We start from the raw sequence: 114,760 nt of genomic DNA, 5'->3' as shown, positions 1-114,760 counted from the left end.
CAGCAGTGTAGCGAAGAAGTGGGGAGAAAGAATTTCAACAGGGGCTGCTCCAGGCTGGACTCTGGGCCTCAGGCTGAGCCCCCTGCCTCCCTCACATTAACTAGAGGGACTGGAAATGGCAACGGAATGGGACACTCCTTCCTGCTTACCTCTGCAGTGTGGGATGTAATCCATTGGAGCAGTCAAATACAACATTTCTTGTTTCCCTAGAGTGGACACAGGAAGTGTTACTCCAGCCAAGGTAGAATTTCCTGTTACACCTGGCCTGGAGCTTCCTCCCCCTGCATTTGACCAGGTAGATGAGCATGACCCTTGCAGACCTAAAAAAAGGCCCAGTCATGCAACCATCTCTCTCTCCTATTTTGGCCACTGCTCCTGGTGCATTTGATGCTGTCTGCTGGCTCTCTGCCAGCAGCACATAGGCCCATCCTTACACACTAGTCCTGAGAGATGTGCATTGGCTTCCAGTATGTTTCCGAGCACAATTCAAAGTGTTGATGCTGACCTTTAAAGCCCTAAATAGCCTCGGTCCTGTATAACTGAAGGAATGTCTCCACCTCCATCGTTCAGCCTGGACACTGAGATCCAGCGCCAAGGGCCTTCTGGCAGTTCCCTCACTGCGAGAACTGAGGTTACAGGGAACCAGGCAGAGGGCCTTCTCAGTAGTGGTGCCTGCCCAGGGGAATGCCCTCCCATCAGATGTCAAGGAAATAAGCAACTATTCTAGTTTTAAAAGACATCTGAAGGCAGCCCTGTTTAGGGAACTTTTAATGTTGTATGCTGTATTGTGTTTTTAATATTCAATTGCGAGCTGCCCAAATTGGCTGGGGAAACCCAGTCAGGTGGGCAGGGTATAAATAATAAATTGTTGTTGTTATTATTATTATTATTATTATTATTATTATTATTATTATTTCTGTAACTACAAGCTAAAGCCTGTCTTCAGGGATCATACTTTGAACTGAATGTGAGTAAACATTTCATTACTTATAAGGAAGACTCTTGCGTCTTTTTTCTTTTAGGAGGGAATCAAAGGGGTCTTACCAGGAATATACCATATTTTTCGCTCCATAAGACGCATCTGACCATAAGACGCACCTAGTTTTTAGAGAAGGAAAATGGGGGGGGGGGGAAATATTCTGAATCAAATGTTGTACTCAACTATTTAATAAACTACCAGTATAATATCAGAGGGAGAGGGACAGGAGCTGTATGTTTCTTTAGCATGCGCGCTCAAGGAGCGACGAGCGGGGAGGCAGCACAGCCCCGGACGGACCTGACACAAGAATCCCAGCAGCCTCCCTCCTCTCGTGTAAAGGGCTCCTCTCCCTCTTTGCTGCTTTAAAATGAGCCTGCCCTCCCTCCCTACTCCACAGCTCACTTTAAAGCAGCAAAGCAGGACAGGAGCCACTTACACCTAGCTTCCTGCTGTGTGTAGAAGGGAATGAACTCTGCTGCATGACTCACTAGGAAGGATAATATTTAATCAATATATCCTCTCCTACTATCCACAATTCCCACATGCAGCCTCTCCTGTTTTGTGCTTTTTTACAGGGCTCAGCTGGTGCTGACTTTGAATGGGTGTGATGGTGAAGATCCTCCACAGCCATCTTGAAGGACTTGGGGAGGAGGAACTCAAGAAGTCCAAGGGCAAATTCATTCAGTTCCTTTAGTGAACAGGTTTAGGTATTTGCGCTCCTTTAGTTTTTATACTTCAGGGTCTACAGAACTCCCTGCCACAATAAATTTAATCAAACCTTATTTTGCCTTTTTCTGCTGCTATCCATTCCCCTAGAAGGCCTTCGAAGTATGAATGGCACAGGCCTGAGTTTGACGCTGGAGACGGAATGATATAGTAACTAGGATGGCTAATTAAAGGTATATTTTGTACATTAATGGAATACTGATATTAACTTGGGGTCTTACATGAGTTTGTTGACAGTTTTGAAGGACTCTGTTGTCTAGATGAGAGATGTGAAGGAGAAGACCTGTGGTCTTGCAAACAATTTCCCAGAGAAGAAGTTGCTCTGCAGTTTGCCCATTAATCCTGGCACTTACCCACTGCCCACCTGAGGCTGCCTGGTTTCCTAACTGTGGTTAGATCAGGAGAAACCTGTAGGCTTGTGTTCTCCTTCCTGCTGTCTCCTCTCCTGGCGGGTTGGTGTCATGTTGCATGTCTTACTTACCTAAAAGCTAATGGAAGGAAATGAAGGTCAGCAGAAGGCCATATATCCCTCATAATAATATACACCAGTTGAGAAATACTTTCCAATTATTGGCCTTTAAAATGAGGAACAGAAGTCCTCTCAATGAGGAAGAAACTTTGAAAATAAGGGCACGCTTAGGGACCTGAAACTTCAAGCCCACACGCCTTGCCAACCCTAGTCCCTATCTATGCAGGCCAGGTTGGATTGCTGGACTGATCTGAGAGCACAGGAATACAGGAAGCTGCCTCATGTCAGTTGGTCCACCTGGCTCAGTATTAATGACACTGACAGTGACTCTTCGGGGTCTGGGACAAGGGTCTTCCCAGCGCTACCTGGAGACCACAAGGGATTGAACCTTGGGTCTTTTTGCATAACAGCAAGCGCACTGCCATTGAGTCATGGACCTTCCCCAATCAGCCTAGTCTGAAGTTTTACGCACTGAATGTGCTCCAACTGTCGGCGTTAGGAAGGGAAGGGCAATTGTCACACCATATACAGCTAAATGCAGGCATGCTGGAATATTCTGTTACTGATTTGCTACTAACGCAAATAATGGTGTATCACTCCACCTTTCAGCCTGTGGAGTTGTAACCGAGTTAACCAGATGATTCTGATGTCGTTTTAATATATCACCTGGCTCAGCTGCCTTTAATTTGTTTTTTCCTCCAGCTTCATCCCACCAGAACGTCTCTCTCTCCAGTCCTGCAGAAACCACGTGCTGCAAAAATCAGCATTTTTAAGTGCATGACTGTGCCAGAAGAAGGGATATTCCCAAAGAGCATCATAGGACACTCCAAGACAGCCGCTATTTTTGAATGGGGATTCCAACCACACATGAGCAAATTCAGTTTGCGCAATTAAAGCAGATTTGAAGCTGTTGTGCAACATTCTCACTTTCCCAAAAGGAAACTGACAGAAAAATGTGGTGGGAAATGTCAGACAGCACTTACTTTGAAGCAACACAAAAAAATTCCTTCCAGTAGCACCTTAAAGACCAACTAAGTCAGTTCTTGGTATGAGCTTTCGTGTGCATGCACACTTCTTCTGAAGAAGTGTGCATGCACACGAAAGCTCATACCAAGAACTGACTTAGTTGGTCTTTAAGGTGCTACTGGAAGGAATTTTTTTGTTTTGACTATGGCAGACCAACACGGCTACCTATCTGTATTTGAAGCAACATCTAGCCTTCCTGCAAATGAATCAGAGCAAATGCTGCCATCTAATTTCCCTGCAAACAAATTGGAATAAATGCCCCCCCCCACTTTTATTTTTTGTTTATTTATTTATTTAGCCTTTTTAACTTTCACACAATACAGTGTCTGTACTGAGATGAAGACTCCAATATACAGCTCCCAAGTAATAATATTCAGGTCTTAGAAACTAACGTTTTGTTGCTTTCCTTCTGAATCTGTGGCTTTTGAGACTTCCGAGAATCATTTGAGGAAGTGAAAAATTAGGCAGGGGGAAAAAAACCTTTTGTAACAAATCTGGTTTTTTTGAGGCAGTGAGAGACATGAGAAAGAGGTCCTGAGGTCTTACAGAAAGTGTATCAAAGAAGTTACTCTGTGGATTCCCTATTAATGAATACATTAATAGAATACATTGCTGATGCTGCGTCGCCGACACACGATTTCCATTCTCATCCTGGGGCAAAGTTCTCAACTGGAGGTAACTCTTCCAGGTTAGCGGAGTTTGTAACCTGAAGCGTTTGTAACCTGAGGCATTTGTAACTCGGGGTACCACTGTATTGATAATTTACCTGTTGCAGAGACTAGGTTGCCCCAACTCCTAACCATCCTTCCTCCTCTCTCCTCCATGGAGGATGAATTCCCACCACACGTCTTGTTTAACTAAATGTTAATGGGAGGAAATGGGGATCAGCAACCTCCCAAAATAGCCAGGAAGTCAAATGCAAAGAGCACATTAGGGCATCCTGACTACTTCAATAGAGTTCTGGAATTAAGGAGAGGGGTGAGGAGGTCCTGGTTCTTTTTTCGTGTACAACTCGGCTAATATTGGTAGGACTTATGCATATCCTAAAAGGCAACACCAAATTACACACACCAAATCGCCCCCAAAAGAGAGCAAAGCAGATTCATGCATTTATTTATAAAAGTATTTGTATACTGCTATACCATTAATACCATGGGTAGGCAAACTAAGGCCCGGGGGCCGGATCCGGCCCAATCGCCTTCTAAATCCGGCCCACGGACGGTCCGGGAATCAGTGTGTTGTTACATGAGTAGAATGTGTCTTTTTATTTAAAATGCATCTCTGGGTTATTTGTGGGGCATTGGAATTCGTTCATCCCCCCCCCCCAAAAAATATATAGTCCGCCCCCCCCCCACAAGGTCTGAGGGATAGTGGACTGGCCCCCTGCTGAAAAAGTTTGCTGACCCCTGATTAATACGCAATATAGAAAAGTGATTTACAGCAACAAAACTATGCAAAAAAAGAAGTTAAAACCAGACATCGCTTAACCATTATGGAAGGATTATTAATTTCCTGCATAGGCCAAGCAGAATAGAACAGTTTTCAGCAGGGGTTTAAAAGTTGGCACAGAAGATGCCTGAATCTCTGGGCGGATGACACTAAAGGTTCTATTTCTTATTTTCAAATGAACCTCTATGAGGCTGAAAATTCATTTATCAGCACGGTGTGGGTCCCCCTCCCCACGTGCATCGCGCTGCGGTTGCTCAACCACCTGCTGCGTCCTGTCCCTTCCTCCCGCTTTTCCCGGCCTCCTCCGAGCTTTGGATCCCGGGGACAAAAAACCCCTTCCCTTCTACCACAATGTAGGAAAAACCTCTCTCAGAAAAGCTTAAGCAGACTTCAGAGTCCTTTCCCTCGGAGCCCTTCCGAAGCCGCGCAACTTGCGCGCCTGCCGAAGCGCACGGCTGGGCGGGGGCGGAAAAGAGAGAGCAGCGGGAAGAAAAAGCCCTTCAGGCCATCTCGTCCCCGCCGTCGAGTCTGCTGGTGTCTGAAGCGAAAATGCTCCTCTGGTTCCCCAGGCGATTGGGGGCGGTAGGCGGGGAAGGCGAGAGTCTCAAGATCCCAGCGCAAGGGATGAGGAAGTCGCGTGCTAAGGAGAGAAACCGAAACGTCGCAGAAAGCCTCCAGGAAGGCTTCGGTGTCCTCGCAGGGACTGCGCACCTGCTTAAGCGCAGGGATCGGGCAGGAGCCAGCCGAGGCAATCGCGGGCTCCGTCCCCGCCGTCGAGTCCCCTGGTGTCTGAAGCGGGGCTCTGCCTCTCGGGACTTCGACGGGGCGAGCGACTGAAAGAGAACAGGGAAGGCGGCTGGGAGAGGCCAGAAACCCGCGCAGAGCTTCCCCGCCCGAGGGATGTGGAAGTAGCCCGTTAAGGAGAAGGAAGCCGCTCTTGCAGGGCCTTTGGGTGGGGGGGAAATGCTGTCGGTGAAATGTTTTCTGAGCTGCGCTGGGGACGGGAGCTTCTCTGAAGAGGATTCTTTCCGCTCGGGCAGAGCATCCCGGCCGCCAAGTCTCCGCTTGTTCCGTGGCGCCAGCCGTGGCCCCCTGAGTCTCACCCCGGCGCGCTCCGAGGAGGGCGAGCTGGAGAAGTTCCCGGTCGAGCTGCTCCGCCACACCTGCGAGAGCAGCGCCGTGGAGGTGGCGGCCGAGGCGCGGAGGACCATCGACGGCCGGCGCCAGGCGGACAAGCGCCTCCTCCGCAGCAGGCAAGGTAAGGACCTCGGGAAGGGGAGCCGTTGCTTCGCCCGGATCTCCTATGGAAACGTTGGCCGGGAGAGGGGAGGTTTGCTTTCCGGGGTCCAGTTGTACAAGCGCGTGGCGACAAAATTGGAGGGGCGACTTGGGAATCCCCTGCCTCTCTTCCTATATCCCCGCTTTGCTCTCCTTCTCCCATTCATTATTCCATTGCATCACCTCAACATGGGCATTAAACGGCAGGGACGAAATTTCGAATATATTGTATCTCGCTTCTATGCGTTATTCTGAAGAACACTTTCTTACTCAACCTTCCTTTGCAACAGTTATTTTTGGGAAATGGCAAGCCGGGCTAGGAAAGACTTGCCTCTATCTGCGGCCTTGGAGAGTCACTTGACCTTGAAAGTTGGCCCTGGGAAATTAGGCAGCCAAGCGGTAGGATCCAGTACAAGAAAGCTTCTCATACCCTGTTGAGGTTCTCGTTCTTTTTCTGCTGATGTCAAAACAAACAAGCAAACAAACGTTTCTACAACAGGTAATTTGCAAAATGTCACAATATCTAGTGATGAGATGATCCACACGGGAAGGAAACACCTATGGAAAATTCCTGAAAAGGACCCAGAACACATTTTCGAAGAATGTGAGAAAGGTCACAAATTGCCGATTAGAACTGAGGAAATGGGGATGAAAACTTGTCACCAATTTGTGGAATGCGTAGAAATGGACAATTGGAAACAAAGGCGGTCGTACAAAATGCACCACAATGTGAGTTTGGTTTAGGGTTCTTCCTAATCCTCAAGGACAATGAAATTTCTCCTTCGTTCACAATACAGCTATGTGGGATTATAAATAATTGTACTTATTTTACAGAGTGGAATCAAATTTCAATCCAGATTCCTGCCCACTCGGTGCTGCAGTGAGAAAAAAACCCAGTTTGTAGAAGAAGAAAGCAGTAGTCAGACAGATGAGACTGCAGATTTTGGGGGAAGTGTCCCGTGTAGCCGGTGTCCCAGTAAGGTAAGGGACTGGACTCAATCTGATTTGCATTACCACCCACAGGAATGAGGAATACATGGATACTTTCAAGGTGAATCTACCAAACTTGAAATTCAAGTTTACTGTGGAAAGTAATCTGTTTGTGGGAATGTTAAGGAAGGTAGGAGAGGATATATAGTTTTGATATTATCCCTCCTCAGGCTAGTGAGAAAACAGCAGGAAGGGGGGGAAATCCCTTTGCACCTTATTGGAAGTAAGTTGATGATTCGTTAGAATCATTTAATTAAGCATCCAGTCTGCCTTGCCCAGTCTGGATTGTTCCTGGTAAGTTTCCCCTTTATTTCCCTCTTAAAATAATAATAACACAACACAGTCTTCTTTAAGAGTAAGAATAAAGTTTTACTCACATTCAGTTCACAGCAGTAATCTGAAGGCAGGCTTTATCTTGTGGTTACAGTGAAAAGAAGTCTGAGCTACAGTGAAAAGAAATCTCAGACTTTCTGTTTGTGGGCTCCATCCTATGTGAAGGTTGAGCCATGCACTGGCTGAGAGCCAGGAGAGCAAAAGTCCAAGAGAGAGATGGTGGTGTGGCCAGCCCTTTTATCTGGTCAGCTGAGGTCATGCCCATCTTCCTGGTCACACACAGGGGCAGGAAGCTCCAGAGCAGGTTTGACAGGAAGTCCTCTCTGTCTGGAGCCACATTCCTCTGTGTGTCCATTCTAGGCAACAGGAAAATGCTGTACTTGACTGCTCTAGTAATAATACATCCCACACTTTTTAGAACCGTTGGTGTTGGTTTGTGTGTGTGTGTCAATAGATAGTGGTAAAGCAGTTTCCATACAGTTGGCAATGGAAGTAAATAAGTAAATAGAATTGCAATTGACTTTCTGTACTATCACACTGTGATTTCAGTTTCGGGTAGAATCATCAGTCCTATTCACATTTTACAGACAGTCCACTGAATGTTATCAATTTGAAATCCACACTTTTTTCTGGTGCTTTAACATTTTTTAATCAATGTACATTCAGCTTGTAGTGGAGTTCTTCAATTTCAGCCCACTTTCATGGAATGTCTCCTACACTAAACTGCCTGTTGAGGATTTGGGGGAAGAAAGACATTCTCATTTTCAGATGAGGTTGGGTGGGGGGTGGGGGGTGCATTGGCATCAATATTAATCATTACTGCTTTGTTAAAGGCTCTTCCAGGAAAAATCAACCCGGAGGTTGTTCTGGATTTACAAGGGAATCATGCATCCTACAAGTGAGTAATTTATCTCACACATTTTTCAGCCTACCTTCTGGGGAATGTTCTGTAGACTCGGCTCATGTGGGTCTCACAATCATTATAAATGTTGGTGTTCTCTAAAGCACACCCAGTTTACATCTGTAGCTGCACATTTATGTGGTAGATCAGTAGCAGTGACCAAGCTCTACTGTATTTCAAGGAAGCTGTGGGTCAGCTACTATATCAGATGCAGGAAAACCAAGGAAGAATAACCACAATTTTCAGGCAGTGTTAAACTTTTACTACATGATATGTTTTACCAAGCAAGCACATAGGACACGAGTTATGATTTCTCTTAACAGCAAAGGAATGTGTTCCACCCCTTCCCCATTTGACTTTTTCTTGCTTGCTTTCAGGTTATGCTTTACTGAGCCTGGCTCTTTCCGTTGCTGTTATACTGATCTCATATTTGAGGTGAGGGGCGCTGTGACCGTCACATACCAATTTGACTCATGGCCTAAACACCTGAACAGGTGGGATGCATGGAAGTTGATGGTTGCCGGCCCTTTGCTCAACATCCAAGCAGATCCAGTCGAGTCTGTGTCAGCTATTCAACTCCCTCACTTCTTGTGTCTTGCAGGTATGGTAAAAGAAAGATTCCATAACCATTGTAACAGGAATCCTAAATGGGATTGACTATCATGGCATTCTGCATGAGAGGGAGAAGTAGGCTTCCTAACTTAAGCTCTTATTCTCCCCCACTTGTAACATGCTTGTCCCTCTTAAACCATTTTGATTGTGAGAATAGCAGGGCAATAAATAGGCATTAAACGTTGGATTTGACTAACATTTACTCAGAGTAAACCCACTGAAAGGAATGACTAAATGGGTCAATTGATTTCAATGGGTAAAGATTAGTCATTTGGGAGGTAGGACAGGATACACATCTAATAAATAATAAATGGTAGTTGAATAGTTCATGTTAACTTGAGCATGCACCTCTTGAGTGTTTACACACTCTTCCAAGGACAAAATACCTCTGCTGTCTATAGCCCATGTTTTCTGGTTTCCACCTTGGTAAATCACTGCTCTTGATTTGCATTTTGGGAAGACGTGCAGATGCTCCTTGAACTTTAGTTCCCATTCCTTACTACCAATTCAGATAATAAATGCTGCTGTGTGGTTTGAATTGCAGCTATTATATTCCAAGGACCGCCAGATCCATTGTAGGTGCAGAAAGTGAATCTCAATCCAGACAAAACTGTTGATTAGTGGAAGGAGAGTTCTAAGGGGCTGGCAGAGAAGTCTAGAGGACCATCTCTGGCCCCCAAGACTGAGGATACCCACTTTTGCTGCAGTGCCTCAGCTAAGGAACTTCTTGTTGCAGTAGAGCCAGTTCATGTCTTACGGTATTGGAATCTGGGCAACAGAGAGCAGATGCTAATTTGAGACAATCTGTGCTAGACATAAAGCAGCATCTATTATCACAGGCTATCAAAAAAAGCAAGCCAGTTATGCAAAAAAAAAAAAAGGGCTGGATAAATTGATGATCAGCCATCACTTGAAACAGCATATCACCATTCCAGTGTACAGTATTTTGAACCTTTTGGAGTCTTCAGGAATGGGTGAACTAAAGGTCGTAAGAACTAGGTGCCTACCTTAGGGCAGTGGGTCTGCAGGCTAACTACTATTAAACTGTGTTTCATTTGCATTCCTTTCTCTGATAGGTAAAAAGGGTTCCCAAGTCCTCATAGCACATTTTGTCGGTAGGATGATGAGTCTGCAGAAGCCAGACAGAGTGGGACCACTTCATGCTGTGTTGGAAAACCCCAAGTTATCTCCCTGTGGAGCAGTTTTCAAAAAGTTTTGGTTTAAGCAAAAGATAAAGGTGCACGCTGTGGCCCTGCTCTATGAAAAGCTGGAAGTCTCTGCTCCAATATTCCACCTCTACCTCCTCCCCAATGACTCTTCCTTTAAAAAGGTAACCAGGAATCTCCAGTTCTACTAGGTTCTACAAATTTGCAAGATGATTAGCTTGATCCTGTTGATCAGAGCAAGGATCTGGTCTGAAGGCATATGAAGCCATCATCTTGCTGAGGCCAAGCAGGTCAGGGTTTGGTCAGTGCCTGGGTGGGGGGTTAATTAGGAACTGCATGTGTGGTTTCTTGGATTCCATGGTGGGGAAAAAACAGGGAATCCATTGACCAAGATTCAGTATTGAGTGTCAAAGTGACCTAGGTTTCCTTATATGTTGTTAGTCTCGGAAGCGTTTACCCAGAGAATATCTGAACCTCTGCCAGTTCAGTTTGTTGGAAAATCCTCCAGCAGTTTGTCATCTTCTTTGCATGTCTCAAAAGTGACTTTGTTTGCTCGTTCCAGGCTGTCCATGAGTATGAAGTGAAGTGCCATTCACGAAAAATGCAAAAAAATCCTGTGACCATGAAACCTCTTAAGATTGGCTCTTGCTTCTTTGTGCAGAAGTTAGATGGTGTCACAATCTATCCGAAGGTACAGTGCGAAGAGGGTGAAAGGTTTTGCTGGGAGGGTACCTAGCCTGTGAGGTATGAGAATAGGAGAAACTCAGCTCAGACCTCTTCAGCCATTTGCTTACCCTCTTGAATGGAGGGCTGGGTGGAAAGCTGACACTTCAACATTCGCACATAGAATCATAGAGTCGGAAGGAACTTTGGGAGTCATCTTTTCCACCTGCCTCTACAGTCCACCTCCGTGCCCAGTGCAAGCTCTCCAAAGAAGGATGCAAATACCTGTTAAATCCCTTTGGAGATGACTGTGCAGCCTCTTCTTAAATAATGCCAGTGAAGTTGGGGCCACCACCTCCCAAGGCACTGTCCCAATGGTAACAACTGTTACCATGAGGAAGTTTTCCAAAAGGTTTTGCCAAAATCCACCTCCTTGCAATTTCCACCCATTGTTTTAGTCCTGCTCACTGGACCAACAGAAGTCCATCTTTCACTCATTCTTACAGGAACTGAAGTTAAACTACCTGAATGCAGACATGAAACAGCAGTACATTAAACTGTGTGCTCAGCACATGCAGGATGAACTGGAGCTCAACCTGATAAATAAGAAGGATGAACTTGTGTGGAGGGCCTGTGTGAGACACGGTGAGCATTGATTGAAAGAGGACAAAAGGTTGGACCATCCATTGGGAAGCAGGCTAATGGAGGACATTCCAGCCACATTTCCCCTCTGATTTCCCTTTTTCTGTTATCTTTCAGATGAGTTGACTTCTTCTGTTCTGCCCGCAGCACAAGGTAAGTATTATTTAATTATTTTAATTGTTTATTCACTTCCCCTGTGTTTGTGCTTGTATCCGATCCTTCTTCCCAATAGGTGCAAAGAGTAAGCATTTGATAAAGTATTAGATACTAAGGCAATGCAACACACGCCCCAACTGAAATATGATTCAGGATCAACTTTGGTGATCCAGATCTGGTTCAGTTCACATTAATATGGATCTGGCCCAACCCAATATGGAGTCCTGATCTGAATTGAAATCCAGGAAAAAACAAATCTTCAAAAATGTCATTTGCTGCATTCGGAAACCAAAAGAGCTATAGCCTTTTGTTTGTTTGTTATTTCACATAGGTGGTGAAACTTGGGAAACATGAGGGGATTAACATTGCCAAATTTCAGACAGGGTAACTCTGGGTTAGCCACCTTTAAACATTTGATCAAGGAAGGACTCCATGATTTGACCAAAGCTTGAGATGAAGGATTGATAAGGACATCCCAATCATAGTTTGTCTAACTTCCCTCTTTTATGTCCCCTTTCAGAAGACTTGACGCCTTCTGTTTTGCACTCAGTACAAGGTCAGTAGGAATCTATAAGATGGTCTCATGTAACCAGGTCTTCTCCCAAGGACAAAGGTCTCTTGCATACTAAATTGTCATGGATTTAGAAGGCAGATAGTCAGTAGAATTTTATGGTCTTACAGGTGGTTTTTGAAAACATATGTAAGTAACAAGTGTGGCTCACCCAAATCTGCCCACCTGCAAAGTCCTATTTTGCACTTGGTAACTGACATAGTGTCAGTGGATAAGGTGGGGTGGCCCATATCGGTGAACTCCTTCTGGAGCTCAGTAAGTTAGTATTAACTGTTTTAGTAATTGTCATTTTGCAAATAACCACAGAGATAGATATGAAGCCAGGCATTGCACGTCCTGGTCAAGGATGCCAGCAGACCAATGCAGTTCTTGCCTTTCCATGGCTGCTGACAGACCAGTGAGCTTTCCATTACTACTGTCCCAGGGGCAAAATTGTTGTGGAAGTAGAGGTTCTTGGAGGCAAGCTAAGTCCTGGATCACCTCCTACCAGAGTCAAAACAAAAAAATTCCTTCCAGTAGCACCTTAAAGACCAACTAAGTCAGTTCTTGGTATGAGCTTTCGTGTGCATGCACACTTCTTCAGATATTCTTCAGATATTCTTCAGATATCGTATCTGAAGAAGTGTGCATGCACACGAAAGCTCATACCAAGAACTGACTTAGTTGGTCTTTAAGGTGCTACTGGAAGGAATTTTTTTGTTTTGACTATGGCAGACCAACACGGCTACCTATCTGTAACTCCTACCAGAGGTCAGTCTCTTGCAGCATCTTCTATACCTTCCCTTTAAATGTGAATTGTTTATCTTTTGTGTGACAGATGCTCATCCACCCAGCTCCTCTGACTGCCATTTCATTGAACAGCACCGGGAACAGCTGATCCAGCGGACCACCAACGTTGCAGCCGTCCTGGATATGCTGCATGGCCAAATCCTGGATGAAGAACAGTACCAAAAAATCTCTTCAAGGGAAACTAACCAAGAAAAAATGAGGGAACTCTACACGCTGGTGCCTGGCTGGAACCACTATTGCAAGGATCAGCTCTACAAGGCATTGAAGGCCAAAAACAGGTTCCTTATTGCTGACCTTGAATGGAGCTGAGGCTGCAGAAATGGAGAGATCTATCCCTGGGGATCCAGCTGCATGCATTAAATGATCTCATGCCTTACCTTTGGACTCCTGTGTTTTTAACATGGAGTACTGAATTAAGGAAATCAGCCCTGAGTGCTCACTGAAAAGACAGTTCCTGAAGCTGAGGCTTCAATACTTTGGCCACCTCATGAGAAGAGAAGACTCCCTGGAAAAGACCCTGATGTTGGGAAAGACTGAGGGCACAAGGAGAAGGGGACGACAGAGGACAAGATGGTTGGATAATGTTCTTGAAATTACCAACATGAGTTTGACCAAACTGCGGGAGGCAGTGGAAGACTGGCGTGCTCTGGTCCATGGAGTCATGAAGAGTCAGAAATGACTAAACAACAACTACTGAATCCATTAAGCTGTTCAAAGCAGAATTTCCTACTGCCTAAGCCTCCATCCTCTTCCTATCTTACTCCTGGTCCACACACACCCGCAGCTGGGGCTCTGCTTTGAATCTGTTCGTCTATGCAAAGACCGTGGGAAGGACAATTTGAATACTGCCTCCAGGGCCTACCCGCTATACGATGAATTCAGCGATATCCTTCCCACCCGACCCTTCCCTCAAGGCCCTCAACCGGGCTATTCTAAGCGCCACCGGGCGCCTTCGGCGGGCTCTGGAGTGCCAGTTCCCCGGGCAGCACTTCGGCAGAGGCCGGGAAGGAGAGCCCCGAGGAGCCCTTCCGCGCGCCGAAGGCACAGGCGGGAGAGGAGAAGGAAATTCTCCACTAGAGAGGAGGACAAGGCTGCCGCGCCCGACGCAAGGAGCCCCCCCCCAAGCCCCGCCTCCTCCCTTCCGGAGGAGAGAAAGCGAAAGCGGAAGCTGTTAGAGCAGAGGAGCTTCCTCAGACGGGAGGAAAGCGAAAGCAAAATGAGAATTGGAGCCCGGAGCTCCGGACCCGCCCCCTTCCGCCCGCGCGGCCAATCGGAGCCGACGCGAACGGCCAGGGAAGCCTTGGAATCAGAGCGTGTTCCTTTAGCGCCACCTGCTGGGCTCCGCCGCACTGTCGGGGAAGGACGCGACCCGAGTGCCTGCCTCTCCCCGGCTGCTCGGCGCCCCACGGGACTTGCAGGAGTCGGATCTGGGAAAGTTCAAAGGCGGATTCCATGCGCTCGTCTGGGTTCCCAGAATGGGCGCAGCCAAGGGAGGCAGGTGTCCCCCCAATCAACCCAGCCAGATGGGCGGGGTATAAATAATAAATAAATAAGTGTGTGTGCGCGCGCATAAAGCTTTCACCTGTTGAATATCTGCCTGTCATGCGTCAAAAGCCTCTGACATGGAGAAAAAGAGATTAAGCGGCGGGCCCGAGATTCGCTCCGTCAGTCTATCAGAAAACTCGAGCGGAATATATGAAAATCTCGCGCCTTAGGTTTATAGAAAAGGGCCGAGTATCCCGCCAAGTATCCCTATTTTCAAAGGACAGTCCCGGATTTACAGGTTACTGATTTGATCCTGGAATGCCCCGCTTTTCTATTTTCATCGGAGAAATATTGGCGGGTATGGAGTTTTGCTACCCCCAAGCCAAGGAGATATAAGTAACCAGGGAACCTTTAGAAGAAACCTAAAGGCAGCCTAAAGTCTTTCTTAAAGTTTAATGTTTTGTTATGTTTTTATATATGTTGGAAGCCACTCAGAGTGGCTGGGGCAACCTGGTCTGATGGCCGGGGTATAAATAATAACGTTGTTGTTATTGTTGTTGTTCCCTTATTTTCATCAGAGAAATGTTGGAGGGTTTACCTGCACAACTTGGCACAGGCGCAGCAAGATCAGGTGGTATCTGGTGCGGAAAATTTCTTGTCAAGCCCCCCCCCCCCATTGATTTTTTAATTTTTTTATTATTATTATTTTTGCCTGGAAAAATGGTTTGACTTTATTTCATATTTTCTTACAAAGGAATGTGGATTCTGGGCCTCTGATAACAAGTAGGCGACTGTGGACAGATATTTAAATCTACAGGATGGATTGTGTTTTGACTTGTGTTATTTTATTTATAGCAGGCAGGTACAACTCTCAAACAACTGCGATCTACTCCCACTATAAAAAAAATCTGGCAGTGACAAAAGTTGTTCAGCTTTTTTGGGGGAGCCAGAGTTATTGAGCTTTTTGGGGGGTGGGAGAGATGGCGGGGCCTCCCAGGAGACTGCCTGCCGCCCTGCAGCTACACCTGCCTTGCTCCGCCCCTGCCTGAGCGCCTTCTGTTATCAAAGGATTATAATGGGAGAAACCGTCTCTGCCCAGCCTGCTAAGAAAACAGACAGAGAAAAGCGCGAGAGCCTCGTGGGAGCGTTTCCACCACTTTTTGGAGCTTTCACTCAGGCCACGCCTCTCTCCTCCCGCTGCGCCAATCCGAGTCCTACATCCCCATCCCTCACCCCACCCCAGGCACGATGCCTGCCTGCTTTCACTTTTGCAGTTTCCGCCAAGCAAGGTCCATTTCTTGCTGGCTCTGAAGGTGCGCCATGGCGAGGAGCGCGAAGGACCGCCTGCTGGGCTGCCTGGAGAACTTGAACGAGGGCGAGATGAGGAGGTTCAAGGCTAAGCTGAACGAGATCAGCGTGCGCAGGGGCTACCAAAACATCCCCCGAGGGCAGCTGCAGAAGGCGGATGCGCTGGACCTCAAAGATCTGCTCATCAGCTTCTACGCCGAGGAGTACGCGGTGCAGCTGACCGCCAAGGTGCTCAGAGCCATCAACTGCAAGGACCGCGCCGAGGAGCTCCTGGCCGCCACTGGGAAAAGTAAGGAGCGGCTGGGGAGGGAGCGCAGCGGCCAGGGTGATCTTGCGCCCCCGGAAGGAGGGTCCAGATTGCGCCCCCTACCCACGGAGAAATTAGCTCTCTCCTCCAACCCTCCCCCCTTCCACCCATTCAATTCCTTACGCATTTCACCTTGCAAGGAATTCTTTCGCAGACAATCCAATATTTAATTTATTATTTCTTAGTAAAATGTTTCCGGGGGCTGCGAAGGACTCTCCAGCGCAGCCAGCAGGTAGAGCCCCTTCTTGATTGGGGTCCACCCCTTTTCGACTTCCCTGAGCCCAGGAGAGCCCCCCCCTCCGCGCCCCAACCCCCCGGGTGTTTCCTTTCCTGATTTAGCAGAGGAAGGTTTTCTTCCGCCTTTGAAAGGGCGTTGCCGGCAGCTTCCTGGCCCCGCTTGATTCCTCTGAGCGGCCAATGTCCCCCCCCCCCCCGTTCGGGGCAGCTGTCGACGGATCTTTCTCCGCTCCCCTGAGGGCCCTGGGTCAGTCGGTTCCGCGGGACAGCCGCTCCAGTGCCCTTCTTGTCCTTCCTCCTCCAGGGCTCAGGATGCCTTGCAAGGGCCAGGGGAAGAAGGTGCCGCCGGCGCAGGCAGCCGGGACAGAACGCTCACCCCAGAGAGGAGGCACAGCCCAGAGAGGAGGAGCAGCCCCCCGAGGATCAGGCGCAGCCAAGAGAGGACGCGCAGCCCCCCCAGGATCGGGCGCAGCCAAGAGAGGACGCGCAGCCCCCCCAGGATCGGGCGCAGCCAAGAGAGGACGCGCAGCCCCCCCAGGATCGGGCGCAGCCCAGAGTGGAGGCGCAGCCCCCCCAGGATCGGGCGCAGCCAAGAGAGGACGCGCAGCCCCCCCAGGATCGGGCGCAGCCAAGAAAGGACGCGCAGCCCCCCCAGGATCGGGCGCAGCCCAGAGTGGAGGCGCAGACCCCGGAGGACCGCTCACAGCCCAGAGTGCTTTCTGGCTACCCATTTAGCTTTGGCCCTGGCAGCGGTGGATACTAAGGATCGCGAAGGTGGGTCTGGAGGGGAGCGAAACTTTTGCCTCGTCCCGAGTTCGGCGAGTTGCCGCGAAATGAGATACTCGGGTGGTTTAAAGCGGCAGTAGAGTAAAGGTGGTTGAGGTTCATTCGCGCTTTTGCTATACATTTTGGGGAAGGGGGACGACTTACTTAGCAAAACTGGGGAGTGGGCTCTTCCACTGAAAGCCTCGTCTTGCCGCATAACTGCCCTTTTCGCTTCTCTCTCTATCTCACTTTGTAACTGAACCAGAAAAACCACAACACAATGGCAGGAAATTGCCTACGTCACACAGTTTCCTATGTAATTTTCTTAACCTGTCACCAAGCAATTACTGGCTAAACTGGCCTACTGCGCAATTGTTGTCGTGATTGTTTTATTATTATTGCAATAACAACATAAGGGCTCAGGGTCCCTTCCAACTCTACAGTTCTAGGATTCTAGGTTTTTTTTATTTTTTAAAAAAATCATCTTTATTGGTTTGTCATAAATTCTCAAAAATCTTTCTCATACATGTCAACATCCACAATAAGGAAATAAAATCTCAAAACATTCAACATTCAAAATGTGTACTTAAATAAAAAAGGGAGGGGATCCTCTACATGCAGCTGTAGGGGCTACAGAGGGATCCCACCACCGTCCGAACTATGTATAGCGCATGTGCGGCGGCGCTACATACAGTGCATGCTGCACATGCGCGCTGTGTAGCAATGCCCCACCCAAGGTGTCATGACGCCATCGTTCACCCCTGACTTTAGCACCTCCTGCTGGGTGCATCGTTGGGCAAGGACAAGACCCAAGAGCCTTCTTCTCCCCTGCTGCTCAGCGCCCTGGGGGGCTTGCAGAAGTCGGATCTGGGGAGGTTCAAAGATGGATTCCACGTGCTCCCGCTACGGGGTGTGGGCGGGTTTGTCTGGCTTCCCAGCATGGGTGCAGCCAGGGGGGACAGGGGAGCAGTGTAGGATGTGAAACACAAGAGCAGTCAAGTACAACATTCCTAGAGTGAACATGTTTACACATGGGGAGGAATGTTTGTCCAGCCAGCAGGTAAACTTCCTGTATCCTTCTGGGCTGGGACAGACTTCCTCTGCAGGTGGGTGTGGCCTCACCTGTGCAGGTAATGACAAAAGCACAGGGCAGGGCAGCCATCTCTCTCTCTTTCACCGCATCGAAGAAACATCTACTAAGCCAAAGATGCCCTCTTGGCTTCCAACCAAAAGAGGACAAAGGGACTGTCTTCTTATGAGATAGATTCCAAGTGTATGTTACTTCATTAAGCTAAGTCTGCCTTCTGGGATCCGATTGTGAACAGAATCTGAGTAAACTCTCTTTATACTTTTGTAGAAGACTGTGTCGTGTCTTATCTTTTATGAGGGAATAAAGGGGGAAATACCAGAACAGTTATTTATAGAGGCTATAGCGAGCCTGAGCAAACGCATCCCGCTGCAAAGTTTAAAAATAAGGGGAATGTTACTCTGCTGAATTGTGGAACTTGTTAACACAAGTTGGATAAGGATATAATCAGTCAATATATCCTCTCCTGCATCCCTGAACATTCCCACAAGCAGATGCCCCCCAATCAATACAAATCAATACAAATCTGAAGTTCTGCCCCCCCCCCCCCCGTGGGAATGTTCCGGGATGCAGGAGAGGATATATTGTTTGATTATAGCCTTTCAAACTTGTGTTAACAAGTTCCACAATTTTAGCAGAGTAACATTCCCCATTTTAAACTCACAGCGGATGCGTTTGCTCAGGCTCACTAAAGCCTCCATAATAACTGTTCTGGTATTTTCCCCTTATTTCCTCATAAAAGATAAGACACAACACAGTCTTCTATAAAAGTATAAAAAGAGTTTCTCACATTCTGATCCCAGAAGGCAGACTTAGCTTAGAAAAGTAACATACAGCCGGAAACTATCTCATAAGGAGACAGTCCTCCGTCCTCTCTTGGCTGGAGGCACAAGCACAAGACACACACTTTTCTAATAAACAAAAAGCCTGTCTCTTTGTATGCGATTTCTGTATGTAAAGTATAAAACTGATCAATGAACTCTGTATTTGCATGCTACCGGCAACCGACTAATCAGAAGCTCAGGATTTTGACAGCTAGCCAATTGCAGTTACCGAACAGCGCCCCCTATCGGGTGGAATTCAGAGCCCACAGAGCAGCTCTTGATGCATTGTATCTAAAACTGCCAAAATGTTTCTTTTTAACCAAACAGCTTAGGAAAAGATACCTAGCTTTAGAAATTTATATAAAATCAGTACTTTGACTGATTCTTTCAATTCCAACGTCATTTTAACCCTCAAGGAAAGGACTCTTTATGCCTTTCACTCCCACCATGACTGCAGAAGCAGGAACTCATGTAGGCACCAGGAGTTGGGCATCCCACCATCAGGGCCTGCGGCTCCTAAGCCTTCCTGGGGCCCTCAGGGGAAAGGGGAGGCCACCCGCAAAACAGTGAGGCTCCCCCACCCCCAGAAAGCAGCCCAGGAGCACGGGGCAACGGCGCAAAGACTCACTCAGTCCGAAACTTCTCTGGACATGATCCACCCCAAGGCGACTGCTTTCAAATCTCAACCATTTCATGGTGGGAGAAGCGGTGGCTGGCAATATAGGTTTCCTTGTGAGTAAGCCTCCAGTTGAACCCTGTTGTTGTTGTTGTTGTTGTTGTTGTTGTTGTTGTTGTTGTTGTTGTTGTTTCCTCCACCCTCGCCCCTTGAAGGCTCCCATCTTGCCTCCCCCTGCACCTGCCCCTGAACCCACCTACACTTTCGCCACAATTCCCAGAGATCAATCCTTCTTGCAAGGGTGAGCTGCACATGGGGCGGGCACAGAGGATTGTTATTATGTCTTCATATGTAAAACCACAGAATTCAAAGAGGGTGCACTTTCTTTTCCCCCATGACTGTATGAAATTACATTATAGCAAAAAAACAACAACCACAGGCTTACCTTCAAAGATGAAATCTAAACCTGTGGCACATTTTCTTTCCTCGGCGTAAGTGAATGTATAAATGGTAATCATTACAAAAACCCAAGACTGAGGCCTTCTATGGGAGTGAAATTACCTAGTCATGAGTTAACACAGCTTAACAGGTGACTCCTCAGCTTTAATGAGGAACTAGCCTTGAAATACAATTAAAGAAACGTGTGATAACCTACCTAACAAGGTTCTGGTAGCAGCTATTGTTATGGTCTTGGGTTATGCCTGAACCCACCTACACTTTAGCTACAATTCCCAGAGCTCAATCCCTCTTGCATAGGTGAGCTGCACATGGGGCAGGCACAATCCGCTGCATGCTGTGATGTTGGCTTGGCTGTGGGGCAAGCTGCGAGGGGAGCCCAATCCACCTCATGCTGCAGTGTTGGTGGCGGGGTAGGTGATCCTCGCGCACTGCATTGCGGCGGCGGGCCGAGCCCCTTGCAGTGTTCCTTTTTGTCACTCCACTCAGGGATGACACCCGGGGCAGCCTGCACCCCCATCCCTTCGTACGCCCCTGCCCTGAGGGCAAGGAAATGTAAAGACTGTTATTGTTCTTTTGGTGGTGGGTACTTAAGAGGCATTGGGAAAGGTGTCTGGAAAAGTCAGCAAATGTTGAACTTCTGTAAGCCTTGTATACCCCTCCACTTTTATGACATGTTAAAGGTAAAGGGACTCCTGACCATTAGGTCCAGTCACGGGTGACTCTGGGGTTGTGGCGCTCATCTTGCTTTACTGGCTGAGGGAGCCGGCGTACAGCTTCCGGGTCATGTGGCCAGCATGACTAAGCTGCTTTCTGGCAAACTAGCGCAGCACATGAAAATGCCGTTTACCTTCCCACTGGAGCGCTACCTATTTATCTACTTGCACTTTGATGTGCTTTTGAGCTGCTAGGTTGGGAGAAGCAGAGACCAAGCTGTGGGATGTAAACACAGGAGCAGTCAATGACAACATTCCTAGAGTGTACATGTTAGAACATGGGGAGGGATGTCTGTCTAGCAAGCAGGTAAACTTCCTGGGGACGGACTCCGCATGTGACCAGAGGTGGGTGTGGCCTCACCTGTGCAGGTAATGATAAAAGCACAGGGCAGGCAGCCACTCTCTCTCTCTGCCATCTTCCTTCGATGAGGAAACATCTAAGGGTGCTCTCTTGGCTCCCAGTCAAGAGAGGAGATAAGGACTATCTTCGCATAAGATAGATTCTGAATGTATGTAACCTTTTTAAGCTGTCTGCCTTCTGGGATCATATTGTGAACAGAACGTGAGTAAACTCTTTTATACTTTTATAAAGACTGTGTCATGTCTTGTATTTTAAGAGGGAACAAAAGGGGAAATTACCAGAGTAATTATTATAGAGGTTCTAGCGAACCTGTGCAAGCATTACCGTTGCGAACTTAAAGGGGAATGTCTATAAACTCTGCTGATATTTTGGGAACTTGTTAGCACAAGTTGGATTAGGATATAATCTCACAATATATCCTCTCCTGCACCCCAGAACATTCCCACACAAGCAACAGGAGCTCACCCCATCGCAGGGATTCGAACCGCCAGCCTTCTGATGAGCAAGCCCTAGGCTCTGTGGTTTAACCCACAGTAGCAATTATGTATAAGTGATGCTGGGTGAAATGTATTGTGGGGATTTGGGAAAAGTTTTAAAAGTCAATGTTGCCCCATGCTCAGGGTTCTTACTCTCGTGGGGACCTGTTGTGCAACAATAAAGATCTTGGTCTACTAACAGCTGTTTTGTTCTGGTTTTCGGCTGGAACTTCCTTCCTTTCTGATCACACATACCCACGGGCTCAGTCCTGATGAGCTGGGCAGTTGAATCGCCTCTCAACCCAGAATTTTCCTTATCAGAAGGAAATCGGTGTGATTATTGGATAGATTTCTACCCAAAACTTTGCCTTCTCTCTCTTTTTTTACAAGGATAAAGCTGCCTTCACCTTAAAGCACCTAATTCTTTTCCTCCCCTTAGTTGCTAGATTGCTTATCACTCATAGTTAGAAAGAGGCCGTGACTATAACATTGGAAAGTCCACCCAAGGGCAGGGCAGGGGAGCCAACTTGAATAAAATTTTGGTGGGGACGGGGAAAAGGTAAGCCCTGCCTTGCATAATTGATCACATGATGTGGTGCATGCACACCATTTGAATGACACAGCCCATCAACTGTGTGGGGTAGGTGAGGTAAGGCTCATATATTTTATTGGGGGACCTGGGGACCCAGAACTTCGCTCCTATGAGGCAGGGTGAAGTGTCTGCCTCAGGCAGCATGATCCACAGATACAGCAGATCCTGATGTAGATCTTTATTCTTTGTTCTTGATGTCAATCTTCACTCTTCCCTGATCAGGAGGGGTGGCATTTTGCAGTTCACCTCAGGCAGTGCCACAGCTGGGGGAGACTGACTAGCTAGCCTGGTTTTTTGCCCCAGGGGAAACCTCCAAAGGGACGCCACTGAAGCTCCCAACCTCTGTGTGTATGTGTGTGTGTGTGTGTGCGTGTGCGTGCGCAAATGCACATGGGAGTGTGCCAAACTGGGTCTTCGATTTGGGTGAAATAACCGGTTCAGGAATATTTGGACCATTACAATTTCAAAGAAAATTTGTTGGCCTCTGTCTGCCTTGAGAGACAATGGAGTGAACTTCCAGGACACTTTTGCAGGGTAAAGAAAACCACAGACCTTTTTCGCCACCTTGTGGAACTTTATTTTATGTGCATCAGGCAGCAATTTGCAGATACGTTTATTAATAGCTGGTACAAAAATTTGGAATGTAAAACTGTAATGCTCTTGATTCAGGACTGACATTATGTGAATGTGTGTTTTGTTTGTATACAATCTGTGGCACTCCAATGTTGGAAATAGTTATTTTTGTTTCTTTGCTGTATGATTTCTTAATCCTTAATGAAATGCCAAAAAAATATATGCTATGGGTCAGCAGTGCAAGTTCAATGTACCTTGTGTTGCGTTAGGTTCATGTTACGTCTTTTCAGCTTGCAAATGCGGCCAATCCAGAAGTGTATACTTCTGGGTTTCGGCGCGCATGTGTGCGCAGAAACATTCTGCATGCTTTGCTCTATTGCACTCCGTGCTTGCGAAGAACAGCACCCCAGAACGGATCGTGTCCGCAACTAGAGGTACCACTATATCATGTTAAAGTGCTGGTTTATTTGTTATTTTGTTTATTTGTTACATTTATTATAATGTTGGCATGATTCAACTATTTTATAGTTTTCTCTGACTTTGTGTATTTTGTTTCTACGCTGCATTGAGAGGACACTGACTTGCATGAAAGAAGAAAGAATGTGAGCTTTGTCTCCCAAGCTCAATTCCATACATTCCCACTGGTAGCATAAGTGTCCATACATTCCCACTGGTAACATAGCATCTATGCCACGCCGCGTTGAGGCAGTAATTGATGCAAAAGGGGCCCAAACCAAGTACTGAGTACATGTGCATGTTTCTACTTCTCAGAGGTCCAATATTGCTCTATTTGCAGTCCTTGTTTTGCTGATTTCATTTAATATTCTAATTTTCTGAGATTGTTAATTTGGGGTTTTCATCAGCTGTACGCCATAAACATCACAATTATAACAAATAAAGGCCTGACATATCTCGCTTTGCATGTCATGAGTCTATCTCATATATTAGTTTCACCTTTTAAGTTGAAATACTGAAATAGATGAACTTTCCCACAATATTCTAATTTTCCGAGTTTCACCTATACGTCTCCGCCCAGCGCGCTGAGAAAACAGAGAGAGAAAAGCGCAAGAGCCTCGCGTTTCCGCCACTTTTTGTCGCTTTCAGTCAGGCCACGCCTCTCTCCTCCGGCCGCAACCATCCGAGTTCTGCATCCCAACCCCCCAGGTACAATCGCTGCTTTCACTTTTGCAGCCTCCGGCGAAGCAAGGTCCATTTCTTGCTGGCGCTGAAGGTGCGCCATGGCGAGGAGCGCGCGGGACTGCCTGCTGGATTGCCTGGAGAACCTGAACGAGGGCGAGATGAGGAGGTTCAAGGCCAAGCTGAACGGGATCCGCGTGCGCAGGGGCAACGCCAACATCCCCCGAGGGCGGCTGCAGGAGGCGGAGACGCTGGACCTGACGAACATGCTGGTCAGCTTCTACACCGAGAAGTACGCCGTGCAGCTGACCGCCAAGGTGCTCAGAGCCATCAACTGCAAGGACCGCGCCGAGGAGCTCCTGATCGCCACCGGGAACAGTAAGGAGCGGCTGGGGAAGGAGCGCAGCGGCCAGGGCCGTAGCTAGGTGATCCTGCGCCCTGGCAGAAACGTCCACAACTGCGTCCCCTAGCCACGGAAAAATCAGCGCCTCTTTCCGCCTCTCCTCCAACCCCTCCACCCATTCAATTCCTCAGGCACTTCACCTTGTAATGAATTGTTTCACAGACAACCCAATATTTAAAATATTATTTCTTAATAATAGGTTCTTGGGCGCTGCAAAGGACCCTCCAGCGCAGCCAGCAGGTAGAGGCCCTTCCTCCCTGGTGCCCGCTCCCTTTCGACTCCCCTGAGCCCCGGAGAGCCCTCCTTCACCCCCCCCCCGCCCATTAGGAGCGCGGCCAAAAGGCCGCTCCAACTTTCGTTTCATCTGCTTTTGAAAGGGCGTTGCCGGCAGGTTCCTCTGAGCGGCCAATGCCACCCTCCCAGTTCGACGGCTCAATGGCGGGGAACTCTGCTTACGGAGCAAAGAGGCGGTGGGTCCTCCTCCACTCCCCGAGGGCCCTGGGTCAGTCGGGTTCCCAGGGCAGCTGTGGGTCAGCCTCCACCGCCCTTTTTCTCTTTCTTCCTCCAGCGCTGCTGCGGGCGCGACCAGCGGGGAAAGGACGCGCAGCCCCCCGAGGATCGCTCGCAGCCCAGAAAAGACGCGCAGCCCCCCGAGGATCGCTCGCAGCCCAGAAAAGACGCGCAGCCCCCCCAGGATCGCTCGCAGCCCAGAGAGGACGGGCAGCTCCCCGAGGATCGCTCGCAGCCCAGAGAGGACGCGCAGCCCCCCGAGGATCGCTAGCAGCCCAGAGAGGACGCGCAGCTCCCCGAGGATCGCTAGCAGCCCAGAGAGGACGGGCAGCCCCCCGAGGATCGCTAGCAGCCCAGAGAGGACGCGCAGCTCCCCGAGGTTCGCTAGCAGCCCAGAGAGGACGCGCAGCCCCCCGAGGATCGCTAGCAGCCCAGAGAGGACGGGCAGCTCCCCGAGGATCGCTAGCAGCCCAGAGAGGACGGGCAGCCCCCCGAGGATCGCTAGCAGCCCAGAGAGGACGGGCAGCCACCCGAGGATCGCTAGCAGCCCAGAGAGGACGGGCAGCCCCCCGAGGATCGCTAGCAGCCCAGAGAGGACGCGCAGCTCCCCGAGGTTCGCTAGCAGCCCAGAGAGGACGCGCAGCCCCCCGAGGATCGCTAGCAGCCCAGAGAGGACGGGCAGCCCCCCGAGGATCGCTAGCAGCCCAGAGAGGACGGGCAGCCCCCCGAGGATCGCTAGCAGCCCAGAGAGGACGCGCAGCTCCCCGAGGATCGCTAGCAGCCCAGAGAGGACGGGCAGCCCCCCGAGGATCGCTAGCAGCCCAGAGAGGACGCGCAGCTCCCCGAGGTTCGCTAGCAGCCCAGAGAGGACGCGCAGCTCCCGGAGGATCGCTAGCAGCCCAGAGAGGACGGGCAGCTCCCCGAGGATCGCTAGCAGCCCAGAGAGGACGGGCAGCCCCCCGAGGATCGCTAGCAGCCCAGAGAGGACGCGCAGCCACCCGAGGATCGCTAGCAGCCCAGAAAGGATTCTCAGAGTTTCTGGGCGATGGGAGCCTCTCGCTGCCTCCGCAGAGCAGGAAACGGCCCCTAGGAGTGGAGCTGCTCCGCCGGGAGACCGATTGTACACCCCCCTGGCCTGCACCTTGGCCGTGACCTCTCTCGCCACCCTCAACCAGCGGCGTATCTCATCCCACGCTGGCGGCGGCGGATGTTAAGGATTGCGAAGGTGGGTCTGGAGGGGAGCGAAACTTTTGCCTTGCCCCGAATTCGGTGGGTTTGCAGCCAGATGACATAGGCCGCTGGTTGAAAGAGGCGGTAGAATAAAGCTGGTTGAGTTTCATCAGCGCTTTTGCTACATTTTGGGGAAGGGGGGTAGGGGAGTAGGCTCTTCCACAGGAGAGGCCACACCCACTTCTAGTCACATGCAGAGGAAGTCTGTCCCAGGAAGTTTACCTGCTGGCTGCACAAACATCCCTCCCCATGTCTAAACATGTACACTCTAGGAATGTTGTAATTGACTGCTCTTGTGTTTCACATCCCACAGTATTTACTCCAATTGTTAAATTCTTGGTACTCTTGGTCTCCTAACTGCCCTGTCAGCTTATCCATCTCTGCCTATTCCATCAACTTCACTTGCCAGTCCCTGCCGGTAGCAAAATGTGCCTGGCGCCTGGGGAAATTCGAACACTGGTTCCCCTAAGTATGCTGATATCACCCCCTTGTTTCTCGGCAATGCTATTTTGACTCCACTTCTGTTGTTACTTGTTAATTTAAAAACGATTTCATTTAAAATCTGATTAAAATTTAGAGACACACAATTCATTTATTTTTAAATCGTCCCATTTCCTTTAAATTGTCCCATTTCTCTGCTCATCTTTGCAGAAAAAGATGGTGAAATGTGTGTTGTCACCTGGTACTCAGCAAAAAGATATGCTCTCCTCCCAATCAGGAAAAAGTAATGTTAAGTGATCTGCCCTAATTGTGGTCTGTGGTGAGCCTGTGCTAAGCCCCTCTAGTGAACTGTGGAGATCATAGAGTCATAGAATGACAGGGAAGGTGGGAGGGACTGTGTGACTTTCCCATGTTTACTAATATGATTTTTGCTGAGGAAGTTAAGGTTTTGACAGAATCCAGACACTTTTAGTGACTTTTGCTGATAATCCACGCGGTTAAAGCATATAGTGGCAAATTAATTAACTGATCGTTTATTGTCCTTTAACACACATCAGGTAGACTCAGTTACAGATAGGTAGCCGTGTGGGTCTGCCAAGGTAGACTCATTAAGTGAGCCATCTTTGCTGCCCTGATATCTCCAATCTATTATCTGTTAATCCCTATTGTGAATACTATTCCCTGCTCACACCTCCCAGCTCCCTTCAAAGGAATAAGGAAGGTGCACAAAGGGTGAAATTGAAAGGTTTTTGTCATGACAGCAGATGATCTTGTAAATTGCTTTTAAAACTCCCATCAGCCCCAGCCAGCAAAGCCAGTGATCAGGGGTGATGGGAGTTATGGTGCAGAATAACAATAAATGTTATGAACTAAAATAAAGTTTTGAATACACAGCTTTTGATGCAAATCACTCTGGTACAAGGAACCACCTTTGCCTCTCCTTTTTGTCATTCCATTTTATCCGACAGTTCTTGTCAATGTTCCCTAAGATGTACCAACGCAATGTGAATTTTTATGAAACTGGGGGGAAACCATGCTTCATCAACTCAGGACTTTGTTACATATAAAAAGGATATGGAAAAGGAATGTTTGTGAAGTGATGTTATATGTGCCTGGATGGATTTTAGTAAGTGTGACCTTTCCAATTCCAAGCCTGCTGTGTCCTCATTTGGTGAGAAGCTTGTGTGGAGTGGGGTTCAGCAACCCAGGAATTTCCTTGGAGATCAGTTCTGAGAAATCCAGGACGGGGGGTGGGGGGTCTCATTGTACAAGCAACTGCCAGCAAATGTATCCTTGGATTTCTTCAAGGCTATTATTGGGCTGGTCCCAGAGTATGTTCTGACGGGACACGAGGCTACAAAAATGATACAATTATACACTATATAAAATAACTAAAATACCTTGCTGAAGCTGGTCAGTGCCTGGATAGAACTATAATATAATCTTGGGTTTTATGATGGTAGAAAGGTGGCATATGAATGTAGGAGAATAAACAAAAATAAAACTAACAGTACAATTTCATGCATTTATACTCAAAAGTGAGTCTTGTTATGCCACTAACTTCATCCACTGTCCTAAACACATTTACCAGCAGTTTGAAAGCACGCCAGTGCAAGTAGATAAATAGGTACTGCTGAGGCTGGAAGGTAAACCCCATTTCCATGCGCTCTGGTTTCCATCACGGTGTTCCGTTATGCCAGAAGCGGTTTAGTCCTGCTGGCCACATGACCTGGAAAGCTGAGGGCAGACAAACACTGGCTCCCTTGGCCTGAAAGCGAGATGAGCGCTGCAACCCCATAGCCACCTTTGACTGGACCTAACAGTCCAGGGGTCCTTTACCTTTACCTTTTTTACTAGGAAGAAAGCCCTGCTTATTTGGGGGACTTATTTCTGAGTAAAACATCACAGAATTGTAGAGTTGGAAGGGGATCATCTACGCCAGGGGTCCTCAAACTTTTTAAAGGGGGCCACTTCCCTGTCCCTCAGACACTGTTGGGGGCTGGACTATAGTTTGGAGAAAATATGAACAAATTCCTATGCACACGTCACGTATTTTATTTGTGGTGCACAAAAACAGGAAAAACAATACAATATTTAAAATGAAGAACGATTTTAATCAACATAAACTTACAATTATTTCAATGGGAGGTATGGGCCTGCTTTTGGCTAATGAGATGATCAATATCCAGTTCCATATTTGTCACTGCTAGACGTAGCAAGTGATGCAAGCAGCTTTTGGCTCATTCCACCTGCTCATTCCAAGAACTCAGTCATGAAGAAATGGGTTTGCTTTTCCACCTCCTCCCTCCCACTCCATTTTCCTTTAGTGCTGTGTCTTCCCCACTGTAAGCCTGAGAAGGCAGTTTCTTTGCCCACATCTGCAAGCTGCAATGTGACAACACCCCCACCACACAGCACAACACAGCAACAGGATAAATAAACAACACTTTTTGACTTTGGGGGTTAAAATTAAACTGAAAGTTAATTGGATCGGCTGCACCTCTGCTTGTTTTCTGCAAAAAGCTAAAACAGCCCATAATGAGCCCTTCCCCAAAGCGACAATCCGTCAGCTAGACCTGCCAAGCTAGAACCCAAAATCCAACCAGCAAACAAAGCCTCCCTTCAGCATCCCAGCTCTAACCCCAGGGAAGCTGAACCAGTGGCCCTTAGGCAGCTCCTGGACTCCATCTCCCATCAGCCCCTGCTACCAGGTTGCGCTTGTGGGGGCTGATGGGAGTTGTAGTCCATGAGCAGCCGGAGAGTCCCACAGGCTTCCCACAGACCTGCCTGAGGCGAAAGAGCCCGTGAAGCCCTGCGTGAGCGCCGAGGCCGTGGGGCATCGAGTGGAGGCCGGCAGGAGCCGAACGTGTTCCCTCGGCCCGCAAGCGCAGGGCTCGCCCGTTCCCGGCAAGGGGAGGCAACTAGGCCTCAAAGGCCTCATGAGTAGGGGCGGCGTTTACGGTGGAGCCGGCCAAGGCCTTTGAGGCAAGAGTAAGCATGTGGCAGCAAGAGAGAGCAGGCGGGCAGGCAGAGGGATTGCCAGTCCAGCCCGTGAGGCAGCGGCAGCAGCAGCGGAGGTTTTCCCTGGGCCTGGGGGGAGCCTGCCTCTTGCGCCCGAAGATGGCGGGTGGTAGCAGCAATTGCCAGGCAGACCGGGTTCAGGACCCTGGCAGGCAAGATATGGCCCACAGGCCATAGTTTGAGGACCCCTGATAATTGCAGGCCAACTCCCTGCAATGGAGGAATATACAGCTCTCCCATTCAGGGATCGAACCTGCAACCTTTGTGTCATCAGCACCGCATTCTAACTAACTGAGCTATCCACATAGGAAGCTGCCTTACACTGAATGAATCCATTGGTCTAGCTCACACTCAGTATTATCTGCAATGATTTGCGGGAGCTCTCCAGGGCTTCAGACAGTCTCTCCTAGCCCTGCCTAGAGAAGCAAGGGATTGATTCTGGAACCTTCTGCATTAGATATTCTACTACTGAGCTATAGCCCTTGATCTGTCAGTATGGCTCCTCCTCTTATCACCAAGTAGCCCTAAGGATTAGGGCAACATTCCTTGCAAATGGAACAGTATAGGAAATTAGGGCATTGTCATGAAAACAAACATGTTGAACTGAATCCTAAGTATCTCTGGCTCTTGTTAGTCCTTGGGAAATGCACACTGATTCCCAGAGTGATTTAACAGTTGAGCCCTTTTATAGGGTTGCCATATTTCAATAAGTAAAATTCCTGACACCTACAGGAATGCATTGAGCTTCTTGGGGTGAAGAAAGTTCCCCCTTGACATCATTTTTACACCCCAAAGCCAGGAGATATCAGGAACATTGTGTAGTGACCGCTGAGGTGCTGGAAGCCATCAACTGCAAGGACCGCACTGAGGACCTCCTGGCCCCCACCAGGAACAATAAGGAGAGGCTGGGGAGAGCATTGCCTCATCCTAAGGATTCTGAAGGTGGGTCTGGAGGGGAGCAAAACTTTCCCCTAGTTCCGAGTTGTCATGGATTTAAAAAGCAGATAGTCAGTGGAATTTTATGTTTGAAAGGTTTTTCACCTGGTTTTTGAAGAACACAATATGTAAGTAACAAGTGTGGCTCACCCAAATCTGCCCACCTGCAAAGTCCTATTTTGCACTTGGTAACTGACATAGTGTCAGTGGATAAGCTGGGGTAGCCCATATTGGTGAACTCCTTCTGGAGCTCAGTAAGTTAGTATTAATTGTTTTAGTAATTGTCATTTTGTTAATAACCACAGAGATAGGATATGAAGCCAGGCATCACACGTCCTGGTCAAGGATGCCAGCAGACCAACACAGCTCTTGCCTTTCCATGGCTGCTGACAGACCAGTGAGGTTTCCATTACTACTGTCCCAGGAGCAAAATTGTTGCGGAAGTAGAGGCTCTTGGAGGCAAGCTAAGTCCTGGATGCTCCACTTCCTACCAGAGGTCAGTCTCTTGCAGCATCTTCTAAACCTCCCCCCCCCTTTAAATGTGAATTGTTCTTCTTTTGTGTGACAGATGCTCATCCATCCAGCTCCTCTGACTGCCACTTCATTGAACAGCACCGGGAACAGCTGATCCAGCGGACCACCAACGTTGCAGCCGTCCTGGATATGCTGCATGGCCAAATCCTGGATGAAGAACAGTACCAAAAAATCTCTTCGAGGGAAACTAACCAAGAAAAAAATGAAGGAACTCTACTTAAAATCACAGTATTATCTTGGAAAGTTAATTTAATGTTTTGGTGGTTCTTGTTTAATGGTGTTATTTTACCATTGAACCACATCGAGCGGGAGGAGCCCCAATCGCAACGAGGCTGCCTCGCCTGACACACCACCACCTGCAGAACCATCCTTGGTACAGAATTTGTATCCAGAAATGACCATGCCCCACCTGTTCTCTCCATTCCACCAGATTTTTAAATTTGCTTTTCATTCAAATTGGAAGAATAACAAAAGCGGAATGCATGTCAGTTACATAAAAAGCAAACTGTAAACAAAGCACCAGGGCGCAAAGAGAGGTGAGGTTTGATGTAAGTATAGGAGGCAAAACACAAAGAACATCAAAGCAAGGAAAGCGTATCCAAGAATGAAGCCCCAAAGAGGAAGGAGCTGGAAGTAAACCAAAGTTTCTTTGCATCTGTACTTGTTTTTATTGCCAAATAAAGTCATGCTTCATCGTGGTTTCAAGTGTGACTTCTTCATAGGTGTTATGAAAAGCCACCAGATGGCAGCAAAGTCCACTGGTTTAGCCTCACAAAACCTTCAGCTGATGTGTAAGCTTAGCCAAAACAGCAGTACAGTGGTACCTCGGTTTACGAACTTAATCCATTCTGGAAGTCCGTTCTTAAACCAAAGCGTTCTTAAACCAAAGCATACTTTCCCATAAAATGTAATGGAAAATGGATTAATCCGTTCCAGACGATGAAAAACAACCCCTAAAACAGCAATTTAACATGAATTTTACTATCTAACGAGGCCATTGATCCGTAAAATGAAAGCAATAAACAATGTACTGTACTGTAAAATCAATAAAACAGTATTAATGATTTTTTTTTAATGAAAACGTGATTTTTTTTTCTTACCTGCACTGATGATAGTCATTGTTTAGATGGGGGGTCGGCGTCCTCTTCCAGATTTACAGTCTGTGACTCCTCTCCTGCCATTCCGTCCCTTGCAAACTCCCATAAACAAAGGAACAAGACAGAATCTCAAAACTCCCCACTCACCCCCTCCCACAGGGTGGGTGGGCTTACCTGGCCAGGTGCCACCCAACTTGCTACTAGCTGGGGGTGGGGCGAGGGCTGGTAAAGGGCTGGTGCTTTTCATCCCAGGCTCACTTACCAGGTTCACCGCTGGACTTCGCTCTTGTTCTTGGTTAGAGAAGTGTTCCTCACCAGGGTGCTGGGCCTCCTGCGGGCGGAGCCCAGCAGTGGAGGCCAAATGGAGCCCACGAAGGCGCCAGGCCCTGGCTCCGGGCAGCGGCACGGCCTACTGAGGCCTCGTTTGTCTACCAAAAAAAGTTTGCAAGCAGTTCCAGGTTTGAAGTGTTCATAATCCAAAAAGTTTGTTAACTGGGCTGTTCATAACTTGAGGTACCACTGTATATACAACCTTTCTATTCTAGGAGTGCAAATTTATAACCACGAGGCTGCTAATGGTTCCTCTTGCACAGGGAGTCACTCCCTTGCTGGCTCACCCTCCGAAGAGCGTTTGGTTGCATCTGTGTGTGCGTAAAGCTTGCACCTGTTGAATGGCTGCCTGTCGTGCGTCGAAAGCCTCTGACATGGGAGGGAAAAAAATAAGTGGCGGGCCAGAGGTTCGCTCCGAAGGTCTATCAGAAAACTTGAGTGGAATGTATGAAAGTCTTGCACCTTAGGTTTATAGAAAAGGGACGACTTTTTTCGAGGTTTACAAGAACAAACCGGTGCATCTGACTTCCTGTGAGGTTTATGAGAACAAACGAGCGCCTGGCTGTTCGAATGGCTTTCCTCTTTATTTCTTACAAGCCTGCTCCATCCCCCACTGGCGGAGGAAAGGGGTGGGGGAGCGCACCGCCCCGGCACCATCGGAGAGGGGGATACCATCACGGCCACCCCAGACACATGCCGTGCACCCCCCACGCCTCAGGCCACGCCCCTGCAGAGGGTGCCGCATGGCCCCGGACGCTCGCCATGCCCTCGCAGGTGGTTGTGCCACACCCCCGGGACGCACGCTGCACCCCTATGGGCAGCGTGCCACGCCACCGGGATGCGCATCACCCCCCCCCCAGGACACTCAGCAGCCTCGCACTCACCTGCTCTCCGCCCCCCCCCCGTCAGAGCATGCAGCTTCTCCACTGCCGTTCCCCCAAGTCCCCCCAGCCCGATCTCTTCAGAATTTCACTCCTGCAAGAGCCGTGTGCTGCAAACCCGCCAAGTGTCCCTATTTTCAAAGGACAGTCCCAGATTTACAGGTTACTGATTTGATCCTGGAATGTCCTGCTTTTCCTTAGGATGTCCCTATTTTCATGGGAGAAATATTGGACGGTATGGAGTTTTGCCACCCCCTTGCCAAGGAGATAGAAGTAACTAGGGAATCTAAAGGCAGCCTTGCATAGGGAAGGTTTTTTTTAAAGTTTGTTTTATTATGTTATTTTATATATGCTGGAAGCCGCTCAGAGTGGCTGGGGCAACCCAGTCAGAAGGACGGGGTATAAATAATGTTGTTGTTGTTATTCCCCTATTTTCATCAGAGAAATGTTGGAGGCAGTGGCTAGCGTGGGGCGTGCAGGGGGGGCCGGCCGCACCGGGCGCAACACCTGGGGGTTAGGGGGTGCAAATCCACTGGTTAGGGGGGCGCAAATCCACGGGTTAGGGGGCGCAAATTACTTGCCTTGCCCCGGGTGCTGACAACCCACGCTACGCCACTGGTTGGAGGTTATGCCTGGACGCCTTTTGCAAGCGCTCTCTCGTGCAAATGCTTATACAGTGGTACCTCGGGTTAAGTACTTAATTCGTTCCGGAGGTCCGTTCTTAACCTGAAACTGTTCTTAACCTGAAGCACCACTTTAGCTAACGGGGCCTCCTGCTGCTGCCGCACCGCCGGAGCACGATTTCTGTTCTCACCCTGAAGCAAAATTCTTAACCAGAGATACTATTTCTGGGTTAGCGGAGTCTGTAACCTGAAGTGTCTGTAACATGAAGCGTATGTAACCCGAGGTACCACTGTAATGGGAAAGTAATGGGAAAGTCCGTCTCCGCCCAGCGCGCTGAGAAAAGAGACAGCAAAGCGCGGGAGGGCGCAGGGGCGCGTTTGCGCCCCCATTGTAGCTTTCACTCAGGCCAGCCTCTCTCCTCCCGCTGCACCAATCGGAGTCCAGCATCTCTCCCCCCCCCCCCGCCAGCCCAGCCCGGGCTTTGTATCAGGCAGGATGCCTGCTTTCAATCTTGCAGCTTCCGCGAAGCGAGGTTGATTTCTTGCTGGCTCTGAAGGCGCTCCATGGCGAAGAGCGCGAGGGACTGCCTGCTGGATTGCCTGGAGAACTTGGAGGAGGGCGAGTTGAGGAAGTTCAAGGCCAAGCTGAACGAGTTTCCCGTGCGCCCGGGCTACAACAACATCCCCCGAGGGCGGCTGCAGAAGGCGGATGCGCTGGACCTCAAATACCTGCTCATCGCCTTCTACACCGAGGAGTACGCCGTGCCGCTGACCGCCGAGGTGCTGGAAGCCATCAACTGCAGGGACCGCGCCGAGGAGCTCCTGGCCGCCACCGGGAACAGTAAGGAGCGGCTGGGGAGGGAGAGCGGCGCCCGATCTTAAGGATCGCCAAGGTGGGTCTGGAGGGGAGCGAAACTTTCGCCTGGTCCCGAGTTCGGCGGCTTTGCAGCTGCTGCAGCCAGAGGAGATCCTCCGGAGGTGGGAAGAGGCGGTAGAGTAAAGTTGGTTGAGGTTCATCGGCACTCACTTAGCAAAATTGGGGAGTGGGCACTTCCGCTTAAAAGCCTCGCCTCGCCGCGTAACTTGCCCTTTTCGCTTCTCTCCATCTAGTTTTGTAACTACATGAAGTCAAACAAGGAGACTAAACTGCGATGAGGGAGGATTTCAAACTGAAATAGTAACTCTCTGATCGCTCATCTGCAGGACAGTTTTATTTGCCTTGAAGTTGTTGAGAATTACATTACAGAGAACATAAGATAGAAAATAATAAATAAATAACGTCTTTTGAAAGCAAGGACGATCATGCACAAAGCTTGACTTAAAAAAATATATGCATTGGGGGCTTTCCTCCCCTGCTTTCCTGGAAATGCCTCCGTTCAGTTGCTTTCGCTTTCGTGTACAGTATTTCATAACGCCCTTTCCATCTATGGACTTTAGAAATTGCCTTGTTCTTCTTTTAACTTATTGTTTACTTACATTCTGCCACACGGGGGCTAAACTTTGTACTGCAACGAACTCCCGGACTTGCTCAGGTTTAAGTGAGCAATTTCGCACCGCGAGACATTTCAAGCTTAAAGCCTTTATTTCATTTCCCCATTTGCTTTAGAAATGCAAGGCTGCTTCTCAGCTCATGCCAGAGAGGTTGCAGCAGCAATAAAAAGGAAGAACCAAACTGCTGATAGGCAGCTCTGAAAAATATGGATTGAACTTTGACAGTTTATATTTGTTGGCACAGGGCGGAGCACAAGCACCTCAGAGTCACAAAAAATAAGGGAACAGTTCCATGGAATAATTCTGATAATATGAAAAAACATGCATAGTTAGAGAAAGGATGGAGAAAATGTGTTCAGCTTCACTTCTTTAAAACATTTTTTAAACGGAAAGCTATTTAGGATATTTTTCTTTAAGGGAGCCCGAATTTTCACCCAGGTTTTTATGCCCTTTTATGCCCAAAAGATTCTCCTCGCCTCTGTGCTCTGTATTAGGAATTAAAAGTGCAAAAGACCCAAGTGCCATGTTTAAGTTTCACATCTAGTTATGCCGTGGTTGGAGGGTTGTTTATGTCCTCTTTGAGAAAGGTGTACTCTTGAAGCAGACAGGGTCACCAGGTGGCAGCAATAAAATAACCAGACTGCTGATTTGCAGCTCTGAAAAATGCAGGTTGGACTTTGTCCCTGTGTACTTGCTTGGACCATTATGGACATGACTTATAGCTCTACACTTCCTCCCTACCCTCCATTACCAACAACAGCAACCAACACATCTTCCATCAGCTTTGATGTTTGCCAGTCCTGGTTAAATGGAGCCCATTAAATGAGGCTCAAACAACTTTAAATCTGCTCTGAGAAATAGCTGGCCATTGATAACAGTGGCCGACAATAAAAGACAATAAAAAAATCCCCACAAAATATTCTTTTGTTTTCTGTTTACTTGAACTTTAAAATAGGTTTACACCAACAGCTTGATTTAACTGTAATGTTTTAAGATCTAATAGGTCACAAGAAGGGACATGGGTGGCGCTGTGGGTTAAACTACAGAGCCCTAGGGCTTGCCGATCAGAAGGTCGGCGGTTCGAATCTCCGCGACGGGGTGAGCTCCCGTTGCTCAGTCCCTGCTCCTGCCAACCTAGCAGTTCGAAAGCATGAAGTGCAAGTAGATAAATACATACCACTCCAGTGGGGAGGTAAACGGTGTTTCCATGTGCTGCTCTGGTTCGCCAGAAGCGGCTTAGTCATGCTGGCCACATGACCCAGAAGCTGTACGCCGGCTCCCTTGGCCAGGAAAGCAAGATGAGCGCCACAACCCCAGAGTCGTCCGCGACTGGACCTAACGGTGAGGGGTCCCTTTTTAGGCCACGGGATGTTGTGAACCTGAAGTTATTGCATGTTGGCTCCGAAAGCCTCTCCCAACCACCCAATTCCACAAATTTAAGGTCAAAAATAGGATGGATGGAAGAACCTTTGCTATATACAAATTTCTCTCTTTTCTCTCCTGCCTCTTCCTGGCTTCTCTGGTTCCCACAGTTGGGATTTTGCATGCCTTGGCTGCAATTTGGAGCCTTTTAGAGAGCTTCTGACATGAATCTAGGATACCCCATATGGCTTTTTCTTCTGTGATCACATTTGCTTGTTTTGCACCTTTACAAATGCATTTTTTTCTTTTGTCTCTCTGATATTTGCAGTTCAGTGCAGACCCCTGTGCCTTGCACCAATGCCTCTCAAGTCATAGTGTAGTCAAGGCTGGTCAAGTTGCTGTCATTATTTATTGGTTGATATACTGCTTAAGGCCTAAACTGGCTTTTAAGCAGTTCTCAAAACAGTTACGATTTTACCCAAAGAATTCTGGGAACTGTAGGCAGATGAGCTACTAGGAATGCTCTGTTAGCAATCCCTCCCCTCATGGAACTGCAATTCTCAGGGCATGGGGGAGGAGGGAATGAGTTGGGCAACCAGCTTTAAGCCCGCAGTGTGAATGTGTAGTAAGATTTCTGTTCTTTCTCTTTCCTTGTAGGACTGCAGTTTCCAAACTCTTCCAACATGCACTTCATCGAGCGGCACAGGGAGGCGCTAATCCAACGGACCACCCCAGTGGAACCGGTGCTGGATAAATTGTATGGCTCTGTCCTCAGTGAGGAGCAATACCAAAAAATCACTGCCAAGGAAACTAACCCAGACAAGATGCGAGAGCTCTACAAGCTTGTGCCAAGCTGGGACCTACGGTGCAAAAATATGCTGTATGAGGCACTGAAGGCCAAAAACCCACATCTCGTAAACGATCTGGAAGAGCAATGAGGCCCCAAGGGAAGGCAGAAGGCAAGACCCCTTTGAAGGCACCAGAAATCCACCTCCCTATTGTGGGAATGTTCTGGGGTGCAGGAGAGGATATATTGACTAATTATATCCTTATCCAACTTGTACTAACAAGTTCCCAAAATATCAGCAGAGTTTATAGACATTCCCCTTTAGGTTCGCAACGGTAACGCTTGCACAGGTTCGCTAGAACCTCTATAATAATTACTCTGGTAATTTCCCCTTTGTTCCCTCTTAAAATACAAGACACGACACAGTCTTTATAAAAGTATAAAAGAGTTTACTCACGTTCTGTTCACAATATGATCCCAGAAGGTAGGCAGGCTTAAAAAGGTTACATGCAGTTAGAATCTATCTTGTAGCAAGATAGTACTGTCCTCTCTTGGCTGGGAGCCAAGAGGGCATGTTGCTCCTTCAGAAGATGAAGATGGCAGAGAGGCAAGAGGCAAGAGGCAAGAGAGAGAGTGGCTGCCTGCCCTGTGCTTTTATCATTACCTGCACAGGTGAGGCCACACCCACCTCTGGTCACATGCGGAGGAAGTCCGTCCCCAGGAAGTTTACCTGCTTGATGGACAGACATCCCTCCCCATGTTCTAACATGTACACTCTAGGAATGTTGTCATTGACTGCTCCTGTGTTTACATCCCACATACCCCTTCTCAGGCAATACAACATACACAAAACATAAACAACTTTATTCAACCACCCAGAGTCCCAGCTTGACACGTAGATTCTGGAAACTCTCTCTTGGTAGGGGTTTCGTCAGGATGTCAGCAGTCATCTCTTGGGTGCTGCAGTAGGATAGTTCCACAAGTCCATCCTGGATCATCTGGCGTATGTAGTGGTATTTAACCCCAATGTGTTTTGTTCTGGCCAGGAACTTCTCACTCTGCGTCAGCTTCAGGCAACTTTGATTGTCCTCTAGCAAGCTGACAGGCCCTTTTCTCACCAACCCAAAGTCCTTTATGAGTTGATCAAGCCAGGCGATCTCTCTGCAGGCTTCTGTTGCTGCAACGTATTCTGATTCTGTGGAAGATAATGCTACACAGCTCTGTTTATAACTGCCCCATGAAACAGGTCCATCACCAAACATGAAAACATGACCACTTGTTGATTTATAATCAGCATTATCCCCAGCCCAATCCGCATCAGTATACCCAACCAACTTAGGGTCTCTGACGGCTGGTAACCTTAATTTACAATTCATGGTACCCTTCAAATATCGCACCACCCTCTTTACACCTGCCCAATCATGCTCAGTGGGAGAATTCACTTTTCTGCTAAGAATCCCCACAGCATTTGCTAAGTCAGGTCTACATGTGGTAACTAAATACAAAAGTTTACCAATCGCCGACCTGTAGTCATTGTTGTCTGGCAACTGCTTCGAATCCTGCTGATTCTTCAGGAAGTCAGTAGCCATCGGTGTAGCAACTGGATGTGCGTCTTGCATCTGCATGTGCTCAATCAGCTCGTGGATCTTCTGTCTTTGGCTGAGAAGAAATGAGCCGTCCTCTTCTCTTTCCACCTGGATCCCGAGGTAGTACTGGACATCTCCTAGCTCCTTGACCTCCACCTCTTTGCTAAGGTGTTTTACTATCTGTGTATAGTCTTTCTCACTTGCTGTGGCAATAATCAGGTCATCGACAAATGCTAAGATATATGAGAATTGTCCATTATTTGACTTACTGTACAAGCACTTGTCAGCGTCGCCTTGCTTGTACCCAAGTTGCGTCAGCATTTTATGCAACTTCTGGTTCCAGGCTCTAGCAGCCTGTTTAAGTCCATAAAGTCCTTTCTGGAGTTTGCACACTAAATGTGCCTCATGTGGTTTTACAAAACCTTTGGGCTGTTTCATATAAATTTCTTCAGAAATCTGCCCATGTAGAAAAGCGGTTGCAATGTCTATGTGTTTCACTCTCATTTTCTTGGAGGCTGCAATGCTTAAAAGCATTCTTACGCTGCTGTACCTCACGGTTGGTGCAAAAACTTCATCATAATCTTCACCAAAACGCTGTGAAAATCCCTGTGCTACAAGTCTAGCTTTGTAGCGCTGCACTTCTCCTTCTGACCCCTTCTTAACCTTGAAAACCCATTTACTGCCAATGGCCTTCTTACCGGGAGGCAGCTCAGTGAGTGTCCAGGTCTTGTTCTGATGCAGTGCATCCATTTCCTCCTGCGCGGCCTTCCTCCAGAGACTGGCTTCTGCAGCTGGCATCTCCTGTATCTCTTCCCAAGTGGAAGGTTCTTGTGGAAACGCCGACCCTGCAAAGTAGGACAACCGTAATGGTGGGACACCTTTGTTGGTTCTGGACGAGCGCCTGACCTCTGGTTCTGCGACCGCATCAGCTTCCTCATCCTCCTCCAACGCAGGCATGTCCCCATCTGAGTCCTCATCTTCGTCTCTGGTGCTGCCAGGGTTCTGGTCCTCTGTGTCGCCTGTAGGGGGTGCTGTAACACTCGAAGGCAGATTAGTACTTTGTGGGGTCTCAAAAGGGAAATATACAAACTCTTGAGTCCTTTCTGACTCATCTGAAGAATCCACAACAGTGTTCTTAGTGTCTACCTTTCCATATTCATCAACATAAACCGCATGGTATGCATTTGTCTTACCAGTTTGTAAGTCCATAATTCTATATCCTTTGCCTCCAGAGGCGTATCCCACCAGGATACCTGCTTTTGCCCTGGAGTCAAGCTTGTGTCTGTGTTCCTTGGGCACGTGGAAGTAACACGGACTTCCAAACACACGTATGTGCGACAGATTGGGAGCTTTCCCATGCCAAAGTTCAAATGGTGTGCGCTCTGCACCTTTAGTTGGCAGTCTATTCTGCAAATAGACCGATGTGTACACTCCTTCGGCCCACAGCTTCTGTGGCAAACATGCATCCTTTAGCATGCACCTTGTCATGTCCATAATGGACCTAAACTTTCTCTCAGCTATGGCATTCTGCTGTGGTGTGTAAGGAATTGTGGTTACATGTGCAATTCCTTCCTTGGCCAGGAGAGCCTGCATTTCATTTGAGCAGTACTCACCTCCATTGTCGCTCATTAACACAGCTGGAGCTCTCTGGAATTTGTTCTTGACCATGGCAATGTATTCCTGGAGCTTGTCCACTGTCTCACTCTTCTCTTTGAGGAAATACACAACACAAAATCTTGAAAAATCATCCAGAAATATTAAAATGTATCTATTCTTTCCCAGTGAGGGAACATTCATGGGTCCACATATGTCAGTGTGCACTATGTCAAGCACTTTGTTGCTTCTTTGTTCTGCACAACGTGGAAATGAAGGTTTTACAGCCTTCTCAGTAATACAGCTTATGCACTTTGCTGGAGCTTTGTTGCTCTGCTTTACCTGCAAACCTCTTACAAGATCTCTTTTCTGTAGATCCAGAATGACGTTGGTGTCTCTATGTCCAAGCCTTCTGTGCCATAGGTCCAGATCTGCTTCATCCTTCTGGCTGGAATGTGCCACTTTTGCAGACTGATTCTCTGAAAAATCAAGCTCATATACACCATTGATTAGCTCTGCTTGAGCAAACACTTTGCCATTTCTAGTCACCTTGCATTCTCCATTTCCAAATGTGATCTGGAAACCTTTCTTGTCCAATGTGGACACGCTGATTAAATTGCAGCTCAGCTCTGGTACATACAAAACTCTAGAGATTGTGTTCTCAATGCATTCATTGTTTATATTGCATTTCAGACTCATGGAACCTGCACCTTTTGCTTTAACAATGTTCCCATCTGCAATTTCAATTTCAGATCCTTCTTCATCATTTATCTCATTAAAATAGTCCTTTTTATACGAAAAATGTGAGCTGGCACCTGAATCAATTATCCATTTATTACGTCTATTTTCACGATTCTGGACAGCTAAATTCCTTTCTTGCAGTAGCCATGTGCATTCACATTTCCCCTTCTTTTCCCCTTTTGGCTGAAAGGGGTGGGGTTTCTTGGCTTTAGGAGCCTTGCAATTCTTTGCAATGTGTCCTTCTTTGTTACAATTGAAACAAATCACTTTCTTAGGCATCTCTTTGGACTTTGTACATTGCCTAGATGCATAACTGCTGTCCTTGCTTCTAGCATTTCTCACTGGAGATTCAGCTCTATCTCTGCATTCTTCTTTTAAATAACCAATCAAGTCTTTAAAAGTCAGACCTTGTCTATGATCCATCAAACTTACAAATGCGCTAAAGCGTGGTCCAAGTGATGACAACAAAAATGCTATCTTTGTATCTTCATCAAAAGCTTTGGGAGTCAAATAAATTCTCTGAATAATCTCAGTAAACTTGTTGATGTGCTCTGTGAATTCCTCTTTTGAATTCATCCTCACTCTGGTTAATTTACACACCAAGTTTCTGAAGCAGTTTATGCTAGATTCTCCATACACGCGCTCAATATCTCTTAAGATTTGAGATGCATCATCTGTACTATTTATTAATGATAGCTGCTCATCACGAAGTCCACTCAAAATTATGTGTCTAGCTTCGCTGTTCATGCGTTTCCAAGCACTTATCTTGGCTAAAGCTTCCTCAGACGATCCCGTAGGTTGAGGGTTTAAAGCTTCCAAAATGTGCTTATAATCTAAACATGCTATCAAGCGCTGCTTCCAGTGTATGAAATTGTGTTCATTCAGCACAGGCATTCCTAGCTTTGCATCACTATCAAAAGCTGCTCTAGCCATCTTAAAATCCAAAAATTTGAAAATTCTTCAAAATTTCAAAATTTCTCAAAATTTTAAAATCAAAATCTCAAAAATCTAAAAATACAAAACAATTCTTCACTGCCTTGGGTCACTGTGAACTCTGAGGGAAGGGGGGGGGTTGCTTAATCCCCACTGCACAATGGAACAAAGGACCATGTGCTTACCAGGAAGTTAACTCAGAAAAATACTACTCAACTCAAAATCACAATCCAACGCAATCCTTCAAAAGTACGCAGAAATATGCAATACTGGGGCCAATAACCCTTTGTGGGAATGTTCTGGGGTGCAGGAGAGGATATATTGACTAATTATATCCTTATCCAACTTGTACTAACAAGTTCCCAAAATATCAGCAGAGTTTATAGACATTCCCCTTTAGGTTCGCAACGGTAACGCTTGCACAGGTTCGCTAGAACCTCTATAATAATTACTCTGGTAATTTCCCCTTTGTTCCCTCTTAAAATACAAGACACGACACAGTCTTTATAAAAGTATAAAAGAGTTTACTCACGTTCTGTTCACAATATGATCCCAGAAGGTAGGCAGGCTTAAAAAGGTTACATGCAGTTAGAATCTATCTTGTAGCAAGATAGTACTGTCCTCTCTTGGCTGGGAGCCAAGAGGGCATGTTGCTCCTTCAGAAGATGAAGATGGCAGAGAGGCAAGAGGCAAGAGGCAAGAGAGAGAGTGGCTGCCTGCCCTGTGCTTTTATCATTACCTGCACAGGTGAGGCCACACCCACCTCTGGTCACATGCGGAGGAAGTCCGTCCCCAGGAAGTTTACCTGCTTGATGGACAGACATCCCTCCCCATGTTCTAACATGTACACTCTAGGAATGTTGTCATTGACTGCTCCTGTGTTTACATCCCACACCTATTGCCAGGGGACTCCTACAGACAAAGCCATACCATGTATTTTCCCAAGCACTCACTATGCTCCAATCAGGACACCATGAAAAGGCAAGAATAGCCTGCAACCATAGCAGGGCTCTCATAGTCAGAGCTGCTGTGCAACCTGGGAAGGCAAGAGGGGAACCTGGTTCTGTTTTTCAGGCCTTTAGGGTGGGGCAGGGGACAGTTTTCAACATATATCCTAACACAACCCAGTGGTGCTGATTAGGCCTGCCAGGCATAGCTGTCAATGTTTCCACTTTTAAAGGGAAATTCCCTTATTCCGAATAGGATTCCTCGCAAGGAAAGGGAAAAGTTGACAGCTATGCTGCCAAGCCTCCCCATTTGGATCGCCCTGCTCTTTTGGCCAAGCCACACCCACCTTCCATGCACCTGCTGTCAGGCTTGGGGCAGGTAAAGATGCAGCTGGGCCATGCAGGGGCTGCCTGTCACTTGACTGGAGGCAGCAGCTGTGCAGTGGTACCTTGGCTCTCAGACTTAATCCGTTCCGGAAGTCTGTTCCAAAACCAAAGCGTTCCAAAACCAAGACGCGCTTTTCCATAGAAAGTAATGCAAAATGGATTAATCTGTTCCAGACTTTTAAAAACAACCCCTAAAACAGCAATTTAACATGAATTTTACTAACTAATGTGACCATTGATCTGTAAAATGAAAGCAATAAACAGTGTACTGCAGTCACACAATCAATCACTCAGTAGCTGGACTGGGTTCCACACAGTCACAAAAACAAAACAAAAGAGCCGCAAAAACAAGAACGCAAAATAAATAGGAAAAACAGACAGACCTCAGCGTAACACTCAAAACGGAAGCGTGGCACTCAAATCGGAAGTGTGGCACTCAAAACGGAGCACTTTCAGCTTCTGAAGAAAGTTCGCAAACCGGAACATTTAACTTCCGGGTTTGCAGTGTTTGAGTTCCATGCTGTTTGAGTACCAAGGCATTCAAAAACCCGGTGGTTCCCCTCAGTGTTAGAAACTCAGATATATATACTAGGTGCCATAAAATTAGGCGCCAAATGGCATCTCACACCTAACCTATGATCACCAAAACGGAATGCCTATTTGCCAGGGGGTTGGACTAGATGACCCTCGGTGTCCCCTCTAGTGCTACAGTTCTAGGATTCTATGATCTCAGCTACACTGCTTGTCAACAGTTCTCTTGACCCAGTATGCAAGAAGGAGAAACGCACACTGTGGAAATGGAAATGGTATTAACTATGGACTAGAACATAGGTTTTTAAACTGCGACCGCCAGCCTGGCATCCAGAAATCTCCATGTAGTCGTGTGCCAGTAGCAAAACACACCTGGGAAAATTTAAACACTGGTTCGCCTAAGCATGCTGACATCACTGCCTTGTTTCAATGCAACGCTATTTCGACTCCACTTCTGTTATCACTTGCTCTCCTCCCAATCAGGAAAAAGTAATGTTAAGTGATCTGCCCTAATTGTGGTCTGTGGTGAGCCTGTGCTAAGCCCCTCTAGCGAACTGTGGAGAACATAGAGTCATAGAATGACAGGGCAGGTGGGAGGGACTGTGTGACTTACCCATGTTTACTAATATGATTCTGCCAAGGAAGTTATGGTTTTGACAGAATCCAGGCACTTTTAGTCTATTGCTGAAAATCCAAGCAGTTAAAGCATATAGTGGCAAATTAATTAACTGATCGTTTATTGTCCTTTAACACACAGCATGTAGACTCATTAAGTGAGCCATCTTTGCTGCCCTGATCTCTCCAATCTATCTGTTAATCCCTATTGTGAATACCATTCCCTGCTCACACCTCCCAGCAGACTTCAAAGGAATAAGGAAGGTGCACAAAGGGTGAAATTAGGTTTTTGTCATCATAGCAGATGATCTTGTAAATTGCTTTTAAAACTCCCATCAGCCCCAGCCAGCAAGACCAGTGATCAGGGGTGATGGGAGTTGTAGTGCAGAATAACAACAAATTTTATGAACTAAAATAAAGTTTTGAATACACAACTTTTGATGCAAATCACTCTGGTACAAGGAACCACCTTTGCCTCTCCTTCTTGTCATTCCATTTTATCAGACAGTTCTTGTCAATGTTCCCTAAGATGTGCCAACGCAATGTGAATTTTTATGAAACTGGGGGGAAACCATGCTTCATCAACTCAGGACTTTGTTACATATAAAAAGGATATGGAAAAGAAATGTTTGTGAAGTGATGTTATATGTGCCTTACAGATGGATTTTAGTAAATGTGACCTTCCCAATTCCAAGTTTGTGTCCTCATTTGTCCTCATTTGGTGAGAAGGTTGGGTGGAGTGGGGTTCAGCAACCCAGGAATTTCCTTGGAGATCAGTTCTGAGAAATTCAGGACAGGAGGTTCTCATTGTGCCAGCAAATGTATCCTTGGATTTCCTCAAGGCTATTATTGGGCTGGTCCCAGAGTATGTTCTGACGGCACATGAGGCTACAAAAATGATACAATTATGCACTATATAAAATAACTAAAATACCTTGCTGAAGCTAAGCAGGTCTAAATCTGGTCAGTTCCTGGATAGAACTATAATATAATCTTGGGTTTTATGATGGTAGAAAGGTGGCATATGAATGTAGGAAAATAAACAAAAATAAAACTAACAGTACAATTTCATGCATGTATACTCAAAAGTGAGTCTTGTTATGCCACTAACTTCATCCACTGTCCTAAACACATTTACCAGCAGTTTGAAAGCACGACAGTGCAAGTAGATAAATAGGTACTGCTGAGGCTGGAAGGTAAACCCCATTTCCATGCGCTCTGGTTTCCATCACGGTGTTCCGTTATGCCAGAAGCGGTTTAGTCCTGCTGGCCACATGACCTGGAAAGCTGAGGGCAGACAAACACTGGCTCCCTCGGCCTGAAAGCGAGATGAGTGCTGCAACCCCATAGTCACCTTTGACTGGACCTAACAGTCCAGTGGTCCTTTACCTTTACCTTTTTTACTAGGAAGAAAGCCCTGCTTATTTGGGGGACTTATTTCTGAGTAAACCATCACAGAATTGTAGAGTTGGAAGGGGATCATCTACGCCAGGGGTCCTCAAACTTTTTAAAGGGGGCCAGTTCCCTGTCCCTCAGACACTGTTGGGGGCTGGACTATAGTTTGGAAAAAATATGAACAAATTCCTATGCACACGTCACGTATTTTATTTGTGGTGCACAAAAACAGGAAAAACAATACAATATTTAAAATGAAGAACGATTTTAATCAACATAAACTTACAATTATTTCAATGGGAGGTATGGGCCTGCTTTTGGCTAATGAGATGATCAATATCCAGTTCCATATTTGTCACTGCTAGACGTAGCAAGTGATGCAATCAGCTTTTGGCTCATTCCACCTGCTCATTCCAAGAACTCAGTCATGAAGAAATTGGTTTGCTTTTCCACCTCCTCCCTCCCACTCCATTTTCCTTTAGTGCTGTGTCTTCCCCACTGTAAGCCTGAGAAGGCAGTTTCTTTGGCCACATCTGCAAGCTGCAATGTGACAACACCCCCACCACACAGCACAACACAGCAACAGGATAAATAAACAACACTTTTTGACTTTGGGGGTTAGGTAAGTGTTCCTCGCCAGGGTTTGGGGCTGTAGTGCGGCCTGGAGCCCGGCAGCGGAGGCAGAATGGCACACAGGCGCCAGGACCTGGCTCCAGACCGCACGGCCTAATGAGGCCTCGTTCGTATACCAAAAAAAGTTCACAAGCAGTTTCGGGTTTGAAGTGTTCATAATCCAAAAAGTTTGTTAACTGGGCTGTTCATAACCCGAGGTACCACTGTATATACAACCTTTCTATTCTAGGAATGCAAATTGATAACTATGAGGCTGCTTATGGCACCGCTAAGGGTTCCTCTTGCACAGGGAGTTACTCGCTTGCTGGCTCACCCGCGGAAGAGCGTTTGGTTGCATCTGTCTGTGTGCGTAAAGCTTGCACCTGTTGAATGGCTGCCTGTCGTGCGCTGAAAGCCTCTGACATGGGAGGAAAAAACTTAAGCAGCGGGCCAGAGGTTCGCCCCGAAAGTCTACCAGAAAACTCGAGCGGAATATATGAAAGTCTCACGCCTTAGGTTTATAGAAAAGGGACGACTTCTTTCGAGGTTTACAAGAACAAACCTGTGTATCTGACTTCCTGGGATGTTTACAAGAACAGACCAGCGCCTGGCTGTTCGCCTGGCTTTCCTCTTTATTTCTTACAAACCTGCTCCGTCCCCCACTGGCGGAGGAAGGGGGCGGGGGAGCGCACAGCCCCCGACACCATCGAAGAGGCGGGTACCATCGCGGCCACCTCCGGACACATGCCGTGCACCCCCCACGCCGCCCCCGTGGGCCGTGGACCACGCCTCTGCAGACGGCGCCCCATGCCCCCGGGACCCTCGCCATGCCCTCGCAGGTGGCACGCCACACCCCCAGGACATGCGCTGCACCCCTATGGGCGGGGTGCCATGCCACCGGGATGCGCGACACACACACACACACACACCCCAGGACACGCACCAGCCACGCCCCCGCCTGCTCTCTGCCCCCCGTGTCGGAGGATGCAGTTTCTCCGCTGCCGTTCCCCCAATTCCCCCCGGCCCTATCTCTCCAGAATTTCGCTCCTGCAAGAGCCGTGTGCTGCAAACCCGCCAAGTGTCCCTATTTTCAAAGGACAGTCCCGGATTTACAGGTTACTGATTTGATCCTGGAATGTCCCGCTTTTCCTTAGGATGTTCCTATTTTCATCGGACAAATATTGGAAGGTATGAAGTTTTGCGACCCCCCTAGCCAAGGAGATATAAGTACAGTAACTAGGGAATCTAAAGGCAGCCTTGCATAGGGAAGGGGTTTTTTTAAGTTTAATGTTTTATTATGTTCTTTTATATATGTTGGAAGCCGCTCAGAGTGGCCAGAGTGGCCAGTCAGATAAATAATGTTGTTGTTGTTATTCCCCTATTTTCATCAGAGAAATGTTGGAGGTTATGCCTGCAACAACTTGGCGCCTGGAAGCCTTTTGCAAGCGCGCTCTCGTGCAAATCCTTATACAGTGGTACCTCGGGTTAAGTACTTAATTCGTTCTGGAGGTCCGTTCTTAACCTGAAACTGTTCGTAACCTGAAGCGCCACTTTAGCTAATGGGGCCTCCCGCTGCCGCCGCGCGATTTCTGTTCTCATCCTAAAGCAAAATTCTTAACCCGAGGTATTATTTCTGGGTTAGCGGAACCGTCTGTAACCTGAAGCGTATGTAACCCGAGGTACCACTGTAATGGGAAAAGTAATGGGAAAGTCCGTCTCCGCCCAGCGCGCTGAGAAAAGAGACAGCAAAGCGCGGGAGGGCGCAGGGGCGCGTTTCCGCCCCCATTGTAGCTTTCACTCAGGCCAGCCTCTCTCCTCCCGCTGCACCAATCGGAGTCCAGCATCTCCCCCCCCGCCCCCCGCCAGCCCAGCCCGGGCTTTGTATCAGGCAGGATGCCTGCTTTCAATCTTGCAGCTTCCGCGAAGCAAGGTCCATTTCTTGCTGGCTCTGAAGGCGCGCCATGGCGAGGAGCGCGCGGGACTGCCTGCTGGATTGTCTGGAGAACTTGGAGGAGGGCGAGCTGAAGAGGCTGAAGGTCAAGCTGAACGAGTTCCCCGTGCGCCCGGGCTACGCCAACATCCCCCGAGGGCGGCTGCAGAAGGCGGATGCGCTGGACCTCAAAGACCTGCTGGTCAGCTTCTACACCGAGGAGTACGCCGTGCAACTGACCGCCGAGGTGCTGGAAGCCATCAACTGCAAGGACCGCGCCGAGGAGCTCCTGGCCGCCACCGGGAACAGTAAGGAGCGGCTGGGGAGGGAGAGCGGCGCCCGATCCTAAGGATCGCCAAGGTGGGTCTGGAGGGGAGCAAAACTTTCGCCTGGTCCCGAGTTCGGCGGCTTTGCAGCAGCTGCTGCTACAGCCAGAGGAGCTCCTCCGGAGGTGGGAAGAGGCGGTAGAGTAAAGCTGTTTGAGGTTCGTCGGCACTCACTTAGCAAAATAAAGCATCGCCTCGCCGCGTAACTTGCCCTTTTCGCTTCTCTCCGTCTGGCTTTGTAACTACGTGAAGTCAAACAATGAGACTAAACTGCGATGAGGGAGTATTTCAAACTGAAATAGTAACTCTCTGATCGCTCATCTGTAGGACAGTTTTATTTGCCTTGAAGTTGTTGAGAATTACATTACAGAGAACATAAGATAGAAAATAATAAATAAATAACGTCTTTTGAAAGCAAGGACGGTCATGCACAAAGCTTGACTTAAAAAAATATATGCATTCGGGGCTTTCCCCCCCTGCTTTCCTGGAAATGCCTCCGTTCAGTTGCTTTCGCTTTCGTGTACAGTATTTCATAACGCCCTTTCCATCTATGGACTTTAGAAATTGCCTTGTTCTTCTTTTAACTTATTCTTTACTTACATTCTGCCACACGGGGGCTAAACTTTGTACTGCAACGAACTCCCGGACTTGCTCAGGTTTAAGTGAGCAATTTCGCACCGCGAGACATTTCAAGCTTAAAGCCTTTATTTCATTTCCCCATTTGCTTTAGAAATACAAGGCCGCTTCTCAGCCAGAGAGGTTGCAGCAGCAATAAAAAGGAAGAACCAAACTGCTGATAGGCAGCTCTGAAAAATATGGATTGAACTTTGACAGTTTATATTTGTTGGCACAGGGCGGGGCACAAGCACCTCAGAGTCACAAAAAATAAGGGAACAGTTCCATGGAATAATTCTGATAACATGAAAAAACATGCATAGTTAGAGAAAGGATGGAGAAAATGTGCTCAGCTTCACTTCTTTAAAACATTTTTAAACGGAAAGCTATTTAGGATCTTTTTCTTTAAGGGAGCCCGAATTTTCACCCAGGATTTTATGCCCCTTTGCACCCCTTCCCAAAAGATTCTCCTCGCCTCTGTGCTCTGTATTAGGAATTAAAAGTGCAAAAGACCCCAGAGGAAGTGGCATGTTTAACTTTCACATCTAGTTATGCCCTGGTTGGAGGGTTGTTTATGTCCCCTTTGACAAAGGTGTACTCTTGAAGCAGACAGGGTCACCAGGTGGCAGCAGCAATAAAATAAATAACCAGACTGCTGATTTGCAGCTCTGAAAAATGCAGGTTGGACTTTGTCCCTGTGTACTTGCTTGGACCATTATGGACATGACTTACGGCTCTACACTTCCTCCCTACCCTCCATTACCAACAACAGCAACCAACACATCTTCCATCAGCTTTGATGTTTGCCAGTCCTGGTTAAATGGAGCCCATTAAATGAGGCTCAAACAACTTTAAATCTGCTCTGAGAAATAGCTGGCCGTTGATAACAGTGGCCGACAATAAAAGACAAAAAAAAAATATCCCCACAAAATATTCTTTTGTTTTCTGTTTACTTGAACTTTAAAATAGGTTTACACCAACAGCTTGATTTAACTGTAATGTTTTAAGATCTAATAGGCCACAAGAAGGGACATGGGTGGTGCTGTGGGTTAAACTACAGAGCCCTAGGGCTTGCCGATCAGAAGGTCGGCGGTTCGAATCCCCGCGACGCGGTGAGCTCCCGTTGCTCGGTCCCTGCTCCTGCCAACCTAGCAGTTCGAAAGCATGAAGTGCAAGTAGATAAATACATACCACTCCAGTGGGGAGGTAAACGGTGTTTCCATGTGCTGCTCTGGTTCGCCAGAAGCGGCTTAGTCATGCTGGCCACATAACCCAGAAGCTGTACGCCGGCTCCCTTGGCCAGTAAAGCAAGATGAGCACCACAACCCCAGAGTTGTCCGCAACTGGACCTAACGGTGAGGGGTCCCTTTTTAGGCCATGGGATGTTGTGAACCTGAAATTATTGCATGTTGGCTCCGAAAGCCTCTCCCAACCACCCAATTCCACAAATTTAAGGTCAAAAATAGGATGGATGGAAGAACCTTTGTTATATACAAATTTCTCTCTTTTCTATCCTGCCTCTTCCTGGCTTCTCTGGTTCCCACAGTTGGGATTATGCATGCCTTGGCTGCAATTTTGAGCCTTTTAGAGAGCTTCTGACATGAATCTAGGATACCCCATGCTTTTCCTTCTGTGATCACATTTGCTTGTTTTGCACCTTTACAAATGCATTTTTTTCTTTTGTCTCTCTGATATTTGCAGTTCAGTGCAAACCCCTGTGCTTTGCACCAGTGCCTCTCAAGTCATAGTGTAGTCAAGGCTGGTCAAGTTGCTGTCATTATTTATTGGTTGATATACTGCTTAAGGCCTAAACTGGCTTTTAAGCAGTTCTCAAAACAGTTACGATTTTACCCAAAGAATTCTGGGAACTGTAGGCAGATGAGCTACTAGGAATGCTCTGTTAGCAATCCCTCCCCTCGTGGAACTGCAATTCTCAGGGCATGGGGGAGGAGGGAATGAGTTGGGCAACCAGCTTTAAGCCCGCAGTGTGAATGTGTAGTAAGATTTCTGTTCTTTCTCTTTCCTTGTAGGACTGCAGTTTCCAAACTCTTCCAACGTGCACTTCATTGAGCAGCACAGGGAGGCGCTAATCCAACGGACCACCCCAGTGGAACCGGTGCTGGATAAATTGTATGGTTCTGTCCTCAGTGATGAGCAATACCAAAAAATCACTGCCAAGGAAACTAACCCAGACAAGATGCGAGAGCTCTACAAGCTTGTGCCAAGCTGGGACCTACGGTGCAAAAATATGCTGTATGAGGCACTGAAGGCCAAAAACCCACATCTCGTGAATGACCTGGAAGGGCAATGAGGCCCCAAGGGAAGGCAGAAGACAAGACCCCTTTCAAGGCACCAGAAATCCACCCCCCTATTGCCAGGGGACTCCTACAGACAAAGCCATACCATGTATTTTCCCAAGCACTCACTATGCTCCAATCAGGACACAATGAAAAGGCAAGACTGGCCTGCGACCATAGCAGGGCTCTCATAGTCAGAGCTGCTGTGCAACCTGGGAAGGCAAGAGGGGAACCTGGTTCTGTTGTTCAGGCCTTTAGGGTGGGACAGGGGACAGTTTTCAACATATATCCTAACACAACCCGGTGGTGCTGATTAGGCCTGCCAGGCATAGCTGTCAATGTTTCCACTTTTAAAGGGAAATTCCCTTATTCCGAATAGGATTCCTCGCAAGGAAAGGGAAAAGTTGACAGCTACGCTGCCAAGCCTCCCCATTTGGCTCGCCCTGCTCTTTTGGCCAAGCCACACCCACCTTCCATACATCTGCTGTCAGGCTTGGGGCAGGTAAAGATGCAGCTGGGCCATGCAGGGGCTGCCTGTCACTTGACTGGAGGCAGCAGCTGTGCAGTGGTACCTTGGTTCTCAAACTTAATCCGTTCCAGAAGTCCGTTCCAAAACCAAAGCGTTCCAAAACCAAGGCGTGCTTTTCCATAGAAAGTAATGCAAAATGGATTAATCTGTTCCAGACTTTTAAAAACAACCCATAAAACAGCAATTTAACTTGAATTTTACTATCTAACGTGACCATTGATCTGTAAAATAAAAGCAATAAACAGTGTACTGCAGTCACACAATCAATCACTCAGTAGCTGGACTGGGTTCCACACAGTCACAAAAACAAAACAAAAAGAGCTGCAAAAACAAAAACGCAAAATAAATAGGAAAAACAGACAGACCTCAGCGTAACACTCAAAACAGAAGTGTGGCACGCAAATCGGAAGTGTGGCACTCAAAACGGAGCACTTTCAGCTTCTGAAGAAAGTTCGCAACCCGGAACATTTACCGGTAACTTCCGGGTTTGCAGTGTTTGAGTTCCATGCTGTTTGAGTACCAAGGCATTCAATAACCAAGGTATCACTGTATAACACTTTGCAAGCTGTGATGAATGTTGGGGCTTGCTTAGCACAGTGCTAGGGAACCCCGATGATCAGCTGATCATTGGGGATTCTGAGCCCATTGCTATATCGAATGGGATCACCTGACTTCATTGTGACAATGGGTGATTGACAAGTAGGCAGACTGAATCACAGAGTAGACTGATAGACCCATTCAGTTTGCCCAAATACCTTTCAGAACCATTCACTCTTTTGTGCTGGTAAGAGTGGAAGCTCAAGAGGTCCTTGTCAGGTCCTTTTGGGGTTTTTAAAAAGTCCACTTTTGAATCCCCAAATTTATGCACTTCACAGTTCAAGCAGGGAAGGAGGTGGCCGTTATAGGCACAGCCCAGTGTGAGTATCTTGAGTCATTTGGGTGTGAGATGAAACAAGAGTAGCAATCTGAATCCTTTAGGGCAGGAATAGCTGGCATGTTGCTCTCCAGATGTTGTGCTCCACAGCTCCTGTCAGCCCAGCCAACAGGTAGAGGGGCCAGGTATGCGGTGCTGAAAAAGAGGATATCAGTTTGCATATAGTGATTTATATGTATGGGTGCAAATTTAGAAATAATTGCTGCAGTTTAAATAAAAAATACATATCATGGTGGGGATGACAGTCAGGCTGCCTGCTTCTGCGGGAGGCAGTGGAAGACAGGAGTTCCTGGCGTGCTCTGGTCCATGAGGTCATGAAGAATCGGACACGACTAAACCACAAATCTTAAAGCAGACTTTGACTGGGCAGACCTCAAAAAGAGGACAGTCCTCTTTAATGTAAGACACCTGGCTACCCTAGGCCAGTAGTCAGGTCTGCTGGGAGTTGTAGTCCACCACATCTTGAGGTCCCCACAGTGGCTACTCCCACTCTAGGGTGTGCCATTTTGTTTTGTATTCTGGGTAGAAAGCGGCTGTGAAGGCAAAGCCCTTGCTGCGGTTGTCAGATTTCCTGGATTGCAGGCTTTCCTTCCACTGCCCAAGTAGCACAATTTGTTGTCTATGTTCTAAGGTTTTTACCTCCCCCATCCCTAAAAAGCCCACAACCCTCATCCCAATTTCAAAAGCTGTTTGGACTAACTTAAAAAAGCCCTCTGCAGGCAGGCAGTTCAGAGAGAAGGGGTTTCTCATTTCTGGCTATAGCCACTCTGTTCATTTTCATGTGTGCCCTGACAGAGATTACTTCTTGGGGAATGTGTGTTCTGCCCAGTGGCGTAGCGTGGGGGGTGCAGGGGGGGCCCGGCCGCACTGGGCGCAACATGGGGGGGGGTGCGCTCGCTGCCTCCGGAGTCACCAAAGAGCCTCGGGCGCAGGCCGTAGCAGAGCCCCATGGCAGCAGCCCAGGCAGCAGCAAGAAGCTGGCAGCGCCGCCAGGTTAGGGGTTAGGGGCGCAAATTACTTGCCTTGCCCCAGGTGCTGACAACCCACGCTACGCCGCTGCAGAACTGTAGCATCTTAGAGCAAAGAGGCAAGGAAACCTCTGAAGCTCCTGATGTTAGATCCCAACTTCTATCATCTCTGAATATGCTGGCAGCAGCTTCATTCAGTGGTTGTTGAACATACTCCATCTTCCTTTAACTGTGTGGTTTTTTGGGGGGGAGTGCAGTGTTGACGTTTTTAAGATTTTCTCTTCTGAAAACCCAGTGGTTCCCCTCAGTGTTAGAAACTCAGATATATATACTAGGTGCCATAAAATTAGGCGCCAAATGGCATCTCACACCTAAGCTATGATCACCAAAACGGAATGCCTATTTGCCAGGGGGTTGGACTAGATGACCCTCGGTGTCCCCTCTAGTGCTACAATTCTAGGATTCTACGATCTCAGCTACACTGCTTGTCAACAGTTCTCTTGACCCACTATGCAAGAAGGAGAAACGCACACTGTGGAAATGGAAATGGTATTAACTATGGACTAGGACAGAGGTTTTTAAACTGTGACCGCCAGCCTGGCTTACAGAAATCTCCATGTAGTCGTGTGCCAGTAGCAAAACACGCCTGGGAAAATTTAAACACTGGTTCGCCTAAGCATGCTGACATCACCGCCTTGTTTCTCGGCAACGCTATTTTGACTCCACTTCTGTTGTCACTTGCTCTCCTCCCAATCAGGAAAAAGTAATGTTAAGTGATCTGCCCTAATTGTGGTCTGTGGTGAGCCTGTGCTAAGCCCCTCTAGTGAACTGTGGACATCATAGAGTCATAGAATGACAGGGAAGGTGGGAGGGACTGTCTGACTTACCCATGTTTGCTAATATGATTCTGCCAAGGAAGTTATGGTTTTGACAGAATCCAGACACTTTTAGTCTTTTGCTGAAAATCCAAGCAGTTAAAGCATATAGTGGCAAATTAATTAACTGATCGTTTATTGTCCTTTAACACAAACCAGGTAGACTCATTAAGTGAGCCATCTTTGCTGCCCTGATCTTTCCAATCTATCTGTTAATCCCTATTGTGAACACCATTCCCTGCTCACACCTCCCAGCTCCTTTCAAAGGAATAAGGAAGGTGCACAAAGGGTGAAATTAGGTTTTTGTCATGATAGCAGATGATCTTGTAAATTTTAAAACTCCCATCAGCCCCAGCCAGCAAGGCCAGTGATCAGGGGTGATGGGAGTCGTGGTGCAGAATAACAACAAATTTTATGAACTAAAATAAAGTTTTGAATAAACAACTTTTGATGCAAATCGCTCTGCTACAAGAAACCACCTTTGCCTCTCCTTTTTGTCATTCCTATTTGTCATTCCATTTTATCAGACTGTTCTTGTCAATATTCCCTAAGATGTGCCAATGCAATGTGAATTTTTATGAAACTGGGGGGGGGGGGGAACCATGCTTCATCAACTCAGGACTTTGTTACATATAAAAAGGATATGGAAAAGGAATGTTTGTGAAGTGATGTTATATGTGCCTTACGAATGGATTTTAGTAAATGTGACCTTCCCAATTCCAAGTTTGTGTCCTCATTTGTCCTCATTTGGTGAGAAGGTTGGGTGGAGTGGGGTTCAGCAACCCAGGAATTTCCTTGGAGATCAGTTCTGAGAAATTCAGGACAGGAGGTTCTCATTGTGCCAGCAAATGTATCCTTGGATTTCCTCAAGGCTATTATTGGGCTGGTCCCAGAGTATGTTCTGAAGGCACACAAGGCTACAAAAATGATACAATTATGCACTATATAAAATAACTAAAATACCTTTCTGAAGCTAAGCAGGTCTAAATCTGGTCAGTGCCTGGATAGAACTATAATACAATCCTGGGTTTTATGATGGTAGAAAGGTGGCATATGAATGTAAGAGAATAAACAAGAATAAAACTAGCAGTACAATTTCATGCATTTATACTCCAAAGCGAGTCTTGTTATGCTGCTAACTTTGGCCACTATCCTCAACGCATTTACTAGCAGTTTGAAAGCATACCAGTTCAAGTAGATAAATAGGTACTGCTGTGGCAGGTAGGTAAACGGCATTTCCGTGTGCTTCTGACTTCTGTTATAGTGTTATGTTGCGCCAGAAGTGGTTTAGTCCTGCTGGCCACATGACCCAGTGTTATGCGGACAAACACCGGCTCCCTTGGCCTGAAAGCAAGATGAGTGCCGCACGCCAGTCGCCTTTGACGGGACTTAACCGTCCAGGAGTCCTTTACCTTTTTTACTAGGAAGAAAGCCCTGGATATTTCTGGGACTTATTTCTGACTAAACCATCACAGAATTGTAGAGTTGGAAGGGACCCTGAGCCTGAGGATCATCTAGGCCAACTCCCTGCAATGCAGGAATATACAGCTCTCCCATACAGGGATCAAACCTGCAACCTTTGTGTCATCAGTACCGCACTCTAACTAACTGAGCTATCCACATAGGAAGCTGCTTTACACTGACTGAGACCATTGGTGTAGCTCACACTCAGTATTATCTACAATGATTCTCAGGAGCTCTCCAGGGCTCCAGACAGTCTCTCCTAGCCCTGCCTAGAGAAGCAAGGGATTGATTCTGGAACCTTCTGCATTCAAGGCAGATATTCTACTACTGAGCTACAGCCCTTGCTCTGTCGTGTGGCTCCTCCTCAGTCCTCTTACCACCAAGTAGCCCTAAGGATTAGGGCATGGGTAGGCAAACTAAGGCCCAGGGGCCGGCTCTGGCCCAATCGCCTTCTAAATCTGGACAATCCGGGAATCAGTGTGCTTTTACATGAGTAGAATGTGTGCTTTTATTTAAAATGCATCTCTGGGTTATTTGTGGGGAATAGGAATTTGTTCATTATTATTTTTTCAAAATATGGTCCAGCCCCCCACAAGGTCTGAGGGACAGTGGACCAGCCGTCTGCTGAAAAAGTTTGGTGACCCCTGGATTAGTAGTACAACTCATGCAACACATTGGCGACTAATATACACACAATAATTACCAAAATAATTATACATTCTTTATCAATCTTCTGAGAAAAATACAAAACCTTGTGTAAAGCCACAGAGACTTACGAACTACCCAAGCTAAGATGAATTTATAATGTCTGGTTTCAATGGATTTTTCAAATGCTTAACTCAGTCTTTTGTTTTCTTTATCTTTTTAAGTAAGTTCATGAAGATACCAACAAAGGGTAAGTTTGGTGTTTTTCACAATACTGAGAGATGCTAGTGAAGTTGTAGATGGATGTTAGTGAAGTTGTAGACAGGGTACCAGCGTTTTACACCTGTTTCGCCCTGGCAGTCCAAGTATTCAGGAGGCCGCTGTTCGCCCCCGATGGGGCCCTTTTACTGGGGCTTGCAGGTAGCACACTCCCAAGGTAGTTTTCCGGGCTTCTTCAGTGGTCTAATCTCAAAGCCGTGATAAGTATATTGATATTCAGTTTCATAAAGAATACTATTTCTTGCCTTAAGCTTAAGAGACTGATTTGCTTAGCAAGGTTACCCTGCTTGGATCTGAGTATAAATACACGGTTATTTCCCACACCTGTGAATAACCTTATAAATTCTTTACATCTGTTTTATCAGTATCAGTTAGCTACACTGGTTAGTGAGCTCTGATCCGCAAGTATTACATTTACCTGTATGGATAGTCTATCTAAAACTATTTGGTATGTATGCCTCATTTATTATTTATTCGTTATTTAATATACAGATGGCTCAGTATTATTTTTGTTGTCATTCACTATATGTAATGTATTCAATTTCATCATCAGCTGACAAAGATTCATCTTGGAAAAAGTTGATTCAATCCGGATATACTGTTTGGGATATCATCTATTGAAAGGCGTCGTGGTGTTCCCCACCAGCAATTCATTTTGTTGACTACTTCTTGGTTATTGCCTGATATTTTGAAGTTGATGAATTGTAAATTTTGAATGACATTCTATTAATAATAACACATTTACTATATTCATTAGCCACATGTTGTGGCTGTATTTGAGCAGACGTTTGTCCACAGACAGCTTTTCGGGTCATGTGTCCAGCATGACTAACCCGCTTCTGGCGCAACAGAACACCGTGATGGAAGCCAGAGGGCAAAGAAACACCATTTGTGTTCCCGCTGCAAAGGTACCTATTTATCTACTTGCACTGGTGTGGTTTTGAACTGCTAGGTTGGCAGAAGCTGGGACAGAGCATCCGCTGCAGGGATTTGAACCGCCGATCTTCTGATTGGCAAGCTCAAGAGGCTCAGTGGTTTAGACCACAGCGCCACCCACACTGTTTGACAGTGGAAGGACTCCCACAAGAGGTTGTGGGCTCTCCTTCATTGGAGCTTTATAAGCAGACGTTGGATAGCATCTGTCACAGATGCTTGGGTTGAGATTCATACATTTTGCACCGGCGACCCTCAGGGTCCCTTCCATCTCTACAATTCTATGGCTGCTACTTCCAGGTCCCTATCCAAGACATGCAACGAAGTGTGTGTTCTTACCCCTAACACAAATTGGGCTCAGGCCCACCCTATACAGTTCTGATCGCCTGGAAAAAACAAGTCGGCTGAATTAGAGACATTGTGGGGGGTTAGGGATGCTGATGACTGGCATGGGAGAAGAGCTTAGAAACCCAGGAGCCCCTTTGTTGTCTATTCCCTTCCCGGACGGCGAGGAGGAATCTTTCTGGGGAAACGATGCGGGCTGCAACCTTCTGGAGGCGGCGGCAGAGGCGGCTTTGTCTCGGGGACGCGCGTGTCGCAGCCCTCGAGTGGCCTCTGTCCTTTTAACCACCGCAAACCCGACGCCTCCTCCCGGCACTGCGGCGAGGGAAGGGGAGGGCTGGGCGGCGCCCTCTCGCGCAAGGGGAACGCCGGATGCCAGGATGGGATTTCCTGGGGACGGCCTTCGACGGGGCACAGCGCCTCTTGCGCCCGCAGTCTGGGGTTTCCCGGGAGTCTGGTGAGCGGTTGCGAGCCTTCCTTTGGGAGGGGTGGGGGGGGCTGGTTTCTCGGGGGTGGGAAGTGGGGAGGATCGGGTTGCTTTTCAGGGTTGGGTGGGGGGAGTTGCGACGGAGAAACAATAGGAAGGGGGCAGGAATCGCGCTCTGCAGTCGCCCGGAGCTCTGCAAAAAGGGGGGGGTGGGGGAGGTTGTTGCTTGATCCTCCCCCCTCCGTGGTCTTCTCAGCCTGCACTGCGATCTCTTTGGAGGCCATTGCACGGAAACGCGCCCCAGGACTTTGTTTTCCTTTCCCACGCACTCCCTCCTTTTCCAACCCCCCCCCCCCATCTCAGTAATCCATGCATGCAGCGCTGTGGGGCTGGAAAGAGGGGCGGGCAGGGGTTTCGTGCCACCCCCCTTCTCAAACTGGGGTGGCAGCCGCTTTAGGAAGGCGAGAAGAGTCGTTGCACTGCGCCTCTAGGGACCGATCCTCCTCCTGCGGGTGGCTTTCCTTGATCCCGTCTCCGGCGATCTGTGGCTTCCCTTCTCCCTCTATAGGGGGTGGGCGTGCATTGTAAGTATCGGTTTCATATTTTGCTCACCCATCGAGCTGGTTTGTTTGGATCCCCACCACCACCATCTGGTCTGCTTTTTCCTTTCACAGTGACTCATTCTCTTTGAACTGCCGTCGCTGGCGGAAGCCGCAATTTTACATGGCGGGGCCAACAAGCAGTAGGGAAGTTTTGCAGCTGGCTGCGTCGTGGCTTGCGACCAGGGCAAGTGATTCAGAGGACACGCTTGCCCTAAGCGGGGTGCAGAACAAAACAAATGACTAGCCACGGACATGCGAATAGGCCTCCTGCATTCGTTCCATATTTAACTCCTTGTTACAACCTCCTGCCCTATCAACCTAGTTTATCTCAGAGGGTTCTATATTTTTATTTTATTTACTCTAGCTTTCAAATTGTTTTGGCTGCCCTTTTCCACACCTTTTCCAGCTCTACATGCACGTTGCCAACCACCCTGTGCTAGCCTAGCTTTATTTACTGCGACTAATACCTATGCAATTATCTTAATGACTGGTGTTGTGTTTACTGTAACTATAGAAAGTTCCACAGGCTATATGTTCTGAGGAACTGCACATTCATGATTGATTGAGTGTGTAGCAATAATTGTTTTCCCCTACATTGAAACATATTTAGAACAGAGAGTGGACATGAAATCTTGTTTCTGCATCTCTCACTAGCAGGTTTTCAGCTCAGCAAAGTGTGTTTTGGTCTTCTGGATGGCCCAGGTTGACGGAAATTATGTTCCAGAATTTCAGATTTCTGAGGATGGGGAGATCCCAAGGGGAACAATCTTTTCAGGTGAGAAATTGGGCACGATCACACTGTATTATTTATTGACGAAAAATTATAATGCAATTATATAGCTCATTTCCCCATTAATTATTCACTTCAGATTGACAGATTCACTTCATTTCTCTTAAAATAAGTTAATAGAATCATTGCCACAAGGGAATATTCACTTATTCAGGTTTTTTGAACACACTTTGTATTGTAGTCCTATTACAGGAATGTTAGTCTACTATACACCTCAGGCACACACAATCATTATTTTTGTGTTGTTGTTGTTGTTGTTGTTACTAATTCTCATTTTTTATTATTAGATTTTACACTTGTCCTTCACCCATATATATATATATATATCCCTGGTGCCAAAGGCTAAAGTAAATAAGTGCATGTTCAGCATATGACTGTATATACTGTACCCAAAAGTGAATCCCTCCTTTCATTTGGCTGAATAAATACTTGCACAGGTACGTGTGTCTGTACTTTGTGCTCCAAACCACCTCCCAAAACATATTCTGTGACCTGGATGCTCATATTCTGAAATCAATGAATTGTGCAAACTATGCATGCCTATGCATAAATACTAAGTTTTACATAATTTCTTCTGTTTCTGGGGCTGAGGCTTTGCAAAAAGTTGGAATTTTTGATTGAGAAGTGAAGAAACACTAGGGGGGAATTAAATGAGGAAATGGAGATGCTCCTAAGCTCCTTTTCAAAACTATGAGCAGTAGAAACTTAGTGTTTGCTGGTTGTTGCCAAATTCAGTGCTAGACAGCAAATGCAAAGGCTGAAGCCCATAACTTGTTTTTAGTATCAGACTTCAGCCCTGGAACATGTGTGATATTATTAGACTACCTTTGAGTATACATATGTTCATGTTCCATTGAATATTATGTTTACTTACATGTTATTCTTACCCTTATCCTCACCACAGTGAGGCAGGTTAAACTGAGAGAGCGCGATTTGATCAGCCATGCAGTGAGCTTTGCAGCTGAGTGTAAATTTCACCCTTGATCTCTCTGGTCATAGTCCATCCCATTACGTAACAGTTGTATACAACTGGGAATAGGGATATCAGGAGTGGCTTTTGTGGTGGCAGCCCCAGCATCTCCCCTTACCACCCAGGGCATCAATCTTACGCTCAATTTCCTGATTTCTGCTGAGTGGCTGTTTGTCACATGACAGAACCCTGAGCAGAGCAAACAACTGGTCTGACTAGCCTGGGAATTCCTAATCTCTGGTGGCAACTTGTCCTCAATACGGGCAGGGAGCCAAGCTTTTTAAAGTACATATGGGGCTGAGATGCTTATAATATTCTCCACACAGGTGACAGGACGGTGAACGAGGAAGTGGCATTTCTTCCCAATGTGGCAGCTGCGGAAAATGCCCCCCGAACCCTTCAGAACATCTGCCGGGTAAACCCCCCGCCGCTCCGGCGTCGCCGCAGGAGATCGAACGTGCCGGCCATGGGGGGTTACATCAATGTCCTGGGCATCTTAGAGGCCCCACCGAGCACGCCCCGGCGTGCGCCCGAGAAGCCGTTCCACTGCACCGATTGCGGGAAGAGCTTCTCTCAGAGCTCCAACCTGATTGAGCACCAGAGGATCCACACGGGGGAGCGCCCCTTCACGTGCAGCGAGTGCGAGAAGAGCTTCAGCCGCAGCAGCACCCTGGTGGAGCACCAGCGCACCCACACTGGCGAGAAGCCTTACACGTGCCTGGAGTGTGGGCGGGGCTTCAGCCGCAGCTCCACCCTGGTGGAGCACCAGCGCACCCACACCGGCGAGACGCCCTTCCCCTGCCGGGAGTGCGGGAAGGCCTTCAGCCGCACCTCCAACCTCATGAAGCACCTGCGCACCCACTCCGGCGAGAAGCCCTACACCTGCGCCCTGTGCGGCAAGTGCTTCTCCCTCAGCTCCAACCTGCTGAAGCACGAGCGCACCCACTCCGGGGAGAAGCCCTTCCCCTGCTCCCTGTGCGGGAAGCGCTTCAAAAAGAAGACCCACCTGGTGTCCCACCACCGGGTGCACACCGGCGAGCGGCCCTACCGCTGCGAGGAGTGCGGCAAGTGCTTCTCCCAGAGCTCCATTCTGATCGAGCACCAGCGCATCCACACTGGCGAGAAGCCCTACAAGTGCGCGGACTGCGGGAAGGGCTTCTGCGTCAGCTCCAACCTCATCAAGCACCAGAGGATCCACACGGGCGAGAAGCCCTACACCTGCTCGGTCTGCGGCAAGGCCTTCCGCTACAAGCCGCAGTTCACCCGTCACCAGAAACAGGTGCACCCTATTGAGGAGGAGCCGGTGGCCCCTCTCGCCTTGCACCCCTGGGCGGAGACGCCCCCTCTGCTGCAAAATATCTGAGAAAGCAGAGAGCAGGGCTGCCCTACGGTTTCTTTATGATAGTAGCCCCTTTCATTCGCTTCCTGTCTCTCCCTCTAGGCCCCTGTAGAGCTGTGTTCCTGGCCTCTTTGACTAGCTTTAGCTCCTTGGAACAAAAGAGCTTCTGATCGGACCCTCTACTTCATTCCTGCATTGCAAGGGGTTGGACTGGATGATGAGGTCCCTCCCAGCTCTATACTTCTATGATTCGACTCTGCACCCATCAGATCTCTTCTCCCTGCTTCCCTGATCGTGACTGGCAGAGCTCATCATGGCCATTTATGTGCTCCACCGTAGGTTGAGGTTGAGCACTCAAATTAAGAGTCTCGGCATGCAGTGGTTGGTGCTCCAGTGCTTTTTCCCAAGTCCGGTGTGCGCTGCCATGGTTCTCCTGCCCAGCATACGTAGCCCTGTTGCAGGTGTGTGAACAGTTGCACACCTCTGGAGAGTGGTACTAGCCTCCAGGTCACTAGGCAAAAAAGCATTAATCAAATGGAAGAGAGCTGGTTCTTTTTCTCCTGGAACTGACAGCAGAAAGTGGTCTGGCAAGCTAATAATCTCTGTGTGCTAACCTGCCAGTCTGTCCTACTAGTTGCCTAACCCCTGCTTCTATGCTCTTCTCTGTCACTCACTTCATTCCTCTGCCTCCTTACTCTTTATTACTCCTGCAGAGTATGCAGAAGTCTGTTTCACAGCCTGGCCCTGCTTCTCGAGACTTCTAGCTCGGCTTGCTGCAAAAGTGAAACTGGCAAAGGGCTTCTATACGCTTTGCCTTCAAGCCAATCAGTTTCAGCTCCCTGTGAGTGCTCCTCCTTTGTGTGCTGAAGCGCACATCATCCCGCCTTTGGAGTGAGGGGGGGAGATCTTTGGCCCTCCAGGGCTGTTGCTGAACTACAACTCCCATCAGCCCCAGCAAATTGGCCAACAGCCAGAGGTGCTGTGAGGGCTAAAGCTTCCACACACCTGCATGCTCCCCCCCCCCCAGTGTTGCTGGGCCACAGCTTCCATCATCCCCAATCATTGGTCATGCTGGCTGAGGCTGTTGGAGTTCAACATCTGGAAGGCTGCAAGGTCCTCAATGCTTCTTTAGAGGGAGCAGGGACATTTGAGTTGGGATTTCTTAAGACTTTCCTGGAGAGGCTCCAAGATGAATGTGACCTCACTTTTGCTTTCTCTACGGGTCCCCTCTCTGCAGCTTGCACTAGTGTCCAGTGTGGGCACTGTGGGGAGTTGGGTCATTCACCATCCATGATGCCAAGGACACTACCGGCAACAACGTGCACACAGCCACATTTCAGATAGCACTTCAGATAGCACTTCAGGTGGCCCCGTGAGCTGAGCATAGAATTGCATGTTCCCAGTGACAAGCAGATTGGGGGGGGGTGCAATATCCCCCTAACAAAAAGCACTTCCTCAAGGAGTGGGGTTTGGAGCCCTCACACCAAAGGAGAAACTCAACACACTTTTGTTGTGCTGGTGAGCATCCAGACTATCCGGACAGTCCCCAAAGCTTGACTTAAGCTTCTCTCCTTGTCAGCGGCAAGGAGATTTTATTAAGAGCATTAAAAAAAAGATGTATTGCTACCTAAGGTCATCGAGCAATTCTGAAAGAGTTGTAGTGTGAGTCTGTAGCAGCCCTGGTCTCCTTTGGGAGGAAGGGCGGTATATAAAGAAAAAAAGAGGGAAAGAGCATAAAGTTCTCAAGTACACTCATACCACAATAAATCAATTGGTTTTTAAGGTGCAACATGCAACAGGCTCTTTGGTATTATTTTTTGACTGCCTTTGAGACGGTGTTTTTATTCCATGTATCAACTGCCCTTGAGAAAATCAATTGTGAACAAATTGTGTATACCTAAACCCCCTTCATTGTAAGTTACCAAAATAAATGTTTTTCATCCAGTTGCTCATCTTGACCATCCTTTTGTCTAACTGTTTTGTGTAGGTGGAAGAGAGGAACATCCAAAACATGTGGAGAATAATACAATCATACAAAGCTGTCATGTGTTCTCCCTTGTAAGACCTACAGTCACTGAGGACTCTTCCATGAAGCAGCACCATTATTTATATACACCACTTGATCCAAAATAGTTTTCTAAGTGGTATGGAAGTATATTTATTTAAGGCATTTATATAACGCTTAATTTGCATGTCTAAGCAGCACACATAAAAATAAATCACACATGGTAAAACAATTAAAAGTCATCATAAAGGTAAAGCTAATGACTACCTTAAAATATAGTCTAACAACCAATTATGCAAGCATTAAAATAAAAACATACTTTAATGTTTAATATAGTAATGCTGTTAAAATAACACAGCAATTAAAACAAGTGACTCAAGTGTTCAATGGGATTGCTGTGTAAATGGCAGTGCCATCTTGAAAAGCAGGACATTTTTTAAAAATTTAACACTTTTATTTAACACATTTATATCCCAGCTTTCTCCCAAGTCAGGATTCAAGGTGACTTGCAACATGTAAAAACATCAATGATAAAATACAGATCAAAATAAAGAAACTAGTGCAAAACAATTAAAATGCATCAGGATGCATTCTGATTATTTTGTTCATTAAATTTGTATACTGCCCATCATCCAAAGACTGGCTTGATAGGTGACGTTCACGCACCTGCTGGCAAGCTCAAGAGACAGGAGGGCCCTTTGGTGGTGGTCCACAGCTGTGGAACTCACTTTCAAATGACTTGCACCTTGTTCAGGCACTTAAGCAAAACAGAAAGACCTTTCTCTTCACCCCTCCCTTCAATGAATGCTTTGAATGGCTTAACCAGAGCAGCTTCCTTTAGTAGCACATTCCTTTCAGAAGTGTCTGCATTGCTATTGTTGATGTGCATCACTTTGGGAGGGCACAGCTAAACATTTTTTTAAAGCTAAACTATGCAGCTTATAAAAATATTTTTAATTAGACAAACCAAATATAGATGGCTCCTCTTGCGTTTCAGCAGGAATTGCACCAGCAAAAAAAAAAAAAAAAAGCCCTCTGCTTCACAATAAGCTGGTACTATTATTATAAACAATATATAAATTCATTGAATTTATATATTGCCCTTCAGAGATCACAGTGGCACAACTTCTACTTATTTATTTATTTAGTAAACTGCCCCTTCATCTGAATATCATATATCTGCTATTTTCTCTGACAGGGATTGGGGGGGCGGCTTACAGATAAAATAGGAATAGCTAAAAACTGGGGTGGGCAGGGAAGGAACAATAACTACAAAACAAACGTTAATAGAATTGAAAGTAGGTGGATTGACAGATTAAAACGTACAGATAACTTTTTTTGATCATTTTTATTAATTTTCAATTACAGTCCAATAAAAGCCTCATTCTAACAATGCCAAATTATAATACTGTTACTAATATCAATCATTCAAATACCAAATTATATAATTTAGGTGCCCCCCCCACCTGCTAGAATTGGTTTGGTGATTTTCTTTATTTCTGCGTTCCAAAATTCCTGGTTTCAATTACATTCCGGCCAAAATCATAAAATCTTTGTGCAACACCTGCAATATTAATAACTTCTATTCGTGTTGGGACATTAAATGATTTATCGTCCAGATAACTATCATGGGGGCGGGGAGGCTTCCCCAACCCCAACCTAGTGGGTTTCCCTTTTTAATACGAAAGTGGAGGATCTGTTCATTCTCTTAGCTACGTGGCTATAGCAAACAACGTCTTCCTTTGTTTCTTTTGGCCGCCTAAAACAAGGGACCCTTTTCCAGGATCTGCGCCCCCGACAAAAGCAAGTTCGGGCTCCAGGAGGCTCTAGGCCTCGCGCGTTCCCTCCGGTATCCCGGCAACCGCCTCCAGGATCCCCCCTCCCTCCCCTCTGGTCCAGGTTCCCCCTGCATCACGTGGACGCCAGTGAGGATGTGACGTCATCTCTGGGCTCCCTCCTCCTCCTCCTCCTCCGCTGGCGTTACCGACTCGCCAGCCTGTAGGTTGTGGCAAGTGCTGCCCGCGGGTGGTGGTTGTTTTTTTTTTTTGCAACGGACCTGCCTTCCGTCTGCAGTGGGGAGTTCGTGAGAAAAGCCTCCCCGAAGATGGAAGGGGAGAGCTCGCAAGGTGCGGAAGGGAGGGAGGAATCCCCCGACCAAGGTAAGTAAGGGAGAGCAAATCTCCGTTAGGGAGCAGCGTTGGAAAAAGAACAGGGGTGCGGTGGGGTGCAGCCAGAAGCTCAATGTTAGGTTGCAGTTAATAAAAAATAACCCACCCCCCCCAGTGAAGGGTTCGCGATCGCGTTCTGCCCCACCGAACAAACAAAAAAAGGAGCAAGCAAGCGAATGCCTTTTTTTTTGTTAAAGGCAGCTAGTGTCAAAATTCTGGAAGCACAAGCTTTCTGGGTTGCACAGCTATAGGTGTTCAAGGCGGAACATTATATGAACGTGCATGAATGCATAGATTTTAGGGGGTATCTTACATGCCCAGGTTAATGGAGATGCATGGGATAAAAATAATATTCAACTTAATCCTTTTTGTGTGAGCAGATATACTGATAAGTTAGGCAGCTTTAGAGATGCACAGGACACCCCCCCCAAAAAAAAGACACTGTTTTCTGCACTTGATGCGTTATCACAATGTACGGTGTGATAAATAGGATTGAAAATCATTATACCTGTATTTTTTGAGGTCAACAAAGCACCCATTCTGGAACTTAGATCAAAAAAATCCCCTGGAAATCTGGAATGAGATATGGGTTTGTTTTGGTGTGCAGCCGGAAACCTGATACTTTGAAGTTGGAAAAATGGGTGAGTGGGAGGCTAGTATGTGTTAAAGCACTTAAATGACAGGGATGGTATGGGGATCTGACAGGGAATTTGTGTGGTTGGAAAATACCGCTTTTAAAACACCCTGGAATGGGAACAATACGTTGGTGGGGAAACTTTGGTTATATTATGTGGAGCTGGGTATTCTAGAACAATAAAACATTTTTAAGGGGTGTTTTAAAAATAGGATGCTTGGCAACTATCACACCCTTTGTCATTTTCATTCCCATTTCCTATATCCTTACTACCGTTTTGGAGATGCAGTTAACTACAGTACTTTGGCAAGACAAGCAGTGTGTTCCCCACTCTTTATCAGAGGGTGCTCTGTCCTGCCTGCCTGTTTCAGGCTTGTGGAGGTTTTTCTTTCCTATCCCCTTGAAACTTTCCCTTGCTTTGCTATGTACTGTATTATTAAAAGTTTCTCAAGATTGAGACTGGCATTTAATTTAGTGATCTGATCCAGGTTCATACTTTAGCAACCCAGGCAATCAGGGGGTGGGGGTAAAGTATGATAAAGAACATAGACATATGACCCTGAATGTTCTCTCATCCTAGGAAAAGCTCCCTGAGCACTGTAAGCTGGCATGTCAGTGGCTGAATCTCAGCACCCTAAGATAGCTTTCCATAGTAATGTGTCAGTGGCTTCTTTGTTCTCAAAAGGGATATTGCAGTGAATATTCTTCACTACCTAGCTAGTCAGTTTCCTTCACAGGTTCTACTTCTTCTGCTTTGTTCCTCTCAGCAGATGCTGGATTTGAAAGCCAGATGGAGGCAGAAGATCTCAGAATAGAAGTCCCCGAAGGAAGAGGAGAGGTGCAGGCGCTGGAAATGACTTTGAGCACTGAGCAGAGAGGGGAAGCACGAAAGAGCAGCAGAGGTGCTGGAAGACACCTGATGGACCGAGATGGTGAGGACACAACAGAGGCTGAGCCACATCCTCCAAACAATTCCCAGAGTCCCAGAGACTGCAACAGTCAGCCAAAGGTTGAGGAACAGAGATGGAGGAGCCAGGTGAGAAAGCGCCGGGCAAAGGAGACTTCCTATGATCCTCCAGGTTTTATCAACCTTTTGGGGATCCTGGAACCTCCTCCTCCCCCTGCCCCCCGCAAGCCGGTGGTGAAGCCCTACCACTGCACCGAGTGCGGGAAGAGCTTCTCGCAGAGCTCTGTGCTCATCGAACACCAGAGAATCCATACCGGGGAGCGCCCCTTTGTGTGCAACGTGTGCGGGAAACGCTTCTCCCAAAGCTCCACCCTGATGGGGCACCAGAGGATCCACACCGGCGAGAAGCCCTTTGCCTGCCCCGAGTGTGGGCGGGGCTTCAGCCGGAGCTCCGCCCTGACGGAACACCAGCGCACCCACACCGGCGAGACACCCTTCCCCTGCCGGGAGTGCGGGAAGGCCTTCAGCCGCACCTCCAACCTGGTGAAGCACCTGCGCACCCACTCCGGCGAGAAGCCCTACACCTGCACCCTCTGTGGGAAGCGCTTCTCCCTCAGCTCCAACCTGCTGAAGCACGAGCGCACCCACTCCGGGGAGAAGCCCTTCCCCTGCCCGCTCTGTGGCAAGTGCTTCAAGAAGAAGACCCACCTGGTTTCCCACAATCGGGTGCACACTGGGGAGCGGCCCTACCGCTGCGAGGAGTGCGGCAAGTGCTTCTCTCAGAGCTCCTCCCTCATCGAGCACCAGCGCATCCACACCGGGGAGAAACCCTACAAGTGTGCCCAGTGCGGCCGAGGGTTCTACGTCAACTCCAAGCTGGTCAAGCATCAGAGGATCCACACGGGCGAGAAACCCTATGCCTGCTCGGCTTGCGGGAAGACCTTCCGGTACAAGCAGCAGTTCCCGCGCCACGTGGCCCATGTCCACCCTGGGGAGGAACAGGTGTCTGTGCTCACCTTGGGCCCCAGTGTTAACGTGCTGCTCTCATAGAGCTGGAACAGGCCGCTGCCCTTTGGGGCTTCAGGTCCTCTGGCTTCCAATGAAAGGCATCCTGCAGTGCCAGATTTGGTTGTGAAGTTGTGAAGCAGTTCCTGGGACCTCCAAGGGTCATTCTAGTGGCATAAAAACAGTTAGTGGCTCACAAGACTCGTTCCATCCTCCTGTAGAGGAGCTGTTTCCTGAAATGATGAGGGTTAGCATTCATGGTTTGTCATTGGGAAAGGGGCTGGAGAAATCAAGGCCGCTTTGCTTCAGGGGGGTCCCAGACTAGTGCAAATATGCAGTAGCACCAAGGACAGCGGCAACCTGAGATCTTGTCTCAGAGGGAAATGTTGACCACTGCAGTGATTCCGTTACTGCCCATGCATTGTTTTTTGAGGGGTATGGAACTCAAAACGGTTCACTACTGATAACTGTGCCTTTCCGTTCCGTGAGGGTATTCCTGGTATCCTCCAGCAGCTCCCTTGCGGCATTTGTCCTTTCCGTCTTGTTTTGAGGAAAGGCAAACGGATTTCGCGAGGGCCTCTTTTTCTCCTTTTCCTTCTTAGTTTGCAGTATTGCCGAATAAGTTAGGCAAGTGTGTATTTCCTAGGCCTTGTTTCATTTCTCAAGGAAAGGCAAAATCATAGTGTGCAGTTCTTTACCATATTATCTAAGAGACAGCCAGTTAATCTTTTGAGGATATTTTTTCCATCAGTGTTGTGAAGGTCATTCTGAGAATGCATTTCTGTTACCAAATGGAGGAGAACAGCAAACAAGCTCTGAGGTAAAAAAATTCTACTGGTTTTAATGAGGATGGGGCCCCTCTGTTTGGTATTCAAGGCAATCCCTACATAGCCAGCATGTGAAATACTGTGGGTATCCATCTTGGTTGAGAAAAAATGCATTTTGACTGTTATTGGGTCTTTAGGATAACCATGGTAGCCTCAAATGTTGCCCAGTTCTCACTGCGGAGTCCAACTGAGTAAGCCATTCTTCTAGCTCAACAACAACGTAACAGGCTGTATGTAACTATATAAGAATAATGGCACATGCAAAAAATAAGCTCATTGGTTGCATAGCTAATTAGCATGCAGGAAAGCTCAACTGGCCCAGACACAGAAAGGACTGACAGATTGATAGCTCTTTCTCGATTCTGTGGGTGGTGTTGCATGGCCGTTCTTAGTTGGTGGAGCGATTTGTCTGGTTAATTCCTATATTGAACTAGACTCTGGCATGCTAACTAGTTATGCAACCCCAATCTTATTTTCTGCATGTGCCATTCTTCCAAGTTCTTTGTCTACGAACGCTAGATTCTTAAAAGCATCTTCACGTGGAACACTACAAGACTGATATAAGAATTCCACACTGTGGATATTGCTAATATAAGAACTGAATACTGTAGATTGTGTTTTCTGGTCTATCTGCTGGACTATAATTTGTCATAGTAAGTTTCATTTATATGATAAGTTGGTCTATAGAACCATATATTTTGATATGTCATGTTGAATCGCATTTGAAAAAGAATTTATATAGTTACATACAGCCGGTTACGTTGTTTGTGTTGTTATCAGTTTTGCATTTACGTGACAAAGGGTTTGGTGGTGTTTAGATTCTTCTAGATCAGGCTGGGGGACCTTTTCCCAGTCCCAGGGCCTTGTCCCCTCATGGACAACCTTTGGGCTGCAGCATGGAAGGGAGGGCTGCAACAGATGTGATTACATTCCAACCAAGCAAAAGTCACCAAGAAATGGTGCACACACAAACTTACTTCTCAGTCTAGGCAAGTAAGAGACATTATAACAGTTAAAGAGCACATTCCAGTCTGACCAACATGGTCTGGGGAGTCTCAAGGGTCAAATAGAGGTGACTAGAGGGCCACATTTAGGGGCAAAAAAACAGTAAAGTGTGGTTCCTTTGTCCTCCTAGCAGACATAAAACTGCTAGACAAACAGAGTTACCTTGGAGGGGGGAAACTGGGTATGATCCTGCCCAAGCCAAACACATTAGGTTCCACCTTTTTCAACAGAGAGCAGTTCATTGTTTCTCCCACTTATAATCACAGACTTTTAAGCTGTTAACTTTGGCTGGATTGTGAGAATTAGAAACATTGGAAGCAGCCTTATACCGAGTCAGAGCATTGGCCTATTTAGCTCAGTTTTGCCTCCACTGACTGACAGTAGTTCTCTAGGTCAGTGGCTTTCAACCAGTGTGTCACGGCACCCTGGGATTCCTTGAATGATGGTCAGGGGTGCTGTGGGCAACACTGGCCTCTGTCCCTCTTCCCTCCCTTCCTCTGATGCCCTCTCGCGTCTCTGCCTCCTAAAGGCTTGCACAGCTGTTTGTTGCAACAGCCCTAGATACAAGCACCCTAGGCGAATGGTGCCTTTGCAGCTGGCCAGAGGGTGCTTCCAAAGCCCCTGTGGGGCAGTGTGAGGAGGCACCTCTCTTTGGGACCGGGGGGGGCAGCTCAGAGACCAGGGGCAGCAGCTGTGGCTGCCTAGATGATTCCCAAGGAGAGGGCAGAAGAGAGGATGCTGAGGGAACACACCACAAGGAAGGGTGTTTGAAAAGGGGCGAGAGGCTGCCCGCTCTGCAGGCAAGGGGTGACATAACTGGGCTCCTGAGCCCCACAGGGGTGCCGCAGAAAGAATGTAGTTGGTCAAGGGAACCGTGGACCCAAAAAGGTTGAAAACTTCTGCTCCAGGTTTTCAGAGATGCCCGGGAGTGAACCTGAGGCCTCCTTTATGCAAAACAAAGCTCTACTGAACTAAAGCTCTTCCTCCCATCTATTATTTTCTCTCCCGTTTCCAAAAACTCATTTGAGCAAGAAGTCACTCCTGCATCCCTCACTTAATTGCATTTAATTGAGGAGTTTGTCCTTTCCAGCAGAGAATTTCCTTGAATCACAAAGATCTTCACAAGGTCAGAATTTCATGAGGACTAGGATGGAAAAGCAAAGCTGTTCTACAGTTGAATGAGTAGCAGGCATGCAAACCCTAAGAAGAAGAAGAGTTTGGATTTGATATCCCGCCTTTCACTCCCTTTAAGGAGTCTCAAAGCAGCTAACATCCTCGTTTCCCTTCCTCCCCCACAACAAACACTCTGTGAGGTGAGTGGGGTTGAGAGACTTCAGAGAAGTGTGACTAGCCCAAGGTCACCCAGCAGCTGCATGTGGAGGAGCGGAGACGCGAACCCAGTTCCCCAGATTACGAGACTACCGCTCTTAACCACTACACCACACTGGCTCCCACCCTAAACCACTTACCTGGAGGTCAGTTCCACTGGATTCCAGCAGGCAAGGCAGCTGTGGTGAAACCACCACAGGGTGAGTATTAAATGCTCAGACGTACCTCAGACAACCAGTGAAAGCAGACTTCACTGTGTTGGGTAAGACATTTGAAAGATGGAGTGAGCTAAGTGAGTAGCAAGCAATCATGGCCATCTGCAGGGAGGGCAAGGGCAGCAGCCATTTCCCCCAGATGAGACGCACTCTCCAAAGTCCCGGCTTGCATTAAAAAAAAACAGAAGCACTTGAGGAACCCAAGACTTGAGAAACGTCAACACTAGGCACGGTCTTCAGTGGTGAGTTGTGGTTTTGTTTTTGAGATTGCCCCTGCCTTTCAGTGTTTTTAGCCAATGAATGAGATCATAGTCGTGATAGACATTTGGAAAAGCAATCTGGCCAATTAAACATAAAGGAGTGAAACACCCATTTTCGAGGCCAGCCTTTCTTAAATAGTGTTCAGCAAAATCCTGAGGTGCCAACAAAGCACTCTGAGAAAAATGTTGTAATGATGGGCATGCATCTCCGCTGCAGCCGTGGAGATTAAGTGCACTGCTGAAGCAACAGTCTTGGGAACTACTGTTATTTTTATTATGGTTGTTATTTATTAAATTGGTATACTACCCTATACCCACAGGTTTCAGGGCGGTTCCCTTCCCTTTCTTTCATTCCCTCGCAATTTCCAGGGGTTACATTTCAGTAGCGCCCAGCAGCACAGGCAGGACTGCATGGCTTCCCTGCCTTCCTAGTGCCATGCAGCAGAGCCAGTCTGCCACTCCTCACTGCCTTGCCTCCTTCTAGTAACCAGGATTAACCAGAATTGGGAAAATGTCCAGGAAAATCCAGACAGAACAAGTGTCGTTTTTGCCGATTTTCCTTAAAAATAGCTCAGTAACATCTTTTTTGCGATTTTGCCCAAAAAGCTCAACAACTGTGCCAAAAAGCTCAGCTTTTGTGTCTAGATTTTCACTTTTGGAAATATGGCAACCCTGGGTAAGCATCCCACTATCCTTCCAGCACTGACCCTCCAGTGGTATAGTGTTGGGGGAGGGCAGGCCCTGGGCTCAAAATTCTGATAGGACACAAGAAGGCACCCCCAGGAGAGCTGAATTCCACTGCTTCGTGTAATTTATTCTGTAGTCAATTTTGAGGGATTGACTCTGCTCATCTCCTTATTTTTCTGTGCAAATCCAAATTGGTTCAGCAGATTTTTGAGTAAATGTTATAGTCAGCAATTGAAGCAATAAAGTAAATCGACACAGGAAGCTGCATTATACTGCGTTAGACCATTGGTCCATCTAGCTCAGTACACTGACTGGTCGACCTTCTAAGATGTCAGACAGGGATTTCAAGGATTTCAGACAAGGCACATTCCCAGTACTACTTAGAGATATCTGGGACTGAACCAGGGACCTTCTGCGTGCAGAACAATTGCTCTAGCCACACCCCTTCCCCCAAATGGCATGATGCTCAGTTGCCCAGATTGAGAAGCTAACAAATCAAAAAGAAGATAGACAAGGCAATTCCTACAAGAGTTCTGAGAAAGATTTGCAGATGCAAATGTAGCCAAACTTGACATAACAGCACCTGGTCAATATGGAATCAGATTCCAAACATTTTACTCCAAAATAATCAAAGTATGTTTTTAATAACACCAACTCAAGCCTTATTTTAATTTCTGCTGGCTCTGTTAATAGGGAGCAATAGAGGTACCTACTTTCCCATTTAAGTGTGTTAAGTAAAAATAATAACAACTTAAGTTACTTAGTGTTATCCCCCACAAAAGAGTAAAAAGGCTGTGTGGAATATCTGCCTTGTGCGTTTTAATAGTTTTGTACTGACTGTGTTTCAGACTGTGACTGTTTTCTTTCTAACCCCCCCCCCCCTTAATGGCTCATTAAAAACCATAATTTCACACAACCTAAATGTTCTGGCTTTGTTTGCAGCACAGGGTTTGTTCTATCCACAAATAACACTCTGTTTAGTTAGGAGTCCAGTGTGGTGCATTCTGGAACAATGCCTTTGAGACATATTGTGGGAGGTCTTTGAGCAGCAATTCCCAACTGTTTACTGCGATTTTAAAAGGTCTTCTGTAAAATCAAAGCACACACACATGCCTACTGTGACTCTGCATGAAATATCATTTTGGATTTCTCTCCCAGTCCACCTTTATTCAGGGCAGGTAATTCAGGTCTTTGAAGGTATCAGAATTGACTGGGCATTAAATCCCCATTTCATTATTTATTAGAGATATCTGTATCCCACTTTTCTAGTTCAGACTGAGGTGGCTAATGCCAACATGTTTTTTATTTTACAAAAGCACACAGAGCTATAAAGTATAGAAATGCAAGAGATAGGGCCGTTACACACCTTCAGAGTACGGTGTGTGTTGCATCTCTGAATGAGATAACGCTCTGGACTTTGCTTGCTCCATTCAGTTTCAGCTGGGAGGAGCAAGGTAGGGTAATTTGCACTGGATGTGACTGCCTCATACAAGCGTACCCAGTGCAGAGGCTGTGCTCTTACCCATCCTAGAATCATAGAATCATAGAGTTGGAAGAGACCACAAGGGCCATCGAGTCCAACCCCCTGCCAAGCAGGAAACAAGCCGGAAACCCCCTGCCAAGCAGGAATCCTCTGGGACGGCTGCCTGTTGCATCTCTGTGTGAGTCATTGCGCTACACTTGCCTCCTCCATAACTCCTGAGCAGGGCCGGATTTAGGTTTGATGAGGCTCTAAGCTACTGAAGGGGTAATGGGGCCCTTTATATGTCCAGCTGTCCTTTGTCAACAACAAATTGTTGCTGTTTTTTGTGTTGAATATATGCTATATGGTAATTTATGCACCTAATAGGTATCTAAAGCCATTTGCACATAACAATATATATATATTATCAAAGCAATTGTTGAACTGAAATACAATTAAGAAGTATATTAATAGTGAAATACAATTAAGAAGTATATTAATAGTGAAATAATTATTAAGCTCTAACTTAAAATGATTTTTTATTCATAACCAACTTAATAATGCAAACACATTGGCATTTGGCAATAGCAAAAGTTCCTTTAGAAATACTATTTACAAAGACTCATAATCTAGTCTCTAGAAACTTGCTATAACATGAAATAATAATTATGCAAACTACTAATAATTATAAATAGCAGAATGTAGGCACCCTATAGTATATAGAAATGAGCAAACCAGTGATATTTTAGGGAGCAGGCTAGCATACCATTACTTACATCATAGGAGCCTACACAACACAAAACACTGTTGCTGTATGTAGGTTTTATTTTATTTGTTTTTCATCTTATATTTTGGAAATGTACATCCAGCGGGGGTTTTTCTTTAATTTTTTTTTGGGGGGGCCAGCTATAGCTTGTTTAGTTTATGCGTAAATTGGTACTGCTCCTGAGCGTACAGTGGTACCTCAGGTTACATACGCTTCAGGTTACAGACTCCGCTAACCCAGAAATAGTGTGCATGCACACGAAAGCTCATACCAACAACTAATTTAGTTGGTCTTTAAGGTGCTACTGGAAGGATTTTTTTTATTTTGTCCAGAAATAGTGCTTCAGGTTAAGAACTTTGCTTCAGGATGAGAACAGAAATTGTGCGGCGGCAGTGGGAGGCTCCATTAGTTAAAGCAGTGCTTCAGGTTAAGAACAGTTTCAGGTTAAGAACGGATCTCCGGAACGAATTAGGTACTTAACCTGAGGTACCACTGTATTGACCTGGAGGTAAGTTCAGTGGGACTTACTCCTAGGTAAGCGTTCATAGGATTGCCGCCTTAGGGAAGCACATGGGGGGGGGAGTGTTTTTCTGAGAGTGGCTTGTTTTTACTCCTGAGCGAGCAAAAAGAACAATTTTTAAAAACCAGCTGAGATTTACAGCGCCCATTTCAGCCCAAAGTGACCCCCAACTTGGAAGCAGGAGTCTAGTCGGTGCCCGGTTTTATTTCGGGGAAGCAATGCCAGCTTCCCCACCTCCAGGGCCCGCATTCTCGCCTAGAGAGCTCCAGGCGTAAAGCGCCTGGCGCGGTGCATGCTGGGAGAAGGCCGCGGCTTTACCTTCATAGCTCTGGCGCCCCTAACCTGACTTAAAAGGGGCGCTCACGCGGGTTCTCCGTCTCCTAGCAACATTCCGCCGCGCTGAGCGGCCTCTCGCGAGCGCCTTGCGTCACGTGACCCAAGGCGTCATATTCGCGCGCCACCTCCGAACGACAGTGACCCCCCCTCTCTTTTTTTTGTTTCTTGTTTTAATCCGAAGAATTCACTTCCGGTTTGGGCCTTGGACGGTTGGTGGGACCGTTAGTCGCGGGGGGAAGGGCGCGTGGGTTGTGAGCGCGAGTTCTCGCGGTGGCGGTTGTCATGGCAGCGGCTGCGGGGCCTGGAGGAGGCGAAGCGGCCTCGGCCTCCGCTGCCGACGAAGGCGGCGGCGGCGGCGCGGACAGGGGGAGCCCCCCCGGCTCGGACCCACGACGCCTGGGGCCGGGGGGGCGAGAGGAAGAGGAGGCGCCGGGGCAAGGCAGCGCGGGGGGGCCGGCCAACCAGAGCCGCGCGCCCTCGTCGTCGCCGCCGCCCCGCGAAGCCGAGGTCACCGTGGAGATCGGGGAGACTTACCTGTGTCGGCGCGGGGACGGGACGTGGCGTAAGTACGTCTCCAGGACAACAGGAGCGGTTCCCTTATCTCCCCCCCCCCCACCAAAAAAATCACCTCCTGCTCGTCCCCAGGACAGTGGTGGCTCCGTCCAGGTGCCGTTGGTCTCCCGGTCAGCCCCATCCAGCATGGCCCAGTGGTCAGGGATGATGGGAGTTGTAGTCCAGCAGCATCTGGAGGGGGCCACAGGCTCCTCGCTTATGCTACATCACCGAGGCTTCCATGACCCTGCATTACTCCTTATGACAGCTGTTGTTTACTCAGAGCTTTTCTACTACCGGCATTGTTGTTGTTTAATTTTGATTGTTTTAAACGTTTCCAAGGGAGCCTAATGAAACCCATGGCAAAGTAATATCGCACAGCAGCAAAATGGAACAAACTAGAATGTGTTGCTATATAATGCTCAAAACGCTTCACCCAATCAAGCACAAACATGAGGTCACTACTAAAAGGTTCTGTTCCTGGTGTACATAGCCGTCACCTCAGAACAAGCAGCAGGATGTCAAAATGATGACCTGTGGCTGTGATCCTGTGCCCACTAACGTAAGAGTATAACTCATTAAATGCTATTGGACATCCCTTTGGGACGTACACAGGTTTAGCCAGTGCATCCAGTATTCTAGTTCTTCCTGTGTTGTATCATCCCTTAAAGCAGCCTTTTCAGAGAGTACTGTAGAGATTTGTGTGAAGACTTCTCTTTGCATACCTGCACTCCTGCAACATTGTGGCTCCCAAAATCAAAGGTATATAGGTTGGCTCCTCTTCTGGAGTGCCCAATCTGTATTTTCCCTCAGTGTTTTTGCCACATTTGGATCTGAAAGATTCTTACTGAAATATTTATTTCTTACTGAAATAAAAATGGACTAAGGCACTTTGGCATACTTCCATTTTGTGCCTATTACTTGGAAACTTTTAAAATTCTGTGATATATTGAGCTCTACTGTCCAGTACAGAATAGTATATTTGGGCTACTCAAATGGGCTCTTGCTTTGACAAAGCATGCACACCTGCACCCTTGTCCAACTATTACAGGTCCTTTCCGCTTTTGCAGCTCAGCTGGTTGTAAGGAGTTTGGCTGAGGTGTGTCAGAGTGAAACACTGTTATTAGATTCTTTTTTAGTCTTTCCTAATTTGAGATTAACCATATTGAGTGTTGACTTTCTTCCAGATTCTGCAGAAGTGATCCAGTCGCGGATCAATGAGCAAGAAGCCAGGGAGGAGTTTTATGTGCACTATGTTGGGTGTAAGTATCTTTTTGAGGTTCTCTATGCCTGCTGATGTGGTGAGGAGGAAGTGTGAGATGCCTTTATGGTCCAGAGGTAGCCCACATGATGTCCCCCAGATGTTGCTGGACTCCCATGCTGGCTGGGGTTGATGGGAGTTGTAGTCCAGCGACATCTGGAGGACACAACACAGGCTACTCCTGGAATAAGAGCAGGTAATTCCTTCCAAACCCATTCCAGAGTCCCTGTTACGTTTTACACATGCAACAAGACTTCTCAAATGTTGAAACTTATACTGAAATTACATATTTTTCCAAGTATCTTACACTGAGCCAAAAAATCACCAGCAGCCTAGATGAATAGACAGATTTTTAAAAATACTTGTTTTGTGGAGGTTTCCTAAAAACAACATCATCATCATCATTATTATTATTATTATCATTAATTTGCCCAGGAAGGGAGTGAAGTATCAAATAAGGAGGTTAGCAGTTGCACTCCTGTGTTTTATGCCCTTTCTGCAAGAGAAAAAGACATGAAAATTTTATTGAATTTACATCCACTGCTGTCCTGAATTCATTGCAACTAGTGTTAAATGCCATGCTCTTAGAGGTGATCTCTTCAGTCACCTGAACAGATAAAACACCTGAGAACTATTAGAGTGATACTGCTGTTAGTAGGAGGGAAAATGATCTCCAGTTGTTTAGATCAAGGAAGGATGGAATGAGAGATGTTTTAACCTTCAGCTGAATAACGTTTGAAGAAGCAGCTTCGAACTCTTTTTGTGATTGGTGGAAGATCCAAGACTGATACATATTTCTTCTCCTAATTGCAGTCAACCGGCGTCTGGATGAGTGGGTGGACAAAAACCGCCTGGCCCTCACCAAGACAGTAAAAGATGCGGTACAGAAGAACACGGATCAGTACATGAATGAACTGTCTGAACAGCCAGAACGCAAGATCACTCGGAACCAGAAGCGCAAACATGATGAAATCAACCATGTGCAAAAGGTGATGCCAGAGGATACATGGCTGGGGAGGTTGAACTGTACACTACTACAGAATGTCAGTTCCAAGGCTGGAAAAACCCAGGGTGTCTGGTTGTACCTCTGGAGCTATTCCTAACATCAGTTTGGCACTAGGAGATAGCTTTTTTAGGGAGTCTTGTCCAATTAGGAATTGAACATTTGGCCACCTTGGTGTCTTTTTCCATTGCAGACGTATGCTGAGATGGATCCCACCACAGCAGCTTTGGAGAAGGAGCACGAAGCAGTGAGTATTCACTAGCACTTGACCTGTCTTGTTGCCAAAATTCAGTAGAGAAAAGAGCACAGCTGTGTTTTGTGGCTCCAGCTATATTTCTGTGTCCTCAGATCACCAAGGTGAAATACGTAGACAAAATCCATATTGGGAACTATGAGATTGACGCTTGGTATTTCTCGCCATTCCCAGAGGACTATGGGAAGCAGCCCAAGCTGTGGATCTGCGAGTACTGCCTCAAGTACATGAAATTTGAGAAGACTTACCGCTATCATCTGGTATGCAAAGGGAATGGGTGCTGTTGGGGGTGTGGGGATAGAGTTGTATGAGTAGACCTGCCTCCTTAGTTAATGTTTTTATTGATGGACCACCCTGAAGATATCAAGAGCTTCAGAATTAATTTATTTAAAGTATTTCTATGCTTTTCAGGTGGACTTCACAAAGCAGTTTAAATAAAAATAGTAAAACAATAAAGATCCATAACATTTGAATAATAAAAATTAAAAAGACATGGGTGAAGGAAACCCTTTTTTAAAAAGCCCGTTTCTGCTGCTTTTTTCTTCCATCCGTAGAAGATGGTTTGTCAGAAGCTGCTGCACTGGTAGTCGAGGAAGGGAGAGACCACAACGGGGAGCTGGATGTTGATAGCTTACCAAGCTGTTGGTTTTCCCCTCCCTTCAGAAGGATATTATTCAATTTCAATAATTCTAATACCTATTTATTCATGTGTTACAACTAGGAAAACTAAATGAGCAGTACCAATCTCAAATAAGAAAAGTAGCGGCTGTTGGCCTTACCAGAACCCAGACAATTGGGGAAATTGTTGAAGCTGTATTGAGCAGCCCAAGCATTGGAATTGCTCAGAAAAATGCAGATTCATCTCTCTCTCTCTCTCTCTCTCTCTCTCTCTCTCGTTCAGGGACAGTGTCAGTGGCGGCAGCCGCCAGGGAAGGAGATCTACCGCAAAAATAACATTTCAGTGTATGAGGTGGATGGCAAAGATCACAAGGTAGGGGTCCCAGCTTTTGTTTTTGTTTTCTGCTACATCAGAAACCTGTTAGTTGCTATCCAACCTATCTTCCAAATAATTTCAGAGCCATGCCTCTACAAATATGAGCCTAATCTCTCCCAATGGGCTACGAATAGTCATTAACATGTAAGCTCCTTCCAGAACTCCTCTTACTGTATCTTTGTGATTGAGGCAGCTTTTCATTTCTTGATTTGGGAAGACTTACATGGGCAAGGTTGGAGCGCTTGCATATAGAAAAGATTTCCTGAGATTCCCAGTAATGGGGCTTAGTGTCACTATCTATTCAGAAGGGAGTGATCCAGTATAGAAACAGCTTTACCCAATCCTACTGGTCACGTGAAATTGAGGGCCATCACTGCCTACGTGATGAATGGGAATTTTAGGTTGCTTACACAGTGCTCAGTGATATCCTAATTACTGGCAAGATAATAGCTGAGAGCAAAGAGCACCAATATTGTGAGAGACCATTCAGTGCAAGGCCTGTGAGGTATGCCAGAGAACTTTTAACATGGAAATGGCCCAGAAGATCCACTTTCTCATGTAGAGCCCTGACTCTGACCCTTGGCTTGGTTGGTAGGCTTGAAAACATCTAAGAATACAGACTTTTGCAAGTCAGACATTGCAATATGTCCTCTTGATTTATTTGTTTTATGTGTGTAACTTAATAAATTGGGGAGATTTGATTGCACTCTGTAACTTCATTGAGGATTTTCTTAGAACAAAGTTGCAGGTTGAAATGAAATAATGTTTTCTGGGAAGAGGAGGTATTTAAAGGTTTTGGGGGTGTCCTCCGTAGGGCACCTCTTTCCCTGGACTGGGAAATGAACTTACACTCACCGTGTTCTTCTTGCTGCTGTGCTCTACTTATTTACTGGTGTTTGCTTCTCTCCCCCAGATTTACTGCCAGAATTTGTGTCTCTTAGCCAAACTGTTCCTAGACCACAAGACTCTCTACTTTGATGTGGAGCCTTTTGTCTTCTACATTCTCACTGAGGTCGACAGGCAAGGGGCTCATATTGTCGGCTACTTCTCCAAGGTGCTGACCTGGCATAGGATGAGTGTTGGGAGAGGGTTCTAGCTGAACTTTAGAAGGGGCGTGAAAAGGAGGATGAGCAGTCATGATACTGCTTTTCTTAAAACTAAATTCTGAATCCAGTAAAAATGAAAATTCTCATATGTCTGTTTATTTTGTATTACTTATTTTGCTTCTGCCATGGATGAGAGGAGGGCGATTGTGTGCTGGAAATCATCCTCATCCTCCTTTTGAGTTCTGAGATATCACCAAAGTTACCTGTCTGCTAACAGGCTCAAGATAGTTCACAGTACAATGCCTTACAGTTGAATAGATGTAATTGCAAAGAGATGATGGGTGGGGTGAAAGAGGAAGATAAGTGAATTTAAATACTATGGCCACTAAGGGCGGAAAGACGCTAAGTGACACTTGTTTTCCGCTAGCCCAATAGAATAGCTTTGCTGTATCAACTCTCTCACTAATGTAACCAGGTGAAATGTCTGCTGGTGAGAACAGATCTTGCTTTCAAAACAGTGAAAGCTGTGGTACTTAGGATGCATGAATCCTATGCCCAGTACAATATTCCCTGCTCCCTCGTTTCACTTCTTTGTTTGATTTTCTGCCGCCAGGAGAAGGAGTCACCAGATGGCAACAATGTTGCCTGCATCCTCACCTTGCCCCCATACCAAAGAAGGGGCTATGGGAAGTTCCTCATTGCTTTCAGTAAGTTGGATTCTTTCAGTCATGTGCAACAACCGCCAAAAGAAGTAGCTTCACAACCTCGCAATCTCTTCCAGTTGCTGGAAATGAGGATAGTGCCTTCACTTAACCAGAACAGACTAGAAGTAACTTGTGTAACATATGCCCTCGTATTCCACTTCAGTTAATCTGTTATAATTTGGCTTCCTCTGATTCTGTACTGTATCACCAGATGGAATAATGTTTTAAACTGTAATTGCTTTCATAAAGATATAACTGCCTTAGAATGTTTTTGTTTTTTGAATATATAATACTTAATAGTTAATCTGAATTAGAACTTAGAATTTCCACCCTTAAAATTGCACTAACTAAAAGTGGGGAGGAATCTGCTCTTTTTAATATGTTGACACCTCTCACACTCTTGGTTAAGTTAAAGGGTTTTAGGGGTAACTGAGTATGTGCCCTAAGATCTTCTGGAGGGCTCAGTTGAGAGTGAGCCTTCTTTACTGGGTCTGAGCTTTACCTGGGGGGAGAAGCTGCAAAAGCATAGCTCTTGAGATGTCTGAATTCTGAGTTGTGACTGCTTCTTGACATTAATCCTAAAGCTCTTGTTCCTCAGGCTATGAGCTCTCCAAACTGGAAAGCACAGTGGGCTCCCCAGAGAAGCCCCTTTCAGATCTAGGCAAGTTGAGCTACCGTAGCTACTGGTCGTGGGTCTTGCTAGAGATCCTCCGGGACTTCCGAGGTACCCTCTCCATCAAAGACCTCAGGTGAGAAAGAAACCATATTGCTAGTAGGATGTACTGTTTTGAGTAACAGTGCCCCCTAATTCCTCATTGTTGCTGAGTAGCACATATGCTTCTGTGATATTCTATTATGAGCAGTTTTGAGTGGTTTTCATATGACCTGCCAGTTTAAATTGCCGGTCACTGACCTTGCCTTGTTTTTCACTCCCCTACCCATTGCTTTCCCGCCACTCCCCGGTGCAGTCAGATGACAAGCATCACGCAAAATGACATCATCAGTACACTGCAGTCTCTGAACATGGTCAAGTACTGGAAGGGGCAGCATGTCATCTGCGTCACACCCAAGCTGGTCGAGGAGCATCTCAAAAGTGCCCAGTACAAGAAGCCTCCCATCACAGGTACCATGGGAAGGGCAGTAGTTGTATCCTAGACCTGGCGGTGATTTACAGGAGTCTTTTAATCAAAAGCAAAGAATTGGCAGCCTAGTTCAAATCATTATGTGGCATATAAGACCTGCCCAAACCCCACTCTCTTGGATCTTACTGTTGTCTTTTGAGTTGTTAGGTCACAATGGCAGAATTGCCCTCTCAGGGTTTTAGAGTTGCTAGAGCTTTTGATTCCTTGTACACAGGCTGCAGTCCTCCAAACATCCTGGTTTTGCTGACTTCCTAACAGTTTGCACAGTCCCAGCTCTTTCTTTTTTGGCTCCTTTCTTCAGTTTCATGTTTCCCCCCTACACATTAAAGTTCTTCTCCTTTAGTACTTTGAGATAATCAGAGATGGGCTTGGTGCATACTTCAATCTCCTGCCATTTTCCTTATGCCTTATTCTTAATCTTGCCAAGTCTCACCTCATTTTAGTCTCCTTGTCTCTGAGTTCCTCGTCCTTTTTGGCTTCCCTGTGACTTGGAACCTCCTCCCAGTTTTTGCCCTGCCCTGTATGAGGTTTTATTGCCATTCAAACTGACAACCTCATTTTCTCTCAGAAGTTGGACTGAAAACTGCTTACATAAGGAGCTAAACATTCCATTCTTTGTCACTCCACCGCCTCAGCCAGTCTCGTCAGCTGCTTCACTTTAACAAGCACAATACAATACATATGAGAGTAGCTTATATTGCATGTCTGTCTGTAAGATCACCATATGAGTATGCAAATATTGGGACAAAAATTGACAGCAAGATAATATCAGTCAGTCCCGTTCCCCCCCCCCCCATCTTGTTTCAAGTCTTCAAAATATGTGGATGCTGACTGGCTATTTCAGAAACCATAGCATGGAGATGTTTGTGACAAAGAATTAACGTGTTTCTACTGGTCCCTTTCAGTTAATACTGTATTCTTTCCTGTTACAACTGAGCTGGGAAATAGCATGTCTAATTCCAGTCCTTTCTGCTGCTATAACATTTGCAATAAGATGTTCATATTCCTTGGAAGCTCACCAGTGCAACTTAAATGCGGACAGGCTTAACTACTTTGCTTAATCAATTCTGAATGCAAACTTTATAGAGTATTTGTCTTCCCTCTCCCCATGTACAGTTCTCTACATTTAAATCTGTTCCCAGGATGATTGGGTAGTATCCAACTAAATAGATCCACTAGCGCAAGGGCTTCCCTCTCCCCATGCACCTTCCGTGCCCCCCTGATTCTGTACTGGGGATTCACCCTAACCCTCTGGGGCAGACATGGGGAAGAGTGGAGAGAAGAGGGAGGGGAATATCCTTTGTGCAGCCAAAAGCTAGCTGGATACCACCCATATCCTGCTTTTGATTTGTTCATTCCGTCATGGAGTGTGCCAGGCATTGCTGAGTGCAAACACAGAACCACCTTGTGAGAGGTCAGGAAGTCAGAACCACTTTCAGTGGTTTCAGGTTTTGATCCCTGCTGAAAGAAGCATTGTTTGCCCCGGTGGGGCTGCTGACGTGCCAGTCAGTGCCAGTTATGTAAGAGGAGCTGCAGACAGAGTGCCAGTTTCTCCTTCTGAGCCTCTCTCTTTTTTTAAAGGAGCTGCTCGCTGTCAGTTGTTGCAGAGGAGCAATCTGCAGGGTGGGGCATGAAGGCTGATTATCAGCCACTTTCAAGATAAGCTGGAGTATCATTTTCTTCCATGAAATGCAGTTGTTTCCAAGATGGGTAGAACAGCAAACAGGCTCTCATAGAAGCTAAAATGAATTTGTCTCAGTAATCAGTATTTGCCTTTGTTACAATCCCAAGGCATCATTTCATTCATATTGGCATTTTGCTGCTTGTTTTTCTGAAGAGCATTAAAAAACTGTACTGGGAACAGTAGCGTTTTGAACTGGGATAGCCTTTTTGAGAAGCTTGTATCAGCATTCTTAGCTGGCTAAAAGGCAGCACTGCTGCTTGTCTGCCTGTCTCAAGTGCCTGCTCCACACCTATTGACTTTGTTTTCCCTCCCCTCCTTCCTTCCCCTCCAGTGGATTCGCTCTGTCTGCGATGGGCTCCTCCGAAACACAAGCAAGCCAAGATTTCCAAGAAGTGAAGGAGAAACTGATATAAGCAACGGAAGCAGCTCGGCTTCAATACACATCCACCCTTCGTTTTAAGAGATTGTCTGAGGCATTCTTGTTGGTATTGCATTGATCAGACATGTCTTGGAACAGATGTTTTCAGGGTGGCAGGGAGAGAAGGTGTGTTAGCAGTGTGACGCCAACTTTACTGTGCTCCACTAGAGTGAAGACTTCCCACTTCCTCCCCCACCCTCATCTCACCTCCTGTCCCTTTCTGATTCTGCATGGCAAACTCCTTCCTTCTGGCGAAACCTGCTGTCTTGCTCTCGTAGGGTAGTAGAATTGGTGGCTTCTGTCTTAACCGGAAGAGGAGGGGGATACACACCTTCTCATCTGTTGTTTGTCACTGGCCCTGGAACCTTAGTTTCTGAGCTGCTCTAGCACAAAACCTTGGACTGCCTCTACTTCCATTGTCAGGCAGGTAGAGCAAAACAGGGGCAGTAAACACACGTGAGGCAGGATATTTGGGAAGCGGTTAGTCAGCAAACATTGCAGGTGGGGGGGATTCACTTTTAGCTATGACCGTTTGGAAAAAGAAGACTTGATTGTAGTTGCAGTTTAGTTTTCCACAGTCAAATTGCAATTTAGATCCATCACAGTCAAGAGTTTTGAGTGTGGCATGCCAAAGGGGGGCATTGTCAGAATAGTGCACAGAAGCGCTTCATGCTCCCCTCAGCAGATGAGAGCACGACTGTGCATAGTTGGGTTTGAGGCTGAATTTAAAAGCATGGATTCCCAAGAAACACAGCAGCTGAGAAGTCACTGTGCCACACCTGTCCCTGAGAATATCCCTGGCAGCTGTAGTGTCGTAGCTAACAGGGTATCTGGCCTTTTGGGTTGACCTAGTTGATTTTGATTTTCTGCGGAGACCCTACATGAAAGGGATTAGTTCTAAATGCAAATATGATGGGGGGGGGGGGTTACTTGCCACAGGGTCGTCGTCTTAGCCCAGGGGAATGTACAAGCTCCAAACTGGAGGAAACCGAACAGTGGGATATTGTGAGTTAGTTGGTTCTGACAAGTTGCCCTACCATTGTATGAGCTACCTTTGCCAGAAATAAAATGAGAAGGAATTTTCTAAGAATCGACATTCTCTTGGACAAAGCGCAGTGGAAGTAATGGAACCGAAGAGGGAGGCTGCCGCTGTTCTTCACATCACCTTTCACCGATATGCTTGCACCCCTTCTACACTGGGACTAGTTCAAAAGGAAGTTGGTATCAGTGGGGTGGGGCTGCATTTGATATTATGGGAGAAACTGTCCACATGATGGTTCTGCTACAGATATTAGATTCATAATCCATGTATGCAGTGTGTTTTCTTTTACTTTTCAAAAATATTTTAATTAATAAAACAACAAAACAAAGTATCTTTCTATGCTGTGTGTGTAATGATGGAATTATGCCGAGCACAGGTTTGGGTGGGGGAAGAAAGTTCTGGGCAAGGTGTGGAGGCTTTAGGCCATACTGGAAACATATATTCAGGATCCTGGAAATCTGCCACTGTCTGCTTTATTGCTGTACTACCTGTACTGTGAAGTAAGAGAGCCAAAGCAGGCCCCTGTTGAGTGCAAGTGTGTCATCTGATATCCTGGCATCACTTGTTCATGTATATGTTTCTAGAATAGAAACACACAAAAACACACCATGAAGTGAGTGACTGCTTTAGAAAGTGAAGCAGGATTTCCTCTGACAGCCTTCCTTGATCTGTAACTAAGAGGCAATTCACCTTCTGTTGTAGCATGGTGTAAGCTGTACCAGGTGAAATTCTGAATTTGGTGTAAGTTCTAAACCTGTAGTGTTCAAGGGAGTGATAATTCAACAACAGCTGGAATGCTTAAAAACACAGCTTCACTTCTTAAAATGCCACTGAACATTTGCAGAATACCTTCTATATGCCAGATTTCTTTCTAGCCAATTTATTTTGTGGACTTGCTTCTTAATCAGCATTACTCACAGGATTTAAACAGGGTAAATTATATCGGGATTACCATTTAGGCTGCAATCCTAAACCCACTTACTTGGTAAGTGTCATTGAACCCAGTAGCATTTACTTATGAGTAGACATGGTTAGGCATGTGTTTTTTGTAGCATAAGCACATTCTAGTCTATATAAAGTAGTGGCACAATAAATGTGTTGTCAATCGTTAGAATCATGTTTTGTCTTATCATAATTAGTGTAGTGTTATTGGCAAAGGAGTGCAGCCTTATCATAATTTAATTCCATGTAAGTGAAAGAACCAACAGCATACTTTGTGGTATCTCTAATTATTTTACAGTAATGGCGTAGTTGTAGCTACTAATGCAATCCTCCACATTTTTATTGAGCTGTGAGTGTGTTCTGTGCAACTTACTGTCATGTTTAGTTAGGTGCTAATTTTTTTTTTTTACAGTTGCCGTTCTTAGGTGTCCACAGTATCTTTGCCAGGTGGATAAGGTGGAAATCAGGCTTTAGCCTTTCCTGTGAACTTGGCTGCCATGCCACTGGACCAGCTGTAACAGAATGCATGGCTTATCGAGTGCATTCTGTCTGTCACCTTAGTGACTATCTTGCTGGGACTCTGGTTAGTTCACTTTCAGTTCCAGTAGAAAATGGAGCAACTCCCATAAGCCTGTGAACCTGGTCTTATCATTATGCAGCCACTTCCAAAGGAATTTCCCCCCACCTCTGTGCAAAGGTATTTCAAGTGTTGCAAGCAGCTGAATTTGTCTTTGGATTCAGTCGGCGCTCAGGGCAGTGGTGGAAGTTAACACAACTACTACCGTCACTTTAGAATTACTATTTGCTTTATTAAAAACCCTTCATTGTGAGAGCAACTTCTGATTCTCATCCTTCCCAATAAACAAATAGATGCTTACATACTTATTTTTAAAAGATGTGCAAATACAGGTTGTCAGGGAAGACCAATAATATGTCTATGATTCGGCAGCAGCAAACTTACGTAAAGCAGTCCCATTCCATTTCTGCCTCACATGCAAGTCATGCTGCATCATAAATAAATCTTCAAGCTAAGGCAGGACATTTCATTTAGCAGTAATGTTGCCCTGATTATGTTTCCCGCAACTTTTTATCACACGCACACACACACACACACACACACACACACATATATATATATATACACACATACATACACACACATGCACACACTCCACCAGTGGAGAGATTCCTTGATCACGCACAGAAACATAAGTGAGGTTACCATTCAAAGAATCCAAGCCAGTCAAGGGAAGTTGCAGTCCGGTCAGCACACAAAGATGACCAAGTCCTCAGCCAGGGGTCAAAATGTGGCAGCTAATTAAGAAACATGGTTCGGTCCCGTCACTCCATCTTTTCAGTCTGAGCTTCAAGGCAGCATCGGGAAAACATGTCACCTTAGTTGCCCCCAAACACACATGTCAAGGGCCACAAGAATCCAGGAAGCAAAAAGCAGATTGGGTGCCATGGAACCACCTGGAGCGTCACAGATCCCCTAGAGACTGATGCTGCTTCCACAGACACATCGCTGAGTGTCACTTCTTTAACACTGGTCTTGATCCAATCACGGTGGACTACCGAGGCTTTAACACAAAGGCTGTGTCAGTTGGGCTCCCTAGATGACACTCCACACTACCTCCAGCCAGTAGGCACCATAGAAGGGGGTGTTTGAGGGTGTAGTTTATACCCAACTCCATGAGGTATCGGAATCAGTGGGATATCGGACAATGGTTTGAACTGGACCCTAAGAAACAGGTGTAGGGTTCAGCTAACTGATTTGGCTTAGAGGGAGCCAACTCACATTCTAGGATGAGACCAGGCAGCAAAACCACTGGTGTGCCAGTAGAATCTGTGTGGAGCCTCTCAGGACTGAAGCTGCAATGGTTAGCAGGAGCAAAGACCGCAAAAAGAACCACGAAGGCACCCTGTTACAGGCTGGGGGGAAGCTGAGGGGCGATAACCAGAAGGCAGATCGAGATAAATGGATTTGGGTGAAGAATACATTGGTAACAACTGTGAAATCCAGGATTAGTGAGAACCAAGACCCAGAGAGCAGATCAGGACCTGGCACGATGAGGAGACAACTTAATGTGAGTCTGCCCTCAACAAAGAGGCAGGAGGTGGTTGCCATTCATGGCTTCTGCAATTGTGCTGAGGCAGGGCAAGTTTTCCAGCAGCAGGCCCAGGGGATTGTCATAAATTAACACGTCAAAGGGAAGGAGGAAACAGCAAGTTGGAATGTAAGGTATACATGCTAAGCAGACCTCGAGTGCACATTGGACTGAACCTTCGTGGCTTGACGGAACCCTCTGCTCCAGAACAAGGCTGCCGTTTTGTAATCAGACCAAGAGCATCACATGCTTCCAGAGAGCAAAGCGGAAAAACCTGAGGCATGGCAGAATGTGAAATAGTGGGACCACCCACTTGAGCCCGGAGTAGGAAGGGACTGCTCTCCCCCCGCTACACAATCAGTCATTTGGCCCATACTTGAGGGACGATTCATAAGAAATAGTGGAAGGTCTGAAGGAAGAGGACAAGAAGAGGCAGGCTGGACATGCAGGCCCAGGACGCAGCGCTGCCCGAGGCAGGGTTTGTCGGATTGATGGGACGGGACCAGCCTGGCTGAGGCTGGATGTCATCGTAAGGTCCAGGCCGGCTAGTGTCAGGAGTGTCAGAGCACATGCCCTCCTCCGAGATGGGCTGCACGTCGGAGGTCACTTGGCTGAGCTGCACCTCTGGAACATTTGCCTGAATCCAGTCGGCATAGGTTGAGATGCGGCTGTAGATACCAGGCCTGTTGGGGGCTCCACATTCGTCCCCCCAACTCACCACTCCGGCCAGCAGCCAAGCATTGCCAATACGGCAGGAAAGGGGTCCTCCAGAGTCACCCTAGGGGGGGAAATGGTTATTAGATTGGGAATAAATAATAATAATAATTTATATGCCACCCATCTGACTGCATTGTCCCAGCCACTCTGGTTTCCAACTACCATATTTTTTGCTCTATAAGACTCACTTTTTCCCTCCTAAAAAGTAAGGCGAAATGTGTGTGTGTCTTATGGAGCGAATGCAGGCTGCACAGCTATCCCAGAAGCCAGAACAGCAAGAGGGATTGCTGCTTTCACTGCGCAGCGATCCCTCTTGCTGTTCTGGCTTCTGAGATTCAGAATTTTTTTCTTCTTGTTTTCCTCCTCCAAAAACTAGGTGCGTCTTGTGGTCTGGTGCGTCTTATAGAGCGAAAAATACGGTAATTATAAAACCACTGTAAAACAGAACACATTTAAAACTTCCTTATACAGGGATGCCTTCAGATGTCTTTTAAATGTCATATAGTTGTTTATTTCCTTGACATCTGACTGGAGGGCGTTCCACAGTGCAGGTGCAACTACCGAGAAGGCCCTCTGTTTCCCTGTAACCTCACTTCTCTCAATGAGGGAAATGCCAGAAGGCTGACTGTGAGCAGCTGGACTTGAGAATACTCAGTCACAGGCAGCTATTTGGAAGGATCCAAGTGAGTTAAGGGGGTCGGCATTACCCAAAGTATACCCTCAAGAACTATTTAACATGGTCCCCACCTACATTGCAATGGAGAAACCCTAGCCCATCAGCCAAGCGTAGCCTGCCAGGGCTTCCAGCTAAGCCCACAAGGCAGTTTTCCCAGAACCACCCTGGAATCAGGTGTCAATCAGGTGACATCAGCTGACAGGTGGGAGTTTGGTCCTGCTTAGCTCAGTCGGGTGAGCAAGTTTCCTGTCAGGAACTCATTGGCACAGTTGATCCCTGCAGAAATCAGGATCAAACACTCCCGCCCATCCGCTGTAGGGCAAGGAGTTCAATCCTGCTTTATAACAATCTCCTCCCCTACCCTGCTAGCCAACTTCGATAAAATCTCAGGTGGCTGACAGGTAGGTGAGTGATTTTGCTCACCTAGCAAATTTGGCCAGCCAGAGCAGTCAGGGAGGGAGAAAAAAGATCTGGCTCACTGGGCCAAAAAAGGACTCTATACCCTGTTCTACGTGGAATAAAGATGGCGCAGTGCAGGACTGGCAAGAACTGCCTCCAGCCTGTCACATGATCACTTATAGACACAAGTATAGTGAATTGCCTGAGAAGGGCTACAAAGTGCCTCATAACCAAGGGAAAAAAGGGGGCATAGTGCATGTTTATACCGTAAGAGGGGGTTCTAATCCATGAGTTGCTACAGCACTTTCTTTCCAGACGTCTATGCAACATATAAACAGATGCTGGCTGAAGCTGATCACCAAAAGGCCATCTCTCTTGGCCTTTTGTACAGTGCCGAATCTGGCTCTCACTGCCTCATTCTAAAATGCCACCCTCTTTCCTCAACGAATCGGCAACCCCAGCCTCCCATCTCCTCCTGCCTGATCTCACCTGGCATGCATCCTTCATCCCCTCAGCAAAGCCGGCACAGATCATGTCGTCGTGGACGGTGAGGGGATCCTCAGGATCAGGGTTTCGCTTGTACAGGCACTTGCAAGTGTCTATCCCAATAATGGGCACTTCAAGCTGTTGTAGCGTCTTGGGTGTGGGGAGGCTTGCTAAAGGAAGAAAGGAAACTCAGAGTCAGTGCCTGGATGTGGAGAAAGGTTGTCCTGCAATGGGGGCTGGTAGGGCAGGAGGCCAACAGTAGGTGCAGCCAGCACCAATGGCAGGCAAAGGCGATTCAATCTAATTTTGTCCCCATCTTCGTCTCTGCCAAGTTCTACGAGGAGCAACACCGAGTCCAAGGAGGAGGAGGAAGCTGACAGCTGGTGCCACTCCTGGGCTGACTGGAAGCAAGATTGCAGAGCAAGTTGGGGCAGGCAAAGGGCAGGCTGAGGTTGGTGGGGCAGCTCCCCATTCACTCTAACGGACCAGCCTCTTTTTGTGTCCCGGGTGGCTGGGTGTTTGCCTTTGGGTTGGGAGTGCAGGTGGATAAGTGCCTCGTCATTCTGGAAGCCAGACTCCCTAATCTGCAGCTATGGACTCCTTTCCTACAGCTGAGTCTCTGTCTGCATCAAGATACAGATGAGAAACAAAGGCACTCATCCCATGTGCAGAGGCAACCATTGTCTCTTCACATGCCCCAGGCCTAAGCCTCCATGCTGAGATATGAAGGGAGGCCTTTTTGGGTGGAGGAGATGGAGGAGAGAAATGGGGACTGAGCCCTGACTGCACAAGGGAAACATGGCATTAAAGAGGATTAGCTGTGCCCCCCCCCCATTCCAGATGTGGTCGCATCATAGTGCCACAACAAGTTCCATCACTCTAAGGACCATGACTCCAATAGAAAAAGAATTTCTTCCTTACTGGATACAAGCACGTTCCCCCAGCCGGTGACGGTACACTTCATGCCAGCCGGGAAGACGACCGAAGAGGCGGGCAGGCAGATGGGCCGGATTGTTCGGCTGTAGTTCACTGCCTTCTTGAGCTTCACCAGGGCAATGTCCCCTTTGGAGCCTTCTTCTTCCACATAGTCAGGGTGCTTAATCACTTGCTCCACCTGCATAACTTGTAGGTCGTTTGGGGGGTCATTCAGCCGATGGACCCCCAGGATGACATCGTAGTCTTCAATTTCAGCCCTCCTGCAAAAAGGAAAGAAAGCAATATTAAAATGCATTTCTAAGATGCAAAAGGAGGTCATTGCTAAGGGTCTAAGAGTACCTGTGATAGGGATCACATATCCAATGGTAGCCAGACTGGTGTCTTTAGCACATGGGGAGGGAGAGAAAGCAACAGTCTTCCATTTAATTCTGCCCCAGAAACTAGTATTTAGAGGTGAACTTTTCTTAATGTGGAGATTCCATTTAACCTGCATGGAGAGCAGTCATTGTTTATGACATTTGTATTCTGCCCCATAAAGTTATCTGGGAGGCTTATGATAAATAAGAAAACCATTTTGATACAAATAAGCCATGAAACCATAAATTCAAAAAGATAAATATGTGAAAAACAAAGTTCATCACAACACAGCCCAAATAAAGGCAATATATTTTTTAAAAAATTGAGGGACCCAGATTGCAAGAGTTATTTAGAAAATATTCTGAAACTAAAAATACCACAAATATAGCACCAAGCAAGCTTTACTGGGAAGCCTGCTCCATTGGCCAGGGGGCCACTACTGAAAAGGCCCTCTCCCTGGTACAGATCCATTCTACCTGAATGTGTCTCCCCATTTTTCAGAAGCAATCTAGGAAGGACTGTCCAAGTTAGAGATACAGAACCATAAGAAGGGAAAGCAGAGACCCTGAAGTTGTTTGTTAACAAGTTAGCACTAGGCAGACACACAAGGGTATACTTTTGTCTGTCCTGGACTCTATACGTAATGATTAAAATATAACAAAGCATAGTTCCTATGAGACTATGCGGTGAGTTGGGGAGTGGGAAGGATCGGGTCTCCAGCGCAAATCTTGCCTCTGCCATAGGTGGTGTTGAAAAAACCATTCTCTCTCAACCCTTACTATCTGAAAAATATATATAATAGCAGGGGCCCACCTTCCAGGGTCTTCTTCAAATTTCACATACGTTATCTTCTGGCAGTGCTTTGAACACTGCTCAGAAGCACCATGCAAATGCTAAACCCAACATTTTTAGCATCCTCATCAGTAAACCAAGCTCTCGAATTATGAGAAGGCTGCAGAATAGTGTCTGCACGCCTCGCCAGCTTTCTATTATTTAAACCAGGCATAGGCAAACTCGGCCCTCCAGATGTTTTTGAGACTACAATTCCCATCATCCCTGACCAATGGTCCTGTTGGTTAGGGATGATGGGACTTGTAGTCCCATAACATCTGCAGGGCCGAGTTTGCCTATGCCTGGTTTAAACTTCCTATCCAAAAGGCATTGCCTGCTCTCTTCCCCAACACCCACAACGGCATCTTATTCCACGGGTGCCTTGCACTTACGCAGGGAAGCAATGTGCCGCTGTGACTAGCCACTGGGGGGCAATGAGAGACGCTCCGCAGAGGTGACGGCCGCTGCTGCTGCTGGTCAGGGATACCTGCCAGGGCCACTGTCCATGCTCGGCGTTCATGCCACCCATGATTCGCCCCATAGCGGGCACTCCACAGAATCCTGCAGACATAAAGACATTTTGCAGAGTGAAAAAGCGCTCCAGAAATCACCCACATCACATGTTCTTTTGTACACGACAATCAGACAACATGATGGGCTTGTGTACCCACGGCTCTGCATCATATTATGTTTCTCCTTCTGCGTGGGGAAGGGCCATGGCTCGCCGGAAGGGCATCTGCCTTGCATGTGGAAGTTCCCAAGTTCAATCCCCGGTGTCTCCAGGTAGGGCCTGGGAAAGCTTTTGCCCAAAATCCCAGGCAGCCATCAGGACTCATTGTAAACAATACTGAACTGGCCAAAGGTATGATTTGGTATAAGACAGCTTCCTATGTTATTAGTTCATATAATTTATATACTGCTTGAGTGTAAGAAGAACCCTAAAAGTGGTTCCTGTATGCTTCTGGTGTTCCCACCATTCAATAAGAGGTAGAAAAGGTATTCTGAAAATCTCTCAGAACTGCATTATTAAATATGGAAGCCTATATTTGTAGACCTTATATGGCTGCAGAGATGGGACTGAATGTGTATGCACAATGCCTACTGAAATCTCAGAGGCCACAGAGCTGACTGAAGAAGATTCCTACTGTGTTGAAGGCAAGGTTTTAAATGTCTGTAAAAAAAAGTTGCTTTCTACACTCTAGGAAGTGAATTTGGAACCTAAATAATAATTGGTGTGAGCAGAGGAGGAACGGTTAAATTAATATGTGAGAAAACAGGGAAGGTAATCAATGGATGTCCATTGTTGACATACTTAATGGTGTGCAGTGTTGTTCTTTTTAAAAAATAAAATAAAAATTCACACCCACTCATGCAAAATTCAAATATCTTACCTGGTTGGGTGCCGTTGGCTCCAATGGCGGCAGAGTGGGAGCATGAGAAGAATACTGTAAAATTAAAAAAGAAGTAGAGTTATAAAGACAAGCTGCAACATTTTGATTACAATAAAACAAATAGCACTTAAATATTTTCAAATTTAAAAACAAAACAAAACAAAATTACTTGAAAACTCATTCCAACTATGACCTAGTTTGCACTTCAACACTAAGACAATCCTTAGCCTTAATGCAATGAACAAACATGCTGCTTCCTGGAAAAGGATCATAGCTGCTGTGCTCCTTCTCTGCACCTCTTGTTGCTGTGTTGCTCTGAGCCAAACCATGGTTTGGCTTATCATGTCCAAACCCAGGCTCATGGTCTCTCTTGCTCCAGCAAAGGGTGAGCTATAACCAAGGTTTGTTCTAGGGTTTACAGATTATTGGTTTGGACATGCTAAACTATAGTTTAACTCAAAGAACCAACAGAGGAGGAGCAGAGAAGCTGCTGTCATCCCCTCTCCAGAGCCTGAATGTTGGCTTATCTGCTTTAAGCCATGGTTTAGCATAGCAGTACATATGAACCAGGTGGCACTGTGGGTTAAACCACAGAGCCTAGGACTTGCCGATCAGAAGGTCGGCAGTTCGAATCCCCACGACGGGCTGAGCTCCTGTTGCTCGGTCCCTGCTCCTGCCAACCTAGCAGTTCGAAAGCACGTCAAAGTGCAAGTAGATAAATAGGTACTGCTCCGGCGGGAAGGTAAACGGTGTTTCCGTGCGCTGCTCTGGTTCGCCAGAAGCAGCTTAGTCATGCTGGTCACATGACCCGGAAGCTGTACGCCGGCTCCCTCGGCCCATAAAGCGAGATGAGCGCCGCAACCCCAGGGTCCCTTTACCTTTACTTTACATATGAACCAACATTTGTTTGATCAAGATCCCACTTTTATGTTTCTGTTTCCGAGTACTGTAATGTCTTTAAGAGTCACCAGGCCTCACTTTGTCTCAAATAAACAAACACAAGAATCCTGTCCTCCACATTGATCTGTTACAATTCACTAAAACCCTTCCCCATCCTAGAGTTGCTGGAATATTTCTTAGAATTTTGGAGAAATCAAACGGAGTGCTTGTTCCGATTGTACGATTTCAGGCTCCAGAGTGAATGAAGTGAGAGAGAGAGACTGCTCCCTCAAAGAGAAATAAAAATTCTGCACACAGGACAAGGCTAAGTACAACCCTTCTTTTAACATGCTATTGTTTCAGTGAAATAGCATTCTGACCTGAAACCGGCATGGCAGCCATATACGGTGCAGCCTAAGAAAAGCTCTACCAAAATACCACATGATTCTGCCAATCGTATAGACTGGCGCTTCAATCCCAGGTCAGAAAGGTCAGATAGTAAGGCAGGTGTGTGCAAATGAGCAGCAGTCAGAGATTACACAGGAATAACCTTCCCTCGCTGCTGCACCTCCGGACCAGGAAGCTGCACCTACAGAATTTTTCCTCTGTTGCAATAGGCACAGCTTGCCACCCGGAGAAAAGAAAAAGAGGTGGCTGCAGAAGTCATAGTTTCTGAGCACATCTGGCCCCATGCATATTTCATTTTGGAAATTACACACCAGGGGACGTTGTCATGCTGACGAAGAGAGAAAGGTGATTTCTCCCAGGCCTTTCTGACGTTTCCTCCTTAGGCTGTACTTTCTACAACCTATGAGAAGGAAGCCAGGGTGTGCCTCTCAGCTCCTGCTGCCCCAGTTTCTCTTGCCACAGCTGTGGCTTCCCAAGGATTTGTTTCCCGCCTTGCTTGTCGGCCTAGATTGGCTTTCTAAAATCCTGCAGTGCCAATGATTCCTGGGAGATGAGTCTGAGCAGACTTGGGAGAGCGGCCAGCCAGCGAGTCACTGGGGACACGGAGAGGGAGAAGAGGGGAACCTGAATAGGCAAATGAGAATGAAGAAATTCTTGACAGTTTCCTCCCCGAAGGCATCATCAAGGATAAGGCTATATTTAGCCGCTCTACAAGGCTTGAGTTGTCAAGGCTTGCGTTTCCACACATTTTTGTTTTTCAAATGTCAGCCGCTTTGTGCTTATGAAAAAATATATATGATGGACAGCATTGGCCATTTCATTTCCTGACTTTTTTGTTAACGCAAGATTGGGTGTCTGAGCAAACTCCCACTGCTGATCCAGTCTTATCCATTTGTGTATTCCCCTCTTGTCTCCATCGAAGTTGGTGACCACCTTATGGCATTCCAAGGAAGGTCTTCCTTTTGGCTTCTAAGGAAGCATTGCAAACTTTCAACCAACTGAATCTCTGCCTTTCACAACAGGTCAGTATGCAGACAGGAATGGGAAATTAGTATTTCTATGCTGTCCAAAACTTCCTCTGCCCATTTCTGCACCCTGAGCTGCAGTTAAGAGTAAGATGGGGAACCCGCACCTCCAGATGTTGTTGGTACTCCCATCAGTCTCAGCCAACATAGCTAATGGTCAGGGATGGGAGTCATGGCCCTCCAGATGTTGGTGCCCTATAGGTTCCCTATCCCTATCTTAAAGACACAAGAGCAGGCCAGGTGGTTTCTTTCTGGTTCTCTGGATGATCAAACACTGGGGAAGCAGATATCTAAAACGCACCACAGAGCAATATGGTTTTGTCACAACTAATCTGAAAACTGAAATGACTCTTTGAGGAATGAGGAGCATCTTAGCCATTAAACCCCAGGGGTCTGTTTGTGGACCTCCTCTTTCATAATTAAAATATGACTTGGTGCCAAAGTTTACATGCTGTTGCCACAGCAAGTCCCTTGAGGTCCTACTAAGTCTGCATCATAAGTTTCCAACTTAGAAGGGGCCAACGCTCTAGGGGCTGTGGGTTCTAATCTAGAAAGGGCATCTGCTGGTCAAGTTGGTAAGAGTTTTGTGCAATTTACTTATTTTTCTACATTTCTACATTTCTACATTGAAAAGAAAAATATTTAAAGAGACTCTTTTGCCCCAAGTATTCTGTGTTGATATAAATGTACAGTATTGGAATGTATGTAGAGCATATATGTTTGGGACAACCTTTTGCTCTTGATTTAATTAATTTTATAATGAATGATTTTAGAGTGTTGTTTGTGCTGTACTTTTGTACTTTTGTACTGTTTTATTGTTGTTAGCCGCCCTGAGCCCAGCTTCGGCTGGGGAGGGCGGGATATAAATAAAATTTATCATAATAATAATAATAATAATAATAATAATACCACAAAGGGGTTTACGGAATTAAAACAACAATTGAAATAGGAAGTATGCAGAATTATCAGAAGCACAAATCAATCGGAAGGAGCAGCAGATAAAGCCACATCGAAAGCAACATGAAACAAATACAAGTGTGGTATAAAAGGCAGGCTGAAACAAAGCAAGTCTTCAATAAACCCTAAAAGAAAAAGGTCCAGCAAAAATTCCCAGGGAGAGAGTTTTGCAGCACCGCTATTGAAAAGGCCCCGTCACGGGAACTCTGATGCAAGTAGACAAAGAATGCCTAAGCCACATTTGATGCACAAAGCATTTTTCTCTCTCCTTAACAGACATTTGCGGTTGGCCTCATCTTGTCTCTTCCAGCTACGTAATGTTGAACACGAGAATTAGCAGGTTTTGAACTGGGCTCTCAAGCATGAAAATCCTCTTGCAAGAGGCCCAGTTGTGTTCTGTTGGTACTTTTGAGCCACCAACTCTGACCTCCCGTGACAGTGCTTTTAAGTGAAAACAGATAGCAACCCTCTAGGGGGTGCCACATTCAGCATGCACCTAGTCTCCATTGGCTCTCAAAATATCCTGGGTTTGGCCCAGATTTTGGTGGACTTACTCAGCTGAACTATCAAAACAACAACAACAGAGACCTCCACCCACAAAGCGACACCAAGGCAGGCCCCACAAAACAAGCTGATTCCCGGCATCCTGGCCAGTCCTCATACACACACTGCTTGCTATTTTGGCTCTGCCATCAAGAGGTTGCGGTGAGATGAGCAAGTAGGACATTTTAAAATAGAGGCAGGCCCAACTGGTTGGGTAACCTACCAATGACGTCCGAGCCTGCCCCACCCTCAGAGACAAAATGTCACAGAAAGAAACCAGCCTGAACTATCCTTGCCCTCTTGCTCTACCCCACCTCCTGGGGCTCAGCCGTGTCAGCCAGGGCACACCTGCAGGACACCAGGCAGCTAGCTGAAGGTGCCCTTCTCAATTCATCCCCGGGGCAAATTTGTGCCATTCAGTAGAGTTCCCATCAATACACTTCCAACATGTCACATTTTGACCTGGAAAGTTCCAGTTTGCCTTGTTCTCTTTCTAGAGAACACCTTTCACAGCTACGTGACGGACAGAATTTCAACAGGTGAAGCTTTACGGGAAATGGAGTTGCAGTAACAAGGAAAGAAGCCCCACAGTAAAAATTTCTGTCTCCCTGTTAGGAACGTGGAGGATGTTTACAGGCAATGCCGTGAGGGATGTGTTAGCAGAGATTTGCTGAAGAACAAAAAATGCTTTAGGGGGAAACCCATAGAGAGGGCAACCCCCCCAAAACAGCTCAGTGAAGACCAAATGAGCTCATTGGCAACAGACCAAGCATCTGTTGAGAGGGGAACAGGGAACCTAGAGCAAGGGAATGGGGTATCCTAGGAAAAAGACATGACTGACTAGTATCCTGAACAGCAGCATTACAGCAATTTATTGCAGGTTCTACAATAAACTTGAACGAATATGATTCTGTCCTGCATGCTTTGCAAGTTTCACTGTGAATACTGAAGCAAGTTTCTAAGAAGAGAGGTGCCAAGAGGAGAAGATACCACTCTACAATCCCAGGGATAGAACCTGGCCATAATTCTTTAGTGGTAAGAAAGAAGTACTTTGCACATGCTCAGAGGTGGCCTTATCATGTTCTAGGGAATGGAGCATTGCTGCTGAATTTGAATGTCAGAATTCCACCTTAATAAGCCTTGGTCAAATAAGAAATTCCAGACGAGAGACCCTGAATCTTGTTCCTTTATTACATTTGGAAACAAAGTCAGACTCTTGCCAGAGGCCGAGGGCAGCCCTGGACCCACACCCCAATGAACAATTTGCACAGATCATATTCTCTCCCTCTCTTACACACACACACACATACACCCTGAACTCCACTGTTCTCAACTGCTTGGCTTCCAGCCACTTTTCCCAAGGGTGTCAGGTTACAAAGAGTTTCGGGGTTGTCAGATAGATAACGGAAGTTTCACAAGTGGGCTGCGCTGTTTGAAAAAGAGTGTTGAGGGAGCAGCAACAAAAAAGGCTGTATGCCCTTTGGCTCCTAGGCCAGATTTGTCCACCAGCTCACTAGACCCCACTGTGTTCCCAAGCCTTTGAGAAAGGACTCAGCCCTAAAGTCTTATTCTTTGACAAAGGAACAACTAACACCAGTTCTCACTTATCTTGGAGAAGACAATAGGGTGTTTCAGATTAGAGTGTATGCCTTCCATTGAGCACCATCTGTAGATAACTTTTCTATATCGAGTTGCAACCTTTTCCTCCCCGGCAGAACTCCTGTGCTTTTAACAACTGCATGGCAGGAAGAAATTCAGCAGGTGCAGTCCTTTCCAGTATGAAGTCGCAGCACGAATTATGAACAATTCACTTATGCAGTTTCTCCTGTTTTCCATTAAAGTCACAGGAGCTCCAACAGAAGAAGGAGAAAAAACCCACCATGGCAAAGTTCCCTCCCTCCTTTACTTGGGACAGGTTCCAAGGAAGATACTCTTCTTCCTCTTCCCTTTCTCTGTGTGTTTTCCCAAGACTGAAAGGACCTTTGTCCTCTAGGAATGTGGCACCTATTCCACCCCCAACCATGCATACACTGCTTTCAAGAAGGAAGGAAGGAAAGGCTGGGGTGTGTTTGTTTCAATTCTGCACTTTAAAAAGCCATCAGACCACCAGTCACTGTGCGCGTGCGCGCACACACACACACACACACACACACACACAAACAAACAAACACACCCCTACCTCCCCTCCACACATAAACAGAGCCTGCTCCCCAACCACCAACTTAAATGTGCCACGGTGGCTTGTCATATGTTCCATTATTTTCGAGGATTCCTTTTAACAGTTGTCATGGTTTCCCTCCTTACAATTTAACAGTGCAATAAAACTCATCTAGGGGACATAATGGATCATCACAGGTGCTGATAAATTTTGGGGCGTGTTTGGTTTTTTTTAACAATATGGCACTGCTCTGGAGTTCAGTTTTAAGCTCGACATATGTCATGCGGTGATGAATTTTAAAAAAATGGTGCGAAGCCACAAGCCCCGACAAGAATGCCGTTGAGCATGTCCAGAATACCTTTTTTTTTTTTATACAACAGCTACACTCAGCCTCTGCAGATCCTAGATACAGGGGTGGCCAATGCTAAAACAACAGAGCTTCCAAACCAGTCCCCACACCTCCCTTTTGAGATTGGCATATATAGCCACGGGTTACTATTGAGGAAGAATGAATCACTCCACAGATACCATGACAAAACGCCATGTTATCCTACCGCCACCCCAACGCATAACACAGGATGGCTCAGCTTGGGGGTTGCCTCAATGTCCTCTGACCAAGTCACACGGGCTAGCCTATTGCTCCAAGCAAGCAGGTGGCGGGGAGTCTCAAAAGCCACCCCAGTGAGGACTTGAAACTTGGTCCCCGTTGCATCGCACCTTCGCCACGCACACTTCCAGACAGCCCAACAGTTGGAAAAGGCCACTTTGCAGCTCTTCCCCCTCGTGCTTGCCAAACCGGCCACGGCTCTGAAAATGGGAGCGCAAGAGATGGGAAACGACCGGCAGGCGAAAGGGCTGGGCGCGGGTGGCGGGAACGCAGCGCCCAACCCGCCCCCCGGTGCTGGGAAAGGAGGAGGGAGGGAGGCAGGCTAAATCTCCGGCGAGAGAGGCGCTTCTTTTTGCCCGGTACTCACCAGAGCCGAAGAGCAGCAGGCCCAGGCCTCCCAGCAAACTCCCCATTTCTTTTGGTCCCCGGTGCGTCGCCGAGACCCGCAGCTGAAGTCAGGCGCGCAGGTGTGCGTGTGTGTCTGCGCAAGGGAGCGAGAGCGCGCCAGGTGAGCTCCTCCAGGTAGTCCCGCCGGCAGGTGGAATGAAGGAGGGAGGCTGCGCTCGGGACTCTGCCTTCCTCGGCTGATGGACAAGTTACCCAACCTGTTGGTGACGGGACGGGCTCCCAGCCAGAGCCAGTCAGCTGCCTCTCCTGTGGCTCCTTTGCATGTTTTTACCTTGCTCACCTGCCTGCCAGGCTCGGCGGCTTCGCCCCGCCTCCTCCTCTGAACTTGGTGACTTTTTCCAGGCCTGCCACGCCCTTGTTGTCTTGGGGATGGGCAGGGGGACTACAGCTCCCATCATTCCTAGCCAATGGGGCCAGGGGCCAGGGATGATGGGAACTGTGGTTCAAGGAGGACCTTACGGTCTTCAAAAACATCTTGCAGGTCCCAGGCCACAGGGAGGTTAGGCTGGCCTCAACCAGAGCCAAGGCTTTTTCGGCTGTGGCTCCAATCTGGTGGAACGCTCTGTCACAAGAGACAAGGACCCTGGGGGGACTTGACATCTTTCCGCAGGGCCTGCAAGACAGAGCTGTTCCACCAGGCCTTTGGCCAGGGCGCAGCCTGACCCCCTCCTCTGGCAATCATCCTCACAGAACTCTAGCCCAATGGTTGCCATTAATCTGAGTTGAACTGATTTTATAATGAACTGATTTTAGAATGTTGTATCATTTTACTGTTGTTAGCTGCTCTGAGCCCAGCTTCGGCTGGGGAGGGCGGGATATAAATAAATTTATTATTATTATTATTATTATTATTATTATTATTATTATTATTATTATTATTATTATTATTGGCATCTGGGCAGCCAAGTACGAGTGTGGAAGGAGGCAGGAGAGGCCCACCCAACATTTTAACATAGGAAGGCCCATCTAGTCCAGCATTATTTACTTTGTTCTGTTTAGGGCCCTTAAGGCAACAGCTTGTTGTGTTAATTTAGGGGAGGGGGGAGGGGACCAACCAAGAGGTTAGATATGTAAATAAGAGGAGGGGGGAGGGGAGGCCTTCCAAGTGAAGCTGATTTTCTCTGCTAGTGTTAAATAAGCAGCTGTGAGAGGGGCTACGGGCCCTTCCCTTGGGGCCAGAGGCTGGCCTACTTTGTTGTGGCTTGCAAACTTTTTAGGCCACTGCCTGCTTGGTTCTATAAACTCAAATTCATCCCCAGTGCACCCTCTAAAAAGCGTTATCCCGAAGAGCATTTTGCACAGCCCACTGACGAAGACAACCACAATAATATTCCAAATAGTAACAATTAATTGCATTTATTCAAAGTCCATTTAAAGCCATTTAGTTTAGTTAGCTCAATGAAACGGGTGAACTTGATTAATACCAGCTTTTCAAATTCTGAATGTTATTTACCCCTCCAGCACCCCCCCCCTGCTGCCCACTTGTCACTTAGCACCTGCCTAGATAACCCTACCACCACCCCCCACTTTGGGAACCACTGATCTAACCTTTTACTTGTATTATTTTAATCAAAAGTTAGATGTGTTGCTATATATACATACACATATGTATACATATGTATACACACACAAACAAAAATTATAGACTATTAGGCATGAGATACTGGGAGTCCAACCAATATGGCCATTGGTCAGGGATTTGTAGTCCAGTGAGGGCCACAGGCTTTCCCTCCCCCCACCTGCACATTAAATAGTCCAAGGCAGGCTCCAGAACACCTCAGATTTTTTGTCCCATGTTTGTTTGGCTCTCCTGGGTGCTTAACACTGAATAGTGGCCTCTGCTGAGAGCCACAATCTGATGTAAAGTGTTTGGTGTCTCATATCATCTGTGGGAGCCTAACTTCTTGATGTTCAATTCTACCCCTTAAACTATTGTTTCTAGAATACTGTGGGGTGGGGGTGGGGAGAAACATATACATGGGCGTAGCCAGGGGGGGCAGCTGCTTCCCTAGATCTAGTAAAACAATAGAAACTGACCAATCACATTGGTTCTGCCCCCACCCCAACAAAACTCCTGCCCCCTCTAACAAAGTCCTGCCCCCCCCAACAAAAATCATGGCTATGCCCATGGACATATAGTTCTATATGTTTAAGATGTCCAAAGGAAGGCTTTTTGATTCTCACAACATTCCTCTCAGATCACCATCAAATGCATTTTTTTTATTGCAGCGGCGGAAATGTACTGTCCTGCCCAAGCACACATTCAAAATTTATAGCTCAGGTGAGATTTGAGGTTAAAATATTTTGGTTGGAGCCCTGTCTTCATTGTCACAGTTCTTTCCACTCATGTTAACGTGATGCTTCTGCACTCCCATTTTAAAGGTGAATGTACATAGTCAAAAGGTGCAGGTGATGTAAGCCTCTGTCATGGTGAATAATACAATAATACACATAGCAGCATGACAAGACACAGCTCGTGCTTCGCTGCATTTTGAGTACTCTTACAATGACCACACTGGTTCCCATGATCACACTGAAAGCCCTGTAGTACTGCAAAGCTCCCATTGTGTTGTGTGTGGTGGTATTGTGCACTGCAGCCTTGGCAAATGCAGAGTACTGAATAATTTCTTATCATATTGCGCATGCCTTTGCAGGGTCTCATCTTCACACTAGTTGCCCACCAGTGCAATGCCTGCCGCTCTTCATAGTCAAATAATGTATTTCATGGTTCTTTTATTCATAGGGAACAAGTCCCACAGGGCTGTTGGGAACAATATTAACGTTGCACATTAAAGTGAATTATCACCATCACTTAACAGACATACACACTCTGATCCAATACTGTCTGGGCTGCTAGGCTGTCATAGGATGTTCACAAATGGTCTAAGTGCTCAGGGGTAGGGTTAGGGGTATTAGCAATACAACCTTGGTGAAGAGTGCAGTTTCTGAGAGTGAGGTGAAAGGCTCGTTTTGACTATGAGGGAAAAAAAAACCCTTAAGGACCAGGAATATTTTTGCTATTAATAGAAATACAGGAAGAAGGACAGGATGCCTGGAGCAAGTCAGAGGCTGACAGGTGCAAGATGAGGGGGAAGAATGGAAAGAGAGAAGTGCTTTGAGGCTGAGGGACTATAAATCAGGAAGGCAAAAGGGAATGCAACAAAACCAAAAAAAAAAAAAGGCAGGAGAGAGCGGCAGGACTGAAGTTAACAGGTTGATTTGAATGAAAAAGACATCTTTTGAGCCACTAATCATATTGTATCACTCACCATTTTATCCCTCTTTTGTTGACTTGGCTTGTAACGCAGCACGTTCTCACGGTATGGACGCCACTTTAGTCCCCGTACATTCCAGGAGTTCCCAAGCTTTGTGTTGCTTGTCAAATGACACGCGCAAAAGTCTGACTCAGTGTCTCTCAGGAAGCGAGTGGAAAATTAAAGGTTTCCTGTCCCGCTGCACGTGAACTGGGGCCCATCATCTCGTGGGCGGGCAGGTGCCTCCGGGGACAAGAAAGGAAGCGGCAGGTGCCGTCTCCAGTTCTCCTACCTAGCGGCAGCTGCCCTCAGGGCTGAAATGGTCGTCTGTAGGGCATGTTAGTTTTTGCCAGGTAGGTGTGAAGGAAGTTTTCTGTTTCTCAGTAATGTGATGGACTGGTTGACTTGATTAGAAAGAGAACACAAATTCAAATTCCTGCCTAGCTATGAAGTTTTGTAAAGCAGGCCTTGGCTCAGCTGTTATCGCTCATGCTAACCCAATCTCACACGGCTATTGTGACGAGCTTTTGGGGGGAGATACAAGATTGTGATGTGATATGTATGAAGTCTGCATCAGTCAGTCAGGGGTCACTACCCTTTTGGGGGTGATGGGCGCATTTGTAAATTGTAGTAACTTGTGGGCAACACACACACATACGACAACCTATTCTCTTGGCTACAGTTTCTTTCACGCCTTATTTTGGAGGAAGGCCGTGTGCACTGGGAAGACCTTTGTGTTCACATGTGGGCCAGCGGGCTCCATGCTGGCAACTCCAAATCAATTTCAGGAGGAACAAGTCCTCCACTGAAAAGGTGATTGAAAGCTCTCTCTTTTTTCATCCCCGCAGGGCTGCTGTAGCTGCAATCACTTCATGAAAGGGAAAAATTCAACAGGTGAAGCTTTTATCCCATCAATTTCTTACCTGGATAAAAAAGCAAGCGGCACCTGATGAAGGTCTGCCTGTCACACAGCAGCTCAGATATGTGATGACCATGTGTATCTTTTTTGCAATACACAGTTACTGACTCACACTTGCATGCATGAAAGGGTTGACCTGAGTGAAAATTACCAGTGGGTGGGTTTTAGCAGGCTCCCTCCATTCTCTCTCTCTCTGCCATTCCTGGAACAAGCAGCAGCCAAGCAATGGCTGACAGCTGCAAGAAAAAAATGCATGAATGGAGATAGTGTCTGCAGACAGTGTCATTATGTGGGTGGTTCCCCTGCACAGGGCACCAAGCCGAGGGGGCACAAAACTGAGAAGATCCATCACTGAGAAGATTCATTTGGGGTGTCAAATTTTAGCTTCACTCAGAGTGCCATACTACTGTACCAAAGATTACAAAATCTCCACTCCCACCCTGCTGCAAACAGCAGGATTCTTTTGTAGGAAACCAATTTCTTTCTTTTTAAGTCGTTTGGAACATTTTCTCCTTCTTCATTTTACTGCCAACAGATGGAGACTTGTTTGCTGTAACTCAAGAATCTCCGAGAATAAAATCTTCAGTTATTTGCAATACTAAGTGCCTGTCATTTATTCTAGCCTAAGTATTTTTGTGGTGGAAAGTTATTTAAAGGTGGACAAGGGCAAATGTAAAATCTAACCAAATTTTAATGTGCTTCAGGCATTTGCCATTGCACTAACTCTGCTTTGAGAGCGTAAGCACCTCTGGCCAACATATATGTTCATGGTCACAGAGCTTTAATTTCTTTGCAGCCTGTGTGGTTGTGGAGGCTGCATTGTTAAAGCGCTAACAAGAGGCAACAAGAGGCGCTAACAATTCAGTAAAGTGCTAAACTAATCACGGCAGGGAAGGTTTGGTCTGGTCTTACGGTCCCCTTAGACATAAAAGGCCAAAGAAGTGATGGGAACAGCAGCACTCAGAGATGTGTTAACAGTATAGCTGGGCACTTCAATCAGCACCCCCACCCCACCCTGCCTCTCATGCTGTCCCCCACCCAAAACACTCAAGGAACCAGGAAGCGAGCAAATGGGGAGGGAATAGAAGAGGATGATGCAGAAGGGTGGGGTCTTGTTTCCTCTTAACACACTCATGCTAGTTCAAATAATCCTGATTCATATGATGGCATACAATCTCAGAACCGGAACACAGAAAAGCACATATTGATACAGCCTGTTTCATAAAATAGGAATAGTGCCAAAAAATAAACGCACATCGCCGGGGAAACGGGCTGGGCCTTGGAAATTGCTTTGAAGCAAATAGCTTCAGCACACGAATAGATTTGCCAGGCTGGGAACCTGGATACTCTTTGGACACTCAACATAGCAAGAGAGAGGCCTGAGGCCTGAGGTTGTACTTGGCTTGAATGGCAGCTGAGGGTGGGGGCTTCTCATGTCCTTAGTGGCAGGCATAGAATCACTGAATTGTAGACTGTCACCAGGTGATGTCTGAGGCAGCGCAAGGCTGACAGGCATGTATGGTGGGGACACCAGAGATGGCCTTATTGGTGGCTGCTCCCAAATTGCAGAACTCCCTTCCAAGCAGAGGCTAGGCTGGTCTTTCTTCTGTTTCCCTTTCGCCATCAGGCAGATACCTTTATGTCTAGACAGGCCATGGGCCACTAAAACTGGCTGCTTCGGGTGGGTGTTGTAGGTTTTCCCTACTGACTTTGCTTTTAAATGCTTTTAAGCTACTTTGATTCTGTGTTTTTAATGTGGTTACGTGTCTTTTACATATTTATAACTGATTGGTATGTGGTTTTTTAGCTGTGTGTGTGTAAGCCACTTGGGCCCTGCATGGAGAGAAAAGTGGATATAAAAGAAATGAACAAATGAAGCATTTGCGCTGAATACAGAAGGGAATACAGAATACAGATGCTCAGTCCCCAGCATCTCCAAGTAGGGGAGACCCTTGTCTGAAATCCTGGAGGGCTCCTTCTAGTCTGTGTAGTACTGGGCCAGATGGGCCAATGTTCTGTCTCTGTATAATACAGCTTCCTATTATGTTCTGTGATTTGGCAACTCTAGTCTGAAATTAAGCCCTAATGACAAAAGCGCCTTGGAGCACATGCAGAGTGTCTTTGCTTCGCCATGCCAGCTTACTCAGTCTCTTCTGAAATTAGGGAGAAAGACTTCCTCGTCCAATAAGGTAATGAATAAGGCATAAATAAAACATTTGAAAAGTAACAGTGCCAGGATAATTTATAGGTCTAGCGCACTACCCTTGCTCCTGTACCTGGTACACTGACATTAATCTAGTGGGGTTTTTCTAAGCCGAGAAAACGTCCTTAATTTCTGTGCTTCAGGCTGATGTTCGAGACACGGCAGCGGAGCAAGTTTAAAAGGAAAAAGGAAATGCCATTGCCAGTCCTGCATTTCGCAGGATACTCTTTGGTAGGGTTACCCTCTACCTGATCTACTTCCACAAAGCCTTTCTCAGGCTTGTTCTGCTCTGTGTGTTGCTATTTGCCCTTGGCTCCTGCTGCTCATAGAAAGAAGGACTTCTTTGGAACAGGCTTGCTAAGCTCAAACAGAACGGATTGCTGAAATCCCTGTGCAGCAGATCTGCAGCTGTTATCTCCAAATGTCAATAATAATAATAATAATAATAATAATAATAATAATTTATTATTTATACCCCACCCATCTGGCTGGGCTTGCCCAGCCACTCTGGGCGGCTTCCAAAAGAATATTAAAATACTGTGATACATCAAACATTAAAAGCTTCCCTAAACAGGGCTGTCTTCTAAAAGTCTGGTAGTTGTTGTTCTCTTTGACATCTGGTGGGAGGGCGTTCCACAGGGCGGGTGCCACTACCGAGAAGGCCCTCTGCCTGGTTCCCTGTAACTTGGCTTCTCGCAGTGAGGGAACTGCCAGAAGGCCCTCGGTGCTGAACCTCAGTGTCTGGGCAGAACGATGGGGGTGGAGACGCTCCTTCAGGTATACTGGACCGAGGCCGTTTAGGGCTTTAAAGGTCAGCACCAACACTTTGAATTGTGCTCGGAAATGTTCTGGGAGCCAATGTAGGTCTTTCAAGACCGGTGTTATATGGTCTCGGCAGCCGCTCCCAGTCACCAGAATGGCTGCCGCGTTCTGGATTAGTTGTAGTTTCCGGGTCACCTTCAAAGGTAGCCCCACGTAGAGCGCATTGCAGTAGTCCAAGCGGGAGATAACCAGAGCATGCACCACTCTGGCGAGGCACTCCGCAGGCAGATAGGGTCTCAGCCTGCGAACCAGATGGAGCTGGTACACAGCTGCCCTGGTCACGGATTTGACCTGTGCCTCCATGGACAGCTGTGAGTCCAAAATGACTCTCAGGCTGCGCACCTGGTCCTTCAGGGGCACAGTTACCCCATTCAGGACCAGGGAGTCCTCCACACCTGCCCGCCTCCTGTCCCCCCAAAACAGTACTTCTGTCTTGTCAGGATTCAATCTCAATCTGTTAGCCACCATCCATCCTCCAACCGCCTCCAGACACTCACACAGGACCTTCACCGCCTTCACTGGTTCTGATTTGAAAGAGAGGTAGAGCTGGGTATCATCCGCATGTTGATAAACACCCAGCCCAAACCCCCTGATGATCTCTCCCAGCGGCTGCATGTAGATGTTGAAAAGCATGGGGGAGAGGACAGAACCCTGAGGCACCCCACAAGTGAGAGCCCAGGGGTCTGAACACTCATCCCCCCCCCACCACTTTCTGAACATGGCCCAGGAGGAAGGAGCGGGGCCACTGTATGACAGTGCCCCCAGCTCCCAGCCCCTCAAGACGGTCCAGAAGGATGTTATGGTCGATGGTATCAAACGCCGCTGAGAGATCCAGCAGAACTAGGAAACAGCTCTCACCTTTGTCTCTAGCCCGCCGGAGATCATCAACCAGTGCGACCAAGGAAGTTTCAGTCCTGTGATGAGGCCTAAATCCCAACTGGAAGGGATCCAAATTCCACCTGACTTCAGCACCGGCCGTCCAGCCTACTTCCAGGGAACTGGGAACGGTTACGACTGGCTCCTGTAGATGTGGGGATCTTAAAATTAGCTTTTTGTGTCACAAATGCGAGTGAGTCCCAGGGTGGGTGGGTGTCTATAAGCCCCCTGCCTTTACAGGTTTGAACCCTTCATTTCAGCTTGAGGGCCACATGCCCTAATGGGCAGTCTCCCATGGGCCACATGGCGGTCGGAAGCAGGTGGGGCAATGGTATATTACTTTATGCTGTAGCCTAGTTTCTATACAGATTCAAACAACCAACAGGACATTATCAAGAGTTCGAGGACGCAATCCAGCCAAGCAAAAACAGTGTGAAGCAGGACTGTTGAGAGGTATGGCCTTGTGAGGCGAGGCATAGTTAGGGAGGATTGTGACGTGGAAGAGAGTCTTGAGATCCAGATAAGAGTCATGGGGGGCTGCATTCAACCTGTGGGCCTGATTCTCACCCCACAGGCTCCTCTCATGCTTCACTTCACCATTCTTCTTCCTCCATCCATGCTTGCCTTCTTCCCTGCCTCTGTCCTGCCTCTCTTACTTACAAGGAAGATCCACTGGTTACAAATGGGCTGCATTACCCTGTGCTCTGGGCTTCCTGTCTAGTAGCCAGTCCATATATGGGACTGCAGAGAGGAATGTATTGTTAGGATACGCATCAGTTTCTAAATTTTCCAACCCGCGGCAGTGAGGCAATGTTTTATGAAGTTGACTTTTCCTTGTTCCCTGTGTGAGAAGTCATATAACTGCAGGCCCGAAATCACTGAGAGATGATAAATTCTCTCTTCAGGAGGGAGCGAGCCTCCCACCCCATGGGTTTCCATTTTTGTATGTGCTTTGTTTGAGGTCTGTATGATAAAGTGGAGGAGACGTTTTTTTCCAAGGGCAAATAAGGGCACATCACCAATTAGGAAGTGAGAATTGGGTTACACCAACACAATCAGGAGATGCTGGTAAATGCAAGGGCGTTAATTGAGGGGAGGAGTTTCCCTCTTCAATGAACCATACTCAAATTATTTTATTTAAATTAAAACTGGGGAAATTTCTAGCATTTGTGGAATCTGACCTATGGGGCACACAGACACTATTTTTCTCCTTTTTGGGGCGAGAAACTAGTCTCCTTCCCTTTCTAGTTTTTCACTTTGCTACCCCTCCCCCCCCCCAAAAAAAAACCTCTCATGGGTGTCAAGTGTCAAAATTAGATTTTAAAATTGGGGGTCTCCAATGTGCCACCTATAGGCTGGGACTACCAAGCCCCACTCCAGAGCCAGCACATGCAATGGTTAACACAGTGCAGAAACCCATTTGTATCATACACCCATCCAAATAAGTACCGTATGTCACCAACTTGAAAAGTTTGGAAAGCTCAGATCTAGCCAGTGTCCTTTGATGCAATACTACCCAGAACTCATTGAAAGAAGGTGATACTACATAAATGTAATAAGTCTTGGGATGGATTGTGGTTATATCATGTTTGGGCAAGGATTAACATAAAGGGTGCTTTAGCTCAAACATGCCTGGGAATCTCTCCATTGCAGGTGGCCGTGCTGCAAATACTCAATAGGATTTGAAATGCAGTTTCCCAGCTCACGTTATCTGTTTTACACATCCAGGACAGAAGTCTGGCTTTCAGGGCTGAACTTTGCTGGGCCCAAGTTCCCACTGTTGTTTCAGTACTCAAAAGACTCTCCCAAGAGGCCTTTACTCAAAATTACAGGTGGCACACCTCTGGGGTGGAAGGACTCAAATCGATTTCAGCCAAAGTTCACTGTGGCTTAATTTAAGAACAGAGAGTTCTGCTGGATCTAGGCAAAGGCAGTTCAACATCCTGTTCTCAGAGGCCTATGGGAAGCCTGCAAGGAAAACACAAACGTAGCAGCTCCCCCCCCCCCCGCAACGCAGGAATCCTGCCCACAGCCTTTACTGGGTGGGTTTGACTTTGCCTAATTCTCTTTTAAAAGTTACAGATAGGTAGCCGTGTTGGTCTGCCATAGTCAAAACAAAAAAAAATTCCTTCCAGTAGTCTTTAAGGTGCTACTGGAAGGAATCTCTTTTAAAACAATCAGTTGGATTTGAGCCCAAGCAGCCTTGGACGGGTGGCGCTGTGGGTTAAAGCACAGAGCCTAGGGCTTGCTGATCATGTGGTCGGCAGTTCGAATCCCCGCGACAGGGTGAGCTCCCATTGCTCGGTCCCTGCTCCTGCCAAACGAGCAGTTCAAAAGCACATCAAAGTGCAAGTAGATAAATAGGTACCGCTCCGACGGGAAGGTAAACGGCGTTTCCGTGCGCTGCTCTGGTTCGCCTGAAGCGGCTTAGTCATGCTGGCCACATAACCCAGAAGCTGTACGCCGGCTCCCTTGGCCAGTAAAGCGAGATGACCCGAGTCATCCACGACTGGACCTTTACCTAGCCTTGGAACGTATGCAATTACCTATAATACATGGGAGAGTACCTTCAAACATGCAGAGCATCACCACCCACCCTTACAAGAGCAACATCTGAGATTAGGATGGCGTTTTCAGGTCTAAGGTTACCTTCAAAGGCATCCCTATAAAGTTTATCCTTGTGTCTGCCTCCCCATCACCTTTTCCAGATCAAAGCCAGGAACCCACACAAGGGACAAGTGGCAAATCCAGTTCTTCAGCACAAACATACCTCTCTCCTTCACCCCAGGACTAGTGTGCTTATCTCCATTCTTGGTCTTGGCCAAGAATAACATTTTTCCAGGAGCCACTAGAAACTGGTTTTACAAGCATGGATGCACAAAGACTGCATGCCAGATGGATGAATGTACCTTAAGGGAGAATAACTTTGGGTAATGATTACAAAAGCTGCCAAGTTTCTTCTGACACTTTGCTTAGTAAAGGTTTTATATACATGCCCACAGTGAGCACAAGACAGAAATGAAGAAAACCAGAACTTCTGTGTGTTTGTAAGTTTTCAGCCCAGCAAGATTATCCCAAAGGGAATTTAGCTATATTATTACAAATATTGCCCTGCAAAAGATTGGCCCTTTTAAAAAGTCATGCCTCCTGCAACCCCGAGTTGCGTATCACTGGTTCCAACTTCGATCTCTTAAAATGTAGTAACTAGAATGTTGGGCCAACTCCAAAATTAAGAGCATTGTGTACGACACCTGTTGTTCTGCCTTTCTTCAAAGAAGTCTGCAAGCTTAGGCTGAAGATACTTCAGCCAACCCTTCCTCACAAACTGAAGTTTATGGCCAAGCAGGTATGTGAACCCAGGTATCTGATCTAAAGCCCACAATATGTTGTTACATCAGTGATCACTGCCACAACAACCTGCTCCTGTTGTTTTGAGTCTACTACTTAATCCTCAAAAGATCATCTGCCTTACCAAAATCCCCCTTACTCAGCCCTTAGTCACAAAGGGTGCTGTTGGAATGCAGAGGGTTAACATGACAAGTGACATCACTACTGTTGTTACATAATGTCCAAAGGCAGACCGCACAGCAGATTGGATTCCCCGACAGCCGGATACTGGCTATTATAGAACATCGTGGCCTCCAGTAATTGAATAATTAATTTACACGGCATCACTATTAACATCTTTCCGT

The 114,760-nt window shown here is 46.9% G+C and overlaps 9 protein-coding genes and 1 long non-coding RNA gene across 16 annotated transcripts; 8 read left to right on the top strand and 2 right to left on the bottom strand.

Annotated features, from left to right (window-relative positions):
- Nucleotides 1–5,375: 5,375 nt before the first annotated feature.
- On the top strand, nucleotides 5,376–13,827 carry LOC309326465 (caspase recruitment domain-containing protein 8-like). Its single transcript, XM_081835243.1, has 11 exons — nucleotides 5,376–5,907; nucleotides 6,427–6,656; nucleotides 6,762–6,908; nucleotides 8,084–8,148; nucleotides 8,529–8,752; nucleotides 9,840–10,093; nucleotides 10,492–10,620; nucleotides 11,099–11,237; nucleotides 11,352–11,387; nucleotides 11,911–11,946; nucleotides 12,779–13,827. Exons 1-11 carry the CDS (start codon nucleotides 5,613–5,615, stop codon nucleotides 13,057–13,059), a joined length of 1,836 nt encoding a protein of 611 aa, XP_081691369.1. The 5' UTR covers nucleotides 5,376–5,612; the 3' UTR covers nucleotides 13,060–13,827.
- Nucleotides 13,828–15,278: 1,451 nt separating this feature from the next.
- Nucleotides 15,279–25,975, top strand: LOC309326499 (uncharacterized protein). 2 transcript variants are annotated; one of them, XR_014150306.1, is made up of 3 exons: nucleotides 15,279–15,832; nucleotides 16,392–16,969; nucleotides 25,938–25,975. XR_014150306.1 is itself a non-coding variant. In XM_081835306.1 (2 exons), exons 1-2 carry the CDS (start codon nucleotides 15,556–15,558, stop codon nucleotides 16,820–16,822), a joined length of 708 nt encoding a protein of 235 aa, XP_081691432.1. In that variant the 5' UTR covers nucleotides 15,279–15,555; the 3' UTR covers nucleotides 16,823–17,431. The 2 variants fall into 2 exon arrangements, 1 of the variants encoding a protein (XP_081691432.1); XM_081835306.1 differs by lacking the exon at nucleotides 25,938–25,975 and having other exon boundaries at nucleotides 16,392–17,431.
- Nucleotides 17,595–25,931, top strand: LOC309328433 (uncharacterized protein; the record flags this gene model as incomplete). Its single annotated transcript, XM_081838433.1, has 3 exons — nucleotides 17,595–17,648; nucleotides 23,566–24,068; nucleotides 24,662–25,931. 3 exons carry the CDS (start codon nucleotides 17,595–17,597, stop codon nucleotides 25,815–25,817), a joined length of 1,713 nt encoding a protein of 570 aa, XP_081694559.1. The 3' UTR covers nucleotides 25,818–25,931.
- Nucleotides 25,976–33,218: 7,243 nt separating the features above from the next.
- Nucleotides 33,219–37,442, top strand: LOC309326526 (apoptosis-associated speck-like protein containing a CARD). Of its 2 annotated transcripts, none has more exons than XM_081835353.1 (3): nucleotides 33,219–33,235; nucleotides 34,215–34,589; nucleotides 37,207–37,442. In XM_081835353.1, the coding sequence occupies exon 2, from the start codon at nucleotides 34,261–34,263 to the stop codon at nucleotides 34,576–34,578; it is 318 nt and encodes a 105-aa protein (XP_081691479.1). In that variant the 5' UTR covers nucleotides 33,219–33,235; nucleotides 34,215–34,260; the 3' UTR covers nucleotides 34,579–34,589; nucleotides 37,207–37,442. The 2 variants fall into 2 exon arrangements, with proteins under 2 accessions (XP_081691479.1, XP_081691480.1); XM_081835354.1 differs by lacking the exon at nucleotides 33,219–33,235 and adding an exon at nucleotides 34,807–34,873 and having other exon boundaries at nucleotides 34,182–34,537; nucleotides 37,207–37,392.
- LOC309326530 lies at nucleotides 37,408–54,127 on the bottom strand. Its single transcript, XR_014150316.1, has 3 exons — nucleotides 52,772–54,127; nucleotides 43,085–43,979; nucleotides 37,408–37,544 (listed from the first exon to the last, which is right to left on the bottom strand). It is a non-coding gene; the product is annotated as an uncharacterized lncRNA (long non-coding RNA).
- LOC309326506 (apoptosis-associated speck-like protein containing a CARD) lies at nucleotides 48,592–51,994 on the top strand. Its single transcript, XM_081835316.1, has 2 exons — nucleotides 48,592–48,914; nucleotides 51,578–51,994. The coding sequence occupies exons 1-2, from the start codon at nucleotides 48,638–48,640 to the stop codon at nucleotides 51,856–51,858; spliced, it is 558 nt and encodes a 185-aa protein (XP_081691442.1). The 5' UTR covers nucleotides 48,592–48,637; the 3' UTR covers nucleotides 51,859–51,994.
- A 4,787-nt stretch (nucleotides 54,128–58,914) lies between the features above and the next one.
- LOC309326867 (uncharacterized protein) lies at nucleotides 58,915–63,947 on the top strand. Of its 4 annotated transcripts, none has more exons than XM_081835881.1 (3): nucleotides 58,915–59,270; nucleotides 60,497–60,617; nucleotides 61,929–63,947. In XM_081835881.1, the coding sequence occupies exons 2-3, from the start codon at nucleotides 60,536–60,538 to the stop codon at nucleotides 62,963–62,965; spliced, it is 1,119 nt and encodes a 372-aa protein (XP_081692007.1). In that variant the 5' UTR covers nucleotides 58,915–59,270; nucleotides 60,497–60,535; the 3' UTR covers nucleotides 62,966–63,947. The 4 variants fall into 4 exon arrangements, with proteins under 4 accessions (XP_081692007.1, XP_081692006.1, XP_081692009.1 ...); XM_081835880.1 differs by having other exon boundaries at nucleotides 58,920–59,270; nucleotides 60,500–60,617; XM_081835883.1 differs by lacking the exon at nucleotides 58,915–59,270 and adding an exon at nucleotides 59,348–59,824 and having other exon boundaries at nucleotides 60,500–60,617.
- Nucleotides 63,948–66,867: 2,920 nt separating this feature from the next.
- Nucleotides 66,868–69,779, top strand: LOC309326480 (uncharacterized protein). Of its 2 annotated transcripts, none has more exons than XM_081835273.1 (2): nucleotides 66,868–67,105; nucleotides 68,516–69,779. In XM_081835273.1, exons 1-2 carry the CDS (start codon nucleotides 67,051–67,053, stop codon nucleotides 69,703–69,705), a joined length of 1,245 nt encoding a protein of 414 aa, XP_081691399.1. In that variant the 5' UTR covers nucleotides 66,868–67,050; the 3' UTR covers nucleotides 69,706–69,779. The 2 variants fall into 2 exon arrangements, with proteins under 2 accessions (XP_081691399.1, XP_081691400.1); XM_081835274.1 differs by having other exon boundaries at nucleotides 66,869–67,105; nucleotides 68,519–69,779.
- A 7,422-nt stretch (nucleotides 69,780–77,201) lies between these two features.
- Nucleotides 77,202–87,497, top strand: KAT8 (lysine acetyltransferase 8). The gene is made up of 11 exons (XM_081836165.1): nucleotides 77,202–77,629; nucleotides 78,807–78,881; nucleotides 79,694–79,869; nucleotides 80,077–80,130; nucleotides 80,232–80,396; nucleotides 81,038–81,127; nucleotides 82,044–82,184; nucleotides 82,790–82,883; nucleotides 83,479–83,629; nucleotides 83,849–84,003; nucleotides 86,038–87,497. The coding sequence occupies exons 1-11, from the start codon at nucleotides 77,350–77,352 to the stop codon at nucleotides 86,100–86,102; spliced, it is 1,446 nt and encodes a 481-aa protein (XP_081692291.1). The 5' UTR covers nucleotides 77,202–77,349; the 3' UTR covers nucleotides 86,103–87,497.
- Nucleotides 87,498–88,896: 1,399 nt separating this feature from the next.
- On the bottom strand, nucleotides 88,897–103,283 carry PRSS8 (serine protease 8). The gene is made up of 6 exons (XM_081835277.1): nucleotides 102,954–103,283; nucleotides 96,010–96,063; nucleotides 95,011–95,179; nucleotides 93,416–93,690; nucleotides 92,498–92,664; nucleotides 88,897–90,994 (listed from the first exon to the last, which is right to left on the bottom strand). Exons 1-6 carry the CDS (start codon nucleotides 102,997–102,999, stop codon nucleotides 90,605–90,607), a joined length of 1,101 nt encoding a protein of 366 aa, XP_081691403.1. The 5' UTR covers nucleotides 103,000–103,283; the 3' UTR covers nucleotides 88,897–90,604.
- Nucleotides 103,284–114,760: the final 11,477 nt, after the last annotated feature.

Source organism: Podarcis erhardii (assembly GCF_964252035.2).
Source record: "Podarcis erhardii genome assembly, chromosome: 13".
Taxonomy (NCBI): Eukaryota; Metazoa; Chordata; class Lepidosauria; order Squamata; family Lacertidae; genus Podarcis; species Podarcis erhardii.
Note: the sequence above shows the minus strand (reverse complement) of the source record. Positions and strands in the feature narration are given on the sequence as shown.

Excerpts from the sequence above, each read along its gene's own strand:
- LOC309326506 (XM_081835316.1), top strand. The coding sequence starts at position 48,638 with ATGGCGAGGAGCGCGCGGGACTGCCTGCTGGATTGTCTGGAGAACTTG. Across the intron at positions 48,915-51,577 it reads CCTGGCCGCCACCGGGAACA|GACTGCAGTTTCCAAACTCT; the intron begins GTAAGGAGCGGC and ends CTTTCCTTGTAG.
- LOC309326480 (XM_081835273.1), top strand. The coding sequence starts at position 67,051 with ATGGAAGGGGAGAGCTCGCAAGGTGCGGAAGGGAGGGAGGAATCCCCC. Across the intron at positions 67,106-68,515 it reads GGAGGAATCCCCCGACCAAG|CAGATGCTGGATTTGAAAGC; the intron begins GTAAGTAAGGGA and ends TGTTCCTCTCAG.
- PRSS8 (XM_081835277.1), bottom strand. The coding sequence starts at position 102,999 with ATGGGGAGTTTGCTGGGAGGCCTGGGCCTGCTGCTCTTCGGCTCTG. Across the intron at positions 95,180-96,009 it reads AGCCAACGGCACCCAACCAG|GATTCTGTGGAGTGCCCGCT; the intron begins GTAAGATATTTG and ends TTATGTCTGCAG. Across the intron at positions 92,665-93,415 it reads GGGGAACGTGCTTGTATCCA|CAAGCCTCCCCACACCCAAG; the intron begins GTAAGGAAGAAA and ends TTCTTCCTTTAG.
- KAT8 (XM_081836165.1), top strand. The coding sequence starts at position 77,350 with ATGGCAGCGGCTGCGGGGCCTGGAGGAGGCGAAGCGGCCTCGGCCTCC. Across the intron at positions 80,397-81,037 it reads AGACTTACCGCTATCATCTG|GGACAGTGTCAGTGGCGGCA; the intron begins GTATGCAAAGGG and ends TCTCTCGTTCAG. Across the intron at positions 82,884-83,478 it reads GAAGTTCCTCATTGCTTTCA|GCTATGAGCTCTCCAAACTG; the intron begins GTAAGTTGGATT and ends CTTGTTCCTCAG.
- LOC309326526 (XM_081835353.1), top strand. The coding sequence starts at position 34,261 with ATGGCGAAGAGCGCGAGGGACTGCCTGCTGGATTGCCTGGAGAACTTG.
- LOC309326867 (XM_081835881.1), top strand. The coding sequence starts at position 60,536 with ATGGCCCAGGTTGACGGAAATTATGTTCCAGAATTTCAGATTTCTGAG. Across the intron at positions 60,618-61,928 it reads AAGGGGAACAATCTTTTCAG|GTGACAGGACGGTGAACGAG; the intron begins GTGAGAAATTGG and ends TTCTCCACACAG.
- LOC309326465 (XM_081835243.1), top strand. The coding sequence starts at position 5,613 with ATGCTGTCGGTGAAATGTTTTCTGAGCTGCGCTGGGGACGGGAGCTTC. Across the intron at positions 6,657-6,761 it reads CGTACAAAATGCACCACAAT|AGTGGAATCAAATTTCAATC; the intron begins GTGAGTTTGGTT and ends CTTATTTTACAG. Across the intron at positions 10,621-11,098 it reads GTGTCACAATCTATCCGAAG|GAACTGAAGTTAAACTACCT; the intron begins GTACAGTGCGAA and ends TCATTCTTACAG.
- LOC309326499 (XM_081835306.1), top strand. The coding sequence starts at position 15,556 with ATGGCGAGGAGCGCGAAGGACCGCCTGCTGGGCTGCCTGGAGAACTTG. Across the intron at positions 15,833-16,391 it reads CCTGGCCGCCACTGGGAAAA|GGCTCAGGATGCCTTGCAAG; the intron begins GTAAGGAGCGGC and ends TTCCTCCTCCAG.